Consider the following 144,179-nt stretch of genomic DNA (forward strand, 5'->3'; position numbering starts at 1 on the left):
CTGCAGGCTCTAATGCAGTGTTAATCAACTCTAATCAATGTTCGTAGTGTGAACACAAAGATAAATTGATAATACTAGGCATAATATAGATGTAAGATAAGAGGCTTTTGTCTACTGACAGATAGCTCGGCAGTGCTGATTAAGTTTGTCAAAGTTCCCGACTTGGACAAGAAGGAACAGATATGAATAGAAATATATGATGGCTGTGGAGCTCCCTGTTACATTCAGTGAGCACAGCAGGAGGTCAATTCAGAGGTTGGACTTTTTATATTGCAAATCGTTTGTTAGAAAAAAATAATCCACCTGATTTGGTATTATAGTGTTAAAAATCAAAGATGTTATGTTCTTATTTGTGCTCCAAAAGGCTGCAGTTTCTCTCAGATTCACAGCAAAGGCCCACAGCTCGTCTGTTTTATTTACAGAATAGAGACATTGTTCTTGTCTCGCCATTCAAAATGGATTCACAAATAAACAAAACACACATTCTCCATTTTCGGTATGTTGTTATTACTTTTATTAATTATTATCATCGCCGTCATCACCAACATTATTCTTCAAGTTTAGCTGTGTAACAAACTTTTTCTTGGCTGTCAAAATATGCTGTTGAAATATCATTTTTTGCATGACAAAACCTAAAAACAATAACGTACAGAAAGGTAGCAGAATAAAATACAACATGAGAGAGAAAATAACCTAGAAATCAAAATTTTCTATAAGATCCGTTCAACTTAATAGAAAGAAAAAAAAAACAACCTACTAAAATATATCGGTTAAATGTACATAGATGATATGTGTATGCATGTAAGTGTGTGTTTCTGACCAATTCTAAACTGGCCTTTAGCTCCCTTTTCTCCCATGATTAATACTGTACATCCCAAAACGTACACTCACTCCGTACCACTGCCGGGCATTCGTTTTCGTGTGTGCGTGTGTTTGTGTTGTCCCTTCCTTGGCAATAAGAACATAATAAATTGAGTGCAAGTAACAGCATCATTTTCTAGAACATATTCTGACTAAGACAAAATTAAAACACTTGTTAAGGCCCTCCAATGTAAACGCTGATCTGAAATGCCATCAAACCGTACACATACTCTCAATAATGAAGTGAAACAAGGTCAGTTGTGCCCTGCAGAACTGCATCTCTTACCTAATTTGACAATTTTGAACCATAATCAATAGCTGTAAATTACAACTATTAATGTTATAGAGGTGCAGCACCCTGACTGGGCTGATGGCTGAAACATGCTTTAAGGATGAAGTGTTGATAGGAAATGGTTCAGCAGGGCACTTACAATATGAAAAGTGTGTGTGAACAATTCTTTCAAATATCTGTTCTTTCACTCACAACTCAGTAAGTACAGGGAAGGGAATTTCTTAAGAAAGCTAAACCACTGAAATATTTTGGTATCACAATGTGTTTTATGGTTGAGGACTTCACCCGGATTCAAGAAAAAAAGGAAGAAAAAAAAAAGGCAAAATCAATGAATTATTTTTTAAATAGATCTGGCTCTAATGTTTCCTAGAAATTCTATGAGAAGCTTTACCAAAAGACTTCACATCTTCCAAAAGAAGACAATTCATGTTGCATTTTTACAATATGAATTTTTATAATAAATCCTGACGGCAAGTGAAAGAACTGTAATCTGAGAAAATCCACACTTTGCTTCGAGCGAGCATTTCAATTATGTACTGCTGGTATTATCTCCCAACAAAAAACCAAGGATCATTCAAGTAGGAGAGAAATTCAGCAAAATAAGTTAGCTAAAGGTTCCTGTCTGTCTGGGCTTATTGAGTTAACCTCAGCTTTTTGGAGGGTAACACGGTATGACATCTACCTCCCATTTAAACTCCTGTCTACCTACTGGGACCAGCTCAATCCAGAGAAGGAACAACAGCGAGAATTCGAAGACAGGTTTAGAGACAAACAAAAACCAATTGAAGGGATGAATGAAAACATTAAACTAAACTCTTTTTATCAGCCACTACGAGTCTTATGATCCCATTCCCCCACCTTCTCCTCGTATATTCTTCAAAGGCACCCATCCACCCAAGCCAGCAGGTATCACTCTATCCTTCCCTTTGTTCTGTCTCTCAAGTAAGCCCTGCTTCATTACGTTGTTTTTTGTTTTTTTTGCTACATTTGCAAATGTAAACAGTTTGTATCATGCTAGCAGCCCTTAAGAAGATGCCCATAATTACAGCATGTATACTGTGTTCTAAAAAACGTTACACATTAGCGAAATATTGCCTATATATATTAATAAACTCAGGGGTTGGTTTTTTCCTATTGAATTTGTTATTGAAGTCGTTATGCAGTGCGATAGAACAGAAAATAAAGGGTAAACTTTACAATCAAAGTATCTTCAACCATGTAACTATGCAGTTAAGAAGCCCAAGTGGAAAGAAGTGGTACAGATAGAGAAGCCAAGGTTAAGGTGTTCAGAGGTCTGAAATCCCTGCAATTGTCTTGTTATGAATTTTTTGTTAGACACAAGGTTGTCATATGTCACTTGTATAAATAGATGAGACGGATTTCTTTGCATTTTTGATGCAGCAGTAAGCGGCCATTCTCCTCCAAATATTCTCCAAATGTAAATGTATTTCATAAATATTTAGAAAGGTTTCTTAGTGTTTGAAGACATATTAAACACTCTTGAGACAGTTTGTTTTGACTGTGTAGAAGTATCGGCATGGTAAATAAACGTATATACAGTATATCTACTTTTACCATGAGCTGGTGATATGACGGCATGCATCGAGTCTTTCATTTAAAATTTAATTGGGCATATGTCTGAACATTTGTCATAGAAGTTAATTTAAAATTAAAGATGGTTAGCCAACAGCTGACAGTTAGCAAAACAACTGATTTCATTTTGTAAGAGCACATGTGAGTTTTTCTTCATGAACTGAAAATGCTAGAGGTGAAAAGGCTCAAATCAAGTATCATGATGGAGAACGTTGCCTGACATTACTAAATCCTTACAAAACTTTTACATACCCATTAAAAAAAAAACAATAATGTAAAAATGACCAGGCACTCTGCGGAATAGTTTTCATTCATGTCTTTTGGCGTAGAAAAATATCTTTTTTTCTTTTTCCTTCTGTCTTTTATTTCCTATCAGCCTTTTATGATTTCCTTCAAAGGAGTCCCTTGGTGATTTTTGAGTTGGTTTCTAGCAACTAAGGCATCAAGGCTGGAGAAGCAATTCTCTCTTTACAAAAATAAGCAAGTTGGCCACTTTGTTTATTCACTCTGAAGAAGAAGGACTTGAGGACCCAACTCTCAATTCTGAACATAAACGATGAAAACTGTGAAGTTTGGTTTAAACAGAGACTGAGTTATGGTAGAAGAGAGGGATGAGTTAGTTTGAATTGAAAGCAACAAGAACATTTGACTTCACTGATTTATAAAATGTAACATTAAATCTTGGGATTTTCAATATTACTTAGTATTAACTTGAAACAGCTCCCGTTCATTGGCAATGCGACTTATTTTGAAGGTCTTATAAGACACTACCATGCTACATAGGGATCACCTACCAAACTCTCAGAAACATGAGATAGGCTGAATAAAACACTGTAGGCAAGAAGCTCTGTGTCAATACAGAGAAAAAGGTTCATACAGTTACCCCAAATAATTGATCCTTATTTAAAAAAAAAGTTTAGTCTCTCAACTAAACCATGTTACTAACACATTTAAAAGACATACAGAAAATAATGAAAAACACAAAAAGAACATTTTGACCTATTATCACATAAAATATATAAGGGAACCTCATGTAACATGCTAAGACCTTTAGACCATTTAACATGTAAAACTGTTGTGTCACATGCTATGTAACTGGTGGGTTGGTGTGCAACACGTGACCCCTGAGGACTGAAAATCAGAGCGCAAGCCTTCATTATTTTACATCATGGTTTGGGGACGGACACATCTTTTGATCCTTACACACAGAAACACAAAAACACATACTCACAAGCCTCCGCTTTTGCTGTACCATTGTGTGTAAGATGTAATATTCTCCATAAGAAAATAAACAACAAATAGCTCACAAAAAAATAACAAAAAAAGTAACAAACTCATATATACTACTTTTTATAGTACCATTTCCTGCAAGAAAAAGCATTATTTGCCTTTACAAAATAACATTATATATATGAAAGTGTAGCAAATTGCATGTTTTGTACTATAACATTATCATTATTATTATTATCATTTTATTAATATAAATGTTAAGCAGGTTAATAGATGGTTGTTCTATTAGGCAGGCAGCCAGGCACATAGCTAGTATCATGGCACAGAGGAAGGTAGAAAATAATGTCACTTGGTTCGATCCAAATGGATAAAGAGAACACTTCAGTCCAGAATTTCTCTGGTTGTACCAGTTTAAACTGGTTTCAAGCGGTTCAAAAAGTCTCGGTCAAATTTAAGCCAACCGGTCTTCCACATAGGGCCACTTTGCAGCCGTGGCAATTTTGCATCAACAGTTTAAAAAGAACATGGCACGTGTGAAAGAAGATCCATTAGTACCAAGGCAACCCCAGCTGAAATGCAGCAAAGAGTAAACTAGTTTAACTCTGAGAGAGTCAAAGGAAGTTTTGGTTTGAAATCCATTTGCACAGGGGTAAAACAGTCACAAACATGCTCCGGACCTGAACAAATTAGTTTTTAACCACATCAGATCAGGTTGTACCAAGAAAGAACAGTCTGACTGATGAATCAGACAAGTTTGGAGTTCAGTAAAGTAACAGACGAGCTCAGTTCAGGTAAGATAAAGTGTTTCACTTCCAGCATTTATTTATTTTTTGCTCTGCTGTATAATTGCTGTGCAAGTGCCGAGCTCCTCAAACCCATCCCAAATGAGACCAGTCCAACTTTTAGTCAAGCTTCCAACCCCTTTTATCTGGAGAGCACATGAAGTGGCTGTTTAGTAAAAGGAGGTGATTTAAGCTGCATGTCTGGACTCTGTTGTTAAATACTACTGTCCCTGCAGCAGTTCAGCAGGATCCTACAATGATATTTGGCCATTTGACAGCCAAGTGCTTCCAGCATAAGGATGGATTTAATTTAGTGCCCAGGTTAGGTCCACCTTAACATGTGCTGGCCTCCATGAACAAGGAGGCAAACAGCTTATTCTTCCAATATAAAATGGGTTTATAAGGGTTTGTCTGAGTCAAAGGCATCAGGTTAATTACTCTCTGTAGTCTGACCAAGGTCTTTAGATTCATCATCATCAGTCATCTCTGTAGTTTGTGTGTCATCATTGCTACTATCTGATGCCACCTTGCCTTCCAGTTCCTGGTTTGGGACATCATGAATGTCTTCTCTTACCTCCTTTTCAACTTCTGTTTCATCACCAAGAACTTCTGATTCTTTGTTGTCCTGAATATCTCCTACAACATCATTGTTTTCATCAGTGACCTCCATGTGATCACCTTCAGCTTTTCCATCCGGTGTCACATTATGACTCCCTCGCTCTGACATCACTGCAGGGTTCTGAATAACGCCCTCCTGCACATGTCCTCCTTTTTGCGAAATTTTATCCGAGCACCTGTGTAACCCCCTCTGTATGTGTGTCGTGAAATCATAGCGATCCATGCACACATGGAGGCAAAAACTGCACTGGTATGGTCCCTGGTCGCCGTGGCAACTCATGTGCAAGGCGTACATAACCTCATCTAGGAAGTAGATCCCACAGTGGAGGCAACGATTGGTGAGGTCATCCTGCGTGGACGCTTCAACCATTGCGCGATTAGTCGGGACGCTTGACCGGCTTTTTGCCAAATTAACCTTTTCTTCCTTTCCTACCTCTTCCCTCTGGTTTCCTCCTTCATCTGTCCTCTCCTCTTCCTCTTTCACTCCTTTCCAGTTCTCTCTCAACCTCTCAGCAAGTGGAGACTCTTGCCTTCTCCTCTCTGCACCGTTTGTCGACATGTCCACATTTGCAGCACTTGTATCTCTTTGTCGTATTGCAAGATCAAGGGGAGTGTCATTTTCTAGAGAGGCTGCAGATGAGCTTTGGGAGTGAAGTGGAGGGGGAGGATAGTGAGGAGGAGCTGGGGGAGGAGGAAGGGGAGAGTAAGGAGAAGCACAGTAAGGCACCGTGTAGCTTTGCTGATGATGCTGTACCGGAGTAACCATTGCGCCGAGATAATGGGCATTATTCCCGAGGCTGCCAGGGCTGCTTAGGTTACTGATGCTACCAGGAACCCCAGATGCAGCGGCCATCTTGTACTTGCTCCAGAATCGGAGCCAATCCGATTCAGGGGTCAAGTCAGGTGAGAGGGTAAGGGGTAATGGTAAGGAGAAAAAGGGATACTGATACTTTTCAATGGGTGAACCAGGAGGCGAATAGCTAGATGGCTTTGATGGACGCATGTACTTCTCAATTGGACTTCCTCTTTCTGATCCCCCTCCTCCTTTACCTCCCTCTACCTTTGATGTTAAACCCCCCTCAGAGATGCCTCCATTGCCATCAGCTACCAGTGAGGAGGGGGGATGTGAGGGGAGAAGCAACGGAGGCATGCGCCTGTGGATCTCCAATGTTTGATTGGCAAGGAAGGCTTGAGTGGATCGTGGCGAGCGTGAGCGAGGGGAAGGCTGCTGGTTTTTTACTGAAGCACAGCTTCTGTCAGACTCCTCTCCATTCATTCGCTCTTCGCTGGTGATGCGCTGTTGCTTGGGGGCTGGGGTTTCAGACGACAGTGAATCAGGGTTGAGCCGTTTCCTGGTTCGTCGTCTAATAATTTGTTCGCCGTTGTTCTGCTTTATGATGTTTAGAGGTCTGGGTGTCTGCAAGAGTAAGGAGACAACAAAGAAGGTGAAAAAAGAGGATTGGTAAAATACAAACCACTTTTTAAATACAAACCATTTCTAGATAAACATTGTAACAGCAGTGATAGTGATTTTCCAATGTATTATTTGGGTTGCCTGTCAGGGGGTTGCTTAAAAACTTGTGACCAACAAACTGCCTATTAAAAACCTATGACTCTGTTACTTGATGACATACTCATAAAAAACACTTTTCCATGTCAATAATGAAAATCTGACAGCTAAAAGGCTCTAAGCTTAATGGTTGATCATATTTGAAAAAACCTCAACTCATATGGACTTTCCAATAGTACAACTTACTGAGGCATTACAAAAAATGTAAAACTAGAAATGTGATAGTTGCCCATACCACAAGAGGGAGCACTTACATCTGATGTAAATGAAATTTGCCCTGAAAACTCAATTTACACTCTCTATCAGATCCCTCACAAACATGTGGATATACAGTATGCTTTTATTAAGTATTACCTATGATCAAGTAGTCTCTCTCAGAAAAAGCAAAGTAAACAAACCACTGTAATGCAACATAAAGAAAGACAGCTTTTAATATCCAGAAAGAAACTCTCTATTTGAACTAGAAAGAAAATAATGAAGCCGAATACCCAAGAATAGAAAAAACTGCTCTGTAACATCAACACTGTTTTATATGATAAAACTATTTTGATGTTCCCTCTTAAAAACGTGCCAGAAAAAAATCAAACAGTCAAAAACATTTCCAGTCAAATTAGCCAAAGCTTCTGTCGCCTGTAAAAGAAGAATCAACTGCAGGGATTAAAGTGCCTTTTTAAGTGTCTCACTTGAACTCAAAGTAATGACTTGCTATCCTTCACTATTGAAAAAAACAACCTCATTGAAGCCTCCTCTCCAAGTACACATAATAAAAGTGACCTCCACAGAACGTTTACTTAAAACAAATTCATATTCAACCTGCAAAGAGAAGAGCTTTTCAGCCATTAAAAACAGTTTATACATTTTCTTTCCAGAGAGGCATGTTGTTTTTTTACAACGCTTTCTGTCACTGAACAGTATAGAAAAACAACTCTGTAGTTTTACACATATATATATATATATATATGAAGCTCCTGGCAATCTCATGTCTGTATGTGTTTAAGTGATGAAAGCCGTTTGACATACAGCACGGCGGATGAAAATCCATCACCAAAAGAGGCATAGAGAAAGACTGGGTAGAAGAGAGTGATCGTGAAGGAGCATGGATGAATGAAAAAGAGGCAGGGGAAGTGAGTTTAAAGCAAAAAAAAAAAAAAGGGGTGAGGAGTTTTATCTAAAGAAAAAGGAATTAACCATGCATGCTTCGTAATGTATGCCTTTTTTTTCCAGGATCCTCAAGAAATATTCATCCTATGTATGTATTCATAGTCATGTGTGCACCTGTATGTTAAGACCCGTGCCTGCTCCTCAGCATATGTCGCAGAGATTCTGTGCCACACTCATATTACCTTAAGTACCAATTTTACATTCATAATTAAACAATTGTGGTTCAGATTAAAAAATGCATGATTAAAGTAAAAGTTGATAAAAATGTAAATAATGAATGTATACATGTCATTTAATAACATAATACATCAAATCATGTATGTATACATGTTAATAAACACTTCAAATTTGAATATATCAATTGAGAAAAACACAATCTTATATGCACATAAGAATACTCTCTATTCTTTTAAGGCAGCAATACTCAACTCAAGGCCCTCAAGCCACATGTGTCTCATTTGGGACTAGTTGTGGCTCTTTTAGGTCCTATTTGAGAAAAAAATCCTAAGTAATTATTTAAAAATGGGAAACATTGTCAGCAGAAATTATTCTTTGCAAGTCATGTCACTGTGTTTCCCACACATATTTTAGGAAAGAAAGTTTTTTTTGATTGTGGCGCTTGCAGAAATATTTTTTGGTCATTGTGGCTCTTAAGGTTAACAAGGCTGAATACCACTGTTCTAAGGTGAGAAAAAATGCCAGATAGGAAAACGTTGGTGAATGTCTGAATCTTTTGAAAAAACTTGTAAGTGGGTTTTAAGAACAAGTTTCCTTGAACAGCTGATGAATGAGGCCCATTGTGCTTCATGTTTCTTATGTGTAAATACCCAAGTGTCATGACATTTAACAGTTCAATACAGGTTGTGTAAAGAGCATCCCTCTTCTCTCTCTCTCTTTCTCTCTAGTCGAGTCTTGCTCTATGTCCTTAATATATTTCATGAGTCTTTCCCTTACCACAAGTCCCCCTCTCTATCTCTATTGTCTTCCATTCAACCATACTACTCTACATCTGAATGTACAGGTGGAAATGGTTTGTAATTGCAGGATAACAGAAATGATTCAGAGAGACAAATTGACCCCAGTCTCTGAAATCCCAAAATTTTTTAATACATCATAGATACATCAGCCCTTTTAATTTATCTCAACGGTATTTTGAGTTAACTGCAGTAAACCTCCTTAACTTGATGCACATAAAAAGCTAGATGTTCATAATTTATAGTATGATCACAACCCAGTGCATGACAGAACCCCGAGGGAAAAAACACACACAAGCCAACCTTGTACACCTTTATTGTTGTAGGGGTTGGTTTGATGCAGGTACACATAATTTTCTCTATCTCTCTCTTTTGGGATGTCTACCTCGTATTTTTTCCGTCTCCCTCTATCTCTCACTCTTTACACTCATCCTCCCACATCATTATGTCTCTGCTCACTCTTTACCTTAATCCTCCACTCTCTTTTTCTCCCTTTGTTTTTCTTTATCACTGCCTCCCCCCCCTCTCTACCATTTCTTCCCTCTTTATTCATAACTCTCCCTGCCCCTCTCCAAGTCTGAAGTGTTTTACTAGCTGCTATCCTCTCTAATAATGTGTGTAGAGCATATAAAACTTTTATTATCGGATATAAAATATGGTTGTCGTGAAGATTGTCAAGAGTAGAGGGAGCCGGTACGTGATTGGAGCAACAGATGAGATGAACGGGTTGAACTGGGGGACAAAAGCAGGGGCAGGAAGGAGCACATTGCAAAGGCTTGTCATGAAAGGTCATGAAAGGTCTTTAAAGCTCCATTTGATAATTGCGGTATATTGTGCTCTGGGTTGTAACATGGTCGCCCCAGTGATGCATTTATGAACACTGATTTATTACACTGAAACACTTCTGTTCCCTCTGAAGTTTTACAAGCTGAGCTTTAAGAGGCAATATGTTACCATGAATCCGGTGTACATATAAAAATATACATACATACATATGTATATATTTCTACATGTCTTTTTTTCTTCTATAAAGCTGGTTTCACATTGGTAATAGTTGTAATCTCTTGAGTTTAACAGTTACATTCAAGTGTGAAATCAGCTTAAACTCCATAAAAACGTATCTGAGGTGAGAAAGCTTAATATTCTGGAGTGAACTAAACTCCAGCCTGGCTCTTTATCTCATCTGTAATTCATGCAGTCTAATTAAATTTGGGATTTCCATAGACTTTCCTCAAGGCTTAGATGGTAAAGTTGATTCATTCCATCATATTTCTCACTCCATGGAACTGTAACTCTCCCAGCACCCACCAAATCAAATACACTTTTTTCCACAATATTACTTTTTCACAGCGGGATTCACAGTATATATATATATCTATATACAAGGATTTCACTGCAGAATGGATCATTTAATTTGCAATGCATGCTAATTGGCCCCGACTGGAGGAATAATAATTAGTGGTCAAAAGCACCCCGTGGATCTCTTTAAACACAGGAAGTCTATAAAATATTCTAAAATATAGGGTGCCTGATGAAGTCTAACATTTCTGAGTGTGTATTTGAACACCTCCAATGAGTGGAAAAGACTTGAGCACTGCAAATGATCTTTTGTTTGATCATACACCTGAGTATCCGCTCACTTGTTTGTTAATACTTTCTTTCTTTCCCTCTACATTTACATTTTTTTAAGGTTCCTTTTCATGTCTCTTCTAATTAGTTTAAAAGAAGAATTACATAAAGAGGATCAGAAATGTAGAGAAACTTAATGTACCATGCCTGCTGCAACTATTTCCATTCATCTCAGATGTCTGGTACAAACTAGGTGTACAAATGTTTGTCTGATACAGAGGAAGAATCTGTTTGCACTGTCTTTGCCATGTCTGTGCACGACTTACCGAATGCAGCTTTTGGTATAAACCACATGCGTTGCAGACGTAGCCTCCGTTAGCATTCTTCCTCCACAGCGACGTCTTGGTGGTCAGACAGTTCGCACAGAAGACTCCACTCCCCCTCCGCCTCTGTGGATGAAAACAGACACAATGTATTAGAGGATAGAGTATGATTACGGACAGATAAAGAAACTTTAAAAGGATGAGAAAGATGAGCCTTAGAGAGAAAAGAAAGTTGGAAAATGTTGACTTAAGTTACATATTCCTTTTCAATTTTCAACTTCAGTAACAATGACTTGATTTGGGGTTAGAAGACGGAAAGAGAAAGAGAAGGAAAACAGATTGTCTCGACGGCGGAGAGATGGTGTGCTCTCATTTATCACGCCTAATGGGAAATCGCATGAACACAGCTCCCCCTTATGCTGATTTTCTCCGTATGGAACAAGGTTAATAAAAACAGCAAATGAAAAGAGAATGAGCTAGTAGAGCTGAAGAAGTTGTGTGAGTTTTAAATATGAGCGAGCGTGTTCCTCTGAGTGAGATCCTGTGAGAGATACTGCAGTAATTTTGTCAAGTACTGCTCGACAAGACGCGCAGAGAGATGAGTTATGCTTTCACCTTGTCGCATAAAGTGTTTGGGTGTTTATCTGAACTGCAGAAGGTACTTTGCAGCCAAGTGTTTGACTTTTACTGTATAAGTGTGTCTCATTTACACACAAACACACACACCTCTGCAGTTCACGGAGCATTGGTGCATAGAAAAGTAGTGTGCGCATAGAAGGGTAGAGGGGCGGGGGTGAAAAGGCCAATTGTCGTGGCAATGTGCTCCATCACAGTAATGAGCCAATCACAACGTTTCTCCATCCCATTAAGTCTGTGGCCCCATTCAGCACCTTTATGACCCTGAGAGGACTGCATACCTCATCTTTCTCCACCATGAGTCTATTTCTCTCTCTGTCTGCCTCTCTATCCAACCTTTTATTTCCTCTCACTCTTCATTTCCTGAAGTTATATCTCATTATTATTCCTGTCTGATCTTCATTTTAACCTCTTAATCTTTTTGAATTTGATCCCATTTTTCGCTCTAAACCTCAAGTTTACTTTAGTTTTTCTGACTGAAAATTCATGTTCAAGAAAAAAAACACATCATGTAAATACTATTTTTGGGCCATTTTTGCCTTTGTTGAATAGGACAACTGAAGAGAGACAGGAAATGTTGGAAGGACGGATTCGAACCCATGGCCGCTGTGATCAGGACCACAGCCTCTGTACATGGGACGCACAACATAACTGCGAGTCTATCTGGCTCCCCATGTATATCCTGTTTTTCCACCATAGCACTTTGCCTTTATGTGTCTTTTATCTCACTTTGTAGTACAGTACCAGCATACAAATACATACTGTATATGCCCATGGGTATGGCTTACTAAAAACCAAAACACAACCTCTGTGTGTCTGCCATATTTTCCCCTCACACACTCTCTATCTTTGTTTTTCCTCCCTCTTATCCCAATCTGTTTCCCCCCTCTCTCGTGCCACCATGGACTGTAAATCCACTGGGACCTTCCCCTCCTTTCAGCACTGGCTTCTTGTTGTTTTATGTTCGTGACAGAGCCGAGAGCTTAGCATACTTATTTTCTTTGGGCTCAATGCACCTGGTACTAAAAGTAAAAAAAAAACATTTAAACTTGTTTTTTTTGTATATATTTATTTATATATAAAGAGAGCGCTACACTTCAATCAGGCTTACAGTAGTCTCAGAGCTACAGATGGAGACACTAGCAGCAACTCCACCAAGCATCTGTTGCATGCTGCCTGCAAAAAGCAGGGGAGCCCAGTGGGCTCAGAAAACTTTGGTTTATCTTTTTTTTTTTTTTTTTTTTTTTTGCAATCTAATCTAATCCTGCATGAATCAAGTTACTTTAAACTGTGTAACATTTCCCTGGGAACACACAGCACACAACTCTTTTGTTCCCTGAATGAAATAGCAGCTCATACTCGCATTTTCAATGACAGTCTTCTTGCTGTAACGATCAGGAGAGTTTAGATGTTCAAAACAAAGGAACGCCAGGAAAGTGATTATTTTTACTAAAACTTTGGTTCTCAGTCTTTCAAAAATGTTGAATAAATTGTCACGTTTTCAATAATTCCACTTGTTATAAAAACTGAGCTTATATTAGAGTCTTTATGGTACATGTGTTTTCATGTCTGACATTCGACAGCAGAACACTTACACAATGAAATCCTCACAGTGGCAGACTGAGCCAGTGTGGTTGTGTCTGTGTATGTGTGTGGTTGTGTATGTGTGTGTGCACACCTGCCTATGTGTGTAGGTTACACACACCATACGGTCACCACATGTAGAAAGGCTGAGCCAGGTGATTGATTGATGTACGCTTCCTGTGTCTGTGAGTGTGTGTGTGTGTGCGTGCGTGCGTGTGTGTAGGAGAGAGAGAGAGAGAGAGAGAGAGTCTAGCATTGCAAGCCAAACACCGCATCTGTCATCAGAATTCAGTTTCCCTCCGAATCTCAAATCATTCACATATGGCCCTGCAGCTGCCCTTCATTGAAACACACACAGAAACACACACACACACGCACCTAACAATATTTGCTTCCACTGGCTAATCAAGGAATGCACGATTTAGATGAGAGGCAGCGATCCAAAAAGTGAGTGTGTGTTGGGGGTATCTTGGCTCCTCCAAAACCACAAAGCAAGGATCGCTCAAAGTGTGTTGTGAGTGTGTGTGTGGAAGAGAGAGAGAGAGGTTCAAGTGTCAATTAAACAGGAAAAGTGCAGAAATAGAACCTACCACCTTCAAAAAATGCACACATGCAGAGGCAAAATTTGGCCCACGATGTCCAACTTCCGTTTTAATCATCTGCTAGTTGGCTAGACTTGTGGAAATGTGATTGCAACTTTCTAACACACACACACACACACACACACACACACACACACACACACACACACACACACACACACACACACACACACACACACACACACACACACACACACACACACACACACACACACACACACACACACACACACACACACACACACACACACACACACACACACACACAGGTCTAAATTTGAATATTCAAACACAGTTTTCAGTGGGAGTAAATCTTGTGGTGGCTGTGTAACTTCAGTATGTTTTTGTGCTAGGTGTATCAGTGTTTGTGTAGCAGTGCATGTTTCTCTGATTGATTACTGATACCTGGCCTCTCCCATTCACCTCAGCCTGTAGAGGTGGGCTGCAGGTAATTACAGCTCAGGGGGCTTAATGACATCTATTTATCTGTGGCCTATGATGCCATTCAATTAGCACGGCCGACAACGCCCTCTGACTCTTGTGCACGTGCAATGCATGCACGCAGAGGCACAAAAAAACAACAACACACAAATGCTTTCATTATTCAGGAAATTAAAGTCATTATAAACTTCCTCCAAATAAAGAAAAATAAAGTAACATTAGAGTTGACGATTTGATATAAAGTTTAGTTTCGTAGGCAAGAAGAAGTGTATTTGACAAAAACAATAAAAAGACTGCCTCTATCATTGCCAGGCCTTTTCTCTAAAGCTGATAGGTATCTTTTTTAAATGTTATTTACAAAGACAAACAGAATCTGAATTGTTTTATTCATTTGTTATCAAGTAGATGGAAAGGAAAAATTTAAAATTGAACACCTTTTTGTCTAATAACAATTCCCATAGATCAATAAATATCGGTAAACATAGAGTACCCCTTTGCTACAAGTTAAATTCAAAATAAATTATTTTATTAGAGCATTTCTGACATGTTGTTGGCTTTGAATAACATGACCTTGTCCACTAGCACTTCAATGTTAATGTTTGTTATCAAACCTATATTAAATACATATTAAATTACAGCATCAGAACAGTACATTGGCTGTCATACTAGCATGTATTTGATACCATATTTTAAGAAATATTTGGGGCCGATACCGATAGTGGTACTTGTGTTGGCACTTGTATCAGAACTGGTATTAGTATTGGAAAAGCTCTACACATATACGGTTATATCCTAGTCTTTTTTTAATTATCATAAAAAAAGATTGGCATGAATTAAGACCAAAATCTACTCCGTGCATTTTTTTGGTTAATGAATTTATATAATAATTGGTCAGTGTGTCAGCTTGAACGCCCAAGCAGCATGAAAAGGGAGTCTATTTTCCCCTGGTGGAAACAGATGTACTGCAAGAATGCGTAAAATAGCCTACATGGCATGACTGAACACTATGAAAATAGGCTGCATTAAACATATCATTTCCTCCTCTCTTCTGTGTCCCCTAAAAGCTCTAAAACTTTCATTTTTGTTTTGTTTTCAGACTTTTATGGGTTTGTGCTGCTGTGCCGGCGTTCCATTAAATGGGTTAGAGTGATTGCTATCCTTCAATTTCAAACAGAAGTTATGAGATGTTTTTCAGTGACTTTTTCATGACTCCACTCATAAAATGTTCTAATAAATTATAACTTCATTCTCCAGAATCTGATTTCTGCTCAACATCAAAGCAGTTGGTGGAACCGCACAGTGGCTGAACCCTACAGATGTGGCTTTGAGTCCACTCTGAGAGACTCCTGAAGCCATTAATTTACAGATGTTGTACAAACTGTTTACACTGCATGGTCTTTTTTCAGATAAGCATCAACTGGTTTCTGTAGCAGTATATAGTCCTTTTAATGTATTTTAGTTTCCATCTGTAACCAATAGAAGTCTGCATCTTTAAACATTGGTGGCGTAGATTCACTTGGAATACCTCAACAAGACAAACCCTGTGGCCTCAACTGAGTGGAGAGTATTTAAAAAGGCCCTCAATTTAAGAATAGGATTCAGGTTAATTCTCATCCTTGAGCTTTGAAAAAATATAAATTTTCTACCGAGGAGAAGAAGAACGGAAATTCTCGGAGTGTTGTACCACCTTTTGCTTTAATTTGTGAAAAGCAGACACTTTCCACCAGTAGGGTCACATTTTTCAAAAGGTGCAAATGTTTTGCAAGAAATTACACACATATTTTCTTAAAACTAATTTAATCGATAAATTCAATGCAGTGCTATCCTTTTGTGTGGTTAATTTGAAAAGATATACATAGAGGAGGATCTTGAATGAAAGAGTGGGGTGGGGGGGTGGGGTAGAACTTCAAGAGAGATTGTGGCCCCCTACGGTGCACAATACATTTTAAAAGTGCGCTCTTCAAAATCGTCTTTCAAAATGAAATTACATTTAATTCATTTAAAAACTCAGTCATGCCTGCTTTTAACAGACACACACACACACACACACACACACACACACACACACACACACAGACAAGTGCACTAACATGCCTACACACTTACATCGATACATGCACTGTCTTGCATTAAATCAGTGATTATTTAATCAAGCTAGGAGACTAGCTGGAGGAATTAACTGAATTCCATACCGCCAAGTCCAATATCCCATACACTAAATCAGTCTCTGGCTTTTTTTTTAATGCACACACACACACACACACACACACACACACACACACACACACACACACACACACACACACACACACACACACACACACACACACACACACACACACACACACACACACACACACACACACACACACACACACACACACACACACACACACACACACACACACACACACACACACACACAGTTGTAAAAACTAGGAAGAAGCAAAGCTGTGCAGAGATAGTTTCAGATAAAGATTCATTGGATGAACCCAACAGACACACACGAAATAGGAAACATCTGGGACCAATCTAACCGAGACTTCCTCCCCCATAGGTGCTACCAACATCAACTGTTTGTGTGTGTGTTTGTGTAGGTCTGTGTACGTGTTGTGCATAAAGTTACTGGAGTCCATCTGTGTGGTTCGCCCTCAGACTACTGCATGCATTTAAATGGCCTCTCCTAATAGAATAATTGGGTTTGAGTCGACTGAATTTAGGTTGAGTCGACTGAATTTGTCCTGCTAGTTTACTCTCATTCAACAAGAAGAAACAAAACAAAGAAGGAAAACTAAACTACAACACTATGACTAATGCAAAGCAGCTTTAGAGTAGTAGAAGTGGAAATCACACACGGCTACATTAGAAGGCTGGTTAAAGATTATTTGAGGCAGCAGGGACAACAAAGATTAGCCAGAAACAATCGGGACTTAGGGGGATAAATAATTAAGAACTAGAAATGTCCAAAACAGTTGAAAAAACATCAACATTGCATTGGAGGCTGCATTTCCTGCTGATTATCCTCCTTATATCCTAGAATGATATTACCAGTGAGGCATGGAGACATTAGTACAGCAGCAAATGTCCAAGGAAAAAGTCCTGCCTTTGGTAACGCAGAGAAGATGTGCAATGAAACGACTAATTATCCCTTCAGGAATCAACAAACGTTTAAAATAGGATAATTGGTCACATAATATAACTGAAAAAATCAGCTTTTCGACCAAATGTTCAACAATTCGACTGAATGTCCAAGATAGCCACTTTGTAGCTGAGTTATGAAAATGTCACATTGATTTATAATGTTTAAATACGGCAAGTAAACAAATTATAAAAGTACGGCAGATTGTAAGCCAGCAAGGATATTGTTGCTGGATAAAAAAGGGCCAGTCTGACTCCTAACACAGCACCTACACCCCGCTAACACCTAGCACGACCTCTGACTCAGTGTGCAACTGCCCCCAGCTCCCCTCCACACATGGCCTGCTGCAGCTCTTATAAACACCCCGCATACTCCCAGCATGAACACATCATTGCAGCACATTCAGCAGCATCTCCTCTCTTTAGAAACCGTGGTGACAGAAGATAGAGAAAATCAACTTTCAGTACCAAATCAAAAAGCTCAGAGATGAGCTACGAGCACGTTTGAAACCCAAGGCTGGTCGGTGTCACTGGGGTTTGCTGAATAAACTATGTCCTAAGACTTTCTAAGAAAAAAAAGAGCAGCAGTCCAGGCCCAGCTGTTTGATAGTAATCTGACTGGATTTAAGACATCGGACTGGATAAAAACAGGTTGTTCAAAGAAAAATATCTTTGAAATTGGATGGCATTTTGTAATCCAATCTTGGTCTATGCCTTGATAAAAAACCTGGTAAAACCGGTCCAAAAAATGTGGATTACTCTGATCCCAGCACAAAGCTGGATTCAGAAAAAGATCACGGAAACAAATGTAATGGAACTAGATCAAAGAAAATGTAATTTTCACAACATCACTGATGTTGAAATTCTAGACACTGTATTTCACTTTATGCACTTGATTTCCTGTTTACATGAAGGTTGTGAAAAATAGGACTTTGTCCCAATAAATAACAGATGTTGATGACAAACACTCAATATTTTATTAAATGTATAAGTTGTGACCCCCTCTGGACAAAGTATTTAGTATGTGTTCCCATTTAGAGCACTGATCATCTTTATAAGTGTACATCCAGTTTTTCTTTGATGAACCAGGACACAAGAGAGCTAGATTCCTTGATCCAAGATAGCCAAAAAATGTGGGTTCCCAAATCCTGGAAATTGTTATCCAGATTAATTCATCCAACAACTTCCTTTTGTTGCACAACACAGAGAATTACAACTTCCATACAGAAAATGTGCACGGCTTTGTACAACAACAAAAAACACTTACTGGACCAGATTTAGGAAAAATAGTAATTTCATTGATGGTGGTGGTTCTGTCGACTTCACGGTTATGTGTTCTGGGTAAAGGCCTGATAATTGGCGGACTGTATTTGTGTCGGTGTGTGTTAGTTTGAAAGAGAGAGAGAGTGTGAGAGGGAAAGAGAGAGACCAAGGGGGCACATTGACAAACAGAGAAAATGATCTAATTTTGATAAACAGCCTTGATGCATGCGGACCTGGCATCCATGGACGTTGAGACTACATATGTGTGTTTGTAAGTGTATGTGCTTGTTGTACTGTTCTGGTTTGTGTGTGTTTATGTGCAGTAATGTGAATTCATGTTGGTCTTTACTATGTATTTGTATCTAGACCGCTGTTACCTGGCTCTGTGTTTATCAAGCAACAGATTCTATAATACCAAAACTTATCATTTTGATAAGATAACATCAGATATACTGGGATTGTATTTTCTTCCTCCTGTAATAGAAGTCTTACTGATTCAACCTTGGACTTTCTTTGTGCAGTGATAGGGCAAGTGATACACTGTGAGAAAGGGAAAATAGGGCTCTCAGTGTGACACATTTTCTCTTTATCACTTACCTGAAACAGAAATTAATCAGCACCTATTTTAATATCAAAACTTCAGCATATTGGTGTCACTATCTGAAAAGGATAGCTAACTGAAAAGACCTTAAAATTACTGATCTAGAGCAGTGGTTCCTTACCTGAAAGTCCTACCCAAATAGAAACATTAAGATAAATCTGAGGGCTTTCCAAAACAGTAAAAAGAAAAAAATTCAACATATTTTATGCTTTCTACCAATATTTCTCTATTTTACATTCTTTTTTATACTTCTGCAATCTCTGAATCGGTTTAAACGTCACCTGAGAAGAGAATATAAATGCTATGTTTTAAACTAATGTCAAACTAAGGGCATAACCTGCAATGAGAGGTCAAGTCTACAAGCTAAGAAGTTTAAGCTTTACTCATCCATTACATGTGAAAGTCAATACAGTATTAACAGGAATTAAGCTCAAGTCTCATTATAAAGAAAAAGAAAAAGATTTGCCCTGCTCCGCTATAATTGACAACGTGCATGTCTGTAATCTAGTCCAATATAATATATATATATAAGGTCTTTTTTGTAGTAATAGCTTAATGTGCATTTTTCTTATCTATGTTTATAGTCCCTCCTTACAAATCTTGTTATGTGTTTGTGTCAAAAAAAACAGTGATCCACTTCACACTGAAGGGTGCACCATGTCTGTGTATGTAGGCTATATGTGAATGTGTGTGTGTGTGTGCTTGTGTGAAAGAGAGTGGGGCGTCTTAATGGGAAGTCCATGTGCACTAGGTTGACATTATGACATCAACACACGTCGCTGAAACATGTCATGCACACACACACAGACAATGTACAAATAATGCAGTATGGAAACCAGGACACTGAAATCTAAACACACCCCATTGCCCAAAGGTAAAGAAAGAGACACGAGAGAGAGAAAGAGAGAGAGAGAGAGAGAGAGGGAGAGTTATTATTATAATACCCACCCTTAATACCTGAAGTCTTATCCAGTGGTATTAAGTATATTATTAACTGTCTTAGAGTGCATTTTATTGTTTATCTGAGAATAGTTCAGTGGGCTGATTCCCACACAACACAGACCCTCATGTCCTATTTAGGCGCTGGTGGGCAGGAAATGGATCATGGAGTGAAATTTTTAAAAAAGAGATGACAGCCAAGTCTACATCAAATACAATTTAAAAAGTCTTCATGAAAATATTCACTATGTTATTCTAATATGAATGGACACAAATTGTTAATGCATTGTGAAATACTACGCTCATCGGCAGTCACCGATCAGAATAAAGGAGAGGTAAAGAGAGGTAAAGGAGAAAGCTTAGTGTTTGATTCCTGGTATTTTAAATGTCATGTATTTCTATTATGAATTGACCAGAGGTATTATTGCGTGATTGTTTTTTTCACTTTCACAGCGACTGATCTGAGGAAGTATTATTAAGAACAAAGTTTGTTATAGAAAAATCAAATCCACCAACTTGGATCACTAAAATAACAAGATAATTACTGTGAAGTTTATTTGAATACCTACAAAAAACAGTTAAAAGGAAGGCAGACAATGTGCTGAATGGTCAAAAGATCAATGATTAAAGCTATATTACATTTGGAGGAATTGTAGGCCATTTTTTTAAGTTCCTGCTCATGGAAAATCTTTTCAAATAACGGCAAGTGTTCGATTTGGAACTTGCAAATAACAAGATTTCAGTTTCCTTTCTGTTTGCATGTCTACAAGCGTCATCAACATAACATTGTCTTCTCTTAGACTCCCAGTTTTAACAAATGGGTAGCGTATAAAATGGCTAATTTCTATGTTCACTGAGAAACACTGACTCACTTGTACCATCGTGCTCTAGTGACCACAGATACAGAGCGGTATGTCATACCGGTAAAACGAATATTTAATATGCATGCATGAACACAAATAAGACATCGAAACTTAAAACTGCCCTGACAGGAAATTAACTGTGTTTTGTACATCATTAAAAATCACATCAAATACGACACAAACATGCACAAACATTCCTCGTCGACTCTGACATGATTGCAGTCTGCTTCCTTATTTCCTAAATCTCTATTGTGAACTGAGGGTAACAGCTGCATCCCTAAATGCTTGTAATTGTACTCGTTTAAACAAGGTAAAGATGTGCATGAACACACACTCACGATGGAAGTACATCTTAATTGCTGAATTGCTTTGGACAGGAAAGATTTCCCTGCTTGAAGAAGAAAAAATACTGCAACAAAGTGGTTAGGAATGGAGGAAGATGTTAACGAAAGATTTAGGAAAAGGATGAGATGAGACAGAAAGAGAAGGAGAAGTGTAATTTGAACAAAACTGCATAATATATGGCACTTTAGCACATTACCCCTCTAAATGACCTCACACACACGCCAAATGACTTTATCTCCCCAATTAGCCCCAGTGGTAAAGAGTGAGGAGGAGAGACGAAGGGGAGGCTGGGGTTGAGGAAGAAGGGAGCGATGGAATATTGAATCCAGAAGTAGGGAAGGAATTTTTCTCTCCATTTATTTTGTATTACAAAATATAAAAACATACAACATGGGATTTCAGGGGCTCTTCCTCGTCTTCTCTTTTTCAAAGGTTTTAATTGATGTTGCTATGCAGATGATAAATGATTGTACTGTTACTTTCACTCACTTTCTGACCTGCCTGTTTTTTTCTGTTTGCTATCAATACACAAATTGACAAGAGAAGAAAGTGCATCATGCATGGCTTTCAAATAAAAAAAGGAAAGTAGAGAGAGAGGGGGGGGGGTGGAGTTGGAGGTTTCATTTCTTCAGTAAAGTGGAAGATTTTCAGAGTCTATCTCGGCTTCAGTCAGGTGGCAAATGATGTATTTTTCTTGTTGTATGTGAGCATGTGCATGGGCCTGTGTCGGAGTCAGAGGTCATGGCTGTGGGAAATGAGCAACACTGAGTGGGCGAAGAGGTCAAGGTGACAAGGTGAGCATTATGCCGAGGAAGACTTAGACACACACACACACACACACACACACACACACACACACACACACACACACACACACACACACACACACACACACACACACACACACACACACACACACACACACACACACACACACACACACACACACACACACACACACACACACACACACACACACACACACACACACACACACACACACACACACACACACACACACACACACACACACACAGAAGGGAGAGTGTCCTGGACAGTTCATGTGGTGCTGAATTCAGTCCTGCACACAGCCTTTAAAGCATTGGAAATGAAATATAACAACATTTTTCATCTAACAATCGGGTTACCCTCACTTCATGACAAACTTTGACATATAAAATAAGGATTTATTATTGTTTCAAACACAATTGTAATATTTTTTTCCTAATCAAAAGATTTCGCCACAAAAGCTAGGACACTAAAGTTGTATCCCTTTAAAAAGTTCAAATATGTAAAAAAAATAAAAAAGGTTGATGATGAAATACTCAAGAGAATGAGCTCATTTGAAATGAGCAGTTTAGTCATTTTAAAGTTCAGCATCAAACTGAATGCCAAAGGACCAATGGTAAGTCAAGCCAGCTCAGAAAGGCCCACTCACTGAAAAGCAGAAGCCATATTGGACAACTTCCAAACACAAAGAAACTATGATTCCACAGCATAATGAAAAGAGATACCAGTTTTTGCTTAAAAGAAGAATATGTCCACCATGTTTATTCAGCAGCAGAAGCAATTCACACCAAGAGCACCAGTGCCAGTGACAAAGAGGGCCTGAAATTAATGAAATACTGTGACCTTTAGCCATCATTACTGTGGGACTGACACTGTAGCATTTTGTTATATGACTGCGCACAAGCGTCAGTAACCCTACAGAACGCTGTGGAGTGCTGTTGACTGTGTGCCGACAATGTCCCTGAGCGGTGTCAATGATGTATGAGTCCGTTTGTGGAGTAGGTGTTGCTTTGTATGATACACCAGGTTCAGGTATGTGAGTGAACAAACAAGGAAATTGAATAGCAATATATCGTCATGTGAAGTTCTCAGGATATCATATACTGAAGCGAGCTGGAGACCATAGGACACATGTTTAGGAGAGAAAAGACAGACACTCCCTGAAAAGCAAAAAGGATCTTTAGGTTGTTTATGATGCAACTGTAACATTGTAACAGTTTTATAAGAACTCCTGAACTGGCCTTTCCTTTGAAACCTCATGCACAATCCACTTCTTACATACAAGCTTGTTTTCTATATATCTGTGTATTGAAACCTTTGAGCCCTTTTCTTTGCAGCTTTCCGTGCTCTTGGTCTGTGTCACTGCTGAGGCTTCAGCGATGCTAAATGGTGCGACCAGCCAGGGGCCCATTTGACATTTTCCACTTTGACAGGCCCTCAGGGTGGAGTTAGAGCCTAAAACATCAATATCTGAATTACTCTAACCCCTTCTCCAGCCTGTCCTCCCTTCATCCCTCTCTCTTTCACAAAGTCCTCTTGCTGCATTGGGGCCACACACAGACACACACACACACATCAGGCAAGCTAGCGCGCACACGCACACGCACACACACACACACACACACACACACACACACACACACACACACACACACACACACACACACACACACACACACACACACACACACACACACACACACACACACACACACACACACACACACACACACACACACACACACACACACACACACACACACACACACACACACACACACACACACACACACACACACACACACACACACACACACACACACACACACACACACACACACACACACGAAAAGAAAAGACACACACACACATTTAAAGCGTTGATGGCCATGCTCTAGCTGTCAAGAGGAACTGAACAGATCAGCTTCCCTCCAAGGAGTGCGCCTGTGTGTGTGTGTGTGACTTTATGTGTAATCGATGTCTCATCTTTGTTCCATTTGCCCCAGACAGCACCATGTATGATAACCCTCACGTTATCAGACAGAGAGGGAGAAAAAGGCTTCTCAGGGAATATCACCTGACGTCCTATATGTTGAGAGTTCTCATACTAAGCTTCACACAGCCCTGCATCCACTGAGAAAAAAGGGTAAAAAAAAGGTGTCCTTTCCGGACCTCAAAAACCAGCTGTCACTTTATCTGAAGCCTTAATTGGGGAAAAAAAGCGGGATGTCTTTCCACACCTGGCACACTGCCCTGCCTCAGAGACAGATCTATCAACAGGTTTGAAACCTGAACAAGCTCTGCCCTCAAACCTTCATCAGGCAGGGTGCTAACGCTACAGTCGAGGCCAGAGCTAGAATCCTGAGCTGACTGAAGGTCCATTTTTCATACCTGAACATATCTCATCCCATAGCAGTAGTGTCGATTCATTGCCCAATCTAAAGTGGATTAAAACGCCAATACAAATCTATTTCTTGCCATTTTTCATGTGTTGTGCCTTTTAAAGTTATTTAAGGCATATTTTCTCCTAGAGCATTTTCTTAGGCAACAAGTGGGACATATTAACTGCAATACTTCATGAATTCTGACTACATTGTGTTGGCTTTTATTTGACTTGAATTGACAATACTGTATTATATGGAGTGTCAAACTGGTGCTGTTATGTACAGAGAAATTGGTCGATATACAAAATAAACCATTGTGATTACTGAAAGGCTTAAACACATATGTGAGACAAATAACTGGTTTTAAGAAAACCATAAATCATAAATTGTGCTATCGCCGAAATAACAGTTAGTCAGTTTGTTAGTCAAATAGTTGTGATTATGTGGGTCAATACTCATTTATCTCAAGCACCAAAAACCCCAGCTGCTTGGTTTCTTCTAGGAAGGATCAAAAAAAAAAAGAAAGAAAAACAACAAACGAGTAAAATTTATTGAATTCATAAAAACCAATAACAAAAAAATCCTTGTAATAGAAACAGTGGTTGGGGAGGACTACAAAGCAGACTTTTTCATTTTCAGTGAGAAATGGAACTGGGTCAGTCAAGGACAAGGATTCTCAATTTTTCTCTCTGTCTATCTCTTCTTCTGTGCACCCCCCCCTGCAGAAAGCAATCTGTCCGAGAAAGGAGCAGAAAGAGGGAGATGCAGAGAGAGAACGAGAGAACAAGAAGGAAACTGAGAGAGGGAACAAATGACTCCTCGCGAATAAGACTTTGTACTAACAGCTTAATATTATCCACCATACCCAAATACACACTCGCATCATTCATGCAGATAGAGCCTGAGGGCTGACTTCTTCTGCTCACATAGCTACACACACACACTCTCTCATAATGAGACACACACACAGACACGCTTACACTCACTAAAGACACGATGCGGAGACCTTCAAAGTGATAGTTAGCACCTAGTCATTACAGAGAGAAAGAAAGAAAAAGAGAGAGGGAAAGGAGGAGAAAGAGGGCGATCAAGGTAAAAAGAGAGGAGAGGAGAAAGGGGTGATGCTTCCACAGCGCAGGTGTTCCTCTTTTGTTTTCCTTTCATTATTTTATCTTCTGCTATATCTTCTCTCTCATCTCTCTGCAGCGAGAAAACAAATAAAAAACAATAGAGACACTCCAGGTTGGAGAGGAGTAAACAGAAGGGAGTGGAGGGGAGAGATACTGATCATTTCCAACAGCAGCTGTGTCGTAGAAGGCAGAGGAAGTAATATTAAATGTTACAGCCTCCCCAAATATGTTTTACTGCAGCCGAGACCCCAAACATTTGGCCAGTTGGACTGCCTGTCCTCTTGCTTATGGTGTCATAAGTGCAGAACTGAATTGACAGACTGCATCAGACAAGCCATGGAGGGAAGAAAACACACACACACACACATACACACACACACGCCTGGTTCATGCACACATTGTCTTCAAATGGGATATTAGTTTTATAAATGTGTGCAGGCAGACACAGCTCACTGCTCCCTCTAGTGGCTAAAGACGTCATGGAGAGATGCACTGTCATAGAAGAAGAGTGCTCTCCTCCCACGCAGTTCAGCTGACTTTATAAAAGGCACTTAGGGGGAAATGTCTGATAAGCAAAGAAACTCCTTCTGATTTAATTTATCAATTGCAAACTGCAAATATGCCTCAATAATTATTTCAAAATGTAAGTCTTTAAAGTGACAAATTTATGTTAAATGTACCTGCTTTTGTTAACAACATGGTCACAAGGATCTATACCCTTAAGTGTATAAGGTGTTTTTGAGGGATTATTTCCTGGCAGAGACTTTCCATTTCTTCCTGTGTGTGTCAGGTGATTGACAGTAAGCAGAGTGGGGAGCTGTGGAAAGTAAAGACTCGGCAGAAACTGAAACAAAACCACATTCAGGCTCCATGTGATGGCTTATTAGTCATAGCAAACCATTTTCTTTTTTCATAGTGAATGTCAATGCAGGCAGCAAGAGGGCTTCTTGTTAAAGTACGAAAATTAACTGTCATAACTCGAGCTGTGCAGATATCAGCAGAAAAGAATACAGAGAAGAGAGCAATAGCCTGCGTATGAAATCACAAAACATTCAGAAATGCTCTTTGAAATTACCTATTTGTTAAGAAACAACCTTTTTTTTCCTTTTGCACAACCAGTCGATTATACCAGAAGGAATAATTGCTTTCAAAGCCACTATAGGAGCATCTGTCACAAGCTGAGCTTATATCAATGACTCACTTCTAAATCAAACTGCTCAGCCTTCTATGGCACAGACTGTAATCTGTCCTCTATTACAGAGACACATTATAAAGTACAGTGGACTATTGATTCCAGATCACCGCCAGGTATCTTAAATCTACCAGCACAGATGAGCAAACAGAGCAGGAGCTGGACATCATGGACACAGATGGAGTGAAGAGCGGGTAAATATATAATGGAACAAATTACACCGCACTAAACTGACTCATGAGTTTGCTCATGCAGTGTGTGTGTGTGTGTGTAAAGTAAGTGTGTGTGTGCTCTCCATCAGCTTGGTTATAAAGTGTTAAGACCAAGACAGGAAGCAACACACGTGCACACACCCAGTAACAAACCTTTTCTCCCACTCTCCCACACACACACACACACACACAGTGAGCAAGAATGTTATGACAATAACTCTGAGTTTTACAGCCCACTGTAGCTGCACATCTGGATAGCATCAGGACACACAGGCACAGACAAAGACAAACACACACACACACACTGAAACAAAAGCAGAGTAAGCGAGAAGATGATGTCGAAGAAGAGGGATGGCCAAAAGAGAGACTCGCGCACTGCCAAGAAAAAGGCAACAATCTTGTTTTACTCCCTCCCTCCCTCGATCCATTTTTACCCCTCTTTCTATCAATTTCCTCCTCGTTCTCCCTCTCTTTCCTTCCTTCTGTTCTCTCTGTCTCTCCTCTAATCCTCCAAGACAGAGACACAGAACACAAATCTCCCAGTTGGCAGAGGAAGAACAGCATGTTTCGACTGAGAGAGAGAGAGAGAGAGAGAGAGAGAGAGAGAAGAAGAGAGACAAAGAGAGAGAGCGAGAAAGAGAGATTGACTGTTGAACACCAGTTGAAGTGATTTATGAGGTTGGAATCTGTCCTGGAACATATGTAGACACTCCTTGTCTTTCGGTCGTTCTTTCTAGCACAATCACACACAAACACACAAGGATCACACTCGTTACCCAAACTGAGTGTGTGGAGCAAGCTGCAGGTTGTTAGTTGGTGTACAGTAGACAGATACACATTGTGCAGTCACACACTACATCCTCTGTAAGCTACACACACACACACACACACACACACACACACACACACACACACACACACACACACACACACACACACACACACACACACACACACACACACACACACACACACACACACACACACACACACACACACACACACACACACACACACACACACACACACACACACACACACACACACACACACACACACACACACACACACACACACACACACACACAGAATACTGGCAGACTAAGGCAGTTACTGACAGCTCCTCTGGGGAGCCACATTTCTAAATCATTTGAGTCACGATCCAAAATAGTTTACAAGAGAAGCATCCAACCTCAAATTATCCTAATGAAAAAAAAAATCAACCAAGACAAAAAAATACCTGCCCTTTTTTAAAAAAAACACAAAAACATGACTAATCTGAATCTTTCGGGATTCACATTTTGATTTATTTTACTTTGATCATCTTTGTTTTTACACAGGGACCACACTGACTCAAACTCCTCTGCAAAGTTTTTTTTTTACTAAATTGCAACAGCATTTGGTTTCTGCTCATACATACTGCATGCTTATGAAATAATAAATTCAAGAAGTGTCATTCAATGTTAGAGCTTCAGCTAGATTTTAACTTATAAAGCAAAAAGAATCTGCCAGTCCCGATGTCTTGATTCAGCATGACACATATCCCCAAAACAAATCATACCACATCATAATGTTTGCATGTTTAATATCTATCAAAACGCATTATTTCACTAACAAAATATAATGCTTTATCTTGAGATTACTTACTGACAATGCTTATATAAACTTTTTTGCTATGCATCACTTATACCCCAAACCTATGCTAAAAAACTAGCTATGAACTGTATGTTTTAGAATCTTCACCATAGCAACTACATTTGTTACTTTCTGAAACTATCCATTTCAGCTGCAGCCTGATGTTCACTTAATTAAAAGTGCATAAAAACATGGATTAATGTACACTGGGTGTTTGTGTACTGGTGTTGACCTTTTGTCTCTCAGTCAGACCTATATGCACTCAACACCTCGACAATAAGTCTGACCATATGTGAGGAAGCACTGCAGGAATAACCAATACAGTGTGTTTGTGTGTGTGTGTGTGTGTGTGTGTTATGTGTGTGTGTGTGTGTGTTGTTATCACCAATAATGCCCATTAGAGCTCCTTTCATTCTTTATAGTAGTTTGGAAGTTTTGTTCCAGCTTCTTAAATGTGAGGAGTTTTATATTTTCTCTTAGTGTGCTTTATGTTTACTTATTATCATTTGACTTTTAGAATGTAGTGAGCAGCTTATTTGACAGGGTCCATGCACAACACAGTGAGCAATGTAGCTAGTTTACATGTTCTCCTTTGGCAGGACGATTTACAAAACATAAAAAACGTACATATATTTAGTGGACGTTAGTGGGATGGTACATGTAGGCTACTTTGAGTATTTCAATGTTTTGGGGCTGTTGGTTGCCAAAGTCCAACACACAAACAGTTTTGATGTTTTTGTTGAGAACACAAATAATGAAAAACTTTGCTACGGGCTGCTTGAAACTAATTACACACAACAGATAACAAACATTTCCCGACATTATCTATTCTTGGCTAGAGTTCTTTTTTTTTACCAGCTAATGACTGTGACATATAATGATGTCGTTTTTAGGCATCTTATCTCATTAAACGTAACAAGGGAGATTTCTTTCAAAGGTTATCAAACAGGAAAAGATTAGTAATCTCAATTTTCAGGAGAAATATTGTGAAAGCTATTTTCTAATAGAAAATCAGCTGTAATTATTACAGAAACAGTGAGGCAGAGAACGTTATAGGAAGGAGAGGAAAAGAAAGAGAGAACAGGGGAGAGGGAGGCCCTAAAGAGGAAAGAAACGCAGAAACATTAGTTTCCATCTCATAAAAATGAATAAATAGAGGGACTATGAGAAGACAGAGAAAAGGGAGGGACTGAAATTGAGAATGAGATCAACAAACAGAGGCAGTAATTCCTGTTTTGTGCTGATGTGTGAGAATTAGTTGATTCTGTAATCTAACTTTGTCTCTTTTGCTTCCCTTTCTCTCTCCCTCACGATCAGTCTCGCTCCCTCGTTCCCATAGTAATCATTCAAACCTGATTGCTCTGATCCCTCTATTCTATTTGTCATTAAATACAAGACACATACACACACACACACACACACACACACACTAGCATGCATGAACACACATACACACCAAGAGACAGAAACAAATGCCATTTAATCAAATCGTATAAATAAATAAAAGCTTTTTTATTTCCCATAAGTCCATCTGGTCGCCTGCTTCTCACCACACACACACATGCACACACAGCCTTCATCTGCTGGTCAATAAAGCTCACACACACACACGCATACACAAGCTCTAACTCCAAGGCACGGATGACCACACACATTGGCCGGTGAATCTAAATGTAGATGAGTTCAGTCTGCTAGAACGACTGGCGGCAAGAAGAAACCTTTATCAAGCTAAATCTATTTGTTTTCCCTTATTTCGCACACCGCGGTTGACCATCCTCTCAATCGGTTGAACAAAAATTTTATCGACACGTGTTTCGTTCGATTTCACAGCGCTCTGCAATTTAGTTGAAATGTGACTACAGTTCTGAGCCCGTGCTTCAGTGCCACACTTTAGTCCAACTGCAGGGAATAAAAATAGAGCTCAACTATGGGCACCACATAAACACCGAGCAGAGAAAGAAAGCATTTCATACATTTATTTTATTCTTCTTTGATGGATTATACCTTTTCAAGCAAAGTCTCTGTTATTTCTTTCTTTTCTTTCGTGTAAGGAACTGAACGATAATTTGAAGTTTGATGCAACACAGAGAGTAAAACGTGTGTACGTGTTGAAGTCACCTGCATTTTTATTTTTCTCTAGCAGACTAAACTCATATCGGTGGTTAACCAGAAGCAGACATAGTGACGGCACTGTTTCTTTTTCGGATCCGTCTCACGCTTACATTTTAACTGACACAAATGGGCTTTCAGACTGTTTTGACTGAAGATGAGTTATAGGTACTAAGAAGCAACTGGGAATCATCACAAGTTGAAAAACACATTTGATTGAAAATGACGGCTACATTTGAAATATAATTTTCATGAACATCATCCCATTGTTCTTTGTAATTACTCTAATACGTTAAATTATTGTTTCTTTTGTTCACTGTTCATGAACAATTTGATTCACTTTCTTTAATTGTTTATTTCTTTGCCGTTGACCTATTCAAAAGCAGATCCCGACCGATGGATTCCTTCAGTGTTCGCCATTGCAGAGGTTTCTTAGGAGAGCTAAATTATCAGCAGAGGGCTGCTCACTCCAAAACTAACTGACTTGATTTAATTACAGTAAAACTGCTGAGCACACTGAAAAAAGCAGATCAACGTTTTAAAAATCAGTGTCTCTGAGGTGCTTTTGGGCAGACAGAGCGTTAGCCTGAATATCTGTGTGTCCGACATTCCAAAGGTTTGATTAATACTGAGGGGAATAATGGAAAAATTCTGTCAATCACTGTCTCCAAAACACACACACAACACACACACACAACACACAGACACACACTCCTCCCCTCTCTCTCTCTCTCTCTCTCTCTCTGAATGAATCGTTCCTTGTCTCTGAACTGATGGAGCGATAAAGTTGGTTTAAACAGCCGTAGACACACCGGCACACACTGCTGAGGCAGGAACATGTGTTTTACATCAGGAGCTCCCAGCTATACAAGAGCTAATGTTACCATCTGTATGCACGTATGTGTGTGTGTGTGCGTGCATGTGAGTCTGAACAGGAGTGCAACATGTCTTTGCAATCTCCTATCAGCTTTTAATCTCCATTCAGCAGAGAGGGGGAAACAGAGAGAGAGAGAGAGAGAGAGAGAGCGAGAGAGAGAAAGTGATAACCACTCTGTGTGGAGGGGACACAGAATGTCCCCCTATCTCTCCCTCCTCCCATGATTCATTAGTTTTTTTCGGCTCCTTTGCCTTTTTCTTGCCTCAAGGGAAGCAGGAAATGTGTAACTTGCTTGTGTGTCGGTGTGTGTGTGTGCAATTTAATTTTTATTGTCTAAATACTTTGGGAGTTGACGGTTTTCATTCTGGCTTCTTAGGTTACTTAGGAGGAGTGCATTTGCTAGCAGCAACGTCAACATTCATTCTTCACTTAGTGCTTGCTGGGGACTCAACAGTTATTATTTAGCTTGGAAAGGTTGACTTGCTGACTTTGTTTGGACCTTCCTCAGTGATGCTACCGTCTAATTTGCAGCGTTGCAGCCTCTGTGACGTCTGTGTTTGTTTTACATTTTTATTGAAGAGTTGTCTGTCCAAGAAAAATAGCACATGGACGGTAGGGTGAAAAGAAAGAAGTAGACTGAAATGGTGGAGAACACTGATATGGATCACCACATAATCCTGTAGCCAATAACAATCTGTGGCATCACATTCGAAATTTGAGACACCCAAACAAATAAAAAAAACACACACACCAAGTTTGTTGAAGTGCATGCACATTTAAACATTAAAAAGAACTGCCCGATGACTCACCAAAAGTTTTTCCGTAGCATTTGGACCTTAAACTAGATCACAACTTATTACTCAGACCAGAAAATGTGATTTGTACCTGATTATGGAGCCTGCACAGTTTGGGTTTCAACTAAAGAGTAACAGGTGTAAAAGGCTGCTGGGGATTAATAAGGTTTAAACAGATTGGAAGGACTAAAGAGGGGATTTAGGGAACTCAGTTTCAAGGAGGCCCATTCTTCTTGTTCATGTCTACAATCCTTTGGCAGTATTTTTCAGTGGATAACTCAAGCCTTATCTGAGACTATGGTCTGATAGTTTAATCTATAATCAAAATATGGTTAATAAATGTAGAACTACAATATTAATTTTGTCTCAATTTAACTGAAGTCATTTGGCAAAGTTTACATCCATTACTGTCTCTTTGAAAAACGTTTTCACTAATGATTAAACTGACCTTAATTTTCTTAAGACCTTCATAGGTTCATTGGGTTTTTTTTTTTTTACAGAAAACATACAAATACGTTTTAGTGAAGAGTTGGAATGCATGGAACAACCATTACAAAGTGAAGAAATTATGGACTTATCTAGTTGTATTTTGAGTTATTTGACTTAATCAATAAATATCTACTCTTTATTAGATGCTATTTCATCTAACACACTTAAAGGCTTTATATGCATGTAATATAAATCAAGTATATCCTCTGAAAATAACTCTGTGAGTCATGACTGTCTACAATGGGTGTAACACCCAAGTCCTGCTGTCTGTGATGTTTTCCAAACTTTCTGAGCCATATCTACAGAGTGTTAACATAGACGGGACGGCCGGCTGACTCATCCCCTCGCATATAAAAGTTGTTTAATTGAGGGACTAGAGAAAAGAAGAATAACATACTCACTGCTTAACTGTGTTTCTAGATCACGCTCATTTCGTGTAAATTTACATGCAGTGTGAAGATACGAGAAAAATAAAGAGCGCTAGCATTAGCATGCTAACACAACAATGCAGCGCAAGTTGTTTTGGTTTCATGTTGGTGCTCAAGGTCAACATCTGCTGGATCAAAAAAATCGCACATTCTTCCTTTAAATTAAATAATAATAAGCTACAAGTCATAGAAATTAAATGGAAACACTGTACCCTACATGACAAATAGTACTTTTTTATACTGCCAGTGCCACCCTATTGTTGAAGCAAAAAAGGGGGAAAAAGGAAAAAATGGATATAGACGAGTCAAATAGTACAAATAGTGTAGAGAAACACAAAATACAGACCATATACGCTACAGGCAGAGAATTAGCAATCCGTGTCTACAGGTAGAATCTGAATGGAGTGGATAACAGTTTTGACTATTTTATTCCTGAATCCGGAGGTCACACTTTTAGACACTGGTACCTTGTAGCAGAGGTTTGTGTGTGTAGGCGTGTAAACTACCTTTGTTCTCGAATACGGTGGAAAAACAGGCAGGTAAGAAAAGCCCAACAGTAACTGAGTAAACTTGGAAAGTCGACAGGTCAGGAAAACTCCTTCACAGTACTTCAACATTATGCATCACAACATTATTCTGTTTTAGAGGTGCTGGAGGCAGATGTGAGTTACTGCTAACTGCAGCTTACTGCAGAAACACTGATTTTGAACACCGGCCAAGTCTCTGTGTTATTGAATGTGTGTGTGTGTGTGTGTGTTCGTGCACACTTTCAGACCTTATTAGGTTGTACTTGTGGTGATGCTTAACCCCACTCAGAGCTTGGCAGCTGCTCCCTTTTCTCTCTCTGTCTACTTTTATTTCTCTCTACCCAGTTCTCCCTGGGTCTTCTCTCTCTCTCTCTCTCTCTCTCGTCTTCCTGTCTTTGTTGTCTCTCTCCCTGCTCTGTCTGTCCCTCTCACTCTAGCTCTCATCTCTTTGGTGCTCTCTTTTTTCTTTTTTAGCTCTTCCACAGTCTAGCGCTCTCTCTCTCTCTCTCTCTCTCTCTTTCTCCCTCTCTCTCTCTCTCTTGGTGGTCTTGGGGTAATGTAAAACTTGTTTCCTGGTTGATCTGCAAATCAGGGGCTTTAAATAATGGTGATCCCTAACATATGTCCATGTGTTTGCAAGGTGTGTTTATGTTTGCAGGCTTAATGCTTATTCTTACATCTTTTATTGGATGATTCTAATCACTGCATACAGCACAACACATATTTGCTTGCCAAGTCAAGCCTTTTTTTTATTAAGTGTTGCTTTATATGTAGTAAATCTAATAAAGTTTGAACCATGATGCAACTTCAGTCAGTGACTTGAGGTACCATGTAGAGATTTTGACCACTGGTAGCGCTGTCGAGCAGTTTTTGTTTTCCAAGTGGGTTCTTTTTCGTTTTGTTTGTACTGTAGTGTGCACATTCAAATCTTGTGTTTGATTTTGCACAACTCGGTACACAAACAGTTGGTAGAATTAATTTTTCCAACAAACTTAATGCCAAAAAAGAATGAGACAAAGAACAGCAAAGCTAGCAAAGAAAAACAATGTTGAAACAAACATTTTTGTAAACATTATAACATTTGGAAGGTGGAATTGTTTTTCTATCAAAATAGAAAGTGACTCATTGTTTTATTTACCCTCAACGGCACTAAGTGTCAATGTTTTAATTGTTTTTATGTAAATTTCCTCAGGGAACTTATTTATGAAGGATAATGCCACTTCATTACAATTCTGTCTTGTTTTTCCATGCAAGTTCTGCAACTGCAGTGTCTACCATCTGTGATGATACCCAGTGCTCATTAAAGTAATTTTCTGATTAGAAAACAATGAAAAAGGGAGGGGAAGGAACAGGAGCAGTAAAACAGGTTATGAACAAAGAGTTTAACCGCTTTACAGATTAACTGAACTCCCTCGTATGAAGGTAAAACTTACTGTGAATGTGTCTTGAAAATTTGGCAACACTTATTTCCAAGGAAAACGGTCTTAGGCAGAAAAACTGCAGCTAGTGAAGTGGGCAAAAATTGAAGTCGAAGATCTACAAACTATGATGGATGGAATGAAATGTATAGGTTTAGCTAACCTCAGGCCTTTCTTTAAATTGTACGATCATCGGACTGCTCAGGTTTCTCGAGTTCCACATTCGACGATCTCAGAAATAAACCAAATACGATTTTGCAGTGTTGTATGCATATATATTGTTTGAAGAGGATCAGGCAGATTTGACAGGAGATGAAAGACACTCCACATTTCCACTTCCATTTTTCTGTCAGCCTTCTTTATTTATGGTCGGCCTGCTTCACAAGTCTCTTGGTAGCGACACACATTAAAGCTGTGAGTCTCAGGTCTGTGGCTGTGAGAGAAAGAGTTGTTCTTAATCAGCGAGCTGTGTTAGATCAAAGGAATAACATGGATTTACTTTCAGAGGATTTTCTCTCTAAATGGGTTCAGTTATCTCGATGACCTGAGCCCAACATGCAGCAAGAAAAGTGCGACTGAAAGTGGATCCTATCAGACGTGGCTTACTTTACGCGAGAATATCCCATGACAGTCGGAAAAAAATGGATCCAACATTTCAAAGACGAGAGGAGATAACAGTGTTGTAATTGTGTTGATCTCGTGGACACATGAGGCCAGTTGCTAAGTTTCCTCTAGTGGGAAATAAACATACAACAGATACAAGAAGATTAAATAAACAAAGAGTGAGTGTGAGAAATCATGAAATGTCCTTTTAAAAGTTGTCATTTCATGTTGAAAATTCACAAGAGACAAATGAAAATCCTAAAGGATATCTGAGCATAGCAGTAGTTTCAAAGTGACACACACACATACACGCACACACACACACACACACACACACACACACACACACGCACACACACACACGCACACACACACACGCACGCACACACACACACACACACACACACACTGGGGCATTCATGCACACGCCCATTGTTTGGCTGCACCTGGTCTATTAAAGAACAGGATAGATGGGACTCAGGGACCTGACAATGCGACTATATATGTGTGTGTGTGTGTGTGTGTGTGTGTGTGTGTACCTCAGAACATCTGCAGCAATGACGCACCATCAAGCAACAGCGCAAGTAACATCACACACACACACTCACAATGAGAAAACTCACAATCCTAAAATAAGGCAACTGTTAAACTGATGTTCAGCAGCACAAATGACTCTCATCTTTGAACTCTCTATCAAAATAATCCCCTCTCTATTCAATCTACAGTCTTTGTCATCACTCTCTTTAAATACAAGAATAACTCAATTCCCCAACGACTTGAAAAAAGTCCCATGAGTGTGAGTAACAGTTTGCACATGAGAAGAGATGTACAAGATCACTATAAACATTCCCACTTGAAACACGATTCTTATCAAACTGAACAGGACAGCATGATAAAGGTGTTCCAACAAAAAAGGAAAATATCAGATTTATTGCTTTCTGAATCTTAATTATGGTTATATGGGGGGGGGGGGGGGGGACACACTCACAGGGCAACTGGACCTTTATGTATTTTAGCTTTGGCTCCATCCACTGAGCTACACAGAAACACAAGAACAATACGAGTCGATATATACACCCTGGGAGCAAACAAGTCTTGAACAGTTGAAGCTGTGCTGAGCTGTGTCGTGTCCTGTTGTGTCGTAAACCCAGAGAGAGAGACAGAGCGAGTGAGAGAACAAAAGAGAAATCGTCTTAAGGGAATTTGGGTATACAAGATGCATCATGCCACTGGAGTAGAATCCATAAACACACTGGCACAGAGGCACACACACAAACACACTGGCACACACAAGTGAAGAATTCCTAATGAGCGTAAATCTCACAGGGGACACAGAGGGGGAGATGGAAAGAGAGAAAAGGAGGAGTAAGGTGAGAGGAAGAGAGAGAAAAATGATGTATCCTTCTTGAGCTTTCACCCAATATCAAGTATGCATGGCAACGCGGGTGTGTGTGAGTGTATTACAAGTTTGAGGATGGATGTGCGTGTCCGCTGAGAGGACTTCAAATCTCCACTCTGCATTCCATTCACACATGCACACACACACATTAACACTGGGACGGGAGAGTCTGCTGCACGCGCACATGCCCAGAGCCATATTGCTACCTTTGCCAAGAAGGCCTTGGACCGCCAAGGTTGCCACGGCATTGCTCACACACACACACACACACACACACACACACACACACACACACACACACACACACACACACACACACACACACACACACACACACACACACACACACACACACACACACACACACACACACACACACACACACACACACACACACACACACACACACACACACACACACACACACACACACACACACACACACACACACACACACACACACACCAAGGAAGGTGCGACTAGATGTCCTAAAGAAGGATGGATCAAAGTTTTAGAACGACATCTCACGCCCATGTTTGTTTGCTTGTGCGAGAATACTCGATGTGTCGGACTGTGTGCATGGTTGGGGGAGTGTGCATGCCCCCCCCCAAAAAAACTACTACCATTTTTGCTAAACTGAACATCTTGTTTCAGAGGAATAGATGTGATGCTATGGCAAGTCTTTATGTTATACTCAAACATGGCCAAAGTGCTGAATGATGTACTGAAGATGATGATGAGGCAAATGACAAACAGCTGTTGTCTTGTTGTTACTGTTTCAAAGGTGAGATTTTAACCATGCATTATGAAGCATCATTTATAGTGATTCACTGAAAAGTCTCATTTTTCAACTGAAATACAAGTTATAAAGTGTTTCTTTAAAGCAAAATATAGAACTATTTAGATACCTGACCATAGTACATTATGTCTCTAATACAGTTGCCGTATTTTTTGCATTTAAATAGTTTACATCATCGTTCCAGCATTGATGACTGAATTTTATTTTTTTATTTTTTTGGGGGGAAAATGTCTGTGTTTTTAAGAAAAGTCTCTCTATAGTCTCAGAGGGGTATTCAATGTTGGTCAGTTATCAAGCCAAAGTATCTATTATGGGGAAGGAAATTTGCATTGTGTAATGTATTTAAAATGCCCCATACAAAAGAGGAAAACCCTAAAAACAGACAGAAAAGATATGAAGAAACTCCTCTAACTGACATTTTCAACAGCTGTATTTTCCAGTATCCGCAGAGGTTTACATTCTTTTTTACATATATGTATTATATCGCATGGCAAAACTGACGTATAAAAAAAACGGAAGTCATTTGCAGTCTTCTACTTTCATTTATTTTCTTCAGCGTCTTCTCTCCTATTTGTCAAATTACATCACTCGCTCAAAAAGCCTGACCGTGTGAAAGAACCTCAGATTTAAAAAAAAAAAAAAAAAAGGAGATGAGGAAAGGAAGAAGTCATGAAAGCAAGGAGACAGAAGAAAAAGGGGGGGCAGGGTTTTTAAATTAACTATTGGTCAAGGGTCAGACGGACATTTAATCTAACCAATCAGCTTCCTAATTACACAAGTGCTGCCAGAATGGAGTACCAAATGCATGTCTCTGTGTGTGTGTGTGTGTGTGTGTGTGTGTGTGTGTGTGTGTGTGTGTGTAGCTGGCTAGCGTTGCGTGTAGAGGTCTTGTTGTAGCAAAATGATCATCTGGGCTCAATATTGGTTCCATGTGTGAACACACACGCATATGCACATCTGCATGCGTGCACATACGCACATACACACAGAGCCTGTGGTGAATGGCTCCCACCTTACACGAAGAAAAAAGAGCAAAAGGGGGGGGGAGAGAAATACAAGGACTGAGAGTCTGGATGTGAATGCCATGGCTGAAACACTGAGAAATAGAAAAGACACACATATGCAAACACGTATGTGTGTGTGTGTGTGTGTGTGTGTGTGTGTATGTGTGTGCGTGTGTGTGTGTGTGTGTGCGTGTGTGTGTGTGTACGTCTGTGTGTGTGTGTGTGTGTGTGTAAGTTGATTGTAACAGTAATTGATGTAAACGTCTAAATTACAGCTAGGAGCTAAAATAACCACTGTGTTTTAGCGTTGCCATGTCGACATGATAAAAAACAGCTGGATGGTTCCCTGGCAGTGAGGGTGGAACATCTGTGTCATGGGCTCACAGCTGAACCAATGAAAGGGCTGTGTGTTAAAGCGACACATGTCTCAACCAATGAAATACTCACTGGAAAGAGAAGAGATTTGAGCAGACACCATGTAAGACCCAAGTCAAACTCATGTCATAAAATATAATATTCGAGATACAAACCACAGCATTATCTATAAAGAAACTGTGGTTTTTGACCGTTAATGCATTTTAAACCAGTTTTCTTTTATACTCTTATTAATATTGAGGCTCCTTCAAAAAGTATCTGACTACTTTTTTATGTTTTTTCCTACTTATTTGCCCGATTTGTGTGGTTTGTCATAAATAGGAAATTTCACTGTGCCAGTAAAGTTAAGACAATCACAGGAAAGTCTCTTTAAATACCCCACCCACTCCACAAGGAGCAATTCCTCATTTTGCTGCATCTCCTACTCAGGAAGGTCAACAGCAGGGTCAGCTACCCACCAGCAGCCCTGGAGCAATTATAAATTCAATGTCTTGCACAAGGACACTTCAGCGGGGTGAGTGTCCGGCACAGGGGATTGAACCTGAGCTTTGAGTTGGGGGACATTTGACTAATAACTGCACCACCCAGTCGCCAAAATGTATCCCGAAATAATACCACAGTCCCACATCCTGGGATTTAAAATTTAAAATTTCTATGACTGATGAATGACTTTACACTTCAAGAAGTGGCATGAAGAAGTCATATTTCCCAAGCAGGTTAGGATGTTTTTTTCCAACCTCAGTTGGAATCAGTCAATCAGAGAACCTCACTTGAAAGGAGGATTAACATCCAATACAAGAGCCAAGATATATTCAAGCAAACACACTATTTCTTGATTAGCATGAGCCAAAAATGCCAAGCCGTCACCTTTCCTCTACACATGTTGTCAGCTGTAATACGTGTGTGTAAGTGAAGCTTGGACTGAAGAGCCAAAATGGGTCCAAATGTGGTTAAAATGGCGTAATTTGTTTTTAAAGCCAAATGTAATATTCCTAGTGGACAATGAGACTTCTGTAGACTGTCACACAGCGGAAAGCCACACACGCAGGTCATAACTGTGACACTTCTATCAAGCAGACACACTCTCTCACACACACACACTTAACCACCAGTATTTCCACAGACAGACTTACAAACACACACAGGTCAAAATCACAGCAAACAGGTTGTCTGGTCATGTTTCTGTTACACTAAACACAGCCTAAATCTAATACACTAACATCATTATCACACACAGAGACACACACACACACACACTTTCCAGCATGACTGTGTTTATTTGAGTCTGTGTCCTGATGGGAAATGTGACTGCTATACAAACAAACTGAACTGCCCCGAACAGACAACTCTGTCTCTGAGTAGAGCGAGAGAAAGCGGCTTGGCGAATATCAGCATGTCTTCCTTTTTCCGAGCCATCCGAAAATACACACACGCACGCACGCACGCACGCACGCACGCACACACGCACGCACACACACACATCACCTCTGAAACTAAGAAGAATAAAGACACTTTTCAAGTTCTCCATAAGGGACTGTATACAGGATGCTAAGAGTCTTCTGCAGAGCACCCTCATCTATGAATGCAGCTTTCAGCTCAAAACCACACTGCTGTAAACTCTTCAGTTTGTAGCTCAGCTGGCAGAGAAAGAGTCAGTGGTATATATGGCTTAGAGGTACACTTGTGGTTGCCTGCAAGCAAGATCTTAACACATCAGCAATAAAGATGAGCAGCAAAGGTGAAGGGGATTGTTAGTGGTGAGTAGATGGTACTCAGTGTGGTGTCAGTATTAGGAGCTTGTCTGAGGAGGTCAGTTCACTACCAAACATTTTAAAAAATAAATACAATTTGATTGTTATTTTAGCAACAAAACTCTTTCAAAAGTGATTAAAACTGTACAGAGGCTGTGGTCCTCGAGGTGGATGGCCTGGGTTCAAATCCGACCTGTGGCCCCTTTCCCTGCTCTCTCTGTCCCTAGTTTTCAACTCTATCCACTGACCTATCTCAACAGTAGATAAGATAAATAAATCTATGATAAATCTTTAAAAAAAAAAACGTTTGAAAAATAAGTGTTTTTTAAACTTTGAGATTCACTACAAACATGTCCTTTGTTTCTATTTTAGTTGTTTATTAAATATTTGATGACTTGATCAACGATAAAAGTGCCGCTCAGTGAAGTCTAGACTTTTGGTTCTTTTTGCAAACCTAAAAACTTTACCAGCCTTGATTTATGACTATTTTTAACTTTCAGAACATTTTTAACTCCAGGGATTTTACACAATTAAGGGGGAATAAAAGGTCTACAGAAAAAAAAAACTACAAAAAGCAGAATTAAAAGTCAATTGAAAGTGGTTGGGTTTTTGTGAAAATATAATGGAAATAAAAAGGGCCAGGAAATAGAAAGAATACAAAGCATATGCCTAGCAGATCAATTAAGGAACACAAATTCACTAAAGGTTTTTTTTCTCCCTTTTTTGTCTTTAAAAAAAACCATTAAGCAAAAACACACACACACACACACACACACACACACACACACACACACACACACACACACACACACACACACACACACACACACACACACACACACACACACACACACACACACACACACACACACACACACACACACACACACACACACACACACACACACACACACACACAGACACACAGACACACAGACACAGACACAGACACAGACACACACACACACACACACACACACAAACACTGTCTCGAGCATAAGCTCTATAATTTCCTGTAGCGGATATAAAGAGATGTTAAATTATCAGCACGGAAAATAACTTCAATTCATGCTTTAATTTCCTTACACAACACACACACACACACACACACACACACACACCACATACGAATAGGTACACTAGCGGTGGAAAGAACACACCACCACTGAGATGCGCATGTACAGACACACATGAATTTACGCGAGGAAAGAAGGAAGAAGGGAAACAGAACGCGAAGTAATGAGAACTTTATGGAAATACAGCTGTGAGCATGTCTTTGTGTGTTGTTGTGTGTGTGTCTTTTAAACATAATTAGCTCCGTTGGGCAGAAATGTAAACGAGAGAAACTTTAATGAAACTGTTCTCTGATCTGCTGAAAGCACACATTCCTGTTTATCTCTCTCCGTTCGTCTCTCTATTTTCTCTGTCTGTCGCTGCACTCAAATGGAATTGAATGTCACGCATGGGACTTTTGAGAAACCCTGAAGGCTCACATTTCAGTGCAGCATTATGACCACATAAGATGAGAATAATTAAATTGTGTTGGGAAGGTCGCATTCAAGATTCCTCCCTGTCCTTGCTTTTGTCCATTTATCTCCTCCTCTTAGCTGTCTTTGAGCTTGAATTCCCTTTGAAAACACACACTGGGATTTATTAGATCATCTATATTTTGGGTCAATTCTCATATTCGCATGTGTTCACATACGTTTGGCTCAGAGGCGGACATTTCTCAGCCCTGCTTAACTCGAAAAACCACCATTACTCAAAGTCTGTCTCATTCCATTTATATCCTCAAACGTTCACCATGCTTTTAGTTTAATTTCATCTCTAAACCTCATAAGTTTTCTGTCCTTGCATCATACAGGGAGTCAAAAAAAAGTCAGAAAACTAAATTTCAGACTGAGAGAATGTCGGCAAGGTAATAAATCACAAAGGAAACACAGCCAATAGCGGAGCAATGCCTCAACACGGTGCAACAATTATAGATCAGGCCTTTAAAAAAATAAAATATACTCTTCTCGCTACAAAGCAAACGCCTCCTGCAACGGAATACTAACAACTCTGAGTCCGTGTGTGTCTATTAGTGTGAAAGCTGTTGTAGGTGTGCGAGGTGTTTATTGATCCATGTGGAACAGGTGAGTTGTCCTTTGAGGAAAAGGAGGGAAATGAAAAAAATAAAAGAATGGGAGAAATAAGTGCAGACGGGTCGATGAGAAGAAAAAAAAACAAGGAAAGATGAAGGAAACAGACACAAATGTGCAGAACTGCTGACACATAAAGATAAACGCACACTCAAAATGTAATTTTTTTCAGTGTTTTCTTTTTTTAATCCTTCTCTTCTTCCTTCCATCCCTCTATCGTTGCTCTTCCAGTTCCACAACCTTCACTTCACTCTTCTTCCAGCACTTCGCCCCTTTTTCTTCTCACTCGACATTTACAAAGAGGCAATTTGTGTTTAGGGGCGGATTCACCTTTTATAATTCAGACTCTGCCCTGTTGCGTCAAAGGCTGAATTTAAATGTGTTTTGATTTATGTTGTGTATGTGCATGCCTGTGTGTGTGTGTGTGTGTGTGTGTGTGTCTGTGTGTATCAAGCTATTTCAGATGATCCTTTGCATTAGTGCCCCTCCCTTACTCTGCCAAGTGATGAGTCAACAGCATGTGTGTGTATGTGTGTGTGTATGTGTGCTTGTGTGTGCGTGTGGTATCATTGATTGTGTTAGACTTGTCACTGCATGCCATGGAAACAGAGGGTAAATATTGTGGGGAGAGGCGAAGGGAAAAAAGATAGCAGCAAAGGCCATTTATTATTATGCTATTAAAGTTATAAGTCATGTTCAGTTTCTTCTCTAATAAAATATTGAATTGTTTGTTTACCCTTCTCCCTAACTCTTTCTTCTTCTTACCTTCACATGCTTGCCATCTTTCTTGTCTTTTTCTCTCTCTTACTAAACTTCTGAACATTCACACAATCCAAGAAAATAAAACATCAAGTATTGTGAGCCTCATTCCTTACTGACTCACATTTTCTCTATTTTAAATTCTGTCTTTGTTTAATCACAATGTATTAATTACAACCACTGTAACTGGCTTCATTTTTGCTTTCATGGATAGATTTGAACAAACTTTCGAGAAATGTAATAAATACTTTTAGACAATAGATGATTTTTTAAATGAAAGGACCAGTTCAACAGTTTTAAAACACGCTTCTTTCCAGGAGAAAAATTAAAAGATTCATGTCACGCTTATGACTCTGCATTCATTTTGGAGGTGGAGTCATGATATCATTAGCTTAGCATTATTTCTGGAAGCAGTATAGGCAAACATTTCAAAAGTTAACTCTAAAGCTGAGTCATTTTTACGACAAAAACTTGTTAGTGACATATAAACACAAACAGAAAAATACACTTTTCTGTCTAGAGTAGGTTCAATATTTGTTACTGTTCCTTTAAGGGAAAAACTTGTTAAGCACTTACTTTTGCTACAAACTTGATTTGTAATTTTATTCATCATTTTCCCCATTTATGTCTTTATCTCAAACTGTCTCTGTCTTTCAAGCATGTACTCTCTTTCTGTTTCACCCTCTCTCTCTCTCTCTAACACACTCTGCCCCTCCCATCATAATGAGTAAACCTCTTGCTGCCCCACCCTGCCCAGTCTGCCAAGTTACTGCCAACACCTTTCTAACACACACACTTACGCACATACACTCACATGCAACACACCAACTCAAAAACATGCACAAAGAAGCTATACACTCAACTCACACAGACATGTACGCTAACACACACACACACACCACAGACATCATTCTCACACTCAATCATACCACTTACATAGACCCATGTCAATGCCCTGACCCTACACACACACACACACACACACACACACACACACACACACACACACACACACACACACACAAGTTTATTCTGATCCAATGTGATCATAGCCAATAAGCTGTGCGGCGTCGGCAAACCACAGTATGTTCTTACCAGTCTATGACATCACTGGGAAGTGAAAGGCATTGTGGGACAAAGAATAGGATGACAGAACCGATAATTGGTTAGCACAGGGCCCGTCACTTTGCCTACATATTGCCATAGCAACAGGGAGGTTTCTGGGTGTTGTGTGTGTGTGTAAAATAAATTATTTTTAGAAATCTATAAAATTATGGGAAATGAAATTATGTAATGGAAACAACAGACACAAGAAGAGATGTGAACGCATAAAAGCATGTAAAAACACCCTGGCACACTTTGTTAGCCAGCGGCAATCTGCATGAGTACTCTACGATGAAGGAATTACAGATTACACTGAAGCGGCTCCCTGCATGACGTCTAATCCTCACATCTGATTCAAAGGAAGCAAAGATGAAGGTGTATTAATAGCAGCACTTTGAGGGGTAATGCGCTCAGCAGGTAGAAGGATGTAGCTACAAAGACGTTCTTTCAGAGAGTGAGAGCTTAGGGGTAAAATCAGGTTGTGAAGGAGATGAAATAGAGAGCTGGACTTGATGAGAGAAAGAGGTAAAAGGAAATAGAAGGGTTTAGAGTATATGCAGTTTAGGAGCTGTACACATGTTCAACTTTACCCTTAGCAGAGATTGGGACTCTTCCTTAGCTGCTTTCGCCTCCTGTCCTCCTCCACCTCCACTCCCTCCTCCTCCTGTGTACTGCTGTTGGGGCATCTGGATCTGCTTCTCTCCACTACCTCCTCCTGCAGAGGATCCACCCGGCCTCCCTCCTCCATACAGCTTGGCATCCCCCAAAAACGATTTGGTATCTCCCAAAAACGACTTGGTGTCTCCCAGGTAAACCATGCTGGGCGAAGCCACGCCTCTTTTCTGATGTGTGGACTCATGATTGGCTGAAACAAACGACAGTGAGAGGGGGGAGGGGAAAAGAGAGGGACTCCTGCTTCCACCACCTCTCTCAGGTCCCATTCGCTCCTTTGGCACCCAAAGTAAACCATGGGCCTGATCACCTCCTCTTTCTCCCAGTCCTCGTGTCTCCCCAAGAACCCAGCCTTTCTCACGCTCCCTTTCTCTCTCCTCGCCTCCTTCACTTTTTACCACCCCTCCTGTTTCTTCCCTGCCTCCTTCTGCCAGCCGTCCCTCAGGGGGCGCAAGGGAGTAGAGGAGGCGCAGATCCCCCTTGCTTTCTTCTTTGATGGCCAAGGTAGAGGGAGCTGAGCAGCCATTGGCTGAGAGTGTTAACGACGGTGTCAGTGAGGTGGGCAAGGACATTGTTGATGATAAGCTTAACGAGGGAGAGGATTCATGGCAGTGGGCGGAGTTAAAGTGGTCCAGGAGGGCTGTAGAATCAGGAGCTGTGAAGTCGCAGCGTCTGCAACGGCAACATGCATGGACACGCCTACAAAGAGGGGACAAAATGATTAGTAATTAACTGCACAAATACAACAACCTCAGGTCAGGAACAGTTAATGATAGAGTAATGCAGTTAAAAATGTACTTAGTACATTTTATGTTGGTTAAATTGTGTTTGGACAAAGAAAAATTGATTTGACCCTTAGTTTTAGTTTCCCACAAAAATTTAGTCAATCCATCTTGATTGCCCCCACTAAAAAAGTGGTTTTTAAAGGGTTCTATAGGACGTGCCAAGTAAGTTTTTATTGATCCCATTTTAAAACCCACACAATGAATTGAATAAATCTTAAGTGCACTGGACTCTGCCCCATTTTCTCCAACCACTCAGGTAGTGTTTCACCGACTTTGTGGCCAAAAAGTGACTCAGTGTTCCACCAAATCACCATGAATTAGGACCAAACTGTGAGAAACTTAAATTAATCTGAAAGAAAAGAAATGAATTAAACATCAACAAACCACCTTCATTTCCCTTTTGGCATGAGTTTTGAAAAATCAGCAGTAAGCTCTATAAATATGATACACAACATCAGGGTTTTTTTCCTGGCTCACAAAATAGATTTGGGTCTTCTTGTGTGGGCTGGTGAGACTAAATCAATGTAGCATCTTTGAGAAGAACTTGGAGTTCTGTTTGCAGTGGTTCTTGGTGGGTGCACAATGGACAGCTGCTTATATGAAGGTATGTAGGAAAAATGTGATCCAACATCTGTCAAAATATAGATAAATCCATATATTATAAGTGCTTAGTAGAAGGTTTACACAATTGCAACTGAAAAAAACTCTTGAAATTTACATTTTAATAACTGGCTCTTAATGCCTTTGGATTGTTCTGAATAATTCAGGAATGCGTACTTCATAATGTTAAAAATAAATACACCTTAAAAATGAATCAAAAATATAACATTCTCAATCTCAGTCATATATAACAGGAGTTATTTAAGGGTTTGAACCATTAAATAAATATGAGGAAATTAACTGTCTGTCTGACTTACCCACCCAGGTCTATCTATTACGCTTTATTTACTCCTGAAATTTATAAATTCACTGAAAATAACAATCAATTTGGAACTTTAAACTAAATCAAGATCTAAATGTTCCAGGTATTAGTCAAAAATCTGTGAAAATGTTTGTGTGAGCAAAGTACACCTTGTACCTTGTAGCAGACTTAAATGTCTCCAGATGTTGAACAAAGACACAGTGGCCTCTCTGTTTGTCATCACCAAATCTACCACACATGCATGCACACATGGACGGCAGCACTTACTGACTCATTTACTCACTCGCCCTGTCACTGTTTCTGTCTCCCTAACTGTTACAGGAGATCAGAAATACATGTGTTTATAAGAAATAATAAGACGATAATCAAAATTTCAAATTTAAAAATAAAAGAAAGAAGAGAAATATTTGAGGAGTAGATATAGAATAAGTTTCGGAATTATCCTTGATTACAAAAGTCTTTCTGGTTTGGTGTTAACCTCGCTGTATTTGTTTGAAACAACTAAAGAATGTTTTCTTTGTCTTTTCTTTGTTTGGAAGAAGGTATGCTGGCATCAGGAAAAGATGAAAGACAGAAGACTACTTCATGTAGAAATGTGCAGAAAATACTTTGAAAAGGTCTGTTGAGAAAGGTAAGTGAAGGAACTTGAGAATAATGATCCAGTAATAGTTTGATCCTATAAAGAAAGAGCTGCGGAAAAGGCACAGGGCAAAGCATGAAGTCTTCATCGCAGCATTTTTAGTACATCATTTTTGATTCAATAATAATGCCTGTGTCTGGCACAGAATTATGCCTGTGGTCTCTTTTTGAAGCAAATGGACTTTATGGTTCAGATTTGGTTTGCGTAAGATGTTTATAACCTGTGACTGGTCTCAAGAAAGACAATTGCATCTGATACGTAAGCTAAGAGCTTTCACATCCCACACAGTTGGGGCAGAATTTGGCATCTTATTTGGAAGATGCCAAATTCTTATTTGAATTTCCCCAAATAATATAGTATTGTAATTATGAAATACAAATTCTAAGCTTTTAGAACAAAGGGATATGTCAGCAAGCTCTTGCATATGGACGTCTTTACTTCAGGGAGTCTTTAGGTACAAAAAGTTTTCAATGTGATTGATTAGTTTGTCTCAGGGATAACCCCCAATACTGTGCGCTCCTTTGTTCTCAGCACACTGCAATTCAATCTTTTATTTTGTTATTAAAAACTCAGCCTGGGAAACTTTTTATTAAAGGTCGATGTAAGCGTGGGTGTGGAATTTTCTAGCTGTATTTCAGTTTCATCTGATTTGAACTGGGAGATTCCAAGCTTAGATTTTAAGATTGTGAGCTTACATTCTGTTAAGAGAACGAGTGGACAGTTACTCCTTACAGCGCTTTTCCTCTCTAGTCATATTCAGACTGCCCACTCAAAGCGCAGTATTTACACCTCTGTGATGTCCCTTCAATATGAATGTCACAGAGGTGTATTGGGAGAATGAAGTGATCCCACATCTGCACCACCATTGAAGGTAGTAACAGAGGCGTTAGAGGGACGAGCGGGATCAGCAGAGCCAGTGGGAGAGAGCAACACCGTGTGTGTGCATGTCTGAGTGTGTGTATGTGGAGCTCCCACTGTTTCTCTACACATCATGCTTCCGCAATTCAGTAACGCAATGTGAATCCACAGACTGAGAGATCAAGCCATTATAGAATCAATGTGAAAGTACAAAAATGTAATGACTGTGGAGCTTTGTTACGGCACTGTTGCAAAATCACAGAAAAGAGCGTCAGCCATCTTTTTTCGATTTTCTCCGGTCTTCCTTTCTCTCAGGTTCTACCTGTTATTTATTTTCAGTCCCATTCCTGCTTACAATGTACTAACTTTTAAACTTTTTCTTTTTTTTCCTTTGTCATTCTATCACTTCATCTTTTTGCTTTTACCCAAAAAAGGAATGGCACTTCTGAATATGTCATTGATTTGGAGTTAAAATCATGCTAAGATGGCCGAGTCAGACAGTAGTTTTGTGTCTGGTGTGTGCAAGAAAACAAGCAAAGTGTGAGTCAGTCTGTGGGCTCATATCAAGAAGCAATTCAGATCAGCAATCTGGATCAATACTAAAATAGTCAGAGAAATTACACGCAGCTATCTTCAGGAGTTTGTATCCCTCTCAGCCTCTGAGTCTTCTGCTGCAATTTTCCCACACCCTCTATCTCATTCTAGTCCAGACCTAACTGCAGCCCTCTCTATCATTCGCTGTCACTGAAAACCAAGTTAATGTGTATGTTTGTGTGTGTTTGTGTAGGAAACAAATGGGCGACTGAGTCATGTCTGAGCTCTCTAAGCCTTCAGAGCTGAGCCTATGGCTTTAACTGTCATTTCATGTCAAATGTCTGTGGAAAAAAACATTTAAACATTCATGTAAAAAGTCTAGAATATAAAACAAAATCAATTAGACTTTGTTTCTACACTGACAGCCTGAGGCTTTTTGGAGAAGGCTGCTACAGGATGATCACAATACTTAAAATCATTTTATTTCAGAACTTCACTCATAAAACTCGTTAAAGTATGTTTACAAGTCTTTAAAGAATTTAATGCACATGTGAACAGATGTTTTTTGAAGTCATTTCTTATGTTTTATTCCGATCTTTTGTAGGTGATTAAGAGGCAATCTACACATAGCGATGATATACATGGCTATAAATGAAAAAAAAAAATGAATCAGTGTCAGACTCTGTTGCTTCACCCACCACTTCAGCATCGTTCTTTTTGCACCATGCATTGCTTCCGGAGAACGCCCACACCCCCCCCCCCCCCCCCTTTCTGCCTGACAAAGACAACCTCCCACTGTGAGGTGCAAATGTAAACGAGTAAGTCAGAAAGAATTCAGAGGCCGCCTGCCTGAAATTTTCGACAAATTTTCAGGAGTGCATGTGAAAACAGCTAGTGATATAAAGGAAAGTTGATTCTTCCTGAAGGTTGTCAGCGACAGATTGTCACAGTTTTATGTCCAAGAGCAGATTCCAGGATCACTTTAAGTCATTGAAAACTCTGCAGGACCTGGCTTGTAGTTCAAGATGGATTAATAGAACTACTTTCATCACCCATCAAACTGACAGTATCGGAAACTTTTGTTATTCTTGTCCAGACAATTGAAGCCAATGAATCACAAACTGAAAGGAACCCAAAACCCCAAACATGCAAACAGACACTCAGCTAATATGTATGTGTATATTAAGTCAGTGTGTGAAAGAAGCTCATTGCAGGGTTGGGATTTTTGACACTGCTTAAACCAACGACCAAGGATCATGGAGTGGAAAATATACTGCATGTTAACAATAACAAAACTTTTATTTTTTTAATTGTAATAACAAGAGTCCATGAGCCTTAAACATGTTTGTCTGAAGATAAAGAGCTTCACTTTTAACAAACGTACAGAGCTGAATCTTCAGGCAGTGAAATGCGTATTCAAAAACTATCAATATGGAATATCTATGAGGTGTGAAAATTAGTCTTCTCAGTCAACATTTACTTGATAATTGAGTGCAGAAAATAGAATTACAGTGAATTAAACCCCACCTTCATATTTCTTACTATTATCCACCTGACTTGATAGTGTCATATTTAATATTTACTCAATTTAACCAATTATGGGAACCTAAAGTGATAGACTATCTAAAATATTGATTTTCCTTTTTTTGTAGTTTTAATCAATGTCATGCATCATTCTGTCTCTTACCTGTAGTGTCTAAAAATCTCTTCTTCCACTTCTGTAATGAAGTGACACTTTGTACATGAGTGCTCCCTCTCTCCTCCTCCTCTTTCTCTTCCTCCTTCCTTCTCCACTCCAGCCTCCTCCTCAGCCTTGACATGAGGCGCCGCCCCCTTTAGTTTAATCAGGGTGTGGCAGCTTTCGTAGTGTTGGAGCAACACGTCGATGTCAGTGGTGGCGAACGCACACTGGTCGCACAAGTGGGTGACGCCTGGGATCAGGAAAGAAAAACATATCAGGAGCTAAAGAAAGAAAGTAAAATCTATACAGACGTAAAATAGAGTTAAAAATGTTCTGACCAAATATCCAAGCAATCCAATGCCTTGAGGTACCTTGTGTGACGACAGGATGTGAAGGGTTAGAGGGGTGAAAAGTCGATCCCCCGATCAAAGCGGGGTCGCCTCTAGGATTAGGAGGGGTCATGCTGGGTGAGGTGGTGGTGGCAGGTTTTGAAGCGATGGTTTCCTGCTGTTTGGTGGACTGGGGGAACTTGGAAGAGCATTTAGGGCAGGTGGGCTTCCGACAAGCAAAGGGATGAGACACCTAATGATGAAAAAAATCGATTCAGGGGAGCAAAGTTAGTTTTTACAGACAAAACTGTGCATATGAGGTTAATTAAGATGTTTGTTTACTTCTGGAGTTTCTCTCTTTAGTTGGGATGTTTTTGTGTTTCTGTCTATGCAGGTGATATCAAAGTGCACCAGCATGTATGTGCATCACTAACTGAAAGATGCGCCCCCCCTTCTGGATGTAAACAATCCTTTTTCTTTTTTTTTTACAACAGCTGTGACAGCACAGTTTGGCAGCTGGCACAAAGGAGGGTGGGGGGGGGTGTGCGTGGGGGGAATGGGGGGGGGGGGGGTGGGGGGGGGAGCGAGGGGATTTTAACTAGGCTGGAAATTGAAGCAATTAACTTCTCACTTGTTCACATAACACATTTTATTTTCTTGTGCTTACAAAACAGCTCATCGTTTTCCTAATTGCGGCGCTAACACCAACACACCAAGCAAGTAAACATTTCAATATTTTATGAATCTCACCTCCCCCAGGTGTTTCTGTGGCTGGCAGAGCCCCTGTGGACAGTACACGCAGTGCTGGATGCAGCAGCGGTGGATGGAGTGGTTGTGCTGGTAGTGAAGGAGTAACGGTGCTACTACAATCACATCTGCACTGTGGGCCATCGAGTACCGGAAATCACAAAGCTGACAGTTGTAACTGGTCACGACCGCTTCTGGATCGCTGCTGTTTGGCTCTCCTATGAGCAGAAGACAGAGAATACGTTGTAGAATGTTGTATTGGGTTTTGAAGAAGAAAAACAAAGACATTAACAAATTCTAAATAATCATGATAATCAAAGTAAATGATATAAGGGGCGAGCAGTTGAAGCATTTCCTGGAAGAGGAAAGTTGAGAACTATTATAAGAGACAAGGTAGTCAATCATCTTTCTCTCTTTCTTTCATATCTGTCTCCTAAGTTGTTCCAATATCAATACACACAGATAGTATTCGCCACAGATACTGCCTCATGTATATGTGGTTGTGTTGGAGAATTAGATCGCCAAAAATTAACTGGTTTCAGGTGAAGATTATTTTTGGGGCTTTTCATGCCTTCACTGAGAGGACAGGACAGTGGATTACTTTGGAAAAAGGGATGAGAGAGTTGGTGATGACATGTTGTAAATGGCTGAGGGTTGGATGAACTGCTTGGAGGACTATAGCTTCTGTACTTGGGATGCAAGATTTAACCACTTAGCTTAACCAGCATCCCAAATATTTGTTTTGAAGGTGTAGCTTTTCTGACACTAATACTTATCCCAGTACTGGTATTGATACTGATATCATACCAATGCTGGTAAAGATACTGATACCGGTATCCTTACTGGTTTACTGGTATTGAAATTGGCCTCTGATTCTGCCTAAAATGCAGTGTCAGGTATCTGTAAGCTTGCCAGTCAATAAACTGATCCAAAACCATAACCAATAAGCCCCCCCATGTACGGTTTCCAATATAATTACAAACAACATCAATAGATGCTAGAAGTTAGCGTAATGTCAGTCTAAGATGGTAAAATGAAAGCTATCACTGTTAAAATAAAAATAGGTGTGTTTTTTGTATTACTCTAATATTGCGGGTCCTCTGTATCAGGCAATACTGAAGTCTAGATGTTGGAACAGGTATTGTAGTATCAGAGCACCTCTTATTAGAGAAGTTACCTCAGCAAATGACCAGCACAATTACAAAACCTTTTCCAATTGAATTACCTTGGCTGGTGCCAGACATGTTGGATGACAGATCTTTTCGGCTTTTGGATGGCACTTGGTCTCTCTCTCCTCCTTCTCTTCTTCCTCCTCCTCTCTCCCTCTCTCTTTCTGGATTAGCGTTGTTGGGACTCATCGTCCCTCCCGAGCTCATTCTGTGTCTTTGTTCATAGTGCTCTAAAAGCTTCGCAGAGCCCCCTGACCACTCACAGCTCCAGCTACAGAATTTACACCAATAATACGCCTGCACAGGACCCCGACCCGGCTCCCCCGTCCAGCTGGAAGGATCCGAACACCCCCTGACTGGGATGGAGTACCCGACTAAGGAATCATCTTCCGCTCTCACTGCAACTCGTTCTGCCCCATCTAATATTTGGCTCCTTTCCTTGGCCTGGTTGTCGTGCGTTGACAGGTTACTGTGGGCCAGCAGGGGTGTGGTGGGTGGAGATTTGACTTTATTTGGATGCGAGGACAAGAAGTGTTGCTCAAGTTCTAACGAATTACTGCCCATGTATGTGAAGTTGCAGAATTTGCAGCGAAAGTACTTAGTATTCCCTTGGCAATCCGAAGTCTTACGTCCAATCCCAATCAGCGTGCCACCCAGCATCACCTGTTGACAAGCAGGAAGTCGATATAAAGACAAAAAGAACGTTGCATCAAGATAGAAAAAAACTTTTACATATTAATAATTCAAACTTGTAGCTTGTCCACTGGAGAATGGTGAGGTCATTTGTGATAGCTGGTTGCACTTGGATCAAATTCCCTGACTTTTGCTTTGCTACAACCTCAATTTGGGCAAAGCTTTTTCTTTCAATAGACATTAAATGAAAGTAAGGCAGCAGGATTCTGAATCTTTTTTGCTTATTTCGACAGCAGATGACAACACTTCAGGCAGTTTAGATCAACTGTAATTAGTTTACAAGTGTAGCAGTTCAAATTAGTCTTTTGGCAGTTTTCTTGTAAAGTGTTCTCTACAATACAGCATCTAAACATGGCCAAAGTTCATTTTACAAGCAAAAGCAAAATGATTCTTTAACACCACTCAAACGAGAGCAGATGGACTTAGTGTGCTTGGTGTGTGACAGGACTAACATTTTTCAGTTCTCTATAATCAATCTAAAGTCATATTTAAGGGTAGTGTTTCCCATTTCAGCTCTTTGACATTCCATACCAATGTTTAACCTAATGAACTTGAACACTCTGAAGCAAGTGACTCATAAAATAAATAAGGTCACATAGAAAAATTCAACACTTCATGATCTATATTTTATTTTATCTCACTTGGGTAGAAAAGAAAACTGTTGAGATGCTGCAGCTTTGATTAAAGATCAAAGAGGTTCAGATTCAATTCATGGTGCTGGACCTCTACCAATAATGAGCAATACTTATAGTACCAGAAGTTTAATCTGGATCATTAATATGCATATCAGGGAAATACCTTATTGTTGAAGATCAAAAGTTAAACACTCATCATGCTCATTTTTGGATTCTTCAGATTTATGGGACATGTGACATGAGCCTTAAAACACAGAGTTGTGCTTCAGAGCCTGTCTGTGCTACTCTTTGGTCTTAAGCTCACAACATGTGTAATCCATCATTTTCTCTATGTGACTGGAGGCAATTAAAAGGCTGTTTAAACTCTAACTAACTGACACATAACATATATCTGTCACACTCTACTGTAGTATCCAATGGACGAGGCCCAGATTTTGTACTAGTGAGTGAGCAACCTGACACTCGTATGGTTTTTATTACGGTCCTCCCTGCGTCTGTGGCTGATTATCGTGCGCTGTTGGCTATATTGGTGAGCCAGCAACCTGCGAAGCCTTACAATGACATTAGACTACCAGCAGGATTTGTCTCTTTACGGATCTGTGGTTTGATGCTGAGAGTTGGCAGACCTGTAATGGAAATTTGCAACTGCCACTGCTAAGCATCATTTTAAGTCAGTAAATATGTATGGTTTCTTAATTTATTTTTAATATGGGGCATTTAGCAGGATTGTTTTCCTTGCCAATTTAAAATATAATGATTGATGGTATGCATTATTTCTGTCAGAATGATCTTAAACATGTATGTTTTCTAATAATAAATACTGTACAATAATAGTTACTCTATATTCATCCTGGTCATCTAGTTTAGCATTTATATTTTAGCTTTACATTTGTTTTTTGTACATTAACACCGTGAGAGTTGCGTATTTCCCTTTAAGCTTGATTGTGAGTCTCAGTGTCTTTTTAAAGAAAAGACAATAAAGAGGAATTTATATTCATTACCGGTTACTGGCAGTGCAGAGACGTTTGAATAGGGCAGAGAAATGGCATGGAGTGAGATGGTAATACAGCACAATTATACATGAAACAAAAAGAGAAGGAAAACAAATTTAAAAAAATGTGAGCTGCTAAATTTCAGCGTCAGTGAAGAGAAAACATTCAAGAAGGCTAAATGAGATCTATTACTGTGTGTGATCTCACAACAGCAATCATCCAATCATCACATCCCACAGACTATGCCCAGGCAATAAGAGAAGAGCCAAACATCGGGTCATTTTAGACAGCAGATCGCAGAGAAAGACACGAAGGGGAGCGTGAAAGAAAAGGGGTGAGAGAGGAAGAGAAGAGGAGGAGGACGAGTGAGGGAAAAGTGTGTGAGTTGAAAGAACAGAAAGAGAAGAAAGAGGAGGGAAGGAATAAGGGCCGATTTGAGGATAAGGTGGAGCAGAGACGAAGACAGATGATGAGACGGAGAGAAAGTTAAATATGTCTGACAGCTGTTTCATTACACTGCCTAACAGCCCATTAGAACTACTGCTTTTAAAGACTCTCCCTCTCTCTCTCTTTCTTTTCTCCTTCTCCTCCACTCGTCTTTTTTTCCTGCAGTCTGATTGGTTGACAAGGCATCTTGTCTTAGCAAATGACAACATGGAATTTTCCAAACGTGGGCGGGAGAGAGAAAAAGCAAGTGAGGGATGGAGGGAATAGAGACCCCTTTCATTCGTTTTTTTAATACTTTCACTTTTTCTTCATAATGACGACTTAAGCCCACTGGATTTTCTATTTCTGACTTGTGTGTGTGCCTGGGTGTGTGTGTGTGTGTGTGTGTGTGTGTGCGCACAAACTAGACGACAGTGTGTCTGTGTGAGCTTGTTCTAGACTACAGTGTGTAGGTGTGTAGTTGTGTGTGTGTGTGTGTGCTTGATCTAGACTACAGTGTGTATGTGTGTGCCTGTGTCCATTGCATGACTTACAGGCATCACAGACTCCTGGTTTAAATGCGATGAAACCTCTAAACTACTCGACACACATACACCCACACACCCACACCACTTATTAGATCATCTTATTTTAAGCTTTTAGACAAAACCCTACTGTTCACGCACACCCAACATTTAATACTTGACCCAATTGTGAGAAATATTCAAGCAGTCCCAAACTGAAAAGAACAATTGAATGATGTCAAATCAAAAAGTGAATTCTCTATGGTGTCAGTAGCCTAGCGGTTAGTGCGCCAGCCCCATGTAAAGAGATTGAAGTCCTAAAGAGTAGACGGCCTGCCTCGAATCCAACCTGTGGCTCCTTTCCCGCATGTCCTTCCCCAAACTCTCTCTCTTTCTGGTTTCTGACTCTATCCACTATCTCTAAAATTAAGGCATAACGAGCCCAAAAATAAATCTAAAAAAAAATCTTCTAAGTGTACATTACAATTAAATCCTTTTCTTTATAGCCTACAAAACTGTAGGTTGATGATTCAGGTCAAATATAAAGAGCCAGCCACAATCATTTTGATTTTAAGGCGACTTTTTAAATTAGAAATCTTAATTAAATGCACATTTGACTTTATTCACGGTAAGCTGCTGTCTGGTGGAAAAACGAGAGTAAAGGAAAATGATTTGTTGAGTGTAAGATTGACACTTTGAATGGAATGTGAAAACCTGTCAAATAGCAGTTAATCGATCTGAAATGAATGGGTTTATAATTAGGGCTGCAGGATACAGGAAGAAAGATTGGCAGCTGTCATAAAGCTTGAAGGATCAACTCTGAATTTCCTACTACAGATCGAATGGCATTTTAATGTCTTCTACCAACTTTTTCCTTTTTGACCAACAATTTATGAACTATGACCAAAAAGAAACACGTTCTGTTGGAACTATTTAGGCAATTGAACAAGAATCAAAGAAAAACTCCCAGTTCAGCGCCTTACCAAACAATTTGGTGTCTAAGGCTGATATTCAAGCATATTTTCCAGCATGTTTAAACTACATCTTACTTATGAAGGTGCTATGGTTTGCTCTGATATACTTATCACAAGGAATATGGACAGCATGTGTTTAAAGAATTAATCATAAATTGCATCTGCCATCATTTAAAACACAAAGACTGTCTGTTATACAAGCAGAGCATGAGTACTTCTATGTGCATGTGCATGTACAGCCTGTGAGTGATTTGTAAAGCAGACAAAGTACTCCGAGTGTGATTGCTTGAACACACATTTAGACATATATAGCAGTCTGTCTGCCAGGTGTTCTATTAGCCCTCCTTACTGTGTCCATTCAACTGTCAGTCTATAAAACTTTATATCTTGCAATACAATGCCTCACTGTCCAAACTCAAACACTCATACACATGCGCACAATGTAAATCAGTTGCAGATTGTCCGATCCAATAAATTAGTTGGTTCAGTTATGGGCCCAGATTTTCAGATTTATGACAACAAGTGGCGCTCACTGTGAACTTTAAATGAATCAGAGTGTCACCTGTTTTGGATCAAAGTTCCGAGCTGATATTGATTTTTGAATACATCTGCAGGTCTGATGTTCTGTAATAAACTTTCAATGCTATAGATGAAAGAGCAGAGAGTGAAGTGGATAACCTCTTAAAATTCAGGAATATATCAGAATTTGAAGAGCATCATGGGAAACATGCTCAAGTGCATACATGATCAACAACATTGAGTCAGTTTTTCACCCCCTTGCAGATTATGAAGACAGCATTGGTAATCCAGTCAACATGTGTTGATCTTAAAGGCTGAAGTCTGTGTTTACAAAGAATTCCTTATGCAAGATTTTGAGTTTATATACGTTCTTTGCATAGTCCAAAAAAATAGCCATGATGGTACCTTTACATTAATTTGAGTATTTTTGCCCCCACTGTAGAGGGGTCTAACTGTAAGATGTATTAATGGACCTGATACATCAGTGGGGTGACGTCAGTGTGGTAAATTATCTACATTTCTAGTGAAGCAGGGATGTCCTCTTGCCTTCATTGGACCGTGAACTCCTTAAAGCTGTTTGCAGCTTGTATCTGACCTCATGTTCCTCTCGCAGGAAAAGGTCAAAAGATAAAACTAAAAACAGGACGGCAGCTGACTCAAATGGAGTGATGGTAAAGTGGATGGTAAACTAGACTGTAACTAGTAAAAGTAGATACTGTAAGAGCTTTGGCCTCCAAGGACTCAATAAATTTAAGTTATACAGAAACAGTAAGTTACACCGTGTAAACTTCCCACTAAAATATTGCCACAAAAAGGATATATATCCTTTATTTATTTCATCTTTATTTCATAGCTAAAGCAGAACTCTTATTTTTCTGTGTTTCTTTCTATTTTGTATGCAATTGTTTTTCAGTGCATTCATGTAAGGATATGCTTTGTAAATTTGTTTTTACATAATTTCATCCATTTGGCTGAACTTCTTATCATTGGAAAGTGCTTACCTGTACGTCATATGTGCCGTTCACCATCACTGTCCGGTGCTGCTGATTGTGTACTTCTGATCTTGTCTTCCCCAACTCTTTGGCTTGATTCCTCAGCCCCTGTCCCGACTGTGTATCTGGAAGAAGAAATACAAGAAGAAAGTCAGAGTTGCAGAGGCAGAAAAAACAAACAGAGGTCAAGCTGCCAGAGGCACAAAAACATTGACATGTCTGACACAGGGGAGGAAGGAAAACCTTGAAACCAACAAGATGTTCTTACAAAAAAAAAAGCTCCCTGCACATACTGAAGCACAAAATGTAATAAATCACACCTAACAGAATATTTTGCCTTGACAAAGTCTTGGAAAAGCTTTCTCCATTATTCTAAACTACTATTAAGTTTAAACCATAAAGTGGAGAGAAGTTACCTAGAAGTGTGTGTTGGGGGGCCATGTTGTGCAGGGCCAGGATGTGTGTGTCGAGGGCAGCATCCTGTCGTGTGCGGTTGTGCAGACCCAGGTGATACTTCCTAAAGTGCTTCACCAGGTCGGCGGGGTCGTTGCCGTAGTAACCGTAACCGCACACGTTGCACTTGAAGTCCTGGAGTTTGGGAGAGGGGCTGCAGGAAAGGGGAGGGGTGTCTGTTGTGGACTCCTCCCCCCCTTCCTGCCTGCGGAGCAGAAGGAGGTGGGGAGCAGAGAGGAGAGGAGAAGGGAGGAGATCTGCTCCCCCTCTGTCTCTCTCCCTCCTCTCTCCATCCTCTACTCCTTTCTCCCCATCCTCAGGCTCCGACTGGCTCTCAGGTCTGTCGTTCAACGACGCTCCTCCTTCCTTAGCTCTCCTACCCCCTCCTCCTCTTCTCCCCGTTCTCTCCTCGTTACTGTAACGATCACTAACAGAAGAGGGTGAGACGGATGAGGACACACACTCACTCTCTTCTTCCTGCTCCTCGTCTCCTCGGATCCGGTCCGAGGATTCTGGTTCTGAGGGACGGTTTATTCGTTCGGCCTCAGCGCCAACTCTCCCCTCCTCCTCTCCTTCGTCTTCCTCTTCTACTCCTGCTGGCCTCCTCCCCTCTTCTTCCTCCTCCTCTTCGCCTCCCACACTCCGGATAGGGGGATTCTTCTTCCTCACCATCTCTGATAGGAGAGAGATTTGAGAAAGAGTTAATTTTAGCTTTATTATGACACATCAACAATAGCAAGCAGATTTTCCTCTAAAATAAAGATACTAAGAGATACAAGGTGCACATTCACACACGCTCACAATGATGTATGTGTACAGACAAGCTTTGACTCAATTTACTCTTTTTTTAACACTAAAATCTGTGATGCTTCATGACCACAAACCTCGTCAAAGAAAAAACAGGCCCAGCAAATCAGAAACATCTCAGTTGGGAGACATTTTTCAGGGGTGTGTGTGTGTGTGTGTGTGTGTGTGTGTGTGTGTGTGTGTGTCGGGATGGTTCTTGCATCCTTTAGTGCAACTTTTTGCTGATTTTTCTTTTTTTTTAACCAGGGAGTGAATCTTTTTATCATTATGGAAACCAGCCGTGAGAATCTTCAACACATGACCACATGAAAACTTAAACCATATCAGAGAGGCTGCTGGGAGAGCTGGGAGTGTGGGGGAGGAACGAGAGGAGAGAGAGGGAGATGGGGGGAATGGCCGTCAGACTACCACATCAAACCACACACCCCATATCAGAAAGATGGATGAGGAAGGCCGCAGACTGCAATTCATTGCCTCTAGCTCTCTAGATTTCTCTTTCCTGCATCTTTTTCACTCGTTTCCCCGCTAAATTTATCTCTTTTTCTCTCTGCTGCTTTCTGTTTTTGCCTTTGTGATGCTTTACATTCTCTTATTCAATACCTCACTCTGCATCACCACCACATTCCTTAATTATTAGTGTTAAATACTTATTTTAAACAAAAAAAAACTTTTTCCTTGCATTTTTTCCCTCTTTTTTACTTTAACATTAAAGAATGATTACAACAATCATTTTGAAAATTCCATCATCAATTTATTTTCTCTCTTTTTCTGCTCTCTTTCCCCGTCTCTGCAACTCCGAGCACCCCCTCCCCCCCACCCTTATAATCACTGTACAAAGCCATCAAATAACCGCGCATGTGTTTTATGTTAAACCATAATGTTTCTTTTGTTTGAGAAGAGAACAATTGTGGTCTCTCTGTTCGCAACAGTCATGACAGAGAGATTTCAGAGAGAGAGTGTGTGTGTGTGTGTGTGTGTGTGTGTGTGTGTGTTCGTTTGGGTATTCTGAGCATGTGTGTGTTTATTTGTGGTTGTTCAGTTCATATTCAGTTGTAAACACAGCCAACTCATTGACCCATGCATCATGTTTGTATGTGTGTGTGTGTGTGTGTGTGTGTGTGTGTGTTTGGCAATAAACACAGTCAAACCCGACAGACGCCTGATAGACGCCAAATTCTGATCACTTTTAGATCAATGCAATATGAGGGGCAGAATCGCTGAATGTGTGTGTGTGTGTGTGTGTTTTCTGTGTGTGTAATGCCTATCTGATGATGTGTGTGGAAGTGAGATAGCATTCATGCAACCCTGTGATTAACTAGTGTGAGAGATAAAGGCTTAGTGTTATTTACTGATAGCAAACAGTTAAAGCGTGGGAGAATCAACTTCTGAAGACAGAGAAGATGAAAAAGGGGATGTAGTTGAAAACAGATGATCGGATGACAATAAACATCAAATACACAAATACAAACATATTAAAACGAACCATATTCCAACAACTATGAACTGTAATTTAGTGAACTAGGAAGAAACACACAAGACACAAGAAAAGCAAGTTGACAAAAAAAGGGGCTGCTTTCGTTTTAAAATCCAATTTTCTCTCACTGCCTGGCCTTTTTTAGTTTTTAAACTTTTTTTTTCTTCCCGTCATTCTCCACCATACAACTATTAAAATAAAGCAATTTATGTCTGCAAGGGCCCACGCCTAGACCAGCCCTGGCACTCACTGTGTGTGTGTGTGTGTGTGTGTGTGTGTGTGTGTGTGTGTGTGTGTGTGTGTGTGTAAGGGAGAGTGAGTGAGCACAGGGAGCAGAGGAAAATCTCATCTGATGTTCACCACACCCAGTCAGGATTCATCATTCGCTCTCTCACACTCACACACACACACACACAGTGGAAAACTACAGATCGTCGTGGTAACGTAATGAAGCTGAAATCCCAACCTAAGAAGGAATGACTGACCCAACTGTTCATGTGCCCTATACTGGTTACGTGACTTCCTGTGAATAAAAATAACAGTATTAGTTAAACAGAAGTGTTTTTTTTGTTCATCTATTTCTTAACATTTGCATCACGTATTCATTTGCATACTACTGGTACACTACTTGTTGGCTCCAGGATGTGAGCAAAAACAAGAGGTGTGTGTTCAAAAGCTGTATGGTTTCTGGGCGTATGCATCTGTGTCGCAGTACGGCCTTTGTCTGCCTCCGGCTGTATACACAGGCTGGAGCCATTACTATCAGCTACAATTAGGTACACCCCACCACAACATACCACATAACAACTACTGCTACTAGCTACAATTAGACCCTAAACACCACAATGGCCTCAATACCACAGTGAGGATAAATGTGACAGTTAATCATTTCAATCAACTACAATTAGTCGTAACGCCAGTGAGGCTTTTATCTGAAATTGACAATAATCACCCCAAGACATCTGTTCAAAGATGAACTGACAGGGGTGTTCTTGTAGAATATATGTGTGTATAGGATGTAGGAGGTTCAATAGTGGAGAGTTTCAAACGTGAATGTTACTTTTCATGATGGTTTGAGTCACTTAATCTGATCACAGATGATCAATTTGAGTTGCTTTAGTTGGAACAACAGCACAGTTACTTACTAAAAATAAAGGGCTGCAAATAGAAAATTCACAAACAAGAAAAGTTGAATTGTCAATCACGATTGCCACATGCACATGTCTTTCAGTTTCCAATTTGAAAGAAGTTTCAAAATTCTTTGTCCATCAAGTAATCATCTCAGCATCATATAATACAGCTACTTAACCTGGACATTATTTCTACATACAATCATATAATGAGACATCACAATAAGCTGTCCAACATTATCCTGCTGTTTTTTTTTTTTCTTCAACTCGCTCCAAACGTCTTCATCCAACTAACTTCCATTCACGTTACCCAGATTCAGGTCATGAACGCCACTGTGAAGAGTATTGAACACTTCATGTGCATACATCTATCACATTGTTATTTTCCTTTCATTAGGTGTTGTGATTGATTTTATGTTGCAGCAAATGAGCACCAATCAAAGATTAAAGGAACAACATATTCAGATTTTGACACAGTGACTCCACGCTAATCTTCTAACACTCGCTTTCAAGTTACTGTCATGGATTTTTTTTATGCTAAATCTTTACTCAGTCCAATAATTCTGCCGCCTTCTGATAGCTCATCTTTTCTCTCCCTGTGGGACAGCTGTAGTTCACATTCCCATCTTTCATAAACAAAGGATTAATGTGCAACATATGAAGAAATAATACCAAAGCGAAGTCCCATTACACGGAGAGATCTTGCTCAAGCTTTTCTTTTGTTGTTTTGATCCACATCATTTTTTTTTGTCCCTACTTTTTCTGCTTTCATCATCCGCCCTGATTTTCTTATTGGCCTTCCATTCCATCTCTCTTCTGCTGATTCATAGTGTCTATTGCAAGTTTGAGACTTATGGAAAAGTTATGGTACACTTACTGTAGACAAGGACTAATAATGGGGAGGAGAGAAGGGCAGGAGTTTGGAGGAAAAGGAAGGTTTAGACAAGAAAGATAATATATTTTCTTCATTTTAAAAGAATAAAAAAAAGAAATGGTCTTGGGACATGGACATAGCAGCAAAGGAAGGGAGTGCAGGAAAAAGAAAAAGGCAATAGGCATAGAGCAGATGAGCTCCACATACTAATAAGCATCCCTGAAAAAGTGGATAACTTTAAAATCTACTTTATAACGTCCCCTTATCTCCTAAGTGACTTTAAGTTTTGCCAACTGGAACAGCACAGTTCGTCTTTGGACTGGACAGGGACATTATATAAGCAACCTTTTCTTTATCCTTTCCTAAAGGAGCAATATGTAAGTCTGACATGTGGCATTTCAAATGGGTACTGCAGTCCAAATTCAAAACATTAGAGAGAGCAGTATCTCTCTGCCCCCTCCACCTTAGAGTCGATACACACACATGAAGCCACACATAGTATTCAGCCAGCTCTGCATTAGTCTTGAAACCTTTCTGGGCTCTAACCTCTCTCCATTTCTCAAAAGCATCTCCAATATTTATGCTAGTTTTACCACGTTTCTGGTCATGGAGCTTATTGGAAAAAGGCAGAGGCTTTTTAGGATGGGTAAGGATCAGTTACATCTGAAGCAGTTTTCATGCATGCTGCACCACCTGTTGGTTAGGGGCATCCAAAACGACTGTGTGGGGCTATCTTAAAACTACCTACCTTCTCTGGTCAAAACAAATAGTGACCATTCCTTGGCAGAATCGAAACTTAGGAGTACATATTCGCTGCTGCATTATTGTCAGAGAAGCAGCACTTCAACATAGCATGTTTCCTTTATGTCTGATGATCTTACATATTGCTCCTTTAAGTTTCTAAGGAAAGACTGGAAATAAACATTTAGCACATTTTGCTTCTAATTTGTCCAACAAATCGAAGAGGACTCCATCTTGGATGTGTTGCATAATGTCAGGCTTCAAGCAGATAGTAACACAAATGATGTGCATCTTAGCAGCAGGTTGATTCAAACTTATTCTGAAACCAACACTTCTCATTTTGACTCATAATAAAAATGATTATTACCAAGGTGTCTGCTCTGATTTCATTCCCTCTCTTTTTTTTGAGGTGATGAGAAACTTGAAAAAGAAAGAAAGAACAGAAAGTGTGTAGGAGTGTGTGAACATGTGGGGGCGAAGCCATCCTGGCCAAATGGCAAGCTGAATAAATTAATTGGATTCATGAGGATGAAATTAGCAGACGGGCAAATTTGATTGGAATTTATCATGCATACGATGCAAGACGACCATTTGTAAAGTTTATTCTCTGGTTTTGTGTGATGCATGTTTTTGCACATCTAATGATTCTGAAGATTCTCTTTCAGGCTTGTAAGAATGCTGGATGTAATATATAACTATATATAGCACATGTAGTTCATGTGGAAGCATCCAGCTATTTAGTCAATCTATCAGAGATTCTTATCAACCAGTCAACAATGACTAAAACTGACTATTATCTACATTTTTTCTGATTTATTTTCTTCATTTCCTGGTCTAGAAAGAGTCACACCTACCATTCAGTTGTTGTAGCCTGACCAGCAGTCCCACCTAATAAGAGACCCTCTCTTTGTAAACATAAGATAAGGAAATACATCAATATTTTACATTTTAAAGTCTGAAACCAGAGACTGTTGTGCATAATTGCTTCTTTATACTTTTTAAGCTGAAATGATAAAATGAGCTGTCATAACACTGGCAGGTTCATTTGATGTCAATTTCCTTTAATTGTTTCCGCTCATTAAAAAATTTAAAATAACACTTTAATTTAATTTCCCATTAGCTAAACCATGAATGTTTAGCCATGGATTGCAGTATTTTAATTTTTTTTTTACTTCAAGTAAATATGTTGGTTGCTTGCAGACACCTGAAATGCATCCCTTGCCGTTCTTCAAAAGGATTTTCCCTGGAAGTCGCAGACAGACACTTACTGTTAAAGCTTTCATGAATGTCATATCACTCAGCAGTCGTTTATTTATGTAAGACTGTCACAGATAGTTACATCTTGAGTCCAATGATGAAATGGCTTGTAGCTCCAGGTTACGTGCCGGTTGAATGAAAGCAGCTGAAGAAAATATTAATGAAAGTGAGCATGGGACCGGTGTAGTAACCACACAGACAGAACGGATCAGCGCATGAAACCGAGACTATTTAGAGTGGTGGGATAATAATAGGAATTGGCAACAAGTGCAAGCTGCTGTCGAGCTTGGATGGGAGTTGGGTGGGTCAAAAAGATGGGGGGAATGGTTGGCTAGAGGGAGCGTGTCTGCTTTTTTTGGGACAAGAAACAGCTTGGAATTGATTTGCAGAGGCGGGAGTCTAATTGGAAATAGGGAGGAGGGAGGTTTGGAGAGAAACAGAAGGAGGGAAAAGGGGGAAAAAATAAGAAAAAAATCACAGTGAGTCCACCTGCCATTTTAAGAATAAAAGCTTTCAGTTGCCTACTAGGCCCCTAATCAATGCCAGAAGTCCTCTTAAACTTAACTTAAACACACACACACACACACAGACACAGACACAGACAGACACAGACACAGACACAGACACAGACACACACACACACACACACACACACACACACACACACACACACACACACACACACACACACACACACACACACACACACACACACACACACACACACACACACACACACACACACACACACACACACACACACACACACACACACACACACACACACACACACACACACACACACACACACACACACACACAGTTGTGTAGAAGGGGCCCAATTCATTCCTACCACGGATCAAGAAAATCACACACACACCCAAAGACACACACACACAGACCTGCTCCTGCAGAGTGTAGGACTCATTTGTAAAGGGGTAACAGCATGCAAAATATGTCATCTTAAATGTCAAACTTAATCAGAGGTTCACATTTCAATACCTCTCCTTCTCGTTCTGAAACCCCCCCACCCCCTCCGTTTCAGCTCTTTCAGTCTCTACAGCCGCTTCTAATCTCTCTGCATTGGTCTCTTTCACATACACACACATCCCTATCTGTCCATCTTCAGCTCTCTTAATTAATCTCACTACATTTCCCTCCTTCCTCTCTGTTGCTGTCGCATTTCCAATCTTTATTTCTCTACTTTCTCACTTCAGGGGTATCCTCACACAAACCAGTGTGCATAAAAGTGTGTGTGCAGGTGTTGATAGCAGAGACACCTCAATCACTTCACTGACAGATAGACATCTAATCATTAAACATGGGTGAGAAATGTTGTTTAAAAAGTGGAACAAGCTCTGGCAGTGATACATGTATGGGATGAAGTTTTTGGGTCAGAATTAAAGCAAAGGCGGGGGTTTTTCTGTCATTTTAGGATTTTCACTGGGACAGCTTTTGAAATGTAGATAAAACTGATAGACCTTCTTGTAAACTCAATTTATTTGTGCAAAATACTGTTTTTCTAGGCTTGATTTCTAAATACACTACATTTCATGCTAGAGACACACTACACATTCAGTTATTTCCTCGTGATGCAAACAGGTGCAGCCTCTGGTGTTGAAAAATTAAGAATAAAAAAGTGTAAAAAAAAAAAGAAAAAAAAAAAGAAAAATGCAGTTCCTTGAGTGCCCACTTGAGGCTGCCTCCAAAAACCATAAATCTGCATTAGATCCCATGTTAAAATGAACAAATAAACATGTTTACAAGCAGGTTCAAACGTTGGACCCTCACTTCTTTAACAGGTCTGGTTGTCACTGCTACAGTCAATGTATTCCTTAAAATATTCAACAAAAATGAGAGAAAGCACTAACATGCTCAGATTTTCATCAAGTCAAACAAATTCACCTCCTAAATCATTTCTTTCCCTGATTTGTATTGGCTTATTTTGTACATACATTTTAACATACATTGCTCTTTCTTTTCAAGAAGTTAATTGAGAAATGTGTTGCTATGACCAAAAAAGGAAAAAGAGAAGTGCTGACAACCTGTTAGCTGAAAATAGTCAATTACTCTGGAGATCTGCATCGCAAAAAGGAAACTTATGTTTCAACTTCCCAGCAGGACACAACTCTTCAGAAACAAACAGTGGAGGAAGCGCACATAAAAACCTTCAGACCCCCCTTAGATCACTGCACCCATCAACAACAGAAAGACACACTTACACACAATCTCAACCCCCCCGCCCGCCCCCGCTCACTGCACAACACAAACTTTATTAAAAGTCTATTAGAGGAGGCTGACCTCTTAGAACTACATTGGATTTACTGCACCACACAGGGTCTGGGAAGCACTGCATAGTAGTGTGTGTGCGTGTGTGTGTGTGTGTGTGTGTGTGTGTGCGTGTGTGCGTGTGCGTGTGTGTGTGTGTGTGAGATACTCTGAAGGAGTGAAGGAGGGCTGTTTACCCCGTTGGGAAGTTAGTGGAAGAACCCTTGTTAACACCAGCTACACACACAGACACATAAATGGGGGTACAACAATGGATTTTTAATACTGAGAACCTTTTGGTTTTTAACTGCGGTTCAAATACACCTGCAGATCTATACCAGGAAGGTTGTTTTACTCAAATAAGCTGAATTTCTACTTTAAAGCTCAATTAACTCTTGTGCTTTACAATGTATTCAAACGACACAGAAACAGAAAAACTTACAAGTGACAGAAAATCTCTTTTCTAACTCTGACTCACTAAGCATGAAACAAACTAGCTGTTTACAGCACAAAGGCAAACTTATAAGTGCTATGCTAACACCCTGGGACCCACAGTCTATAAAACTTTATTTTGAAGTGGGTTTGGATGCCCAAAGGAGGGTCAGAGGAGTATAAAAGCAGGTTACTCGGATTCTACACCTTTGATTCTATTAGGCTGTCTAAGCGATTGGAGGAGGTGAGCAGGTTAAAAAAAGTTACAGTTTGTTAGATTAGCTGAGACAATAGACCCTCTGTGTGAGTGTGAGACTGTAACAATGAAATAGCTGCCAAGAGGTTGCTGGTTCAGTTCCCAGTGGGGCTATAAAGGGAGCTGAAATAAATCAGTATAACAACACACACACATATGCACACATCCAGGCAGCGAGATCATACACACACTGCATCCACATTTCTACAGAGACAAAGACACACAGACACCTGTGTTGTGTTAAATCATACATAATTTACGCACATACAGGTGCAGGTGTGTGTTCCCTTTTGTGTCTGGATTTCTTTAGGAGTAATTTGTGATGTTTAAGTCAAAGAGGGAAACAGAAAACACACACAGAGACACACACACTCCTTAGCAGACTATATATCTCTTCTGCTATTTCAATAATCTGTGACCTGAGAGTTTATAAGACTCAATAGTCTGGCCTCTGGAATGGCTGTCTGGATTTTAACTTTATATTCACACACACACACTCACAGACATACACACAGACACACACACACACACACACACTCACAGACATACACACAGACACAGCTCCCCTGCTATGCTCCTTAGAGCATGCTCTGTCCGTGTGTGAATGTGTGTGTGGAGCATACCATGTGTGTGTGGTCACGTCTAAGAAAGCTACTTTAAAAATGGATCCCTCTCTGTCTCTCGCTCAGAATCGTTGATGATGTCACCGTATCTGATTTTTGCGGTAAGAAAATTGTGGTCAACAGCACACACACACACAGAGAAAAACATGTAAATATACAAAATAACAGTTATACAAGGTTTTTTTTTAACCATAACAATGGCTCCCAGAGTTATTAAGCATTTTGCTAGAAAGCTAAAAAAAATCATGCAAAGCACACACAGAAAAGTGTATTTAATCCTTCATTATGGAGGAAACCACAATTTCACACGCACCCAGATAATTTATCCAGGAAGAATTGATCAACAGAGCAACAGCAACATCTCACTGAATTCTACACCAAAGTACTAAACGATAAAACCACTGTTATATGACCACATTTAAAGATTAGTCCTACCATTTGCATCTAATTGTTGATTATTTAAAAGTAATCCAACTTCATTAAACTCTCATTTAGGTTCTACATGCCGCACAGAGCAGACATCACACATACACACACACCACAGTAATCACCGGTTTAAAATCTGGAGAGGCTTTAAAACAAACTGAATAAACAATACACTCTGATGTTTTTCTGCTTAAATGTGTTGGAATACTTGAACAAGACATTTCACGCTCAATAGATTCTCTAAAGGCAGCCTTAATACTAAAGAAAACACACTGACAATGTTCAGAGATACACAATGCACAAACACACACACACAAAAAAAAGCCACACATTAAAAGCAGCGTCTGATACATAATTAAAGGCCTCAAAATATTATAAGTGGTGGTGTCTTATAATAAAAGCCTTTTTCTACCAAAAACCCAAAAAATGGAGGGGGGAGGCATAAACAGAGAAACTATAAAGAGCCAATTAAGTCCGACCAATTATATCAGCATCAAACAACACAGTTAGGAATTCCAAACCAGTATCCTTTTCTGTGCACACATTGGTTTGATGAGCGCACACATCAAAGAAAAGACAACATATCATGAATCTTAAATCCCCTGAAACAACTGTTTTACAAAGAAACCTGATGTTCCTCAGAGTTTCAAAAGTGAGACCTAGAAACTGTTTGTTGCATACATCTAAAGAAACAACTAGAACAGTCCAAAAGACAGAAACAGTTTTTCACTGCACGAACTGAGGACACAAAAAAAGTGCACTGTTTAGAAGCTGCACTGAAAGGTAACATTTCAAAACGGGATTCTCCTACCTTTAACTACTGCATTTTATATGAAGGAAAGTATTCTCAGTTGGAATTTAAATTAAATGAGTTTACTTCCTTTCATCCCATCACACTATTATATTCCTCTCTTGGTGGTTGTCTTGTGTCTGTATACATGTTTTAGCACCATCCCAAATTCAGTTAGGCATGTAGTATGCAGCCACAAGGTTTCTCTAGCTGAAGTGCAGCTTTATGGACCTTCTTTTTTTTTTTGTCTTGTTAATACGACTTTTCACTAGCACATTTCGTTCAGAAAGCAGATGTCAAATGTAAGGTGTCTAATGCAGTATAATGAGCACAGACACATTATTTTCCTTGCATTCACAGAACAAATGCATAAAAATGTGTCGGTATTTGGCCAGTGTATGAAGCTGTGCTGGGTATAGTGGGATGAGGACAAGTCATGCACAGATCCAAATGTGATTTTAGATATAAACCCACATTTCTTGTTGTGTATGTCTGTGATGCTGGACTGATCTTTTCATCAAAGTTATATTTCTAGGTGCATGCAATACGTCATTAAAACACCTGAGACTATAAACGCTAATTCCCAAGACTGTTGTATTGCAAAGATGTACACTAAATTAAAGTTCCTGTTGCATGATAATCTATTATTGGATTATTAATAACAATTCAGTTTACATTAAGAACACAAGGTGTGACTCAAGTCTCATCCTCAAAAGAGATTGCCAGCTTACTGACTTAACACTGCAATCAGTTTTGTAGAGATGTAATGACAGGAAATAAACTGGTACTCAAAGCCCGGGATAAATTTGGGGCTGAATCCATACTCTCTTTTCTATGTAATCTCTGCACATATAAGCAGCTGTAAAAGGCTTATCAAATGTCACACAGACGAGCAGTAGCTCAGTCTGTAGGGACTGGGCTTGGAAACCTGAGGGTCGCCAGTTCAAGTCCCAGTATTGACCAAGTATGGAAATTGGGACTGGTTACTGCAGAACCCCCATGCGGGTTTTGTCTGTGTGCAGCTCCTCACATCTCTCCACTGAAGCGTGTCAATATCGTCCTGTTTGTGCAAGTACATCCTCTTTCTAAAATACTCACATACCATGAAAAATTTACATATTTTACAGCAATCTCAGAGAAGAAGACTTTGGTATTAGGATCTGCACTGTAGGCTATCCCCAGTTCACTTCTGGGGAAGACCAGTAAACCACCTTGTGTTTCTTTATGTGCAACCAATAAACAAGCACGTTTGACTCTCACCTGCTTGTCACTTTCATTGCATTAAAATATATTTGCCTAAAAATTTGCTTTTTCAACTCTCCCCCTGCAGTGCAGCTGAGCACCTTTTTAATCTCTGCAGCTCAGCATGTCTCACTTACAGTGAACAGCGGCATGTCGCTCTCCTTCAGTGTGAATGGCCTATTAGTTAGCTGAGGAGTGGCAGATGCTACAGAGAGACGGCAGTGAGAGAGGAAGAGACTGAAGACGTGATAAACAGACCTCTGGCACTTTTTAAAGAAAGAATGCAATACATGAAAATAATCACACCTGGCCGCTGTCCCCTCCTCTTTCTGCTCGTCGCTCTTTTTCTTTTTCCTACACTGCTTCTCGTCCAATGGTTGTCCTACCAGTGTGAAAGTGTGGGAGTGTGTGTAAAGCAGAGACCTGACAACTTCCTCTCAACTTCCTGTGATCAGAGCTTGAGGGGTTGCTGGGGGACAACCAGGAAATCACACACACACATACACACACACACACACAATCACGGCTGTATAAATGTGAGCAGACTTCAGAAAATAAAGACAACCTTTCCTAAGTGTGAATACCATGGATACATTCTTTACCACAATATTTCAAATTTTTTTAATAAAATGCATTGAATTCCAGTACACAGTAATGCTGATCACACACACACACACACACACACACACGCGCGCACACACGCACACACGCACACACACACAGCCTCAATGTAAGCATCTGTAAGTCCTTAAATGAAGAATTACAACAGTATTAATTATGAACACACATGCAAGCGCACGTACAGAACAAAAAGAGGAAGGAGATGGCAGTGCTGCCCAATATTTCACAATAGAGCAGAGATTCAATCACTTCCTTACACTATGCAAGTACATTGATTGCATGAATTTGTGTTCTCTGCAGGAGCAGGTCTGTGTGTGTGATTTTCTTGATCCGTGGTAGGAATGAATTGGGCCCCTTCTACACAACGAAATAAGTGTGTGTGTGTGTGTGTGTGTGTGTGTGTGTGTAACGTTTAACCTAAGTGTAACAGATAAAGACAGTATGAAGGCATTCTTCCCTCATTTTCAGCACTGATCCATTTTTTCTCACACACTTATTTACGGCAGCAGACACACACACACACACACACACACACACACACACAGTGAAGGACACTGAGACAGTTAAGAAAGCCCTGGGGCTCAGTCTGAGCTTTCATTTCCTCTATCCTGCATAACAACGGAGAGATACACACACATACATGCACACAGACACACACGGACAGAGGGACTGAGAGCGGATGATTACTAGACTTTTGGCCTGCCCACAGGGACTACAGAGGGAGACAACTGGCCCTTAAGATTTCTCGAGAACCCCCGTCACGCTTTAAAATCACCAAGAATAAAAACTGGGAACTATTTTACAGCGGCAACATGGCCACACGGCTGTGGCTAAAAAGATAATCCAAGCACTGGAATGATGATCAGAAGAAGACTCTGGAGAGTTTTCCTGCAAATCTTCATTTCATATTGTCTGTGTTAAAAAGACGTTAAGCTTTTACTTTGAAATTCTACAGGGTAAAGAAGACAAACTGCAGGGGGAAAAAAGTCTGAGAGCACCTTGAATTATTTCTGTAGTTTTAAGCTGTTGTTCAAACCTTGGGTGATCATTCTTGCTGCAAGTGTAGGTGTCACTTACTTTTCGCGAGGCGCATGCATCCTGAAACTCAAATAAAACACTTCTTCTCTCTTTCTCTCTCCGACAAGCGATACAAGTTATTTTCCCTAATTAAAGCAACTTTATTTGTGGCCCGTCAGCTCAGCGCTGGAGACGGTTTTCACCTGAAACCAAAAAATAAAAAAGATGTCCATGGGCTTTTTGGAGCTTACATCCATCATCTCTCCTTTGTTACATCAATACTTTTCTCACACATTTTACTCTTCTCTCTCTCACACACACACAAACACACACATGCACAGACGGTGAGCTTCCCTGTGTGAGGGGAAGTTGCAGGTCGTTGCGACATCCATGTTTGAGATAAAAGCTTCTTCTCACACACATGCACGAAGACACACACATACACTCAGAGAGTTGAAGACTTCATTTCACATCTGTTGTTACAGGGGATTTTAGGAATAAATCTTATTTTCCAATTGTGACCAGAAGCTGCAAGTATACACATAACATACCGGTATGCAGAGATTCAATGGAGACAGAGGTTGTGAAAAAAGATCACTACAACGTCTCTCATCTATAGCCTCTTTTACATTATCTGTGTACATGTTCATAACTCTAAACACAAACTGTCCTCAGATGAAAATTTGGTCCCTGTAATACTGTTAGAAGATAAAATGCTACGTGAGAAGTTATGGTGGGTGGCCGCAGCAGTAAAACTGTAACTCTCCTGGTAGCTTTTTAGCTCCAAACATTGTTCCAGGGACCCATTTTGCCTTTGAATATAGTGTGTGTATTTAGTTTAGAAAATATAGCACAGAATTGTTTCACTTCTCCAACTTTCAAATTTCACTACCAAATCTACATAGTGCACCCTTGACTCAGACTAGACAACACTGATGTGAAGCTCCAGCTGTGTGTTTACATTTCGTGCCTCTTTCGATATGCTGTAAAGCAAAGCAAAGTCACAAACTGGGACACCAATATTACACCATTGCAGATTAAATCTAAAATAATAGCAGAGCTTTTTTACGGTGCTGCAGAGGAATCTCGACATAAGGTCTTACTTTCTAACCCACATTATATGCCTCCTCTAGGAGGATTTCCACTTGCATGCCAAAGAGTCGGACATGTTCAGCAGTCATACGTTTGCCTAGAGTGGAAGTGTAACTTTTAAATCATGCGTTAAACCATTGATTTGAGACTTTGTCCAAACTGCTGAGATACAATGGCTGATGTATGCACATTCATACATAACCAAACATGTCTGACATTGTCACTACAACTGTTTCCCTGAATTTAAAAGGCAGCAGGGATTTCTTTCCACAAAAACAACAATTCTTACAGAAACAACAGTAAATGAAGATTTGCTGCAATTTGGCCAAGAACAAAAGTAGATTTTAATTCTGTTGTTTTTTTAAATAAAAACTTTCAGCTACTTTAACGCTCTTTAGCTTCAAGAGGCAGATAACAGTACTCCTCAGATCATCCATTGAACGTCTCTTTATTTGCAGATCTACATTTTTAAACTAATGATATGTGAAGATATATTTGTGCCTCATAAATATTATGGTTTGAAACTCCACCCAAATCAATAGTCTGTGTTTTATGAATGTATCTTGTATTTTAATAAGCCTAAAGGCTACTATACTGAAGATTCTACATCAAACCACAGAGCTGCTTGTACTCAACAAAGAGGCAACTAGATTGTACCTTGCATTCTCATCCAGATAAACTGGAATCGATCTCTTGTGGTTATTTGTGTCGGGGCACTCGAATAGTTTAACAGATGACAGAGGTGCCTTCAGTTTGTAAGTGGGTTGAAGGTAGCGATTATCCATGGTGTTGTCTTGACGCAGCTCCTTTGACTGAAATATCGACGGAACGTTATCGACTTTAAAGTGCATTGTAGAGCAGGCCTCTTTTCCCATACTGCAATGCACTTTGGGTAACGGGTCAAACACAGAACAAGCAGCGCCATGTAAACACCTGCTGCTGCCGAAACTCACCATGACACCCGTCAGGACTTTAAACCATCTTCTGGGCCGACACAGCTTTACACCTGGAGTGTCTAATACAAGCTCCAATCACAGTTCATGAGGAAGGATTACAGGAATCTGCATACAGATAGAGATCTCACACAGAAGTGAAAACATGAGTGAGTGTTTGAAACTGAAAGTTCCCAAAGAATGAATAAAAGATCATAATTGCAGACCTTCTACTTCTGAATGCTTACCTTTTTTTTAACTTCACACAAGGTCAACACCAGCCTTAATATGTCCTGTTCCTTCATATTATATTTTCTTATAAATACTTAGTTTTTATAAGAATTTCCTAGTTCAATGGAATGTGTGTATAACACTGGAGATGTTTGCAATCTTTTGTGCCTGATTTTCAATCATTGGTAGAATGTTTGAGCTCGTCTTGGGAAAACCTCTTTCTGAGGGCGTGATATCCTCAAATGTGTTAGCAATCAGCTCGCCAGGCCTCACAATAATGTGGTCCAAGTTTGATAAAAAACAAAGACAGAGCTTTATGTCGTCTATTTTGCCTTTTCTGTAAGAGTTTATCAGCCTCTTTTAAGTGCGTGCTGAGGATAAGCCATGCGACCTCTTTAAGATCAGGAGACCATAAGTAGGTCAAAGATTTACAAGAGATTCAGGTGTGGATCAGTAATAAGAGCGGAGGAATGTAATGTTTAGTTCTCACACCCATCTAACTGCTGGTACACCCTTAAAAAAGTCCACATGTGTACGCACAAATACAAGCATGGGCGCGCACAAACACATGGAGTGTAGTCTTTAAACCTATCAAACTGTTACTACACCCTTAATCCTTTCATCTCTTATTTTATACCCAGCCCCTCCCTCCATCTTTTCATCTCTCTTTATTCAACTCTCTAATCTACGCCACTGACAGATGACCCCAAAAAAAACAAAAAAACACATCCTATGTGTGCTGCTGAGACTTTCTCCATTTTTCTTTGTTTCTACGACAACAAGTGTCTTCAACATGTTAGGAAATGTTTTTTAACCCTGGAGCCAAACCACAGATTGTGTCTGAGAAAAGTCAAATAAATAGAGGCATCAACGGGGAAAGTAGCCAGAGGTACAACTCACTTTTCCCCTGAATCTGCCCTTCAGCTATCTGCTTTTCACTCGATCTCTACCTGTTGCCTGTGTGCTTGATATCTGTACTTACCCCATTACGCTCCAGTTATGCGTGAGTCAAACACAACAAACCACAATGCTGGCAACGAGTCAAAAAATGTGAATGCAAGCTACACTGAAACAAGGCCAAACCCTAACGCTTTATCCTCCATCCCCCAGGGTTAATTTACACAGAAAATAACACGGCTCTATATTTGGCAGCTTACCTTAAGACCTCTGATATCAGACCCCCTTCACCTGTCGAGTCAAAACGAAACGAAAAGCCCCCAAATTTCCACTTAATCAGTCCGATATCTGACATACTGCACAATGTAAGAGAGAGGGAGAATATCAACTCCTCCTTTAGTAAGTTGTTATCTGTTATCTTTCAACCTGTCAAACCTGCAACTCTGCATATTTCTCGATACATATTGACACAGGTGTAAAAACACCACAAAGAGTACGTACATGACTATGAGAGAGAGAGAGAGAGAGCAAACGATAGCGACCCATAGAAACAGAATTTGGTAAAAACAGCCAATTGAACGGTGTCGGGGAGAAACGTGTTCGAACTAAAAAGTAACAGATATTTAGCCTGGAGAGTGATTTATGTTTCACACTACTTCTTTTCATGTCACACAGGAAATTGAACACCTATTAGTCACATTTTGTAGCTGCAACTACTGTCTTATGGTTTGGCACAGAGAGAGAGAAAGAGAGAGAGAGAGAGAGAGAGAGGTAGATTAACACACAAGTAGAGTCTGGGAGAGATTTAGAAAGACAGCCCGAAAGGGAAGAGACGGGGAGAGGACGAGACGTGAATTCATTGCCTTAAAAGCAGCTCTGAGTCAAACAGTGTGATAAGAATCAGACAGCATACGCACACGTGCACACGCACACGATCCCTGAATCTTTGCTTTGAACCTCTTCGGACAGATAAGTGGATAAGAAGTGTTCAATTACCGTTCTATTATGGTGTGTGCGTTTGCACGTGGATGTGTGTGTGTGTGTGTGTGAATATGTTGGAGACTGACAAAGAGAAAGTGAGTGTGAGACAGGAGCAGGGATGAGATTCTTTCCACCTATGTGTCATTTCCACTCTTAATGCATCACCCCTCTGTGCTCTTACCTTCATTTCACTGCAACTAGACTTTTTTTTTTTTCACTCCTTCTTCTAATCCCCGGGCCTTCTTCACACTATCAGGCTGACTGAACAGATATATGTACATTTGACTATCCAGGTGATAGGAAACTAATTTGTTCTGTCAAATTTAATTAGCAAATGCATTGGCGACTACATCTGACAATTAGGCACTCAACGATCAAATAAAAAGTAGTGCTGTGTGACTCTGCTGTCTTTTTATTCTAGTGTGGAATTAAAGGAAGATCAGAGGTCAACATCTTCTGTGACCATCTCATAGAAGACACCTGGTGCCGTCCTGGCAGCTTCACAACATCTGAGGGCTGTGAGCTGATGAGCCAGAGAGAAAGCGGGGAACTGGTATTGTTTGCAACACAAATTCTAAGTTGAGCACTTTGGCTTCTAGAGGAATATGTCAAGCTGACAGTTTGTAGTTGGACAACTGTGGTTCAGACTACAATATCTCAACAACTACTTGCCAGATTGTTGGGAATCTTGCACAGATTTCGCTGGAAGTCCTTTTGAATTTTATTATCGTATGACTTTTTAAACCCAAAATTTGCGTCAATATCTGTGGTTTTCTTTTAATTCAATACACCTCATAATATACTGGTACCCTGGTACCTTTTCTGTCCTGCCATAAAGAGTGAAGAAAAGTTGCTTTAAATTTGTCAAGACTTTATTAAAGTTGACCTTTTATGCTAATCCCTTATTTAAAACGCACCTGTGGTGTTTCAATGCAGGATGCCTACACTAGACGTGGGCAAAGTTTCAGCTCATAAGGTAACGAATGTTGGAGTAATCCAAGGATAAGTCTGCAGAGCAGCTTGTCCTGCAAAACACACAATAGTTCCATGATATGAAACCCATGAGATTTTCACAAGAACGCTTCACGTCAGTGAAAGCCAATGTTCATAGGCTTTTCACCCATGCACTGGAGGACAGCCCTCCCCTGGCAGCCCCAGGCTTAAAGAGACAGCAGCTGAAACTAACCGTTTCAGGCAGAGGCTGAAATGAGGGTTTTTACTGATGCCAGTTTCAGATAAATACGGAGCTTTTTGAGCTGCAAATCCTGCAAAGCCACTCGATGGGTTTCACAGACTGACAATATGAAAGGTGGAAATGAGTATCATATGTGATCTTTGAGATAAGGAAGCATCCAAACTAAGGGTAGCAGCTTATGATGGCAGGGTGACTAAGAACTAAAGTATCTTCAACCACAAGTTTTCTCCCCTGCGACTGAAGAATCCACCCTACCAATGTGTCCTTGAGCAAGAGGCTGAATGCCTTCCTGCTGTTCTAGAACAGAGGCTTCAATCTAAGGAAGGAAATGAAAAGAGAAAACTAAGAGGATGAATGGAGTTTCACAAAAAGCCTGTGAGCTAAAGTCACCAAAGTTCCACGCCTCACCTCACCACAAAACCCTCCGGTGGCAAATTATCTGCCTCCCCCTCCTTCTGTCTATGTGGCACTCTTTTCTCTTCTTACCGCCGTCCTCTTTCTCTCTGCTCCTGTCCTATTATGGACAAAGCAACAGTGGTGCTGTCAGGAGGACTAAACGTTTGATTCACCGTCTGTCTCAATGCGCGTGTGTGTGTGTGTGTTAGATAGCAGATAAGAGCCATATATAAACAGCACTTGAAAGCAGAAATGTAAATGTTTAGAAGTCACAGCAGAACACGGACCATATCAAGATACCAGAGAGAGAGAGGGGGGGGGGGGGGGGGGGGGGGAGACATTAAAGCAGAGTTCACACCAGGAGAACTAGCAGGAGATGCATTCAAGACTCTTGTCAGGTACCAGTCATCAATAAGGCTTAGTGGAATTTAGCATCTCAAAGCTGCTGCTGGATTTTAAGGGAATGCATCAAGTTTGGCTGCCCAGCTGGATCTATTAGCACCTGTGTTGCAGGGTCAATCAAAGGCTATTTGCTAACAGGCATTAGAACTTTCTCATGATGTTGCAAACCTCACAAAGTTTCAGGCGTGGTTTATTTCCAGAAGTTTTTTTTTTTTCAAAAAGTATTCAAGCACTGCTGTGGGTCATACACTAATACGACATATCAGAATGCAGGGAAGGTCATCCCCTCTGTTACGGTATGTCGTTATTGCATCATTAAGGCAACATATTGAAACTTTGTTTTGCAACATTTCATCTCTAACTGTTCTGCATTCATTTCTACTAAAATCAATGATATGATGATGGATGGCCTGGTACTTCCAAAGGTTTTAAGTAGTTAAATACAGTTCTTTATGATTCCTAAATGTTTAATGATTTCTGACATTTTGCTCACAAAAGAGGTCTACTGGAATACTTCCACCAGATTAATGTTGTGAATAATAGTTTTTAATTCATGAGCTATGTCTCTCAAAAATCATTCAGTTTTCTAACATTCTGGCAGTTAGGATGAATGTCAATACTGCAAAGCCCAGTAGCCTAAACCTTCTTTGCTATAAAATCCGTAAGATGCTCAAATCAATGTCCGACCATTTGACAAGAGCTTTGTAGCATTTTCTGCTAACAGCTGTTTTTAATTGCTGCTGCAAAAGACAATCATATGGGTTTTTGAAGTGAATGAGCAAGTTTTGTGATTGAAGTTTGGTCTTTAAAAACTGTGTAAAATCTCATCACACTTGCTCTTAATACTCTTTATCATTCTATGATTATAACATTGACAGGAACTCCTAATTCAGCCAGGCAGCAACATTAAGCTTTTTGACAAACTTCTTTCTTTTTTTACTATGTTCTTGAGGAATGGGGAAGTAGAATTTCATTTATCTGAATGTTACAGGAGCAGCCACACATTATTTATCAAAAGTGTCAAACCTTAGTCTAATTGGCATTGTTTCTGCTAAAGTGTCTATAACTTCAGATTCCATTCTCAAAATGAGCGAGCTTCATGAATCAAATGTGACGGGTGTCTTGCGATAAAAACAATGCTCACAGATGGTGTAAGGGCAATTTCCGAAAAAGTGTCAAGTGTCAGCATATGTGTGTCCTCGCATGAGTGTGTGTGTGTGTGTGTGTGTGTGTGTCAGTTTGCCTACATCTGTGTATACTATACATGCTTACTTGTGAGTGCATGTGAATGTGTGCAAGCTTGCGCAATGTGTGTTTGTGAGAATGTGTGTGTGTGTGTGTGTGTGTGTGTGCGTGTCTGTGTGCATCTAAGTGAGTGATTGTTAGCAGAAGCTCGTTAACCTCAGAAGTCATTACCACAGCCCTGAGGTTTACGCCAATTAGACAAAATAAACGACAGGCGAAAAAACAAAACAGACAAATGAAAAACAAGAGGAGAAGAGAAAGTGATTACTGGGGGGAAAAATTTAAGTAAATTCTTTCACCAATTTAAAGAACAAAAACAAGAAGAAAGAAACAAACTGATTTAAATGACAAGAAGGTAAAAGAAAGTAATTATTGAAGTACACTTCAAGAGATAATTAGAGCAAAACAGCAAATTAGATTCAATAATGTGAAAATAAAAAGGTAAGACTTTTTTTTTAATCCAGTGGGGAAAGACAAATATGTGTGTATGTGAGACAGAGCGTAAGAGAGAGAGAGAGAGGGAGAGAGAGAGAGAGAGGGAGAGAGAGGGAGTCGTGTAGTTTTTGACATCACTTCTCATATGTTGTCTTTTTTTTCTCCTTTCCTCAAGACGTTTTTGTTTTTACAGCTTCACTCTGAGCAGACCAGACCCGCTGTACACACACATTCATACATACACTTCTATCTCTCTCTCTCTCTCTCTCTCTCACATACACACACACATTCCCATACGCACAGACCCCTAAAGGGGCCTTTTTTCCACATTGGGCCATATGGTGCAGACAGGCGCACGGAAACAATTCTCTAAAAACAACACACACTCTGCACTTAGAAACCTGCCACACAGATTGCTCTCCCTCTCTCCTACACACGCACACACACACACACACACACACACACACACACACACACACACACACACACACACACACACACACACACACACACACACACACACACACACACACACACACACACACACACACACACACACACACACACACACACACACACACACACACACACACACACACACACACACACACACACACACACACACACACACACACACACACACACACACACACACACACACACACACACACACACACACACACACACACACACACACACACACACAGTTAAACCTGCTGAATGAATTGCTGCCTTGTTCAGTGGTGCACTAATGGCAAACCTGCCATGGAGATTACCGCACACATATACACACGCTGTCAAACACACACACACACGCACGCACACACGCAAAGGATCAGCATTAAGCATTCTGGGGCACTTATCCATTAGAGAGGTTGGTTATTTTCCTCAGTCTAAAAGTAGGCATTCAACTTAATATTACGACAGAGGTGGTTGTAAATCTGCTCCGTTAAGCAGCTGGGGCAGATGTCTGCGAAAAAAGCTGGAAGTCTTCAAGACCACAGACCGGAGCTCGCCCAGTCATTATGGCTGATATACGACTAATATTTGACTTGTTTGGCAGTGGACAATGGTGCTGCAGAAATAACAATAAGTTAAATAAGTTAATGGCATTTCTATTATCAGCCGACTGTAGACTGCAGAGGTGAAATATGCCAAAGACAGTAAACCTGAGTATTGTAAAGACTCTTGCAGAAGGTGGGAAAAGTATATTGGGTGGGGATGAGAAGTCATTAGCCCAATTCTTGCAATAGTCCATATGGGCTGAGAAGGTATCATGGGAGATGTACTTTTGTTCTGAGCAAAATAAACACAATGCAAAGCTGAATGAAAGTCTGCCTACTGCATCCCACCAATCAACACACTAAAAAATGTAATCTTAGTATCTGAATCTCTCAGTTAGTAAAATAAATAAATATTTTAGCAAAAAAATACAAACCACATTTGAGACCAGATGCAATTTGAATACATATACTTAAAAGTCACTTAGAAAAAGGAAATTTCAGCCGTTTTTCTTCCGCTGCAGCATCATAATAACATCCACTGTCACTCTTCCTTTGTACATTTACACTGAACCACGCAGTGTCCCAGTGTGCAAGCTTACTCTGTGTTAAGGCAGGACACACACACACACACACACACACACACACACACACACACACACACACACACACACACACACACACACACACACACACACACACACACACACACACACACACACACACACACACACACACACACACACACACACACACACACACACACACACACACACACACACACACACACACACACACACACACACACACACACACACACACACACACACACACACACACACACACACACACACACACACACACACACACACACACACACACACACACACACAGGCAGCTCCAACCGTTGCCTACCATCGCTGTTTCCGCCCGTTACTCCTCTGTCACTACTTCTGATATCAGGGAAGGACCACAATGACCTCACCTCAACTATTACACCTCGGTGAAATTTTCTGTAACACTGAGGCATAGCTGAGTTGTCCAGTCTTGAACAGGCATTGTAAAAGGGGCTACTGGTTTTAATGGCAGAGCTTCTGTAGCAGAATCGCACGATAAAACCCACAGACCTTCTTTTTAAGTCTGCTTCAGCTCATAAAAGCAATCATCTCATTGTGATACGTTAAGCGTGTGTCACATCCAGTCTCTTATCCTCAAGTCAATTCAGTGCCATCTTTCCTCAACATTTTTGCTGTCGTATTTGCTGACCCAGCATTTGAATCTATTTCTCTACTACTCTCTAAATGCTTCTTTTTATTTCTTCCTCGTGTAGTTGAAGGCACAGCAGCTCCTACAATAGTTTGACAATAAAAGAAAGTTTCATGTTCCATTACTGACAATTGGCTCTGAAGGGATTCAGGACTCAAAGTCAGCAGTGTTTGTTATTGCAGTCAAATGTATCCGCGGGAAATGAAAGCAGCTGGAGTCAGAAACGTCCGTTTTTCTTTTCAGGTCGCCTTTACTCAGGACCAAGTATGTGACTTCAGTAAGATGTGCTGCAGAAAAAGAGAGCAGCACTGAGTCATCCAACGGGCTTAGGAACTTCCTTTCAGAAGAAGAAGGAAGATACTACATGAGTGAGGTACTCAATGTATCATCAACTAAGAATATGAGGGTTTCACCTTTCACTCCTATCAGAAAGGAACACTCAGTTTTAGCAGCAAGACCAATAATATTCATTTCCTGACAAGTACAAATAAATATATATATATTATATATATTATATGCATATATTTAAAAAAAAAATCCCTAATGATCCTGATGGCAACACTTGCTTTTTCCTGTTTATTTGATGGCAATTCAGCCCCCACATTGATCCCAACAGCATCACTCCCTCTGCCGTAAAACTGGCAATACGGTCACATAAACACAGCAGTCTTCCGTGAAACCTGCTGCAGCATGGGGACTGACTCGCTTGCGTTTGCCTCTGACTGGCACCTGGACCTGAAAAGACTACCAGTTGGAACTATCTGTCAGCCCCCAGCTACTCTGTTTTTATTGTTCTGGCAAGTCGTCCTGCTGCTGCCAGGCCGTCTGGCTGCTTTTTAGCTCGTTGTTCTGGCTGCTAGTTACGGCGCCATCACTAGCAGCTAGCCCGTCAGCTCCCAGCAGCTCTGCTCAGTCTTTCGAGCTGGTGCTGCCGAGCTGGCAGCGTCTCTATCAGCAGCAGCCTGAGGTCTGCGTTTCTTTGTTGCATTTCCTCAGAGGTGGACTCTGGCTCACACAAATCTGCATAAATGGTGACAACATGCAATAAAATGTGAAGTAATCCATGAAATCTGCTGTGCATAATTGGAAGTTGAGCAGTCCTGGCCGAGCTCTGCCTATGATGTCAAGATATTTAAGTCTGCCTGCTGCTGTGGACCCCAATGACTCCAACTGTTACAATCATTATTATCACTCATACTTCTATTATGATTATTAAAGTATTCACTGCTAATATTAGTCATTTCTGTACTGCTAATATTGTCCTTGCTCCAATTATTCTTTATAACCTATTTTATTTCTGTTGCTGTGTACATCTGTCCGTCTCTCTGCCTCTATCCATCTCTCTCTTCTTCTGTCGCTCACTCTATCCCGATTTTTTCATCCCATCCTGGCAGATGACTTTCCATCACTGAGTCTGGTTCTGCTCGAGGTTCTTACTGTTGAAAGGAAGTTGTTCCTTTCTACCGTTGCCAGGTTCCTGCTAACTGGTGGATTGAAGTTTGGTCTCTGTAAATAGTATTACAAAGAGTACGGCCCAGGCAGGCCTTTAATGTGAAGTGTCAGGATATAACTGTTTTTGAGATATGGTGCTATATATGAACAATTGGTTGATTCAAATTGATTGGTGGAAGTCCATGCAGTGTTAGCGAAAACATCTCCAAGGGCTGCCATGATTAAAGGCAAAGTGAAAAATTGCTGCATTATCGGCAAAGTGCTACTTTAAGGGAAATAATGATAAATAAATAAAAATCCCAAAGAGTTTTTACACAGAGTTTTTGTCAACAAAAGCAGCCACATTAGAGCTGACTTGGCAATAAATCCTGTTACTCAGTCGAGGCTGCGACTGCAGACTGATATTTCCTTCCAGACATACCAGCAGCAGCACACAGCTGTATAGCTCACCAGCATATGGATTAAATAAATACAGTCTGCGCAGGGCTTGTTAACACTTGTTCACTTGGCTACAACATGCTATTGTAGCCAAAACTGAACAAAAAAAATACACACACCCACATCTGTGCACGCCCAGCGGAAGACATGCACACACACACAAACACAAACAGGTAGCTTTAAACACAAGCAAACATCCTCTGAGAGTCAATTTGAAGCTAATGGGTGTAGCATTGGCCATTGTTGGAGCAAGTCGTGACATATAAGACCTTAATGGCCTGGGAAACACACACAAACGTGCACAAAGACAAACATACAAAGATAACGGGGGGAAGCGTTTGAGTAAAGAAGAGACACTTGAGACTTAGAGCAAACTGGTAATAAACCTAATCATTTCTATTAGCATTACTTCAGGTGTTTTGGTCCCACAGAATGCACACACTCTTTCAGATTTCTGATTGGCTTCAACAAAAAAGGGCACATCTGCCTCAAACACACATTAAAAGAGGGTAATTCTGTGGTTATTATAACCCTGAAATACTGAGCCACTAGTCTGGGTCTGGTCTCCCTCTGGCTATGTGGTCAATTGCTAACCTTATCTGATTAATGGATTCCAACCCCAACTCTGCTACAAACACAGAAGCAGACGGAGGAAGATAAATTAGTTGAAGCTATGAAAACTAGGTTAGGTCCATTGCCTCTGCTTTGCCTATTTACTGTTTTTAATCCGATTAAAGGATTTTTTTTTTTCTCCTCCAGAAAAGTTAGAACAAAAAAAACACCTTTGAAAAACCAGTGTGGAAAATGAACACACCAGGAAACCAACAAATGCCAGGCAGTTTTCTGTAGTTTAAATCTGTCCCTACAGACAAACTAACAGGTGGATAGAATTTATTTTGAGGTGTGCAACTCTTGATTAAGTTTTTTTTTTTTAAATCCTGCAGCAGGGTCAAAGAAAAACAGGTAGTCAGTTCTCAACATATGACAGGGAAAACTTCTCGATACAAATAAGTACAAAGTCATGCTTCTATTTTCTTTATCGTTCTTATAATTAACTTTATGTTCAGCCTACTACAGGTCTGGAAATTTATTGTGTAGTTTATGCAATTTTTCTTGCATTAGAGTTGACATTTCATCTAGCCAGCAAAGTATCCTGACTTAATCAGGCAATGCTATAAGACATACTGTAGGCTGGAAGCTAAATTTGGCAAGAAGCTCCTGCAACATTATACTGACTGATTATCAATCACAGAGCAAATCATGAGCCAACTCAGGGCGACTGCTGAGTGTTGGCATTCAGTCCAACATTTAGTTAACTGCTCCCTCTAAATATGAGTCAGGTCTGGACTGTGTATGCTGCCAGAATCGACAAAATGTTGGGGACGAAATGTTGGGGCCAGAGCTGGGCCCGTGAGATCAGGTTAGCATTATTGATGCTAGTTATGAGACTAAACCGCCCCCTTTGGATTTAGCCCAAGATTCAGATAAAGGTATGCGTTTACATGGACCACAGGAAAGTGTTCCATCTTGACTCTAGAAGCCAGTAATGACAGAGTAAAGGTGCAGTGGGTGGAGCAACTTTTACAACCTAAGTACCTTTAACATTGAAAGACAAGTTGATTATTAGGTAGCGTTCCGATGATGCACAGTACAAACACGTGACACAATGCATGTGACACAAAATAATGTAGTTAAGAACTTGTGCATGCAGTGCATTACTGCTGTTGTAGTCCAAAGGATCATTCCTATACTACTGGAACCAAATGCTGCAATCAATACCAAACAATGCAAACCAAAATGACTTTAAGATGGAGAGGAAAAAAGGACAAACAGATGAAACAAAAATGCTGCATTTATTAGAATGTAAAGGGACACACGGCTGATCTTTGATTGATTCTGTGCCCTTTGAACAAGTGGATCATTAACAAACACACAAATGAGGTCATCAATTACCACGGCAGCTGGGGATACCTCCTTTATTAATCTTTTTCTGCATTATTAATAAGCCTTGATTGTAATTAATTAAAATGAATTGTTGTTTGGGATTTGGGGGACAAGAAGGTAAAACCTGCAGTGTGTGCATATATGACTGTGTGTGTGTGTGTGTGTGTGTGTAGGAGGGGCAGAAGTTAAATGCCCTCTGTACAAATTGATAAATCTGTTGCTGTCTCACTCACACACACACACACACAAGTACAGAATGAAACACTGACACAAAAACCTACATTTGTGTATTTGTGAGAACTTAAGAGTCATCAGGCTGTAATGTTTGGAGAGGATGAGCTCACCAGAAACACAATGAACCAAGTGTTGACCCATTTTTTGCAAATAGGTCAACAGGTCATAAATATTATGTACATACACACCTTTTCTCCTGAACCTGGCTCTTGTGTGAGTTTTTGTGTATCAGGGTGACACACACACAGACGTGTGAAAATAAGATCTTCTGTGAGACAAGAAGACGGAACACAAGGGGACCGCCTCAGAGGAGTGAAACTTGTTTGTGGGGCACTTCATCACAGAAACAACCCCATAAATGCCTTTCTAATTTGTGTCTGTTTGTGTGTGTGTATGAGTGTGTTGCATGAGAGTCAGCTTGCTTTTGGGCCTGGCTGAATTGTCTCTATAACATTCTTCAGTTCTCTAAAAAACAGAAATAAAATCTGCATATTCTGACATGTACTTGCAAATCAAAGACTGCCGAATACCACAATGCATTCCAAACACAAACAAATGCAACACAAAGATGCATGCATATATATGCGTGTCTATACGTACACACAGTTGAAAGCATCCAAACATACATGTGTACAAACAGCGGGACACATACAAACACAAACCACAACTAAAAGCATATAGCAGCTCAAAGCAATCCACCCTGCAGAAAAACATCACTAAGCAGAGCCACCATACCACATAATGAAAAACATACAGACACACACACACATCCACACATAACCCACACGTACACGTCATAGTATCATACAAACATGCTTACATTAATAACTTTATCCATATGAGAAAATATTAAAAACCATTATGTTTTCCAAACGTTTTTTTGCCTATTAGACTCTTTTTTTTTTTTTACAGGTACAGCGAATAGAATTTAATTCTTCTTTTGAATAATTATGACCATATTATTTGGGAAAATAAGAATAAAATAAATAGTCACATTGAAGCTACTTTCTTATACCTTCACATAAACACTTCAAAAGTGTTGAGACAGCAAAAAAAAAGTGAGAAAAAAAAGGAAGCAGACAGAGCGCTTCAGTATGTGTGGTGATGACACAAGTGGAGGAAAATAACACAGCATTACTATGTGTTAGGGTGCATGTTTGTAGAGTGTGCGTGTGCTTGAACCGATACTAGGTGTAACCTTGTCAGAGAAAAGATTTGAGGAGTCCTTAACACATTGTGTTTTCACCTCAAATCAAACTTCTTAGTCCTGATGCAGCAAGAAAACTGGTGTGGTGAAAGAACATCATGCTGCAGAAACATACAACTGCACACTCACGCACCAGGAACGGAGTGAAAGATTATTGCATGTACTGAATCAAATAAAAAATCAATAAAAAGAGGCACTGGCATAAGATATTAACATTTACACTACTTTACCAACAATATAATATTCTGCTATTGTTATTCCTTTCCCTGCACAAACCACTGCAGCTTTGTGCACACACTTACATCATAACCTCAGCTATGAGTATTGCATTTCCTGAAGTACAACAAGCTGTGTGTTTCTGTTTTAGTGCATGAATTTTTTTAAACCTGGACACATTTCAATTGAAAAAAAAAAAAAAGGTCTTCAACACACTGATGCGTTTTCAAAATTTAAATAAAGTTCTCCTCCTAATTTACAGACGCACAATCATCATCATCCTGTCACTGTAGGCTCACTGTCAGTCGTAGAACGTTTAAGGTGCTTAACACTACCACTGTAGCTGTGGTGTGAATGCTTATTTGTAGCAGTATTTTAAAAACAGAATCAAACCGTTTACAGTGATTTTACTTTTCATACAACTGACCAAGCTGTTACTAAAGCAGGATGCTGTGAAGCAGGCATGGTTAAGGAGCAGGTAATGTTTGGCCTCTATGCGTGAAAAATAATCATACAGACTGTTTAACACCATCACAAGTTAAGCAGCCACTGTAGACTGTAGCATACTGGGAGCATTTTGAGTCAACGATCACAGTCACAGTCACTTCCTCCAACAGAGATGACTAAGAGCACTTTTTCATAATGCATCTCAGAGTACCGTCGCTCTGCATAAACGCTACTTTATCAGCAATCTCAGCTTGTCATTGAGTCCCTGTAAACAATCCCCTGCATTCTAGCTCAAGGCAGCAACACTAATCAACTGAGGCCAACAAAGTGGTCGAGGGTCTGCGAGGCAGAGATGCTGGAAGAAACTTTGTTCTTTCATCTAAACAAATGAAGCATGTTGTTTTGTGTTTATTTCTTTTTTTTTAGCTGTAAACAAAACTAAACTCTCAAGCACATGCACACAGACACACACGCATGACCACAGTAATTATCTCAGATAATGAATAAAATCATTTGCAATTAGATGTGTGATAAGATTGTTTTCATCTGCATAAATTAGAGTAAAGCTTAAAAATTGAATTGTAAAGGATAAAGTGAGATGTTCCCTAAAAGTGTATAAACACATCGATTTAATTGGTATAACAAAGTTCAAATTACACTAATTACTCATCATCTCAGATTGAGCAAATTATAATCATAAACAAAAAAGACTTCTTGATATGATTCAAGATCGTTGAACAAATATTTCAACTGAAGATGAAAAAAATCCAATGATGAAAACCTTTGTTTCTCAATGTTACTGCAGCACATTACTTAAATACAGATAACGTATTAGACATACTTTGTGCTAAATAGAAAGCAAAGGTATTTCAAGCTGATGAGTATTATGTTTGTCAAATGATTCATGTTATACAATCCAAGGGAAGGAGATAATGTGTTTAAGTCATGGACCCTGATTTATGATTGACTCTCTTTTTAAAAGCTGGATATAAATATATAACTCATACCTCTGCAGTTCATCAGGTTATATAAACATCATGGCAGACTCCTGTCCTTGGCATCAGCTCTGTTGAAGCAGCTCGGTCCGACCCGGGCGTCACAGCGGTCTGTCCAGCAAAACGTTCGGCTACTGGCCCTCTGTACTCCACATGGTAATGGGAAGCAGAACCGGGTGTCACACTAGCATGCTCCTTCCATGTCTTTATCAGGTCGCGTAACTCCAGACAAAGCCATAAAAAGCAGGGCAAAAACTTTTTCAGCTCCTTTAAACTCCACGTAGCACCAGAGCTAGCTTTAATGCGAGGCTGTCGCTCCTCTTTTTGCCACACAGCAGTGCAGCTTTCAGTCTGATCAGGCTTGCTGTAGATCCATGTAAGAGGTATTATGCAGGCTGCCCCTCTTGCTGTCCGGTCTCATTTTTCTGGCTCTGGTCTAGGTAGGTCCTCAGTCATGCTTGTCAGAGTCCGCCATCACTTTAACAACCTGGAAAAATGACAGAAAAGCAAAAAAAAAGAAAAACATTAGAAACGCGCACATTCTGCATCATTTACTGGAACTTATTTGAGCCATGCTTCAGACATTTTGGTCATACTTTACGTATTCAGGAAACAATTCTACCCCGGCTTTAGACAGCAAAATTGATGGTCTGATCAAAGGTACAAAATAAGCAAAATTATTTAGTGCCCTGCTGAGATCCGGGCCAGGCAAACACTCTAATTGTACCAATTTTTTTTTATCACCGAGTTGACAGATGACAACGCCTTCCACATGTGAAGGCCCCAGGATGAAGCCAAGCCACAGATAATACGTAGTAAAAAGACAAAAGATGTTTCTTTTAGCAAGGGAAAGCATGAACTAGAATTGTCTTGAATTAAATAAACCTGCTATTACTGCAATACAATGTTTTTTTTTTCCCTTTTAAAAACTTCAATTCACAAACCTGACCTTCATAAAAAGTGTGATGTGTGACAAAGACCTCTTACATCTAGTGTGTATGCAGGGATTTAAGTCGCTGCAGTCTAATAACAGGTTCATATAAAACAAACACACTGGTAGTAAATGAGTCACATTAAAATACTTTGAATAAATTTTTTTCAGAAAGGAATGCTGCCAATAAATTCTTGACAAAAAAGCCACTAATAACACCACGAGGAATTCATTGAAATTAGAAAACAATTACAGCCTGTGCAAGCAATCAGAGGCGGCAGCAAACAACTTCTCTCTTTCTACAATTATTATTCACTCCATTTCAAGATCGATTGAGTCACAGCGAGTTGAATCATCAATGAGCAATTTCCAGGAATTAATTAATTAATTAATTGTCGCATATTAAGCTTCCAGTGGCCGTGACCGTCCACAATTGGATTTTCTTTATCCGGTAATTCTAGTGTTAAATGTCCTCAGTTCTCAGTTCCCCCTTTTTGTTGCCCCAACCACAAAAGTCACCCCACCCTCTCTCTCTCTCTTTCTGTCTGTCTGTACCACTCCTCTCTCTCGCTCTGTGCCACCCCTTCTTCTTCTTTTTCTTCTTTCCATCCGTCTTGTCTCTCTCTCCCTCTCACCGCAAATCTAAATCCGAGTCTGTATTTATACAAAGCCTGTTTCCTTGGGTCAGTCTGAGCAGTGTGTGTGTGTGTGTGTGTGTGTGTGTGTGTGTGTGTGTGTGTGTGTGTGTGTGTGTGTATAACAGACAAAAGTCTTCACACATGCATACACACACACTTCCGAGCAGAGTCTAAATTTGGAAGTATTTTCTTGGTAGTTTAGAAAGCCTTTGTTATATCTGTTTTATTCTTCCAGGGCTACCTGTGACGTGGTTTACCTGGCTCAGTGTGGTCCTGACCACATCCAGTTGCTCTTTTAACTCTGTTTGGATGTCATGATAGAACATTAACACAGCAGCCATATGAGAGCCCGAGTGTGCCGTTTATCTGAAAAAGGATATCTGCTGTAGATAAAAAAAAATTAAAAAAAAGGACTGCTGGCATAAAAAGTAAATCATGAGTCATGCTGAAATTATGAGTCATTTAAAAAACCCTCCCTATCTTTAAAACAGTCATGTTTAAAGATCACGTAAACTTTGGGTTTTGCCTTTGAAAGAGGGATTTATATTTTCCAGGTGGATGATACGTCCCCCAGGTAACCATGCGAAGCGTCCTCGATGAGAACAAGTCGTATTTAGCTGCTTTGAATGAACACAGATGGACATTTTATTACTGTAGGAAGCCTAAATGCAAACACGCAGACACAACAATAAGGTCACTCTAATACATGGTGATTGTTTTCTTTAGGCTGGAAAACATTAACTGTAAAATTAGAGTGAGCGTACACACATATGGTTACGCTTACTAAATGATTGACCACATAATAGAATTAGCTCAAAAGAAGTAAGAAGAGTTACTAAAAGAAAGAAAGAAAGAAAGACGTATGACCTGTGGGGGCGACTTGTAGCGCTCAAAAGAGGGAAAGAAAAAAGAAAAGTTGTCTTGTTCTTAAAGAGTGTGTGTGATAGTAAATATTTCCTCCTTGGAGCCCTGACTCAGTCGAGCTGCTGCTTACTCATTCTCTCAATCACGGTCTTTCCTCCTCTTTTTTTATCACTTCTACAGAATGACTTATCTGTTTTTTTCATTCCCATCCCTCTCACCGTAACAACTCATGTTTCCACATCTCACATCTAACGACATCTCACTTCTCCTCCCTCTCTCTCTGTCTTTTCCATCAGTCCATCACAGAGCTCTCAGTCATCTTCATCTTTTTGACTGCTTTTCTAACTGTCATTGCGGCTGAGACCTCCCCCCCCCCCCCCCTTCCCTCCTGCGCGCTGACCCCCCTCCGCGAACGTGTGTGGTCCGGTCCGACTATAGACTGTTGCATTGTCCCAGACAGGTTGGACTGCGCCACTAGCCGGCAGACCAGGGGGTGGGGGTGGTGGGGGGGTGTCCGGGGATTGTGGTGCAGAGTTGGAGAGCTGCATGGGGTGGGGGTGGTGGGGGGGGTTCCTAGTGAATGTTTGTTTTTCTGTTTCCAATTTGGTCCAGCCCGAGGAACTCCACGCTTCGCTCTGACTCAAACACACCATTCATGACGGCCTGACGTACATGATTACACACAAATACCCACTGACTTGCTCTCATCCACACACACAGTTAGACACACACGTCTGCATGTACTTATAAACATACACTAGCAACAAAAATACACACATGCTGTACTCCCTTCGGATTCATGTCCAATCCTCTACCATGAAACACAAGCCCTTTAATTTATCGTTGCTCTCTTCTTTTATTGTTTTCTGATTTGTTATTGCTAATGCCGTTTCAAATGACATGGTGGTCAAACTAATTACGCTTGTTTCTTCCTCTTCTTTCAATGACTTTTTTTTTTTTTCCTCTTCTGTCCCGGGGAAAATGATTTTCTTTGAAAGACCTTTTTGATGTGTCTTGCTGAGTTTTCAGATGTTACATACACAGATTTGAGCACCATATTCCACCAATTAGAGCACAGTGAGTGTATTGTTTTATATTCCGTTCTACCATTTTTCCATCTGACATTGATTATTTTTGTCAGCTTTGATTTCTAGATTTTCAAATACACACTGCTGGTGCTCTGATAAAATGTTATCTTGTATCTTTACAAACAAAACGTCCAGCAGACAGACAGACTTAAAGACGTTTCCCTCTGATGTGCGGCGATTTGTTTTAAGATGTCATGTAGGCTCAGTTTGATTCCACATTCCATCAATTACCTATCAGGCAGACAGGAAACCACATTGTTTTGTTATATTCAAAGGAAAATAATAGGCTTATTCAGTTGTTTTAATTGTTTGTATTTTAAATTCACAAAGCATGTCCTTAAGTTAGTCTAAGAAGAAGAATTGAAAACTAACTGAAAATCACATCAAAAGTAGAGGGAGACGATTGGCCGGCAGATTCTTTTAACTAAAAGATATTCTTCAGCCAATCACAGGACATATATCAAATAAACTATTCAGCATAGCTCTTTGAAAGTAAGATGATATAACTAGTTTATCAACAGCCTAAGTAGTTAATGTGGTTTTGGCTGTTCCAAAGACATCTATCAGAGCCATTCAAATGAAAGTGTGTTTGCATACAGTTATTTATTTTTGCCTTGAAATGTAAACATCTAGAATTGTTGTACATGTTTTGTATGCCTATAATGAAGTTACTCTTTTTCAACTCATTACTATTGCAACATGGAAGCTGAAGTCAGAAGAACTGACAAGCACAACAGGAGATGACAATATGCTACATTTGTTCTACATTTTCCTTTGAATGCACTAGATACAAAAGAAAGTGCCAGAGAATGTCATCATGAGCTCAAAGATAAAAAAAAATAAAAAATGAAATAAAAAAGAGAGAAAGCCTTGTTTAGTATAGTTATCAAAAATATATAAATAAGGTTATCAAATGTCATGATCTTCTCAACAGCTGTACCTTAGAACCCAGCTTGAAAATAAGATAAAATCATGTCGTTTTTATTGATGAAAATATATCGTTTTTGTTTGGGGTGGGGACAGACTTCAGAAAATACCTTGAATGGTTACTTACTTTTTTAAGCAATAGAACATGTTGCTTTTAAGATTCAAATAATATGAACATGTGATGATGTCAATCTGTGCTCTTTATATTTTCTTTTAACAATTCACTATAAAGAAAATACTCAATTAACAGTGGTAGTGCTAACATGATTTCAGGAGATGTAAGTCAAAGCCCCTACAGGTGCTTACTCAGAAAAAAACTCCCAAATCTTATGGATATTTTTCTTGATTCGATTCACACCCTTCCACCAAATGAATGATACTCGGCCATAGGTTAACCATAATTAAGCAAACACAAAGACAAAAGACAAAATAATGCACTACATGTATAATTGTGTTTTTTTTCAGTGATTTGTTTCTTAAATGTTCTACTTCTCTGCAGAGATTTAGGTTTGCTGGTGTTTGTGTGAAGTTCCCCGGCCTTAGAATGTAGACAGTTGCTATCTGCACATGCAATAAACAATAGAGCTTTAGCAAACTTGTTACCAGACAAGAGAACATTGTCAAAACAGGATCTCTCTCCCTCTCTTGTGAAAACCATCAGAGACCTGGATCAACCAGATCTTTCAGCTGGTGATATTAAAGTTAGTTAAAGGTGTGGTCTGTCTTTTCATTACTGTAAGAAACGCCCAGAGCTTTCAAGTGCGGCTCTGATACTCCACGTGCAAGTTACTGCCACACTGCCACTTCTCTGTCAAAGTCATGTTTGTCTTATTGCACTTAGTACCTATATTAATTTTATTGAAATCATTATGTTATAATTTTCCTTAAAGCAAGATTTGACAGTAATGTCCATGTCAAAGGGACTGAAAAAGAAGGATCTACATAGCCGTTTTCACATATGCACTCCTGAAAATTTCAAGAGAATTTCAGATTGACTGCCCTTGAAATCCTCCTGGTCTGGTTGTTCACACATGCACCTCACAGCGGGAGACTATCCTTGTCAGATAGGAGGGGGGGGGGGGGGGGGGGGGTCTCCTGAGGCAAGACATGACGTTAAAACGACATGGAAGTTGTGGATGAAGCAACTGAGTCCGCTGTACGATGCTTTAATCAGAATATCTGCCTTTATATCAATGCTATGTGTAGTTTGACAGAATCACAATATGGTAAAAAAGAGTGGACAAGAACATACTGGGGATCAGAAAACATAATGCAGCAGTTTAACTACGTGTCAGGTAGTGCAAAGATCGCCTACGATAAATGCCACCAACCCCTCCCACTCGCTCAAGGTGAATTATCCTGATTATATCTCCTGCTGCGGTCTAATTTGTTAATAAAGATGATGTTCTTACTACAAGTGTTGCTGGAGATTTCCGACCTCACCCTGCTGCGTTCTCACATCAGCTCACTCTGACTTTCTGCGGAAAGAATTCTAGGCTGGCAGGAGAAACTCCAGATAAAAGTCTGAGTGAAGAATTTGTGCACCTTGACCCGAAAACTAGAAGTAACTAAGGAGTTTTTGCAAGTGTGAACAAGGCACATGAAACAAATGCTCCCCCATACGGTATACCAGAGGCAACATATGGTAACTCTCTCAGACCACTATAGAAATGTGATATTTTATTGAGCTTCAATGTAAATCAGTCAAATCAAATCTTTATATAATGCCTGCCTCTTGGGTAGAATTGGTCAATCGTTATGCTGATTATCTTGCCTACTCTTTGAGGACATAAAGAGGCATCACTTTGTAATCCAGTCTGCTTCATGAAGCGCTATAAACTCCTCACTGGAGCTTTAAAGTTTGAAAACTGCAACGAAAAAAAAAAAGGTTTTGGTCCACTGGTAACAGTAACAGCAGAAATTGTTGTTCTTTTGAAAACAGCTCGGTTTGTGGCTGGAAAAGGAGGAAAACTTACCAACCACAGCCAACACAGCCTCTATATTAGCCTGCGTGGACGGTGTTGATGTCCTGCCTTGATGTACGATAGTAGCAGGAAACCGGGAGCTGCATAAATCAACACAGGCCTGTTGATTTTGACCTTGCTCTCCACAGCTAAGATTCTCATACATCAAAAATAATGGAGAACAAACTCGGCTTCAGTGCTAGTTGTAGGTGTAATGGAAGAAACTAGGAGCTGCATAAATCAACATGCTGATTGTTGACGCTCGCATTGGTGACTTTCCTTCCCAAAAAAATACGGAAAACAAACTGCAGCCGTGCCAGACACACACACACGCACACACACACACACACGCACACACACACACACGCACACACACACGCACACACACACACGCACGCAAAGGTTTGCCAGGCATATCTGATGATATTTAAGCGCACACACTCATGCACACAACTCTGTATGCGTGTGTGTATGTATTTGGTTTGTCCCTGTCTGGGTAAGCTCAATCAGTCACACACACACAAACACGCACACGGATAGAAACATACTGCTACACACTCTCTCTCCCTTAAATATATATCCACTCACAGACACACTTTCCACGCCTGAAGAATCGGACATTTCCTGCAAACGGCGGGAAAGATGTCTGGACAAACTTAAAACGCACACAAACGCGTACATGTGCAGACACACAACGGAACGTTTTCAACCCACAATGTTGACTTTATATTCCCTTCCAGAGCTTTCTATCTGCACACGAGCCAAGTGAAGCAGCTTTTCCCTGTTCAACACAATCATGGCGGCAGCACTCGGAGGTTTGAGGGCCACACTGATGTCAACTCGGGGCTGGACTCCTTTCAATAACTGAACTTTAATGTCAAATCTAAGCTAAATATGATCACAAGGAGTCACTGTTTCTTGCAGAGATTTAACAGCAATGAAAGCAAAGTAATACTTGTAATGACTGCCTTAGATGTGAAGTTATAAAACGGACCAGTTTACTGAATGATCAAGCATCTTTCAACCTTCTGCCACTGCATGAAGGTTTTTGTTTTTTTATGCCCTCATTTAGAGATAGGACAGTGGATTTAGTCAGTAATCAAGAAAGAGAGAGAGAGAGAAAGAGAGAGAGAGAGAGAGAGAGAGTGGGGAATGACATGCCGGAAAGAAGCCACAGGTCGGATTCAAACCCGTGCCGTCCGTTTGGAGGACTACAGCCTACGTACATGGGGTTTGCGCACTAACCACTACACTAGCGGCGCCCCGAAGGATTCATTTTTTTTGTAAGGGATAGCATCACACGAAATGCATCTCCAAATCTTCCTGACTTTTCTTCAGTTAAATGTATCCTCAATTTGAATCTATAATTTTTTTTAATTTTTGTACAATTTAAGGACAGAAGCAACCAATAAATGGCTGAAAAGTGAGTTGTTGAGGTGCCTTTAATGCACAGAATTTATCCGAAGATGATTTTCGGCACACACAAAAATGGAGTCCCAGTTTTTCAACAACTTTTGCTTACTTTTCTGCTTTATCTTTTCACTTCACATATACTTCACTCTCGTTTCTTTATGTCTTTTATTTTTCTGTAAATTGCAGCTGCATTGTTATTGTTAAGTTTTACTCAAAAGAGACTTGAATGCTCCCTACAACAGTTAAAAGTACTTCAACTCACCCTGAAAAATAAAGCATGAACTATGTTTATATCTGTTCCTTCAAAGCTTGACTTCTTTTTAAAGCTCTTTTAAGTAGCAGGGGAGATACATTCAGAGTCCTTCTTTACTTCACACCTCGTCAAACTAATCCTGAGTTGTTTTTATTAGTTGTAAACAACAACAACATAAGGAGCACTTCTTTGATGGTAGACACATTGTGAAAGGTTTAATCGGAAAGGTTTTATTTAAATGTCGTTCAGACGCAATAAGTTCACTCTGTGTATCTGAAGGCACGCATTTCTTTTTATCACACAGGTATTAAAAGTTAAAGATGTCCAAGCCCCTGAAAGAACAAAAGATACTGGAGGGAGTGGCTGACTGAAGAGTTACAAATTACAGCCGATCTGTCAAGGCACGTCATCCGGGCCGGTTTCTCCAACGTCCTCCTTATTCAACACAACACTGACATTTTTATATGGGAGTGGAATAAAAATGTAATCACTTAAGTCACTCCCTGATTCCTCTAAGAGAGAGAGCGCAAAAAGGGAGAGATTCTCACAGCTAGGTGAAACCGGCCTCCAAAGAAAAAGGGACAACTTGTGTGTGAAGCACTAAAAAGCCTAAAAGCCATGTTGCAGAACAAACCCCATGCCCCCCCACTGAGCTTTTTCCCCACCCTGACACACACAAACCCACACAAACACACTCACACACACAGCACCAGAGTAAATTTAACTGTCAGCCGTAAAGTTTTGGACTATAGCGAGTGATCTTTTGGCCTCTTAGCTCCCTCCTCCCTCTCCTCCTATGCAAATGCTGCTGGGTCTTGAAGTTCCTCATCCGTCCTTCTGTCCATTCATCCTTCTGATTTCCCTTTCGTGATCTATTTCCACCTAACTGTTCAAAACATTTCCTTTTCCTTCCCTCTTTTATATTTCCTTTATTGACTGATCCTTTGTCTCACTTCCTCTGACCATTAATCGATCCATCCATCCCTCTTTCTCTCTCTCTCCACAGGCCAACACCAACCAAAGACACCCTCTCCCCCCCTTTTTCCTTATCTCCTACTTCCCTAGAAATGAAAAACTGCCCTTTCCTCTTCCCTTTTTTTTTATCATTCATTCTACCCCCCAACTCCTATATTACACACACACACGACTGTGGGCCTCTGACACCCACCTTTTCTGTCTCCCCCAAACAAAAGTCTCAAAGACCCCCAGATGTGTGCCCCCTTCATTTCCATTTCAAAAAAGAAACCACCTCCCTCTCTCTATCATCCATCTTTCCATGCGTCCACTTCCACACACACACACACACACACACACACACACACACACACACACACACACACACACACACACACACACACACACACACACACACACACACACACACACACACACACACACACACACACACACACACACACACACACACACACACACACACACACACACACACACACACACACACACACACACACACACACACACACACACACACACACACACACACACACACACACACACACACACACACACACACACACACACACACACACACACACACACAGAGAGAGAGAGAGAGAGAGAGAAGTGTTGCACATTCTTAACAGCGAGAAGTAGACTTTTCTCTCTTTCGTGAGATGATAATAAAAAACACGCTGACCACGACAAATATCATTTATCTGATCCTTCACATGCCGCTTCTTCCCCTTAAAGTCAGATTTATTTTAAACATGCTGACAATCATGTTTCTATCATAAGAAAAACGCTGACACTAACCAAATTGTTGAATCGCTCAGGTCTCCACATGTTTAGGCCCCAAAGGTGAGGCCTGAAGGGGGTTTAAAGGTATGGTTTGAGATGTTATAGAGAACTGTAACCTGAACAAACATATATGTTTGAGCCCTGCAATTAATCCAAAACTGATATTATGAGCCTCAAATAACAAACTTTGGTAATGTAACTGAACGATAAATCACTTCATTAGAGAATGTGATCACACTGTACTGTTCACCTGCAGTTACATCTTAGAAGAATTCTGAGTTTGTGAACATGATCCAAAATGTTTTGTTTGAACTAAATACAAAGATTAAATAAATTCCACAGCAGGAAAAAGGAAATCATGCAAGAATGGTTGTGAAAGCTCTGAAATATTTAATGTCCAGTATCAGTAAATCTTATCTATATCATCTAAATTAATTTATCAATTGATCTGTATACAAATTTCACAAACTCTGAAAAGTGGCTTTTCACAGCTTAATGCAAAGCCTTTGAGTGACTTATTCTGTCAGATGAATAACTCAAACCACAACGGTTTTCACTTCATCATATTGTATGAGACTAATAAAAGCAAGAAATGAATCACATATGAGAAGCTGAAACTTAAACTAATGCACTGACAGTGGGAGCCTTAGTGGCTGCCATATTGTCTTGCAATAATTGATTAACTAAAGCAGCTCAGTTTGACAATATTTCAACAATCAATTGATGATAAAAATAGTTATTTTAGGTAAAAGTGTTAATCCTTGCTTAGATTACAACAAGAAGCATATCATTGTATTCCTTCTTTTAAAAAATGTTGTGCTAAATCACTACTCCATCTATTAAACAGTGACTGATAGGACCCCGTCATTGTCACCTGATAGAGTGCAAATGAAAGTCACATTAGCAAAATCTAAAACAATTCTAACAGAACCAAAAGGTTGTGGAAATCTAAGAGTCAACCGCTTCCTTTAATGTCAAAGGAATTCCCTACATTACACTTGATACATGCATTAAACCAAAGGTTTTTTTTGTTACCAGGACAAGATGCTTCACCTTTAAATATGCTGAATAAGCACTCTTTAGTGCGGTGAGAGAAGATGAATCCCTGCATCTTTCAAAGTGTGCGTGGTTTGAAGAGAAGCCCTGAAGGTATCTGCTCAAAGTGTCTGCAGGGCTGAATCCTCTAAAGCCCAGAGCTGCTACAGCAGGATGATTTAACAGCATCACTCAAAAAAACCAAGCTCGACCTCACCCTGCAGAGCACAGGTGAAGTTTGCCGTTTCGCACCACTTTTCTACAGTTCCTTCAGATTTGGGTCAAAATGTCAAGCAAGACTGGAGGCAAATTTCGAGGGCGTCACTTCTCCCCGTGCTCCCTTCTTCTCGTCTCCCTGCTGTGGAGCAGCTAGCCAACGTTACATGAATAAAATAATACTACACGCCAGACTGTCTATTCATGAATTACAGTTTCTAAATCCTCCCATAATCTGTGTTTTAATGCTTTTCCACTACAGTCCAAACACAGCCAGAAAACACACAAAAAAATCAGCAGGGTCTGGTGTGGCTATTCGCTTAACCCAAGAAAAAAAACATGTTAGTTGTTTAAATCATAGTTTTAATTTGACGGGACGCCATAAAAAGTCTGCCCCTTATTACACATGCACAAACACACACACACACACACACACACACACACACACGTTCATATACACACAGTGAGGACAAAGACTACTTTGAAAAGTTACTCAGCCACCAGATGTTTTAGCCAGATCCCAGACTACAATACTAATGGGGCAGTATGTGTGTGTGTGTGTGTGTGTGTGTGTAAGAGGGAGAGAGAGAGCGAGTGAGCGAGAGAGCGAGAGAAAGGGTTTTCAAAGCAGCAAAATGAATCTCTTTCTTCTGCAGGTATGAAATGTTAACAATGCTTTAGAAATAAAGCAAAAAGCTTCATACTTTACACTCCATATACACACAAAAAAGGACAAGAAAAACACACAGAGCCACAATGAGAAACTGCACAGTGTTAAAACATGTCACAGATGAAAGGATAAATGTTACGTGCACATGAGCACATCCATCCGTGAAGTAAAGCGGCCGTTTCCTAGCGATAGCGCTTAATGACTGTAAAACACGCACCGGGAGAGCAAAGGTGCAGAGGCAAGTGGCACATCAAAACTTTGAAGAAATACTATTGTGACTGAGAGGGATCACAATAGCAAACAAATGTCAGTGTGTATTTACACTTGAAAGGAAAGTTCAATGCAATCTACCGGCGGAGTAAATCACACATTGTGACAGTGCTTACAGTGTGATCAAGCACACGTGACGCCGACAGTCTTTGGTGTCGTGCAATACACTGAAAGTGAGAGAGATGGAGAGATAGAAAGAAACGGGGGGGGGGGGGAAGAGTGAAACACAGACATGAAAAGCTGCTAATTTGTCAGATATGAAATCAGGCTGCATCTTTGTAAGTGAGTGTGCGAGTTCTTGGTGTGACTGTGGATAGAAGAGACAGTTATTCATCAGTATATAAACAGTCAGTGAGTCAGAAACCAAGCAGCGGATGAGACAGATTTGAGCTCAACGGAAGCAGATAAGTGATGATGGACCGTTGTAATAACTGATAGCCTTCAGTCAGCAAGGCTGAACTGTCTGGAGGTGAAAGCGACACCGCAGGACAAGCCTGACAGGTTGTGTGTTTTCTGATTGCATATTATTGAAATATGTGGAGTTACAGCATCGAAGCATCAATCACACTACTTAGGTGGCTCAAATTTGGCTTGATAGTATCTCAAGAAAGATTGTTTTTGGATTAAAAGCAGATATTGTAGCTCTCATAGGTCATGCACATGGTAACATGTTGATTTAAAACACATGTTAGACTTGCAAGAGTGTGAAATACTTGATTTCTCTCTTACTATAAAGCACCAGGTGAATGTTTAGCGTCACAGTGGGTGACTTTCCAACGTGCATAAAATCAAATGACTTTATTTCATGTCAAATTAATCAGCTGTATACTCGTTTAAAAAAAAGACAACTTTTACCCCTGTTGCTTCCTCAATGAAAAAAATTACAAAATAAAACCTGCCACTTCTACTCGTGAAAAGTCTCGCTGAATTAAGCACACAGTACTTGAGGAAAATGTGTCGGTACTCTCTCCATCTGCGTGCTGCACAGGCTTTTCAGCCTCGACACAAAGAGGCTTACAACATAAATCATATTCAAATTTATGCCACTTATGCTGCTTTCACATTTTCCGTTGATAATTTTCGCTCTATGCCTGCTGTGTGCTGTGTTGAAAACTAAGAATTTATAGATGGCAAGACTCGCTCACCAAACACTCGAGAACAGTACACAAATGTGCTCATGAGAGCGCAAGTTTGGATGCACTTTTACAGCTTCAGGTTGCATTCACTGTCCCCATACGATCTTTTCCTTATGATCGCCCTTATCTCGTCATTATAATATACAGTCTCATAGACCAAAATCATTCCCATAATACATACATTCGAATAAGTACATAAATAATACTTTATCTCCCAACTCTAAATCTGACCTCTAGCAAAAAGAAAAGTTACATTTAGAGAACTTTCAATGTATTCTATTCGATTCTTAATATCACTGTTGGAAACAAATGTATGCCATATGCAAAACTTTTGGAAGTTCTTGACAAACAATAAAAGAGAAAACATAATGACTTGAAGGGTCTTGCTTACCCTAAACTGTTCCATTCTTAATATGAAAACTAATGTTAAGATTGGTAGGAAGTTTGTATTCTGAATACACTTCCACATTTCTGTGCGTCTGTGAGCTTTACTTTACACGACATTGTAGGTAAATGATGAACCTCAACAGAAATAAATAAAGCTAAATAATCTTTCAACGCATTTCATACATGCTGCATTTTAACCGTGATGGATTACCTCTCAAGTCATTTTAAAGTTCTTTTTTTTTGCTTCGTCATTAACAAAACAAGCTCTAATACCCTCATATGTTAAATATTACACCGACATCACCAGGAAATTTGTAAAGGGGAGCAGACATGACAAAAATCAAAGGTTCTGGCTGCTGTGCTGTAACTATGAGGTCGTTATGTGACAGCTGACAGTATGTTTGATGTACTAAAGCAAAGCACAATTTCATAAAATAATGATGCCATGAGAAATAGAAGCACTGGATCTCAGTCAAATTCATTATGCTTAGGGCGCCAGTAGCCTATAGTGGTTAGTGTGGACGCCCCATCTGTGGAGGCGGAAGTCCTCCGGCCGGGCGGCCACAGGTTCGAGTCTGACCTGTGACTTCTTTCCTACATGTCAGTCTCCAGTCTCTCCCATTTCTGACTATATCCACTCTTCTGTCTCTAAATAAAGGAAAAAAAAACCTTTAAAAAAATCCATTATGCATTCCCCCATGCTCCACCTCAATTGGGAAATTGATTCCCCTTTAATGATTTTTGCTGCAGGTTTTGGCTCATTATTCATCAATTTGAGTTACACGTTTTTGTAATTGGACTTTAGCTTTTTAGTTTGGGGCTTCATTTTTAAATGTGAAGACGTAAAAAAAGGAAGGTTTTATAAGCTATTATTACTAAATGATCGACAACGCCAGTGGACAAAATACATTTCACTAACTTAAAGGAGTGTAAATAAGCTTCTGGACTATATTTAGTCTCCATATAAACATATTGAAAGTCATCTTTTAACGCAGAGTTCATACAAATAAGCAGAGGCAACCCCAAGCTTTGGTATTAAAATCTCTGTTTCACCGACATTGAAAACACATGGGAGTTTTGTTTATTCGCACAAAATCGGATCAGACTTCCAAGACCAAACACAATCAGTGGATTTTGCGTCGAGATACGTACTGACCACTGTTTGTAGGAAAGCTACATATTTCTCCTCCTGACAAACATTCGTAAACATGCGAGTCCTTTTCGCGTTCTTTCAAAACCCTTCAAACCTCGACAGAAATCGCAGAGAAGCTGGAATCTGAGGACAGTCGGCACAAAATGTTTGGGACTGATGCAAAAATGTGTATCCTGTGACTATATGATCAAAGCGCAAAGTTAGATCTGTCAAACATGTCCAAGGTACACAAAAAAAAAAAACACCATTTTTGTACTTCAATTGAATATTCTTCTCATTAAAGAATACTTTAAAAAAAAAAAAAAACAGCTGGGAACAACAGAGCTGTTGTTCACTTTTTAAATAGAAATTATTTGGAGGTTGATTGAACGCAGCCTTCAGAAGAAATGCTTTGGTGTTCGTCTCACATGAGCAATGATAAGTGAACATCTCAGTGCAGCGGAAGGATGAGCGCGTCGATGCTGAGTCAAAGCAGTCAAAAGATGTCACCAAAAATAAAAGGTTTGTCAGACAACCATGGTCTGGTAAACAAGCACAGGAGACAAACTTTTGATAGTATTTCCAACCTTATTAAATGCGTCATGTGTCTTTTTAGAAGTAGTGTTATTTACTGTAGGTGTTTGGGACTTTACAGATAGTAAGTTGTGAAGAGAAATAAGGTGTTCTGAGGTTGTTGTTTTTTGTTTTTTTTTAACCTTAGTCTCTTTAACCACAAGACCATCCTGCTGCCTGTGTCACCACCTTCTACTTCTATATACCAAAAATCCTCTCAACCACCGCCACTTTTATCAGCCTCCCCTCTATCGTGACAGGAGGATTATTTACTCTCCCAGATCAAAGGCTGAAAAATTGTCCCATATTTAGGATTTGTCTGTCCCAAAAACACTAAAAGACAGGGGGGAAAAAAAGAATAATTTCACCCTAAACCAAGACCATGTGCTCGTTATCTGAAGCAGGCCGTCTAAAAGACAGACTTAAAAGTCTAAAATAAACCAAAGACATTAGAGGCAAAGTCAGGCCTAAACAAGGCTGTACTAACCACAGACAGAGCGTGGATGACATTTTGGGCATTTAGCAGACACTCGTTTCCAAGAGTGACTTCCAGTAAATGTAATAGAAGAAAAAAGGCTTAAATCCCTGTATCGCCGTCCTCACAAGCGGCTAATATAAAAGGGATGAAAGAGCCAAAACAATGCCCCCAGACAGTGAAATAAGTTTAAAACAATTGTGTCTTTGGGATATGAGCAAAACAAGAGACTGGGTAATAAAGGAGTGCGAGCCACAGAGACATGAGCCAAGAGAGCCAGAAGCCTTACAAAGAGGTCGCTTTTTTTCTTCCTCCTTTTAAATAAACTATCCGTGACAAATGGAGCTTTTCCTTTATCTGAACTGCAGGCCAGGCTGAGATGAAGAACGGCTGATTGCTCTAATAGATGCTATCTTTTCCTGCTTATTGGAAACAATGAGGGTTAAGACAGTTCAGAAATAAATGGGATCAGAAATGAGAGAGAGACGGATATTGTGTGTACACATGAAGAGGAACAATTGTAAGGAAACAGCATCCTATCCCTTCTGATCTTCCGTAAGGTCAAAAAGATTTTAACTGATTTATTGTAAATATTGGATTGGTGTCTTGTACTGATACAGGACTTTTAGGTGGGTATTGAGATCTTCTGTAAATGTCAGATTTGATTTATCTTTTCACAAACATCTTTTTATATGGTATGTAAAAAAACACAAAAGAACAAGCGCTGATTAAACTCAAAACTTTTATGAAAACATCTAGTTCCACTTCAGACACTCCTGTAAGAGTGAACTTAGTTGACTGTATTGACAATACAAAATATTAAGCTCAACTGACCTTTGGGGGAATCCTTAGAATCAATGTCTGTATATATGGTAACACCTAATTTGCTAACATGCTAAATTGCAATACAGCCACAAAATGCCAGTTTACAGAATAGTAATATTATAAGCCAATAATAAGTTTTATACATCATGAAACACTTTGAGAAAGACAAGCAGAAAGACAAGCAGACTATAAGCAGAGAGGGAGACGGCGCTGAATGAGAGGCTGAGGTTATATTTCAGGAGTTATTACTTGAACTCCCCTGTAAGAATGACAGATTTTAGCGGGTAATGTAAAGCAAATAAAAGACTTAACATGGCCCTAAAACTGCTACTGGTTCATGTGGAGCAGATACTGTAACAGCTTGGTACACATTTTTATTGACAACAGCAGTTTAGCAATCGTCAATTTACTGACTTTTATGCATCCTGTACACTTTTTAAATTTGGTCAAACTTATAAAGCGTAGGTGAGTTTATGGATTTTACTGTGCAAGGTCTTGACTTATTATTTGCAAAATAAAAAAGGTTTGTTTGTGTATTGATGTGCACTTTTCTTGGATATTGTTCTGAGAGAGCACTTGTCTTCCTCCTTGTATTGCTTTAGTTCTTGAACTTAAAGAAAAGTTTTTTTGGAAGTTACACCAACAGTAAAAAAAAAGTTTTTACAAAACTTAATAAAGAAATAGTAAACTCTTCTTTAATTACTAATTATCATGACTATATATGATATACTTAAAGAAGAAAATATGGTGTAGGTAGCATACATTTTCTACTTTATAGCATCATGCTGTCAGGACTTTTTCTCTCCATCTCAAACTTTTTTCCCTCGCGCCGCAGCGCTGCTTCGGAGCGACCAAAGAAAATTGCATGGCAGCCCACAAAATCACTACAGTTGTTCCTTGTGTCTTACAGAACATCCAACCATCAATAAAACACAGGAGATACATTCCAGCTAGTTGAACAGGACATTTCTGACTTCCCTCGCTCCATGTGTTCTCTCTCTCTCTGTCTCTCTCTCTCTCTTTCCCTCACTGATAGCGTCTTTCTCTCTCAGAACTTTCTCTCTTCCCAGTTCCACCGCAGAGACTTCACATATTGCAGCCATATGAGTAAGCCATGGCTGTCTCCACACACACACACACACACACACACACACACACACACACAGGAAAAAGTGCCATGCTCTCTCCCACTCTGTCTCTCTCACACACATACGGGAAAGAGTTTTACAAGCAGAGGTTCTCTTTAGGAAGTCGTCAACTGTTTTGACGTTTAATAGCAGCTACGAACAAGGCCGTAAGATACAATAATATCCAGTGTCTGGAAGGAGGGAAAAGTTTTCAAAGTTATAGAGCTAGGTTGATTCATGTGTTAGATCAAAGGTTTAACACATTTTAAAGAAACGTGTTAAATGTTAGAAATGCTCCATGCAGGCACATTACATGCATTATATATGTGGATTAAAGAAGACAATATTTGGACATATAGCTGCGTAGTGACAAAAAAAAGAGTGCATACAAGGCAGGAGAGCGTCATATCTAAGTTTTTGGGGGGAGGATATTCATGGACAAGAGGTATGACAGGATGGCAAAAAACTGAGTGAAAAGTATACCAAACATAGTAAAAAGTTATTGTCAGTCGAAGGAACAAGATTCTAATGTGATATAGAGAATCTAAAGGTGCCATTGTGAGTTTAAAACTACTACCTAGTGCTAAAACAAAGATAGATAGCAATTTAAAAAAAAGCTTGTTAGAAAGTTTTACACAGATGTCACCCAAATTATATTCAGCTTCTATTTAGAAAATATTAACTAAATTCAAGTTTGAAAACTTTGTGTTAGTTATTTTTAGACGTACGTTCTTTTTTAAACAAACTTGTCACCATCCTGAATCTAACAGAAGTTTTTTTTTTTTTTTTTTACATTGTCGTGTCCCTTATGTCAAATGTTAAATGCTGAGAAAGTTCTAATAAATACTTAGAGGTGTATCAGTACGCTTCTAAAGCTGCCAAGCAAAATCCAACTTTAAAAGTTTCACCAATCAGAAATAATGTTGGGTTTGTTTTTTTCCAAGGAGATCCTTGTGTTTTTAAAACCATTCCCTGTTGTGATGGAACAAGTCTGCCAGGTTGTCAGAGCAATTGTTGTCTTGTGTAACTTTAGGGTCGTAACAGAAAGCAAGAACGTCAAGAGAATGTTACGATTATCAGTCTAAATCCTGATATCAATTTTAAAAGTTTCATTTTGTATAATAGATGAGTAAACTACTACGTGACAGTGAAATGCCGTGAAGCTATGGATGCAGATGGACATGCTTTGCATCCAAAGAACTTTCTAAAAAAAGTTTTCCAAACAGTGCACGGTTATCCGAATAACTAGATTTAAAACTACGTAAAACTCAAACTGGCTACTTTTTTAACAAATTTAAACAAGTGTTTAGTCTCCTTAAAAGTGATGAACCTCCTCTAGTATAAAAACAAAATACTGAGGTTATCTGTTAAACAAAAGTCGTCCCACACATAAGCAGTAGTTTAGGGTCCAGAATTTGAGAACTGTGAAGGACTATGTAAAAAGCTTCCTTGCAGTGTGTGCCTCATTGTACTGGCTTCACATACTCTTCTCTCCCCACAGAGTTGTCATGCCTACCCGGCTCCCTTATCTCAAAGGAACATCACAGTTACTTACAACAGCGAGGGGGGGGGGAACTTTCTCAAAGTTGAGTGGAAATGCAACTCAGGCTTCCCGGCATCACTCAGGAAAAGTTTCACAACAACAACTAATAAGTAACTGCGCGACATCTTCAGCTAATAAATTGGTCTTTCAAGCTGTTGTGACAGGATGTTTGGGGGGGAATCTTTTACGACATTTCACATCCACCATGCGCTCGCCAGTTCGCTAACAATGAAAGAGGTGCAAAAACAGCGCCATATCGGCAGTAAACCGCTGGATAATCACCATCTCTTTGATGTGAAGTTGCAACACTTGTCAACTTTGAGCTCTCAAAACTACAAGCATCTTAACTGTCGCCACCTTTTGGCTCAAACCTCTTTTCCCCCTTTCTCTACGACGTGCGTCATTCGGAGGACCAATAAGTCTGAACTTGAGTAGTTTGCAGTCACAAAAGTAATGAAAAAAGTTATCAATGAAAATTACAAAAAAGTTACACACAGTAGTCACACGGGTGCTGTCTTGAAGTGGCTAAAATCACTCACAAAGTCACCGCATTTCTAACACAGCTCAGTCGGGATGCCACTTATCGTAAATGAATGTCAAAAACAAGAAACAGAACTTATTAAAAAAACAAACCTACTTGATTCGAGTAAGTCACTCCACGTCCCCTTGTCGTTTTGCCTTGAAACTCAGTCTCAATCAAAGCAGTAGCCGTCCCCCAGTAGCCCCCTCAATTTGTATTAGTGTGGCGTTTGGGTGTCCTAACCTAAATGTAAATTGCCATGTGAATTCAAAGCGGTGCTGCTCTTTTTCCTCTCTCTCATTCAGCAGCTTTTCCTTACCGACGCTGCTCAGGCCGTTAGTTACATAAGACGCAAACCGACTGCTGCCCGTCGTAAAACTACAAACAGCTAGCAGAGCAACATTTTGCTTCCTAAACGCACCACTGATAGCCCGGCTTCCCTTTTTTTAAGACGATTTTCCCACTTGTCCGAGAGCATGCATTTTCGCCATCTACAACTCCTACCGTGCATCGCGGGTTGCGTTTTTTTAACCGTATACAATGTCACTGCACCACAGAGGGCTGTGTGCTATATGCATGGTGTGTGTTTGTGTTAGTAGTGTTTCTTTTGGTTCTGCTTACCTGTTGATCAAAATAAGAATTAGCCTCTTTTCTCTCAATGTGTGCCTCTTTCAGCAGCCTGTTAAGATGGTGGCTGGCTGGCTGGATGGCTCGTCTCTTTGTGGGCTTTTTGTTTGTTGATGATGTCGGACGGGGTGACTATGTCTTGGCTGTCTCTTTTTTTCTCTTTGGTCTGAGAGGGAAAGAGAGATAGTTAAAGGCTTCACGGCAACACTGATACCGACTGATTAGTGAGTTAGGTTGGCTCTGGTGTAGTAATATTCCGATGTTATAGTTTGTTATTCAGCCACCAGAGCACGGATTTGCTGGTCACAGCAAACCAAAGCGGAGCAGTTCGTTATCTGTTTTTTTTTTTTTTTGGTACAGACTAGTGTTATCGCTTTGCTGTGACAGGACCTCTCTGCCCGTCTCTGTAGGCTGTGGGCATTACGTCAGAGGAGGAAGACACAGCAGCTCTATTAATATCAAGAAGCCACCCGAAGACTGACTCTTAAAGTGACACACACTGTAATCTCACTTTTATACACGGTTAATACTAAACCATATCAAATACTCACCGAAAATAAAGAGCGGTGACTTTTAAAGGGACACACACTTATTAACAGTTTTTAAAATCAACCACTTCATTAAAACCAAAAATGTTCACCGTTAAAGTTACAAACTTTGTCATTTCAATGTTTTCTACTTCATATGCCTGTTCATGAATTTTAAAAAATCCACTGAAAGCAAGAAGTTGACTCTAAACATGACAAAAAGTAGTCTTATTTATTTACACAGTTGTTACCAAACCAAATAAACTTCTCATCGAAATCTGACTGTAAAAGTCCACACACAGGCTATTTCAAAACAGTTGTTAAACAAAATGTATCTTCTAAATTTAAGAATAATGACACACATCGTCATCTCACTGTTTTCATTTTATTGCCTATGTTTTAAGACCATATCAACAAATCCACAAAAACATAAGAACACTGACATATTTCTTTCCTATTTAGCTTATGTTATTAAATAAAATACAACTTTTGAAAACTCTGACATATGACTGTTTTTTTGTTTATGCCTTAGAGTGACAAACACATTTATCACACTTATCAACACAGGGGTTCTCAACTGGTGGCTCGTGGCTCGTGACCCAAAAGTGGGTCGCTGAACCGTTTTCACAAGCAAATGTGTGCTTGGAAAAAAGATTGTGTTTATTTTGTTCTGTCACATGTTCTGTACCATATGAGGTCCAAACTTTTTTTTCATTGTATAAATGTCATTACCTGAAAAATATCAGTATCAATATCAGAAATTAGGAGTTGGTGGTTGATCCTGATGCAAGACCAGTTGAGAACCACTGTACTAAAACTACTAAACCACAGATAATTGTGACAGAATATGCATGAATTTATGATCTGTTGTTAAAGGGCTTTGTTATAACAATATGAAATGAGGAGAGTTGACTCAAGTACAAAACAGTGTTGTGGGACTTCATTTTAGATTAAGCTATTCATTTTGAGAAAATGTACGTCACATGTAGTCTTCATAGAAATCAAATGACCTAAACAAACTATAAAACAGGTTTGAAAGGCCAAATGTGTTTCCTTTATTAAAAAATCCTTTATTTATTTTTTACTTTCACTGTTGCTCTACTAAGTTGCGTGACCTCCACCAACTGTAGAATGATCTGCTGTCATAATAACTGTTAACCACTCCGCACAAAACTTTTGGCTTTTGTGTGTGAAACAGCACGTAACACAAGAAGCTCTGTTACAGCAAGAACCACAGTGAATATTGTTACCAATTTGTTTTACCAATAGTCAGAAACCCCTGGTTAAGTGTGTAGCCTTAAATGAATCACACTATAGTGGAAGCAGTATTTACATCCTAAAAATGTAAAACTACTGACAAGTAAAATATCTTCAATCAGATGTACTCAATTTAATTCACACATTGTAAATATAAACAAAGGTTCCTGCTACAAATTGATATTTAGTGGGACAATACACACAGTGTTTACAGTCATTTAAAATCAATCAAGGCCTCACAGCCCCAAAATACTCATTGAAACTCAGGCCAGACTTTCAAAGCAAGTCCATACTCATATATTAAATGAAATCCTCAGGCAATGTGGTTTAAAAAATGCTTTTTATCTGAACCAAATCAGATGTGGGAGTCCTCTACACTGAAAGTTAAGAGGTGCATATATATTACTAAATCTTATCTAGCATGATACATTGTAACCACAGGGCAATTGAAACCTGGGCCAGCATAATCAAAATCTTCCATCAGTAAATTCATTTCTAAGATGATCATTTACCTCCGGCAGCAAAAAAAATGAAGAAAAGTCAACTGAGAACACTCTGCAGATTAAGTATGGGTAACGAGTCTCTTAATATCAGTTTCTATTTTTGTCTTCTAAATCAATCCCTACAGGTAAACTAGCCGTGAAGTTATATTTAGAAGAGGCAGGAGTCCCAGTTCAACATGCAGAGCAGGTTTATTTCATTTTTAATTTACATGCAGATTTCTTTATACTTTTTGTTTTGTTTTAGAAAAAATATTAAAAGTAAATTTCAAGCGATACAGAACATCATGGAGTTGAAACCTCTGCAGTACACAATGTTTTTTTATTTTCAGGTAAGATGATGCACTTTTATTGTCAGTGCAGGAAAGTAAACTAAGAACTGAGGAGAGTTATTCCAATTTTAAGGGCAAGACCAGTGTAGCTTAATCTGATTAAGGTATGTTTACTGTAAGTTATTCGTTAATGTCTGTAGAATTTTTCATTCAAGAATCTCACAGAAAAAAAACACTGAGATTATCAAAGATGACCATAAAGCATATATGTAACCTTTCCACCCAGTAGTTTGAAAGTTGATCTAATACAATGACTTTCGTTCAGCAGGGAGAATAGTGTCTCTCCCATGCCAACAGCGCGCCCTGTTCCCCTGCTCTTAGCACTATGTAACTCTGGCAGACGGTCGCGGTCATCTCGTGAGATGTCGTGTGGCTTTTTCGGCACTAGTTCACGCTGCAGCCTTCAGCCGTCTCCGTACTGTGTGATACAATGGCTCAGGCTAAGAAATGGAAGAGAGCGGTGACTGATGGAGCTGAGAAGAGTAAAAGAGAGAGTGACCGAGCAAGACTACAGAACATATTGGACAGGCTTTTACACGTTGGTGAGAGCTTCGCTAAACAGCAATTAGTAATGTATAAAAAAGAACGTAACACATTATAAATGCATGGTTGCAAAGAGGTTACACTACTGCCCAGCAATTAGGTATTATGATCTGTCTTACAGCTAATGGGAAAGCAACAATCAGACAGCATGAGACAATGATTACACCAATAATAGTACAGCCTAACATTGCGTCACACTATGGGATGAATAATATCTGTAGGGGTGTACAGCTCAGCTTATTGCTCGGTGACTCCGTCTTTTTCTCCTTCGCCTCGTCTGTCAACGTCCTCTTCCGTCTCTTAGCCTCAGACAACAGTACTGAGACAGGCTAACTGGCTAGTGCAATGAAGCTGTACGTACTTCTCGCGAGAGAAACACAGCCTGCTGCCAAATTAACATATTGCCTAAAGCAGGCGACCAGGATGCTCTGTGGACATATAGAGACCCTAGTGTCCCTGTTGAAAGTTATATAACTGTTCGATCGACTTTTGAACTTCTTTTTAAAGTTTGAAATGTTAAATATTGTTGCTTTAATTAAAAAAATAATAAAAGACTAGTTGTCAGAAATGTTGTTTGTGTATGTGTGTGCACATGTGGGCATATGTGTGCGATGGGGGGGGGGGGGGGGGGGGGGGGGGGCTGCTCAGTAACATAAATAATTAAAATGTCCTTGTTAACTTGATATAAAAACCAGGCTGTTGGCTAAGTCTCTCACCTTTCCCTTCACAATAATTCTCCCATTTTCAAGGAGGAAGAGACTGTGAACTTTTATATTCTTTTCAAACACTGTCCTTCAAAAGCCATGTTTCATATATTTTTTGCTAACAAAGGCAATCCTGCAGCCTCCAGGCAAACACACTGCTGGATTCACCACCACCCTCTGAGTGGTGCAGGCTGTGGACAGACCAGTGAAAAATTCACATTGAAGAAATAACACACCTGCCACCTGCCACAAGTCATGTACATAAACCTCCTACTGATTTCTATTTCAACTGTCCCATTTTCTTGCTTTCCTCCATTATTTTCCTCAAACTTGCACTCATCCTTTAACACTGAGGTTGCGTTACCCTGTCACTTAGTGCTTTATTCTTATTTCCAACAAATAATGTCCTGTTGGTAAAGAACAAGCTTTTGCCTTGAACCCAACAACATGGATCTGCTAGAAAATATGCAAAATGTTGCAGAAATGTTGCTCATAATGACCAATCAACCAGCAAAGACACTGGGGCGCTTTTATCCTCAGCTACTGCAGTCCAGAGGTCAAGGTGGCAAAACACTGAACCCCAAATTGCTCCTGGTAGCATTAAATCAACAAGTGAATGTGTATAAAAGAATACAGAGGGGCACTTTACATAGAATCATCTACCATCAGTGTGCAAATGTGCATGGAGTATTAAAGTGCTTCGAGAGTTCAGAAGACTAGAAAAGGGTTATACAAGTACAGTTGTTTTACCATTTACTGAGCAAACAGTGTATTTATGTCACAATGTCTTTCATGTCTTTTTCAGGTCTTCACTATCAATCCATCTTACATTATGGACAGAGGTGGCAAAAGCATACACATTCATACCAGAAGCAGACATACAGATACAGAAGTGACGAGTCACTGTTTTGGTTACTTGTTATATTCAGCTAATTGATGCATGATAATCCCTTTCTATTACACTACATACATGTGATGTAACTAACTAATATGGCAGCCACACAACAATGATTTGTTGTAAATAAACTAAAACATGCAAAAACACAAATGTAGAGCCTAAAGGGCTTTGATGTCGGGAGATAATGGTGTTCAGCATTCACAGCAGCAATGAAAATCAAAACAACTGCATATATTTATCTCCTAACAGGGTCAGCTGAAAAAATAAAAATTCTTTGGCTGTCTGAAAAACAAATAGGAAAAGTACTCTGCAGCCTTAGATCAATGCAGGTTTCATCTTGGCTGCCATAGTCTGGATGTATCTGACCTTAATCAGAGAATACAAAGAGGAGGATGAATAAGTGTGTATACACATAAACAGTGAACCATATCCCGGTAATCAGCAATATGTAAAATCCCTGTGAGAACAAGAGCGTTTGAGTCAGCATATAAAAGGAATTCTTCTTTTTTTTTTCAGCAAGCATTTATACTTTTTGTTTTTGAGTTTGAACACAACCTTTATACTGAGTAGCTTGAAACAAAGTTTATAAAACAACACGTGAATAAAACACAATGAGCATTTGAAAGTGTCTGTTAAACTTTATTAATATAATCAGCAGATTGTTGCAGACAGACTTATGAATAATCATGGAATCATGGAGTCATGGAATATTATTTCTTTAGATTAAGTTAAATTATAATCCTGCCAAGGGAAGACGTGTTGAATTGAAATAAAACTACTATGTCTGTAATATACTTCAAGTCTCCCATATATTTAATGATTCATTTTAAATGTCATCTGAAATATAATAATAATCCTTTATATCCTTCATTTGATACTCCATATTCAAGACAGAAGTAGACACATAGTCACACCGGAGACAGCAGACAGACCCATGCTGTATTTAACAGTGTCTGATGTTTAATGACCTGGGATGACCTCTGTATTAAATAATAAACAACATAATTATCAACCATTTATCTATCTATCTATCTATCTATCTATCTATCTTTTGTTCATCCATCTATCTTTGTACCAATGAAGGATTTTTTCCTTCTTAGGAAATACGACGCAGTGATTCTCCGGGTCAAGTTTGGGTCAGTTGTAAACCTAAGATAAGAAGGCCAGAGCTGTAGTCCAGCTCTCTGTCTATCTAAGGACGGCTGGTCAGGGAGCAGCTGTCTTGATAAGGCTGGGCTGTCTCTAAGGAGACCAAGGTCGAGGGAGGTATGTCGGCACTCTGCCTGACGCTCCACACTGGTATTCTGTTTCGGCTGAGACTTGCACTGAACATTACCTGAAGTGACATACAGCATGTCTCTGGATCAACTGCATAGCGTCTAGTCAAGAAAAGTGAGAACCATAAACCATTTGTAACAAGTCAACTTAGACTCCAGGGTCCAGTTGTTCAAACAGTTTACAGTAATCTGGATCACAATAAAACTGGATTTGCTGACCCAGCTTTATTTTGCTCTGGTCTTTCAAAGTTGAACTGGATTGGAGAAACTTAAGTAAGATGTAGACATTTTTTAAGATCATACAGATTTCAATTGCCTTAAACGCGAGTTTATATTACAGTGTACAACTGTCCTCATCTGACCCACAATAACAAATAAATTAAAAGCAATTTATCAATTGAATAATATAAATAGACCCTGCTACACAGTAATAGAAGGGGCCTGATTGAGAATAACCAATAATTGACTGCTACTGAGGGTCCTGATGGGGTTCAGGATCTCAAAGTCTGGGTATATGGATAAATACCTCTAGTGAACATCAAGGTAACAACTGTTAGAAATGTTCACTTTTTCTGATTATTATTATAATTATTATCATAGGATAAGTAGTGGTTGTAGTATAACTATGATTATAATAACAATTATTATTATAACCAATCACACCCATGTTCTTTCCATTTGTGACCCATGGGAGGGAAGTTAGGTTATATTTAACCCAGCAGTTTTTGAGTGTATATTCTTGTTAATTTGTTTGTTTTTCATTTTTCTTCACCAGTTTGTCTGGAGGCAGCTTGCTGATCTTTTCCAGTGGCTCAGTGCAGCTTACAGGCAGACGCCTTCCTTGTGGACCAGCAATTACTTTGACAAAGAAGTTCCTTCAGTCACTTTTCCTTTGCATCTGCGTGGTATTTTTTGAAAAGGTCATCTTTAATTTGAACTAATAAATTATCTTGGACATTTTGCTTTTAGAAGACGTATTGAGTTATCTGGTGACAAGAGAGACTGTGAACACCCAACTTGAAAGGTTTGACCCAAAGTTTGGACATTGCTGTTCTGTGGTTTGTACCTTAGCCCAGTGAGTCACTTTTTTATATTTTCCACATTAGATGCAATATTTGTTGTCAACATTTGACCTGCTCATAACTTTGTCTGCCAAGGTAAATACATTTTCTTAAACCATTAGAACTTAGTCATTCCCATGACGCTTAGATTCCAGCTGGCATAAAATACACTGTTTACCCGAAACACTATTGCAACCATAATGTTGATATATCTCTAACCTTGGAAACAGAAAGCAGCAGGCTCTACAACTAGGACAACATTAAGGTAAATATATAAGAACTGTTTGTGGTTTATGTGTGTCTTTTTCCACATGAATGGTTGTTCTTCAACTTAAAAGGATGTGTTACAATGATTATTGTTAATAATTGATTATTATAAATACTTTAAAAATTTTTTATTATGAATGCCTTTATTGCAGAGATGATGCAGTCAGGCTCAACAAGGAATTTTTCTTTAAGCTTTTTTTTGGACTCTGTTTAAGAGTTTAAGCAGTGGAAAAAAATGATGAGTCTAATCAGTGGTTGTCCAGCTAAGAGGTTAGTGCCAGGATCACGACCATCACCATCACAACCAGTTTAATGAAAGAGCCAAACTACCACCGCTCTGCATAGATGAAAGCACACAATTTGTAAAGTACAACTTGGTTTACCATCACATTCTTGATTTTAAGGTTTGTACAACTACAAACTTTAAACATGCATCAATATCAAATTAATGCAATAATACAATGTGTTATAATGCTTCTATAAAAAGAGCAATAATAATTAATGAATACTACTTTGTAATATAATACTTAAAGGTCATTGTTCATTTTATACCTCTTGATATTATACAGTTATCCAACCTGTTTTCATGGCAGTGAAGCACTGTGAGATGGGCAGCTTGTGTGAGAACTATAATTACATTTAGTACTGTGTTGTTTTTAGCTGTAAGACTGCATTGTTGCTGAAGTCCTTTATAAGGAGCAGCTTCTATAATTATGAATGTCATCATACTCATTTGTGTATGCAAAAATGACTGTTAAAAGATGGCCACTGCGATACAAGTCCAGCTACAGTATGGTCGTGTGCCCCCCCCCCCCCCCCCCCGCCCACAAGTACTTTAGGGTAGATGTGGAGCTGCAGAGGACTATCAGCACTCACTAAAAGCCTCTTACATCACATATGAGGCCTCATCCTGTGGAGATGAGAAGAGAGGGAAAAACCTCTGGATTATATTCTTGGGGTCAGAATAACATTGAAAATGGATGAAGCCAAAATGTATTTTTCACGAGTACCACAAGAGGTCCAGCCCCTATATGCTGCAGTTGATTGTGAGACCATTTCTTGTTTTCCTTTAAGACATTTTCTCAGATTTTTTTCATTGGAAGTACCTTATATATTTTTGTGATATGGAAAAAAAAAAATTCTATATCTGTATAACAGATTTTCTCAATATTTGACCAATGCAATTTGTACCAGCCAATGATTTAAACCACAACTCCTTAAACACAGTTCTCATAAAGGGAACACATTTATTATTTCCTTATACCCAGGACACAGTGTACCTATCATTATCTGCTTCAGCAGATGAGGTGTGTTATCTCTTTTGCTTGTTTTGTATCACGCCCAAACCAAACAAGTCAAATCTGAAATATTTTGAAGCTGACTCATCTTTTGTTTCAAAGAAAGTGTCCCATGAAAGCAAAGGGAGGTGTGGTCTCAGGAGTGGCACATTGAGTACTGACGTGTGATACTCCACCCAATTGTATCTCTCACATATCAAACATTAAACAATCGGATCACATGAAAATTGGCTCTGGCAAGGGTGGCACCTGTCATGAGTTTATGCAGTGAGTCAGTTGATGGTACTTAAAATGGGATTATAATGGAAGTTTAAAAGTTATCTGATTAGAAGTTATATGTTTATAATCTGATGACATTTTTCAAAGGTTATCCAATAAATGTATTTGATTTGTACCAACTGCAGGAAAGAGAATTATGTTGGATAATGTTTATACTTTTAAGTGAAGGCTACATTTGATCTGTAACCACAAAAAGCAATTGATCATCAATGTTAATCATGATTAGGACAATAGTTTAAAGTGATCATGATACAGTGATCTATAAAGAAATAGCAGACTGTTGCCTTACCTAACAGGCCAATCACAATCAAGTATTCAACACAGCAGTGTAATAAATTATTATATCAGCCAGTTTCTGGGTGTGAACCCCAGCCCTTGTATTACTTTAATAAAGTTGCCTCACACGTTGAGTCCCTCATGATAAATTATCTTGATGCACTTAGATTTGGGCTGTTTTAGTTTCAAATAAAACTCTTCCACAGAGTGTTTTAACATCTGAATATCTACTGTTCACCTGGAGTAAAATCAAGAGTCTTCTAATAATATCACTCAAATTTATCTATTTCTTTCTTTCCCTCCTTTCCATGGCAACTTCCATAAAATCAGAGTAGGGTGTTCTGGCATAACTTCCCCAACTACAAAGGTGAATGGGGAATGAAAGGCTTGAAGAGGGTAAAAAGCTCCAGCAACACTTGTATTACAAAGATCAACTTTATTAACTTTATGAGGTCCGACGTGTTTGGGCTTGTGGCCTTCATTGGACGACCCTGATGAAGGCCACAAGCCCAAACAAGTCAGGCTCATAAAGTTAATAAAGTCGATCTTTATACTACAAGTGTTGCTGGATCTTTTTGACTTCTTTATAGCAACTTCCATGAAACACATTCATAATGTGAAGTAGCTGAAGGATAGTAGATTTTGTATAAAGTGAAAAGCAGTGTGTAAATGACAAAGATACTCTTAAATGAAAAGCAGAATTAATGTAAGGTAAATCTGGTTTCATTTTACATCCATATGAGAGTGGAGCATTTATAGGTTTTACATACATCCTTATGCTACCAAATCATCAGCCAAACTCTGTCTGTTAATGGCTCTCCCTCTGTGTGCATTTCCCTCTCCTCTCTGTCTTTTTACTCATTTCAACTCATTGACTCTATGTGACTCATCTCTCAAATATACGCCAGCCAATTAAACACAACATAGAGAAACTCTGGGCATGGACCTAGATGAGATTTTAAAATGTTGTTTTGAAACTTTGAGGGTTTTAGAGAAAAATCTAAATATTAATCTTACTTTGTTGACGATGAAAAATGGCTTTAACCAAAGAAAAACAGGGTGATTTCTGGTCTTTAATCTTACTAATTTGATTTAAAAAATAAAATAAAAGCCTATTCACAGTGTTACACTGACTGTATTCAATTGGCAATGTCAAATGATGCACTTACATGCATCCAGAGTTCTCATCCCAGTCGCTCAAGTAACCCAGGGTGGCCCTATAGACACATAACTGTGTTGGAATAACCAGCCTAAAGTCTAACCAACTATTCTCATGTGTTTATGCACCCAACTGCAAGGTCCCTAAATTTACACAAAGAATTATCTGGTTAAACATGGATCTTTCAAATGTAGGTAACATGAAGAATGATCAAGTAAGGTCATAGTCACATTCATTTCAATCAGGCTACTCCCTCTTTAGTTTCTGCTGTGTGCAAACTTACTACCACTCTAGGTTTCTTTAGGATTTTTTTTTACAAAATCCAAACGACCTCTGATAGGATTTCACCAGGCAAAGTTTTAAAGCTGCTTCATCCTGTTCTAGTTTTTCCTTTCTGCAGTTCTCTTGTGTAAAAAATAAGACTTGTGTTTTAACGAAACAGTTTATTGTATATGCCATATAAACTTCATGCCAATAGAAACCATCCTAATGATGAGCTGACTGTATCAGAATTTACCAACCTCAGTGGGAGAGGAAAGCTGCAGGTAGCTTTTTTTCTGGCAGAATGTTCTCTCTAAAAGAGGGCCACCACAGCTTCGCTGGAAAATGTGTTTTCTTTTTAGATTTATGCATGGCGAAAAACTCAGAGGAGAGTTGCATGGAGATTTTCCAAGATGCTCTGAGGCAATTTATGATTCATAAATGGTTACCATCACATAATATTTTTCGAGAGATGATTTTTCAGATAGTACTGAATCTGATACATAATCACTTGATTCTTCTCAGTTAATTAATAAACACAGTCCTAAATACAACCTTTACAGAAGAATATCATCTCTCTTTATACTTATACTTTATAAGAATAACATAATATTGTGAATGACAGTCAACGGATAAGCGATAAGGTCACATTAGGTTATTGTCAAAATGCAAGAACCACCTCACTAATGGTGGAACTATAAATCAATAAAAAACTTAACAAAATGAAAATGAACCAATAACACAGATATTTAAAACCACACACTACAAACACTCAAACACTTGGCACTTGCAGTTTAAAACATAATTAAGAATATAATTTCAAGTAGGATAGACCAAAAATGATGGTTATCAGGCCCCTCAATATAATTGGGCAAGAAAACCACACAGGTTCACCTGTTCTCTGGTTAGAAAAGATTCTCTTTGGGCTGCCGTAGAGTTCTGCGCGGGTTTCTGGGTAGTTGGCTAGTCCGTCAAATTAGCATATAGGGCGTACTGAGTTTACAGTGCGACAAATGAAACGTTTAAAATAAACTTAAGTCTGTTAATCCGGAAGAACTGTTTTCATTATCGTTTTGACATGAACGAAGAAATAAAACACACCTGGAAAAGGACTTTGGCAGAAGTGAGTCAATTTCAGGCGCAATGAGGTGAACATATCGACAGATGAACTGATGACACTCCTGAGAAGGTTCATCAGTGTTCCCCAGTATGGTCATAGTTTACACTTTTTACCACCAATGCAAGTGTACAGCAATCTTTCTCTACACTTTAATTAGGAAAAAGCAAACCGCGGTAAACTTTGGAGAAACAGAGACTGAGCCATCTCACCCGGTTGTTCATTAAAAATGATATTCATCGGCCCATGGATAAATATACCATTGAGGAGTTTACAGCGGAAAAGACCAAGATGAAGCACATGAAGGTAAGACAATGGCCGTTTTAATATCGCTTCTTTGCTTGTGACGTTTGCTGTGTTTTATTAATTTAAAAGACTTATCTTCTGTTAGAGTTGAAGAAAGCTTATTATATTATAGGCTGAAGGTGTTTCATGTGTCTAGGCCTACTGGTCAGGAGGATTCTGGATTTACTATTTGTCGCTGTCCATTGATGGGGTTCTGAATTAATGTCGTCAAGGGTGCATTTAGAAGTTGTGGCAAGGTAGTGAATCAAGCCTCATTATGTAGACACAGCTTTTTATTTTTAGGAAGAAAAGAACAGGAGAAACATTCATAAGAATATAAGCAAGGTGTTCCTCTGTTTTTGAGGAATGACTGTTTTTTTAATTTTTTTTTTTATATACTTCAAGTAATGGCCCAGGCTTTCATTTACATTATGACAGGTCTCAATAGGAGACAGAGCTGTAATTATTTTCAAACAAAACTTGTGCACTTAAAAGATGTGAAATACTCCTAAATGGTAAATGTACACCCGAATGGTTATAAATTGTGCACAAGGTTAGTATATTGATAATTAAATCAAGTTGCAAATCAAGAATACATTCTTTTACTTTTGAAGACAGAATGCCAACCTGCTGCACGGCTGGTACACATCAATCTGTCTTTCATGGACAGATGTTGAAGTTAATCTTTTTCTGGGTGTCGGCTAACTTATCAGTGCTAAATGCATAGGAAGCTCTAATTGAGACATGCAGCTACACCAGGCTAGTTAAGTGGACTGGACCTTAAATTGGGATGGCCTTTAATATGAAGTTTTATGGTAATCACATTTATTCTTGATCACGATTGATCTTTGTCACCATCTTTAACAGTAACACAACTGTCTTTCACAGCGTGGTCCTCCCTCCTGCTGCTGAGTCTGTCTATGATTATGACTTACAGAAACACTATTTTATGTTGAACCCCCCATACTGCACCACAGAGCATCTCATTGCCCAGGGCTTTCTACAGACATATGGAGAAGTCAACCAGTGGGAAAAAGTAGCCAGCTAGGATGTTCTGGGGGGCCTGGAGAAAAAACGTGTCCATGAAAGCCAAAAATTGGTGGTGTCTGATACATTTTAATGCCACTACCCTGTCATATATACTGATATTTATAATATTTAATATTTTTAATGAGTTTGCTTACACAATTCAGTTAGGGAATCATTGCAAAGGAGAATTAGGCCTTTTTGTCAAATAAGGGTAGGCTGGTAAAACTTTAAAGGAGATACTGTGTTGAATTAAATGCCCTTTTCTATACACTCTCAGGATAGCGTAAATATTCTTGGAAAATCTGACTGTATAATACATTTACCTGCAGTCTTTCTCTCTCTTCCTGCCTCAGTGACTGGTTGTGTAGCTCTTTTTTACCCTTATCAACATTTCTTGTCTACAATGCACCCTGTGGTGCAGCTGGAGGTACGACAAAGCTTTTTCTATCACAAACCAAAACGTTGAAGTGATACAATTAGAACGTCATTTTACTGAAACCAACACATCAGGATGTTGAGTATTAATTTAATAATAGGTTATCAAAACACATTGTTATCCACTGGGTCGAGAGAGGGAGAGAAAGAGAATGCGCGTGTGGACAGAGTCAGGCGGTGAAGGAAAGAATGGGGAAACTTTTTCATGTTTACTGTGCAGGCATCGTGCTGCTGCCACTGGTGTTTTTTTATGTTTTTCTGGAGCAGCCTGTAATATGGTAGGCTAATTATGATGACCATCTCTGTGTAGCGCTCCCACTCTCCACACTCACACACAGAGGGGAAGGTTGTGACATAGACGGACAGACATCTCTCTCATGGTCTTAATGGTTGTAGTGTAGGGGAGTGCTTCTTTCTTTTCTTTGCTTGAATTTCCCCACTGGGGATCAATAAAGGATTATCTTATCTTATCTTTAACCAATGGAGAAAGTGGGGAGGAACCTTTCTTTTTCAGATTTAACAATAGAAAAAAGTAAACGACTGTCACTTAGTGAGTCGTCAGCTGTTGTTGGCACTTGTGGAAAGCCCTGATGTCTTCACACACACTGATCCTGCTGTGGTAACTAACTGGTACCATCATTAATGGTTTAAAGCATACAGTATCTCTGATGTTGAAGAGGTTTATTCTTATAGCTTGTCAAAGAGTTTTCTCCTGTGTTTAGTCCGTCGCAGAGCTTTTTTGACACGTAATAAGCCTGAATGATATTTACTTAGCGTTTCATGACAGGCATGATGACGACACAGTTGCATCTCTGAGTGTTTGTCCTGCTCTCAGTCTCAGTTGGAGTCAGACAATAGGACAGTTATACTAGTGAAACCGCCAGCTCAGGGCCAGCCTGCTTCTCATATTTTCCATCTCACCATATTCACTCACTTTGCCTCTTTTTCCCCTCGTCGTCTCTCTGCTAAGGGGAGCTGAGGATTGTGGAGGCTTTGATTTATAACAGTATTCTCTTATTTTTCCTGTCCTTATCTTTAAAAAAAACTCCATCTTCATTAATGCTTTAATGTTCTATCTCTGTGAGGCTTTCCACCTTCTAGACATTTTAATTTTTATTTTTAATACATTTCTTCTTCTTTCTTAAGAACTGATTAAGAATAAAAAGTGATGAAGGATGTAAAATTAAAGATGCAGTTAGACATTTTTTTAGGACCTGATCACAAGAAGGATTGACTAAACAGATGACAGAGTTTCCTTTGATGCTGCAAAAACATGCTGTTTTAATTTTTCACCAACATAATTTTTGATTTGTGCTTTAAAAGGCAAAAATCAACATTCAAAGTCTGGACCTAGACCAATCATCCTGAGTTTATAGAAGTCTATACACTTTCTGTAATTGGCCTTCAGAAATAATTTTGATAATGCAGTGTTCCAGATGTGTTTATTGTTCCGGCTAAATATTGGATGTGCTTAAGTTGGAATCTATTGTGTAACTAATCATTCACGGCTCGTTTGATCATGTTTTATCTGCCTTGCAGCCTCATTTATAAAAGCCTTCCACAAACAAGTTTAATCAAACCAATATGCATTTCAGTATGCCAAAGTAATTCTAGTTTTAACTCAGAAGTGCATATGGAAAATGTCTCAGGCACTAACCCTCTTGATCATTCCCAAGAGGGGGGGGGGGGGGGGGGGGCTAAAACTGGTAGCTTTAAAGAGGAAGTAAAATGATCAAGCTAACTTAAAGCTGCTCGCTGAAACTCAAAATCTGTCAAGAAAGATTGACAAATTAAGTAATAAGATGCTAATTAAATTACAAATGAAAAGCAAGTATTTTATAAGTGTATCCATTAAAAGTAAATAGGGTTTGGGAGTTTAATCTTAATCTGTGCATTTAATAATAATTACTTTTATGTAGAGGTTTATTATATTCTTAGAAATTAATTCTAGTGAAAAATATATAGAAGAGAGGCGCCGGATAGCCTAGCGGTTATGTTGCGTGCCCGCCTGAGACGACAGCCTCCATACATGGGGCGCGCGCCCTAACCATTGCGCCACCAGCGCCCCCTATCTTATGAAGGCAAAAAATAACTCAAAAGAGAGAAAGAAAAGAAAAATGAATCTCTAAAACTCTGCTAGATGAAGGACAGGACACAAAATATGTGACGAGCGATAACATTGTTTGGTATTGTGATAATGATGCAATGTTCTTATTCCTTACAATAAACTTAGACTTAAGACGTTTGCTATGTTTATCAAATAATGACATTGTGATTAATTGCGCAGCGTGACTGCACAGGGTGTCATTTCATTTGAATAAATCAAATGGAATCTTTTTTTTTTTCTCACTGAAATAGTCTAAACACTCCGTATGAAACCTTTATCTCACTCCTCTTCATGGCTGAAGTAGATTTAAAAGGTGAAATCAATAGAGAGAAATCTCTTTACCTTCCAAGGCCAACACAAGGTCACTTCAGCTTCATGAGAGGAGAAACAGATCTTAATACGTTGTCCACTCTGTGATTGATACCAAGCAACCTTTTTCAAAGACTTTGGCCTGGATAAACTGTACGAAACTCCAGGAAGAGGAGGATTAATAAATCTGGACCTCCTCGAAATCATAACTTTCATACAGACGGACATCAGGCTCGGTCAAGTGTACTGTAAACACAGTTGATGAGGGGAACAATGGCATAATTCATAAATGTACACACACAAGGTCGTGATCATATACACTTAAAGAAACACCCAAAATACTCCTACACACACATGCAGACTTATCTAAACACAGTGTAATGCAGTCCTGTGTGCCATGGAAAATGTATATGCGGAACAAATTTGATTCATAAATGGGCAGGTTTCAATTTGAATCCACGCCCGCTCTCTTATGGCTGGCTGCTAAAATAGAGCTCAGTCTGTGGAACTAGAGAGAGCGAGTGAGAGAGAGAACGAGAGAGAGAGAGAACGAGAGAGAGAGAGAACGAGAGAATCAGCATTCAAGCTGATTTGAACGATAGTTTCTGCGTGGAGGTACAACACTGGTTGAGTGAATTCGAGCAACCAGCCAGTGAAGCCAATTTTATACATGGCTAAGTTTTCTCTTATACTATGTACCTGGGTGCGCGCACTCACACACACACACACACACACACACACACACACACACACACACACACACACACACACACACACACACACAAACACACACACACCCTAGTCCTACCAGCTACACACTTGTGCACATTTCCTCACTTTGAAGGATTTTAGTAATCTTTTTATCAATGCAACGACCACCAGGGCAAGAATGAACACACATTTTACCACACACACACACACACACACACACACACACACACACACACACACACACACACACACACACACACACACACACACAAACACACACTGCTATATTTGATGTCTCTAAAGGCAGGTGTCTTCACCTAATGAGCCCCACAATGAAAGAAACACAGAGACTTACACTTTATGCTCAAAAGTGAATGGATATTTAAACAAAGAGTACAAACATCAAAATATTAACATTTATTCATACATTACTGAAGATCCTCTCAATTGTAAAATTATGCAGCCAAATCAGCCTCCACTTTTCTGATGGGCTTTACCAAAAGCCTGGTTCCAAGGGGAGTTGGGCTCCAAGGAACCACTGATCTAGACAAATATGGATAAAGCTTTAAAAAGTTGGCAGTTGACCTAGAAGGCTGAATGTAAAAATGTAACCACCCTTCCTCCCAAACAATGTATCACATTTTATACAACATGTCGTGACAATATGATATAGCTCACGGGCTGCATATGGAGGAATTTGCTTTGTAAGGCGTTCTCTTATAAGACACAAATGCAGGGTCTATAGCAAAGTAAATCCAAACATATTTTTGCCAAAATACTTGAGAGTGCCCTGTACTCTTTCCTTGTTCCACTAAGGGTGGGGTTCCACAGACAGGAAACAGTCCCCTCTGCTTTTAGCTGGGGCCCTGCACAGGGTGTGTGTGTGTGTGTGTGTGTGTGTGTGTGTGTGTGTGTGTGTGTGTGTGTGTGTGTGTGTGTGTGTGTGTGTGTGTGTGTGTGTGTGTGTGTGTGTGTGTGTGTGCGTGCGCGCGTGCCAACTAGTACACACCAATAGGTAAAGAACTACATTTGGTTCAGTATTTCGTCAGAACAAAGGTGTTTCCGAGCTTGATTCATATTAAACATTAATTCCTTACAGTTTTTGTTCATCCACAGATATTTGGCTAACTTACAGGTAGAGTTCTTAAAAATGCTTTGATTGGGTCAATTGCCAATATTATTTTCTGAACAGAATATCATCACTAGGATGGAATTGACCGTGATATTCTATTCTACTCTGTTTGTGTGTGTTTGTGCGTAAGTGTGTGTTCAGACGGACGTCAGAGTGGTCAGTTCATCTTGGCGGCATCGCCAAGGGCTGGACCATTGTGGTTTCGTTTGAGCTCGGTGCCAGAATTCTGCGCCTGCTTGTGTGTGTGTGCGCCAAGAGTCGGGTTGTCCTCAGGCTAAAAGGAGCACCGACCACAACAGACAAACAGATCAACTGATAGACAAAAAGAAATTGAGAGAGAGAAAGAGAGAGAGAGAGAGAGAGAGAGAGAGAGAGAGAGAGACCACAGAAATGGAAGAGGGCCTCCCTGTAAAGTTAAGTTTTGAAACACAACTCTATGGCACACAGAACTTCTCTGCATGAAGGCACCAGATCTGTGCTGGTCCTTTAATGCTACAGGAAATGCATCTGCACTGGTTCCCAGTTTAGTCTAAGTTTGATGTGGATGTTGGGATACCTTATGCAGATGGAAGACGCAGCAGAATGCTTTATGGCACTTGTAAGGGACTTCATTTACATTTTAGTCTCTCTGGTTAGGAAGAATTCAAACGCCACAGCTAACAGAAAGGAGTGTAAATTGTATTCGGCTTTAGAGAAATTACAAAAGGATGGAATAACTCAATTAAAGAAAAAATAATTGTTTTGTTTGTTTGCTCACAAAAAAATAGAATCTGTTTTCAATATCTCCTGTTAGGAGTTTTTAGCTTGTTGTGAAACACACTGAAATTCATTCTGATTCCTCTTAATAAGCTACAAGAGTAAATAAGACCATCAGGCATGAAGATTAATGATATGTTTTTAGTTATTTTTCCATCTGAATCTGTTGCTACAGGGTACATGTCAGGAATTTGATTCACAGCATACTTCAAAAACACAGTTTTTACAGTTTCCACTTTAAAGATTCTCAATGAGGGATGAGTTGGACAGTTGAAGAAAGCAGGATAAAACGTTGGTCCGAAAACATTAATTACCGTACAGGACAAGATGAGCAAAGAGATACGATGTACCACTTTGTTTTTATGAGTTGACAAAATTGTAACCTCCTCACTAGATGTTTCTGGTAAATATAAAAAGTCATGTGTTTTATAGGTCTTTGGGCTGTTTAAGCACTCTGTTGTGATGTATTTTTGATCATTAATGAGTTAAAACCGTTATCAAGTGTACCCTGTGGCAACGTTTTCCATTTTCCATTCCATATTAGTAGTGTTGGTACTGGTATTTCTGCTGGTATCACTTACCTATTTTAAAAGTATTTGGGTTACAAATAATATTTTCAGTCATACAAAGCTCTATAGTACCTGTGGTGAGCCTGTAATTAGGGCCACATGTTCCCCCTTGTATGTGAAATTAAAGTCATGTCCATTATTGTCATTTGAGTAAGACTGAGATGATCTGAGTCCTCATGCACTAAAATCATCCAGTTACTGTCATAGCTTGTGGCTTCAGAGCTGCCCAGACACTGCACCAAAAACAAAAGTGGCCTCTGCACTGTGAAAGACATTATCGCTTAGAATAACCCTGCTCTGTGACTCGTTCACTGTGTGTGTGTGTGTGTGTGTGTGTGTGTGTGTGTGTGTGTGTGTGTGTGTGTGTGTGTGTGTGTGTTTTCAGAATGTGTAGTTGTTTTGACCAGCACTTAAAGATCTGAACATGCAATCGGCCTCTCTGCAGTGAAGTTTCTTCTTTTTGTTTTGAACTCTTTTTGTTGTTTTCATCCAATGCCATCTACATGGTCTCCTCCCTTTTATCTGTGTCGATCTCTTTGCCATTTAGTCTGCTTAAAATTCTTTTAAACTATGTTTTTTTCTTTTTTGCCCTTTTGATGAGGTTTCGCCCTTCTGTTGTCTGTTTTTCTCGCTTTCCTCACCGACTCATTCTATGTCTGTCTTTCCTGCCAATGAACCTTTGTGACCCTGAAGACCGGCCCTCTTTTATGGGGATACCACTCAGCTTTAGAACTGGGACAGCTTTTGTATCCTGTAAAAAAAAGTGTTTGTTTTTTTGCCAATGTGCCCTCATGTGTTGTTCTAAGGTCATAGAGCACTGCTAGCTTATTATGTCAGTTTAAAGTTCATCCTAACAAACAGTGTACCTTTAATAAAGTAAGCTCTTTCGCCCTCTTGATAATATTGCAAAAATTAGAAAAAGAGGCAACACTAGACCTGGATGCTGATTCTTTGTCTGTTTTGTGTTACTCATTCACAAGTGTACTAAATCTGTTTCACTCAGACTTAGAGAAAATGACAAGGACTACCCGTTAATACAACTGAGAAACAGCTTTATAATTTGCAGATACATTTGGCCCACAAAGGCTTCCAATCATTTCCACTGTAGCATTAAGTGATTGTAAACCAAAGAGTAAGTGAAACCAAAAAGGAAAAATGCAACCTACTGAGCTGCAACACCTCCAACACTTTGGCGATAAGTACTGAATAATACCCAATGCTTAAAAGCTACATTAGCTCCTTACCTCCTGAGCATATAATATTATTAGTTGCTAAATGTTCAGTTATTTTTGTTTCACCTTATCCAGGATTACACACTAAACAAAATTGCAAATATTTGTGATTGCTTATCTTATGCGAACTATATCTTCTCAACTCGACTTTCCACAAAATATCCAGAGAGAAAAAATGACAACTAACAGAGAGAAATAACTGAAAAACGCCTGTGATCTCTCAAATGAAACAATATACTTGATATATGATGGCATGTCGTGATTTTTTATAAATGCTGTGACAGTGCCATCAAATCCCTATTATGTTTTTGCCTGAAATGCACACGTAATATCGGCATCAATCTTATGAAAGTGTTCATTTTCCTCCATAAATATGCAATCGTTTCGAGGAGACTGCAGTTGAAAAATAGTATGATTCCTTCATATTTGCTGTTTTACATTCAGAAAAGTCTGACAATATTCACCAAAAGCTAGAAGTGTTCACAGAGGAGTTTGCAAAAGGGAGGTAGTGGGGTCATGGAGTTTGTAGAGAGAAAAGGAAACAAACAAACAATGTTCTCTTACTTTATTTTGCTGAGTGTAAAACCAGGTTACATGGATGTCATGCTAACAGCCAGGTGGTGATCCATGACTTCAAGAATCAACCAGTGTAGAGGACCGAGTAAGCCGCTGAACCACTTGGCACAGGTTATATGAGACAAGAGGAATTCCACATCGAGTGATGAGAAGATGAAGTCATCAAGTGTCTAAATGAAAACAGAGATCAGGACCAAATCAGATCACATTCTCCCAGATGTGGACCAGGACAAGGTTCAGAGAAGACCTGATTACTGCTGACAGGTGTGGACTTCTAAAAGGAAATGTAAAAAAGGAATGAGGATAAGATAAACAGGAGAGGGTAAAGTAGAGATGACAGGGATGGAGGGATGGAAAGGCAAAAGACAAGTTAAAAAACATGAGAAATGCAAGGTAGTTTCTTTCTCTTAAGTTGATCTAAGAAAAATATCTTGCACCAGAGCAGAGCGAGAAAAGCCAAAAACCTAAAACGGAAGCAGACAAATGATTCATAGGGAAATCACATCTGTGAGTGACATGCACACGGATACATTCAAACTGTGTGTGTTTTTAGCCAAATGTGCATCCATGTGTGAGGGTTTGTTTAGTGGGCAGCGTGAGAGGCAGAGAACAGGAAATGGAAAGGAAATGAGAGAAAATCTTGAGAAAATGAGTGTTCATGGTTTCATAATGGGAAATTTTGAATTCCTTTTCTACTGCAAACAAATCAGGGTAAGGCAAAAACAATGACATTGCTGCTGCTGCTGCTTCGGGGTATACAAAGTAAAGCTTTTCAGCCAAAAGTAACATTTATGCAAAGGTTTAGAGAGGAGAAACTTTCAAGGATATGACTTAATGAGTTGACCTATTCATTTCCTGCGTTTCTGACACTCAAATAGCGACAGTTTTTTCCGTGTGTGATAGAAAAATTTGCAAGCTGTGGGGTCCTCATCTAAAAACCTTGAAATGTTGAAAACGACAGACAAAATGCGTACGGTGTGCTAGCTACCTTAAAGGGGCCACAAACCCACAGAACTTTATCAGGACCAATACTTTTACTGTGACTCTTGTTTTGTTTGTGCCAACCATGCCAGAAGAAGGATCTTGATAGTCAGATGTTAGTAAAACAGGATTCCAAAGTAAAACAAAAAGTAATCCCAGCCATGTTCACTGACAGCTTGATTTGCATCAATGACTATATTTTTTAAAGTGTCATTTGAATATTGGGTTGGAAGATACATCTCTACAATGCGCTGGAATGCATCATCAGTGATGTTCATGGGGTCATTTGGGGTTTCCGGGTCTTTCAATATCACAACGTTACACAGGTGACCGAGCCGGGATTGACCAAATCCTGGATTACATCCCAGCAGTAGCAATCCACAGGCTTACCCTCTTTATCCACTACCACTGCTTTCTCTGTGGTTTCAGTGATGGTACGTATGGCCCCCTATTCGCAGTACCTGTTACACCAAGACCTGCCAGAGCCTTGCAGATTGAGCCCCCAGCAAATCCCTGACAGCCCTCTGAACTGCTCCACCAGCTCCCGATGTTGAGCCAGCTTCCTCTCATAAGCCTCCTCCATGTGTTCTTCCCAGGACACAGTCAGCTCCCCAATGATCAGCTGTTTGGTGGAATCTGAAAAGATGATCAAGTCGTGTGCATGATGTGATCAGGGAACTTGGGTTAATTTCCAAGATCCACTCTCAGCTGCCAATATCGGGCTGTGGAGAGTCAACACGGACTTGTCTGAGGTCAGGAAGGGGCCTTGCTCCAGCCTTGGTTGTGGCGCCAGCGGTAAGGACCATCGGCCAAGGCTTTGGGGAAGCTGCGGAGGGGATGTTGAAGGGATCCTCTTGGACCAGAAATCTGATGCAGTGGATATCAGACTGTCAGAAATCTGACCATGTGACCTTACGCTGCAGTGTGTTTTCCCACCTTGTCCAGGCTCCTTGCTCACCGAGTCCCACCATCCTGCTGACTCGTACCTCCGCTACGCCTGCACGCACTTCTTCCTGGAGGAGATGTTGTCGCTCCTTACCTCTTGGTTTGCCGATCTGTCAGCTTGGTATGTAGCCCAGGTCTGATTGCCACTGTCACTGTCCCAACAAGGGCCTTCTGCTTAACCTGTGCCTATGCCGCCTGCAACTCCCTGGCAGCACTCCACTTTCTGCCTGTGTGGACCTCAATGCCAGCTGCTACTAATTTGAGGTCCCTGGAGTCTCATGCCCATGTCACCACAAACTCTTCTGCAGGGGAACTGTTGGGTGTTGGTGGACCCGCACAGAGCTGCACTGTTTAAGCTCCTTGGCAAGCCAAGCCACCTACGCAGATAGCTGCTGATCTTCTTCTCTAGAACTTCAACAGTTGACAAGGGTATAGGGTTAGGGTTAAGGTAAGGTGAAATACTATGGTTCTTATTAGGCAAATATAACGGTTGTTAAAGCTAGGTCAGGGTATGGATAAGGTTCTGCAACTTATTTAAGTGGTTACATTTAATAAAAACTCTAAAAAAACAACTGTAACCTTCCCCAAGTTAATTTTCTGGTTTTATTTACTTCAAAATGTTTGTAAATTTAGTGTCCAATATATATGCTTTTCTTCTCTTGTGAACAGTCCGAGACATAGCTAGCATTGTGATATGTTTACTGTTGTTCTTCCTTCATTTGTTCCGACAAGATTTTGATTTGATCGACCTTTACAATAAGTGTAATAAAGCTCAGTGAGCTTTGGCTCTGCTGTGTTCGGTGAGTTTCTCACACGAGACAGAAAAGTGCAACCTGACCAAACAGCTTGGAGCCAAATCCTGTCTCTGTCAATGCTTTCACCTTCTCACCTTCTTCCTTCCAGCCTGCATGACTTCATATTGCATTTTTTCTGCCTTAAAGTGGTACAAGTAACTAGAGACTTTTGTCAAGGGAACAAGAAAGCCAGGACCAGTCAAATACTCAAAAAATCACTACTTTTTGCTTAGTAATGAAAGCAACCCATTGAAACTTTAATTAAGTGAAGATGACAAGATTAGATTGAAGTGATGCATCATCCCCCTGTGCAGTGAATGTCTGGATGAAACACTGTCCGTTATGGTTTTACATGTCATTATTTATTGAGCTACATAATATGTCCAGTGTTCTTCTTTTGGACAATTGGATTATTTCAAATTTACATTTTAATTGTTTGTCTAATTTAATTTTTTTGGGGTGGAGGATAAAATGTATTTCTGTCAGCCTCACCTGTTGAACATAACTCCTTATTTAATGTAAGGTATTGCTTATGCCCTTAATAACAGTGGAACAGATTAACGTTTTGTTATAATAATCTTTGTATAAATGGGTATTGGGAAAACAGTTTGTTTGTCCCCATTTTAGTAGCACTTATTTTATTCCAAACAAACTGATTTAACCAGATCAGACATTCATCACAAATCTGGAAATAGGCCCTTTATGCCAAATCTCAATAGATAGTTTCTTTTTTTTGTCACTCACATTTACAAAAAACATTATTCAGGCAATATGTTCATAAGTGTGCTTTTATCCCCTATACCCCCAACCCCCTCTTTCTCTCAGGGTTTTTTTGTGGCTCAGAAGGTCAAGTGGGTCGTCCAATTATTGGAAGGTAGGCGTCTCCATCCTGGGCTCCTTCTGTTTACATGTCAAAGTGTCCTTGAGCGAGACACCGGACCCCAAGTTGCTCCTGATGGGCAGGTCTCCACTTGCATGACAGCTCCTCTTCCATCGGTGAGTGGAGTGTTTGTGTCGGTGTGTGTGTGTGAATGTTTAAAGACCTGTGTCTATTCAGATAGAAAAGCCCTTTTTTAGAATTCAGTTTTTGCCATTTTTCAGTCTATGTCTCAGTCACATCATCTCCTCTGTATCTTTCTTTATCATCTGCCTTCTTGCTGCACTTACCTAGTTAAATTCTTTCCTCTCTTCCCTTCATCTCTAACTTTCTTCTTTGTTGTCTCCTCTTCCCTGTACTCTTGTGCCTTTCTTTACTCTCTCTACTAGTTCAGTGCATGTTGTTTTAAAGCTTCCTGATAAAAACATATTGTATTCAACATTTTGTTGTTTGAAGCCCAAATTGTGTTATTATATATAGTGAGGACGAAGATGACTAAACTGTTGCATTATTCCTCAAAAAACGTATGTAATCCATCTGCTAGTACACAAATACCAATGTATGCTTTCTATTAGGGGTGGAAGGTGCAGGGTAACTATATGATACCATACTATATGATACAATACATGCATGCATGCATGGCATTCTGTGCTGGTTGATGTATTGTAAGACAATCATATGAATCAATGAAACATTTAATCATATGAAGATACATAAAGACTCTAAATAAGGTTAAAGTGCAGGATTCATGTTTTTATTCCGTGCAACTTGGTGTCAGTTTTCCTGCTGTCTTCTTCTTTGTCTTCTATCTCGCTGTCAACTTCTATTTTGGCTAACTTACGTTCACGTTACTCTCATGTCTTAAGCGCCACCGCAAGGAGTCATGAAAGAGTAACTAGGTGAAGCAAACCGGTTAGGGAGTATATCTAGAGTGCTGTATTCTATTGGCTTGCCATATCTGCTTTGGCCCCAGTCAAGCAAAAATAAATCTCTGATATACTGTTTATGTTAAACTTTTGACCTTAGAAAAAAAAAAGTTCCTCCTTTGGTTCAATATTTGAAAAGATCTGGTGTTAGTTAATTGGGAACATATCTTTGCAGCAAAGACTCTAATGACCAGTAATGTCAAAGAAAACCAATAGAATGTCTTACTTTCATCCCCACAAGCATCCAGACAGTGAGTTCTTTTAAATGGTGGCCTTTTAATTTTGAAAAGACAAAATTATTCAGGTCAATGGAGTGTAGATTGCCTCTCAGGCTCAATCATCTCCACAATTGCAATGACTTTCTTATTCCCACATACAAGCTCTCTAAACAGACCTGCCTATTCTATAAGTTTGAAAGCTCCTCTGTTGCTGGCATTGATCAGCAACATTTGCAGGCCCTGGCCTCATAAATTACGGTCCTACAAAAAGCCAGTAAATTATTACACATAACACCTTTAACATCAGCTATATCAGCAATCATTAGCATGCTGGCAGATATGAATCCCATTAGTGCACTATGGCATCATTTAGCATTTTTTCTCCACAGCTAAAGTGTGACAGTGCGTGTAGCACATCAAGAACGAGTTAGGCTGGAAAATAATAACGTGAAGATGAAGGATAGTTGAGCATGTGTCCTGTCTACTTACATTAGTTAATTACATGCCATTTAAAATACATAAGGTTTTTTCTTAAGCAGGTATCCTTGGATGCATTTGTGTTCAGAAAAAAAAATGATTTTGTGTGCGTGCACATAAACGGCAAGTAATTTATCAGACAGCATCTTATTGTGCTCTGTTTTTTTAATCTTCTGGAGATTCTGTTATCGTTAGAATTATGATAGCTCACCGCAGGATAGATATCTGATTAACGAGTCGCGTGTGTCAGACTCTGCGTGTGTGCGTGTTTGCACGTGTGTGTCACTATAAATCATGTCTGGTTATGATGATGAGGCAGGCAGAGGAATGAGCAATGAGAAGGAGAGATAGAGGGAGACAGAAATGAGCAAGCAACAGAGAGAGAGAGAAAGGAAGAGACACAGTGACAGAAGAAGAGAGAGAGAGCAGGATGGAGAGAGGAAAAAAGATGGAGGGAGAGGTGGATGGATGGTAACACAGGGGTCATAATTCATACCAACAAACCAGCAGCACTCAACTGAAAAATGATGACGCTTCACTAACATTAACTTACTAATCACTCATCCACGTGGAGTGTGTGTGTTTGCATACATTTGCTTTGAAGGACTTCACATAAGACTTCTAATTTGTCATCCTGTGTGTGTGTGTGTGCATGTGTGCGTGTGCATGCTTCGAGATATTTGTTTTATTGACTTTAGAATGTCTTCAGATCTATGTTCTCATTTATCATGTCTTTAATAAGCAGGGTTGTATGCTTGTCTGCCTACATGTGTGTGTGTGTGTGTTCTTTCATGTGCCCAAATACCAAACCCATTTGAATCAGCTTACAGTTTGTACTACAGTATACAGTGAACATACTGCACATACAGCACAAACTAAATTATTTGTGTATTTGTTTGTTGGTGTAAGGCTTTAATCAATCATGAGAAATGTATAGATGTTTTTTTTTTTTTTGACTGAAGTTCATTTCAAATTTGTGTTCCTTCAACAGCACTAGTTATGTAAGCTAGAACATATTCATTTAATATTTTTTGGCATGGAATTTTTTATGATCTCACAAATGAGTGGTGGGAATTGCAGTGTAACTCTTGGTATAAAACGATACAGAATAGATAACAAACCCAAAAAGGGTTAATGTTGTAACGTTTAATATGACGTGTGCTGCTACCCTCTTGGCCAGGTCCCCCTTGTGAAACAGATCTTGATCTCAACCAGTTAAAGGTATAAATATCTTAAATATCTTAATTCATTAAAAATTGACTAAGCCGGTTATATGTTATTTTTGTTGAGTACTTACAATACCTCAAATATTTCCAACAGTTATTAAAGTCAGAGAAATCCTTAATTTTATAGTTGTAACGGGATGTTCATCGTTGCCAAGGAAACACTGGTAGACTCGACATCATCTTTTGTTATTGTTTTGATTGAGAGCCCCCTGGTGGCGGATTTTACATACTGTGCGTTTAATTAACAAAGGTTAAATAAAGTGTAGGATTAATAGATATTTTTTACTGCAATATGGTGTTAGTTTCACATCTTATCATGCCTCGTCCTTTGACCACTACTTCCTTCGAGAATTAACACGATTTTTTGATGATGCTAAACTGCAATAGAATATTTCACAAGTTAACAAAGATGTATCTATTCCAAAGATCCAATCAGTGTCATTATTAGTTTGTAAGGTATAGTCCTCTCTGACATATCTTCAACACTTTTATTGACAGCATAGAATTAAAGAACCAACCTACCAATATGTGACATCCAGAATCATGCAAATGACAACTTCTGACATTACCGTACATATGACAGTTTCTTGTATCTGCCACATGTTTTTACTTATTTGTTACATAAACTTCTCAGGGTAAACTCTAGCTGTGTCCAAATGGTGTTTTTTTATCTTAATTCCAAGACTGAATCTAGTTTTGTGACGATCCTGACAAAGTCTTTCAAGAAATCTGTACAGTATATTAAAACATAGTGCATATACTTTAAAACATAGTCTACATGCTGCAAATTAATAATAATTTACTATGGACAAGAAGGTGGATAATTTTGGTTGTAGCTCTGTGAATTTCTTCTTCTGGCTAAATCAGAAGTCCTTGGGTAAGATACTGCGAGCGTACAGCTCCAGGGGAATAGTTGTGTAGTCGACCCTGCCGTTTGACCTTCCTGTTGAAGTGAACAGCTAAAAGATTGTCCGTCAGGGATCAATCGAGAAAATAGAAACGAAAATGAGCAAGGCCGTCCATTACCACAACACAAAGGTGCTCATTAGCTGTTTAAAGGTGGGAAACTCTGTGTGGAAGGTGTTAACTTATCACGTGTGTATGACCAAGGCTATCAAGGCTGCAGTGTATGTATGCAGTGAGTGTGCATGGTCTCTATGTATGCAGTGTGTGTTGCTGATGACAGCTGCTGATCAGTAACCTGTGCGTTGATTGCAGCCTAGTATTCTGTGTGAGAGAGAGAGATGCTGAGTGTGTGTGTGTTGATTGCAAGGTGTGTGTGTGTGTGTACCCATGTGTGTGTCTGCTGATTGCAGTGTAATGCAGATCAGATGAAGCAAGAAATCGGCTTTTTGGCTCCATCAATCATCTCTCGGTCTCTCGTCTCTCTCGCCCATCTCTTTCCCCTGTCTCTCTCTCTCTCTCTCTATCTCTCCCCTTCCTCTCTAACTCACTCGTCCTCTCTGAGTTTCACGGTCCCTGTCGCTCTTTCATTCTTCTCTTTCAGTCTCTCATCATCGCCCTTTATCTTTCTCACACACGCTTTATGAATTTGCCATTGAACCATTGAGTTTCAAACACAGCACAGCTACGGCTGACGGTGACAGGTGACATTTTCCACTTTTTATATTTTCCACAAGAGCAAAACATCAAGGGTATACCAACCAAGGCCTTTAATTTATATTCGGAGTAAAAACATTGACGGATTGGATTCGTTAGGGTAACATTTGATTGTCATTAGCTTGCTGAAATAGTAGGTAAGGTCTTTTTGAGGCAGAATAGAAAGAGTTATTTGGAGTCATTTCAAAAAATTAAATACAATTTGAGCTTAAACAGACTCTGCACTGGTTTAAAGTAATACACTACCTACTTAGTATTTGCCTGTGTCTAAAAAGGTAAGCAACAAGAACCAGCAAGAGCCTTATGGAAAGGTAACAATCACCTCAGGTATGAGTAAAACCCTCAGGTGTTTTTTTAATTTTAAAATGAAGTCTTACTTATTTCTTCTTCCGCAATTGCCCAGAGTATAAGTGTGAATTGTGCTTATCAGGTGTCATTTATTCCTGAAAATAGACACCCGATTAAACCCGACCTTATAATTGTTATATCAAAGAGAACTGTAATGGCGCTCATGATCTGGAATCATTCAGTTTCTTACATTTAAGGAGAATAAATCATGTGCTGACCAAACTAGACATGAGAGGACTCCATGGAAAAACACATCCCTGAATCATATTGTATTTAAAAAAACAACAGCTGTATTACAGTTCAGCTATTTGATCCTATGGTTAAAACACAAAGCTGCCTTTTTTCACTAGGTATGAATTAACATTTTTTAGGTACAAGTCACTTTCTGTTTTATCTCAGTTTTCAGTAGGAGTCAGTCAAGAGCTTCTTTAGTATTTAAATGGGATTAGTCATTTGGTGCGGTCAAAACAATAGAAAGACGAGGAGAGCGTAAAACAGAGATTTAGAGATGATAAGTGAAGTTTGTGTGTGCATGTGTGTTTGTGTGAGAACAGGGGAAAGAGTCATGGTATCAAATAAATACATGTAGAAAAAATACAAACATCTTTAGATACTCAAATGCACAAATATGTGTAATGTGGAAACAAGCCCAGCACGCACTGTACAATTTTTTGGCTGATTAGGACCTGATACTTGAGTCACACGATTGATTCTAAAGTTTGTGCCAAATCACAGCCCGATTGCATGTTGTTTGTTGTGCAGTGTGCAGGGGGGTGCGACGGCTGTCAGGGAAATGATTGCCTGCTGACGACCAGTCAGATGATTTTCTGGCATGTTTGAAATTTTTGTCATACAACTGCACACATTCACACAGTGAGAGCAGAGCCACGAGCCGATTCCCTTACATCAGGGCTTATTTACCTGATTGCACATGCACAGACTGTCAGAGAGCTTCTGAAAGCACCATGGCAACAGCAGGTATCCCTGTTCAATGTGTCTTCTTTCTCCTATCATGAAAGATATGAACTAGAGAAACAGTGGCAGGAAATAGCTACGGACCTCCAGCTGACAGGGAATATTTTATTTATGATTTAGCTTGTTAGTTAGCTTGTGTGCTTGTGTACAGTGTGAGGACACAGATCGTGTCCGACAATCAGATCGTAGAGCGTGAGCACAGAAATCGTAAGCTTTGGTCCATCACGACTTTTATACGATTCAGTGTACGCAGGGCTTTAGTCACCAAATAGTTAGCATGTAATCGGCTTCACCTTGGATAAACAGACAATCCCATTACATCGCACTGGAGGTATTGTATGACCTGATTTGGCAATCTGTTGATACATTAAGCTGTCTGTGTCTGTGTGACTGTTTTCCTTCTGGTTTATGATTGTGTGATGCCTGATGTTACATCAGCTCTGATCAAGGCTTTCTGTCAAAACGTTTCAGCAGATTTCTCTTACAAATAAAACGACCACAGAATGATCAAGAGATGAGAGTCTATTGAAGTGGACACTTTTTTCACAAAATTTATTTTGGTGAAACAAATAAACTCAAAGCTCATATGTGTGTTAACCAAAGTGGTCATTTAAAAGACTACAAAGGGGTTGCAAAGAATGACAGTTAGTCACACAACAACAAAGTGTCACACCATCAGAGTCCGGCCTTAGAAAAAGTCAAACAGACATTATGTCTCATAATGGCAAAAAGTCTTCATCAAACATTGACAAACTATAAAAAAAAATATCATGAGAAGCTGTTGCTACATTTTTTTAACCATAACAAAATACAACAAGGTTAACTTTTGCATTAAATTGACTGGATGAGGCAGGCTGTCGTCCTTGCAGGGCTGTAATACAAATTATATTTAAAAAGTTGCATCTTTTGAATGACAAATCACTAAATACAGTATAAACAGTCATTCCTGAGACTGTGTCCGATTTCCCTCATTTGACAAACTTGGGGCATGACACTCTTTTTACATCTATGAAATACAACCCAGGGGCTTGATGGCCGAAAGTTTGACCTAAAATGGCATATATATTTTAAATTATAACACCCCCTACTAGGGATGTAATGATAACTGGCAAGACAGTTAAAAGCCATTCATGGAAGATTCAAATCAATGAGATGAAAAATCAGTTGCGATTTCATTTTTTAAACAGCAAGAGGTGTTTTTTACCTTCCATGTGAGGTCCTCATGTCTCATACATCTGTAGCTGAATAGAGACAGACATGGCTGCTGCAGATGACGTTTTCGCAGTTGATGATGCCCCGCCAGTGTTTCCCACACATTAGCTTACCTGGGCGTCCTGCTGCTTGCAAATCATTTTAGTATTTTTATTTTTTATCCATGTAATAGTTGCATAGGCACTGTCTTGCACTTGTCTCTATGGTGCAATCTAAAGAGACGGAAAATAAATAGTAAACTAGTAGCTGCCATGTAAACAAGAGTGAGTTACAGAGGGAGCTACGCTTATTTGTTGGTTGCATGGTAATAGATCTGGACCTTGGTGAATGTGTCCTTCAGCGGTGGTCCGAAGATCACAATCTCCAGCTCCCATGAGCTTTTTTTTTGGAGTAAATATATTTTTGGTGAAGGGAGGAGAGTATGATGGCGCTGGTGGATGACAGTACCACATTGCGAGTTGCAAGTTTTCCCAAAGTGGGGACGCCATGAAAAGCTGCCAGCCATGCATTTAGAAAGTAGCAGAAAGTTCACAGTGTCGTCTCTCTTCTTCTGCTGCTGCTGCTGGCGTCCTGGCCAGGTGCGCTCAAAATACCAATCAGCAGGCCTTCACAAACAATTGGGCAGGAAATATAATCACCATGGAACACAGCAGCACTGGGGGTTTGTAGTTCTTAAGGTATTTCCCAGCATGACAACAAAAACATTTCTGCTGTTCAAAACCACCTCTTATATAGAAGAAAAGATAACCCCCCAAAATCTGTCTGTATAAGACATTTCACTACCAAACACAGAGAATCTAATGTGTACAGAAGTCTTACCCACACTCATAAACGCATGTAGAAAAGGATAAAAACACACACACTGAGATAAGGGCTTTGTAATGGAAGAAAAACAGAGACAGAGGGCAGGGGGAATAATTAGAAACATGAACGTTTGGTATTTCTGATGATGATATGATGAAATACAAGTCCTGCTGCCTGCCTGTCGGCAGTTCCAGAAAGTTCTCAGAGGTCATTATGGAACATTCTAGCACATTCCGCCGCGTTCTGATGGGAATCCCAGATCTGCCAGTGTAGCTGTCAATTATATCCAGATTTTTTAAAACTTTACTGGGGCCTCAATGCCACATCAATACTGCAATAATACCATCCCTTCATCTATCTCTGTCTCGTTCCCTCTGTCCCGTTCTCCCCGTCCCTCCTTCTTTCTTTCCACACTGGCACAATAGCAAGAACAATGCCAGGGTGCCACCACATCAAACACTGAACGGAGGAGAGAGAGAGAGGACAGATGAAGAAAGAGGCAGAATTACAGTGCGGGTCGAAAATGTGATTGTGCATCAAAGCAAAGCTGAGGGGGAAAAAAACGTCCTCTTAAACTGATTATATATCCATGAGAAGGAAAACCACAGCATCTTTCTCTCTCAATGTGTCGCCTTTTCTGCCTCTTTGTCTGTCACTATTTCTCATGGTGCCAACTGTCTACACGCTACCAGCA

At 39.6% G+C, this 144,179-nt stretch overlaps 1 protein-coding gene across 3 annotated transcripts; it reads right to left on the reverse strand.

Annotated features, from left to right (window-relative positions):
- Window positions 1-490: 490 nt before the first annotated feature.
- Window positions 491-111,640, reverse strand: trps1 (trichorhinophalangeal syndrome I). Of its 3 annotated transcripts, none has more exons than XM_061060553.1 (11): window positions 111,180-111,640; window positions 90,826-91,300; window positions 59,813-60,523; window positions 59,406-59,521; window positions 53,698-54,304; window positions 52,476-52,690; window positions 51,768-51,978; window positions 51,403-51,646; window positions 45,895-46,675; window positions 10,977-11,099; window positions 491-6,793 (listed from the first exon to the last, which is right to left on the reverse strand). In XM_061060553.1, exons 2-11 carry the CDS (start codon window positions 90,836-90,838, stop codon window positions 5,189-5,191), a joined length of 4,626 nt encoding a protein of 1,541 aa, XP_060916536.1. In that variant the 5' UTR covers window positions 90,839-91,300; window positions 111,180-111,640; the 3' UTR covers window positions 491-5,188. The 3 variants fall into 3 exon arrangements, with proteins under 3 accessions (XP_060916536.1, XP_060916537.1, XP_060916535.1); XM_061060554.1 differs by lacking the exon at window positions 111,180-111,640 and adding an exon at window positions 110,676-111,154 and having other exon boundaries at window positions 60,317-60,523; XM_061060552.1 differs by lacking the exon at window positions 111,180-111,640 and adding an exon at window positions 110,676-111,154.
- Between the last annotated feature and the right edge of the window lie 32,539 nt (window positions 111,641-144,179).

The sequence above is a fragment of the Labrus mixtus genome, chromosome 16 (assembly GCF_963584025.1).
Source record: "Labrus mixtus chromosome 16, fLabMix1.1, whole genome shotgun sequence".
NCBI lineage: Eukaryota > Metazoa > Chordata > Actinopteri > Labriformes > Labridae > Labrus > Labrus mixtus.

What these genes read in the sequence shown, in the direction of transcription:
- trps1 (XM_061060553.1), bottom strand. An exon ending in CATGTCTGGCACCAGCCAAG is followed by an intron (nt 52,691 to 53,697) that starts GTAATTCAATTG and finishes TTCTGCTCATAG; the next exon opens with GAGAGCCAAACAGCAGCGAT. An exon ending in AGTCCCAATCTCTGCTAAGG is followed by an intron (nt 11,100 to 45,894) that starts GTAAAGTTGAAC and finishes TTTCATCCACAG; the next exon opens with AGGCGGAGGGGGAGTGGAGT.